The sequence below is a fragment of the Glandiceps talaboti genome, chromosome 9, assembly GCF_964340395.1.
Source record: "Glandiceps talaboti chromosome 9, keGlaTala1.1, whole genome shotgun sequence".
NCBI lineage: Eukaryota > Metazoa > Hemichordata > Enteropneusta > Spengelidae > Glandiceps > Glandiceps talaboti.
The window spans coordinates 17,206,310-17,350,488 of NC_135557.1; the positions used below are offsets into that span (position 1 = coordinate 17,206,310).

At 35.0% G+C, this 144,179-nt stretch overlaps 1 protein-coding gene and 1 long non-coding RNA gene across 5 annotated transcripts in view; both read left to right on the forward strand.

Moving 5' to 3' along the window:
- LOC144440517 (uncharacterized) overlaps positions 1–33,105 on the forward strand; it is a 100,169-nt gene extending 67,064 nt beyond the window's left edge. The window contains exons 4-5 of the long non-coding RNA XR_013481208.1: positions 14,602–14,706; positions 33,043–33,105. This is a non-coding gene — a long non-coding RNA (uncharacterized LOC144440517). The remainder of the gene's footprint in view (positions 1–14,601; positions 14,707–33,042) is intronic.
- Positions 33,106–52,324: 19,219 nt separating this feature from the next.
- On the forward strand, positions 52,325–106,640 carry LOC144440145 (cell adhesion molecule-related/down-regulated by oncogenes-like). 4 transcript variants are annotated; one of them, XM_078129415.1, is made up of 17 exons: positions 52,325–52,389; positions 86,791–86,940; positions 88,298–88,594; positions 89,360–89,506; positions 90,642–90,788; positions 91,210–91,497; positions 92,326–92,487; positions 93,158–93,268; positions 93,928–94,209; positions 94,824–94,922; positions 95,520–95,732; positions 95,905–96,086; positions 96,697–96,925; positions 97,494–97,754; positions 98,466–98,743; positions 100,887–101,130; positions 101,977–106,640. In XM_078129415.1, exons 2-17 carry the CDS (start codon positions 86,838–86,840, stop codon positions 102,195–102,197), a joined length of 3,264 nt encoding a protein of 1,087 aa, XP_077985541.1. In that variant the 5' UTR covers positions 52,325–52,389; positions 86,791–86,837; the 3' UTR covers positions 102,198–106,640. The 4 variants fall into 4 exon arrangements, with proteins under 4 accessions (XP_077985541.1, XP_077985540.1, XP_077985543.1 ...); XM_078129414.1 differs by lacking the exon at positions 52,325–52,389 and adding an exon at positions 81,558–81,682; XM_078129417.1 differs by lacking the exon at positions 52,325–52,389 and adding an exon at positions 81,558–81,682 and having other exon boundaries at positions 98,466–98,542.
- Positions 106,641–144,179: the final 37,539 nt, after the last annotated feature.

Consider the following 144,179-nt stretch of genomic DNA (forward strand, 5'->3'; position numbering starts at 1 on the left):
GAAAGCAACAAATCAATGGTTCCGGTAACCAACCCCAACCTAATTTTTTACTGCCATCCAAACTTTTTTTAGGTAATTTGAAAACAATATCGAAAAATCAAGGTTTGAAAATGCCATTTCCTCGTGTGATTAAAACAACATGGCGGAGTACAGCATACTATATGATGTCTTCTGTGTGTGTAGTACAGAAAGTATGATTATATCGATGAGAAGTCTCTGTTGACCTCTGTAGATATGAAGAGAATATTTGATCAAATCCTCAAAAATCTAAGAAATAAAAAATAAATCCTACCGATACCTAACCACCTTATTTCAAATTGGTCATTATTGGAACCACGCAATTTTTTTTTTTTGACCTAAGGTCTCTGAAAGAAAAAACAATATTGTAGAAAACAGAAGGAAAAAGGAGAGAAAATTTATTTTAATGACATTGAAAATAACCATAATAAAATGAAATGAAAAACTTAATAAATATGTAAATGTAACGAACTTTAACAAACTAAGAAAGATCCGTAAAAGAAAGGAGGGAAAATCGAACCAGTAAAAAGAATTAAACAGCTCAAATATCTCAAAGTGAACCTTGCCCAGGAATTTAACATTGCCAACTGACATGCCCTTTTTTGCAGCTGTTTGAAAAAATGATGTCAAAACTGTAATTAGTAGCAGAAGTGGAGGAAAACCTAATTCATTTTCTGCTCTACTTCATTTCTAGCCCCTAATCAGATTGCTATAAAAAGCCTGACATGATGTGAAATATCCAAGCCCCCTGGCAAATTAGGCTTCAAAGTGTTTGGTTGTGTAGTCGTACTTGATCTGTACAATGTCAAACGGTATATATATGTAGTTAATTTTACACTCTAAACCAGGTCACTATGATACACTGTATCTAATGTGTTACTTTCTGTTACAAAGTATAAAAAAATGTTATTTTCACAAAGTGTCAATTGTTATTTTCCCCATACAAAGTATCAGTTATTTTGAATACAAAGTATTAAATATTTCCCCATACAAAATATATGCTACATTCTTGTACAAAGTATCAATTATTTTCATATACATAGTATCAAATGTTATTTTCCCATACAAAATGTGAATTATTTTTCCATACAAAGTATCAAATATGCCAAAGTAGTAAAAAAAATTTAAAAACAGGAAACAAGAAAAGTTGATTTCCAATGACTCAAAAAAGTCAAACAACAAAAAATAAACAAGACAAGAAAATGAAAAACCTCAATTTCAACAATTTCAAGTGGAAAATTAACATACAGCTACCCAGAGAGAGAGAGAGAGAGAGAGAGAGGTGGTATCTTAAAGCTAAGCCGGTATTCAGCTTTTTGGCAGATTAGACAAATCTTGACAACATTGAGGGAAGGGAAGAACCTTCATCTTGAATAGATGTAAGAGTTGGTAGTTGTAATGGGTGTAATAGACAGTTTATGGGTACCGGTACCCAACACTTTCAAAGTTATGAAAAGAATCCAGCCAATTCACATTCCCTTTTATGATACGCATACAATAGGAAAAGCCATGCAAACGTCACTTAGTTTTCACTCACACATTTGATGAAGTCAGGAGGTCGTGAGAGCTCTCTCATTTGAAGCATGTAAAGCACATTAGATTACTGTCCACTGTGTTATATTATCAGACACACTTTGGAGTTCCTGCGTTATCTTTTGTCTCTTCTCCCAAGGAAAACCTTTGTGTAGCACTTGAATTACAAGTGTACCACATCACAGTTACGTTGGCTGACTTCACTTTTAAAGAAAGGTATGTACTTATACATAGCTGGAACGTCTTGTGATGTTGTTGACAAACATAGCTGGAATGTCTTGAGATGTTGTTGACAAACATAGCTGGAACGTGACGAGGTGCTGTTGACAAACATAGCTGGAACGTCTTGAGATGTTGTTGACAAACATAGCTGGAACGTCTTAAGATGTTGTTGACAAACATAGCTGGAACGTTTTGAGGTGTTGTTGACAAACAAAGCTGGAATGTCTTGAGAATGATGTTGTGGATGAATGCAACCTGAATTAGACTTCCGTTAGAAACTTTACCAAATAAACGCTGATGCTTCACAAAGTATGGGTGTGAGGTGTTCCAGGAAATAAACACTTATTACAGTAGGCTTGATCTGAGTTCTCTTGAATTTTACTTAGAAATAATACCATTATAAAAAGTAGAATGAGTATTTTTGTAACATTAACATCCAGGTATGGGTGTTCCAAGGAATTAACAAGTTGAAGAAAACTTGGTATCTTGCTAAGAAAAATTACACCATACAGTGTACATGTAGGTCTAATAGTAATATGCATTTGTTTTTGCTAAGATTGGGGAACCCTGGTAACGCAAAGGGGAATGTGATAAAACAATTTGCATTATACCATTATTTTGGTAGGGAACCTCGGTAAAATGATAGGGGAACTCAGGTAGATTTTACCTGCTTACCACCCTTAACAAATACACTGGTAGGGAACCTTGGTGAAATGACTGGGGAACTCAGGTAAATTTTACCCACTTACCACCTTAACAAAACCACTGGTAGGGAACCTCAGTAAAATGATAGGGGAACTCAGGTAGATTTTACCTGCTTACTACCCTTAACAAAACCACTGGTAGGGAACCCTGGTGAAATGACTGGGGAACTCAGGGAGATTTTACCTGCTTACTGACTGTAACAAAAACACTAGTAGGGAACCCTGGTAAAATGACAGGGAACTCAGGTAAATTTTACCTACTTACCACCCTTAACAAAAACACTGGTAGGGTAATCTGGTGAAATGACTGGGAACTCGGGTGGATTTTACTTAACAAAACACTGAATATGTATCAAATTCAAGACTCAAAACATGTTAGAAACTCTACTCCATGAAAGCTAATGTTAAGTACTTTGTAATATTACCATGTAGTGGTATGGTATGAGTGTTTGGGGAATAAGTATTTGTTGCCAAAGTCTTGGTAATCCTGTTGATGCTTAAAAGAATGTGATGCACCCCAGGTCAGATTTGCATCGAGTTCAATACTTAAAACATCATAGAAACCATATGTATACCACAGTTATGTAAGTACATTTGTAACATTAATACATAGGTATGCTCTGAGTGTTCAAGGGACTAAACATTTGTTGCAATGACTTGGTATTTCTTGTTGACGCTAAGAAGTAGTGAATGTGTGCTGATTTGTATCAAATTCAATGAAAGATACAATTTATACTAGTTTGTTGATGTAGTTTGAGACGGTTGGTTGCAGCAGATCTTTACTTTAAATAGCTTTCCAGGGTTTGAAACCTGTAATTACAATTTGTTTAAGACCTGACCAAGGCCACAGTAGACTTCAAAACATATCTACAGTAGTAGTAGTACAGTGGATGAACCAATTCATCATCAGTTCTTTTATTGGACATCAAGTCCAGTTAGTTGGTAGGCTCAGGGGAGTCTTGTCTTTTTTGTCGGTCTGTATGGGTTTCAATTAATGTTGCTTTGGTGGATGTTGTTGCTATGGTAACCAAAATGTTGCTATAGAAACCAATCTTGTTCTATGAAGTCACCTCATTACTAACTAGATAACCAAAAAAGGTAACACTATCTCTTAAATATAAAGTTTGTTGTGCAAAAGTCGGTCAATTTGCGTGTGAATTATATAAACTGATTCAAACGATTCCTGTTAAGTTCTGGGAGGTTCTCAACAATTATGTCTTTACTGTACACATCAGAAAAAATATTTTGTTCAATATTGGTTGGTAGTAAAAGCAGTCAATTTGCTTTCATTACAACTGTAAGTGTTCCAGATGTTGGTTTAAGATCTTCTCGTAAAATTTGATATTGTCAGGCTTCTTTGCTTGCAAAGCACATCACTTTCAGAGAATGTACCGAGTGTGTCGACCAACTGCAGAATAGAGACAAATGTGTCCAAACTTAGGGAGTTTAAATGGAATGGGAATAAGGGTTAGACCCCCTAACATACTTATGATTTGTATAGTCCATGACATGTAGCCACTATATTGTGATAATTTCTGTTTTGCAACTGTATCACTTAATTCAGATCTCTATTAAGCCTGCAACTTAGACTACATATTGGAAAATTACAAAGTTTTTGAAAAATACAAATATATTTCCAGAAATTTTGACAATGCAATTAATTTCAAATAAGGAATTTAATTTTAGATCATAACTAAGGTACTTTTCTGTGATTTCTTTCTAAAATAGAAACAATATGAATCAAATTTTAAAGAAAAAAGAATATATGATAAAAAAATGTATGATATTTTTGGAGGGAATATGGAATATCTGAAGACATAAAAGCTCACATTAATCTTTAGAATTACCATGTTATAAGTAGATTTTTGCCAAATCTATTTTTGTTCATTCTGAAGGAAAGAATCTAAGATCAGAGATGAGACTTTGTTTCCATGGCAACAGAGTGTAAAGATCATGATCAGGCTTTAGGGGGATGTAAGAACTCAACAGCTGCTTATTTGCATAATGACAGTTGATTTGCATAGGGGGGAAAGGTTGTGTGTCTTAGAAAGGACATATTGCTATTGATGGCAAGTGCCTTTGGAAAAGCCAGTGCTGATGTATCAAAGTTAACAGGCACTTGTGGTATAAGTTGAAGAAGTTGATACTGATGCCTGTATGTATATTCAGGTTCACAAGTGCCTGTGGAAAAGTTACTTTGCTGCAAGACATAGACTGAGTGAGGTAAATATATGTAAGGTTCACAAGTGCCTGTGGAAAAGTCATTTTGCTGCAAGACATAGACTGAGTGAGGTAAATATATGTAAGGTTCACAAGTGCCTGTGGAAAAGCTGCACTGTTGCTGTCAGACTGTTGTATTGGTGTTTGCAAGTGCCTGTGACATGGTGTGGAAAAGTCTCTGTGCTGTATGTTATATATTGATGCAGGTAGAATATTTAGGTTCACAAGTGCCTGTGGAAAAGCCACTGTGTCGTATGTTGTATGGTGATGTGTGTCACTGTCAGTAAACGTGAATTGGGAGAGACCACACACCTCGTACTGGAGGGTCATAGTAAGGGTTTACCCGCAATACAAACAAATGAAAAATAAACATGGCCTGACGTTACACTGCAGTGTAGTCATCACATACACTAGACTAGAAAGACCAACACTACTTTGACTTACAGCACTGCCTTACACATGTTAACGCTATTATTTCAAACAGAGATAAACACACCGGAGACACTATGATACAACTCTAGGGTTAGTTTTCCCTGACGTTTGAGATTTACAAGTTGATAGGCTCTCTGCAATTGGTTAGTGTATCACTAAGATTTAGTACTTGGAAATACTAGAGCTATCGTGGAGCCAATATTGTGATAGCTCGGAGTCTAGAAAAATGGCTATAATTGTAAATTTTGTCGGTAGTCCTTGTGATTACGTGCAATTTATACGTTGGTGAGTTGGTACTGATGTGTACTGGTAACAGGAGGAAGATTTGAAGTTAGAGGAATAACAGCTGTATAGTTAGATATATCATGTGACTTTCACTGCTGGATGGAATGTTAGCAAAATGCTCCATGTTGCTATCCATGTAGTTGGTCCTGGAAAAGGTAAGGAGAATTCTAAGGAATGTATTATTTAGTGTATAATAACTGTGTCAGTTATTGACCAAAGTTTGTCAAAGTTGATTATCATTTTCCAAACTGTTTGGTGGACAGTTTGTTGATCAATTTGATAAATTATGCCAGTTGTGTCAGATTTCCCACTGTCTGTTACCATGGTAATATATTTCTTAATATGTTTTACAAGCATTTTTGTTAAGGATGGCAAGGAGGTAAGTCTCTGGGGGTAATGCCATACTCGGAACTGTATGGAAACCGCATACCAATCAAGTAACACTGCCAGTGCTAGATTAGCAAGTTTTCACACAATGTTGTGAAAGCTATCAATGTTAGCAAATCTGTAAACATTGTATGTAACAAACACAGACTAGTGACAATGTAAAGGTGTTTATTGCTATGTACACATAGACTACTCCAACTTATAAATGGCTAGACAGATACAGTTTCAGTCTTTTGTTGTTCTTTTGTTATGTCAAAAAATGGTACGTTTTTTCCGTACTGACTGTAGCCCTTGCTTGTCCCACTCATAGAAGAAACTGACCTTTACAGTAAATGATGCCCGCTCGTGGTGAAGGAAGGAACTAAGTTAAGATACTGATAGACAGACAGACAGAGACACATACACACAGATACATACATACATACATACATACATACATACATACATACATACATGCATACATACATGCATGCATATACACACACTAAAGATGTTTGTTGTTAGGATGAGAAATGTATAGAGGGTATCACTTAAGTTTAAAAAAAATTAAGGATCTCTAGTAAGGGTAGTTTTGAATAAAATAGAATTATAATTTAAGCAGGTGGACTTACCACCATTCAGCAAATTATGTCATATTTTTATCAAATTCAATTGAAATTTATTCTGCCTGAAAAGAAATATATGACAAAATTATATACTTGATAGAGGGCGCTCTTCACTCACAAGGTCTATTAAATAGAAGAGGCTAGAATCAGTGAATTTTATATCATTATTTTATATTTTGTGATAATAACTCTACCAGCCAAGAAATGGAAATCTTGTAAAAATGATAGTTTTATGCATTTTTCGTAAGACTGATGGCAACCTAGTACAAGGTCTCAGACACACAGGTAGCACAAAACTGGCCTAAAAACTTTGTATCAAATTTACAGCTTTGTAATTTGGAAGGAGTTTCTGTATGAAAAGAAAATACAGCTGTAAAAACTAGATTGTGTGTTGTAGTATACATATAGTAGAGTTTATATGTGTTGTATGGTGCCATTCACAGGAAGTGTGGTCTGTTGAATTGTTACTGTATGTAAACATAATATCAGATTGTGAAATGAAAGGAATTTGTGGTTGAGATGTGTCTAAGTTGTAGGGTCATTTAAGGGTAAAATTTGGGTAGAATTTGAAGTGTTTTTATTAACATTGTAAGAAGGTAAAATCTGCTCAAGTTCTAAAGTTCATTTTACCAGGGTTCCCCACTAAAATTATGGTATAATGTCTGGGAAACTATACATTGTAACGTTTCATCTGAGCTCCTCCTTTCTGTTATTGGGTTCCCAGTCCTTAGTGGACATACTGTTACTGTTTTGAATTTTGAATTCAAACTGGATAATTTCAACTAAACATTTTGTCATTGTTGGCTCTCCTAATAAACGATAAGTTAAACTTAGTAATGAGATTTCTACTCACACAGTCAAAATGTGCCTGGGAATCAAATCCCAAATTTTCGCAGATGTATCATCAACATTGTCAGGGATATACTTAGTCTATCTGCTAGACCACGGATGTTCTTCCGATACAATACGACACACGACCAAACATCGCTATCGACGATGGAACATCCAAGTTCTGGCAAGCCCTCACTGCGAACTTCATTCGCTTATCGTATCGGAAGAAAGCCCAAATGTCTAGCAGCAAGACTAGGATATATACTATGATGCTGACAAGATGGTGGTGAAAATTTGACTCTGTGAGTAGTCACTTCGTTACAAAGTAATGAACCCAAAGTCCATGAACATTCATTCTCACTTAAGTTAAACATTCTCAACAAAACTTAATTTCATAAAATCAATCATGAAATGAAGTTTTATTGAGAATTCTACAGAGGGATTGAAACTATTTGAACAGGTTACACATTGTTTTGAATTTTGAATTCAAACTGGTGAATGAAATGTTGTCGTTGTTTTAATAGTTCTCCTAAATAATGGTATTCAAACATAAGTTAAAACATCGGGTGATTACAGGAGTGCAACGTAAGTAACAATGAATAATGAATGTGTCAGACTAGGTTACTTTTAGTTGACTTTGTGTAAACTTTCTCTAGGGATGGACGAATGGAATAACAGTGACATGGAGAGATTATAGTATGTACAGCTGATCAGAGAGTGATGATAGACATGTGATCACAGTGTATGAGGGCTTATGCTTTGTATAACATAGCACTCAATGGACAGTGGGTTGGTTTTAGAGGGTAAACATCTATCTAGTAGGGGCTCAAATTTAACTTGTATGTGTGGTACGATAGTCACATTGTTTCTGCTAAGGGCGGTAAGTAGGTAAAATCTACCAACATTCCCAAGTCATTTTACCTGGGTTCCCAAACAAAATTACCATAGACTCTATGGGGAAACACTACCATTTTTACCCCTTTCTCCCTTTCTGTTACCGGGGTTCCCCAACCTTAGCAGAATCACTGTTTCCCCATAGTTTAAATGTGATATTTAATAGTAGTCTATATTTGTTCTGAACTACATTGTATTGTGAGTTTCAAGACCGGGTCTACCTAGCCTATTGGAAGTCTGGTTTCTAGGCCAAGTATGTTTGTAGATTTCAAGCCATGTATCCGCCATAGTTTGAATCCTGAACTTAATATGGAATATTGACAGGAAAGGAAGGAAGTCTGTTCCCTTGTAGATGGTAAATAAACAACATATCATGAAATATTGTTAGATTTTTCTAACATTGTATACTGTAAACGTGGACGCTGCTTATTTTACTGTTTGAATCCTGAACTTTATATGGAATATTTGCTGGAAAGGAAGGAAGTCTGTTCCCTTGTAGAAGGTAAATAGAGAACATATCATATCATTGCAGAACTGCAGATATCGTTAGATTGTACACTCTAAACCTGGAAAAGACTCTCTGCTTATTTTACTGTAAAACAACGCATAAATAAGTGTAACTGAAATGCCTTCTTGATGCATAAACACAATGTACCAGTCTGGTAATTAGTATAAAATTAGTCTTTGAGAACAAATTGAAGACTGTAAAATTGCAAAAAAATTTCTTAGTGGTGAAAGTATCTACGTTTATAGTATTTATTTTGAGATGACAAGTCATCATTCAGTGTTATCTATTTAATATTGTATCTGAGATTGTGATTTCTACACTGATGTTATGTGTTGATTCTGATTTCACCTTATTTTGAATTGGCAAACTTTGTATGGAGTATTTCCAGGGAAGGAAGGAAGTCCATTCTGGGTGAGATAATAGATAGTGAACGTATCAGAGCTAAGTACAAACCACAGAAATGTCAGTAAGAGTGTTTATCATGGTGTGAATTGCCAGGTTGAGACACTGCTATCCGTTCTAATTACATCCGTGTTTCCCAGCTAAAGTTTTAGAACCCTGGGAACCGAGAAATTGAAATGTGATAAAATTGACAGTTTCCTGTACATTTGGTGAAGAGTGTGTCAAGAAGAGCTGGTCAAAGCTCCCCAGGGAACTCAATACATTTGTACCTACTATAAAAACTGTATAGCCTCTAATGGTTCAACAAGAAAAACACAGTAATTTTACGTCAAAATCTGCTGATTCAAGATTGTTTTCATTTTCTGCATTGATGGCAATGAAGAAGATTGGAAGTTCCGAGAACATATAAAGGCAAGCATAAGCAAAAAGTGCAATTTTTGGACAAAATTTTATGATGAAAAATTTGCTGTTTTTATCTGCAATTAAGGCAGTGAAGAAAGTTAAGGACTTTTAAAAACGAAAATTCTTTAGAAAAATTGTGAAATATTGGTTCAAAACTTGTTGATAAAAATGAAGATGTGTCTATTTCTTGTGGAACATACTAACTTAGAAATGTTTAATATCGGCCTTGAGATAAAATACTAGCAACAACATTACATTATGGTTATTTTCCACTTCAGACAACAGGTGACAGAGTTTGATATGCAAATGAGTATTAACTTTAAAGGTCAGCAGAGGTCATGGCAAGAAGGAAGTCTCAACTTATAACTTATTATATAATGTGAAGTCTTTGAAGTTGATAGTTAACTTTGGGGTCAAGGGTCAACTTACTCGTATGGAAACCTGCAAGGCACACAGAATATAGAATTGCCAATGTGGGCTAGTGTTGAGCCATTGCTAAGGTCAAAGGTCATCTTACCAATGTTGAAACCTGCAAGGCAAACAAAATTGGAAAAGTTATGATGTAAATGAGCTGTGTTCCATCGCCCTAATTTACTGGGACAGCACAGCGGGTTCCCACTCTCCTATGCTAGTCTGTTTACCATTAACATGGAGTCTAGGGGAGATGTAACAGAGTCCAGTTCAGGATACAGGGTTGTTAGATGGGAAAATTAACTTGGACTATGGATTACTGAATAGAGTGATAGTGACAAGCAGTTGGTTGGAATGTTACAAGAAAACACTTGTGCAAAGTTGTTGTGTGAGGTAATTTTAAAGAAGACTGCACTCACAAATAATTTGTTAAACAAGAACTCCATTTTCAGTCATTTTTTGACAGAATTTTTTTTACACTACTATAAATTTGGTCTGTTGAGTCAGTGTAAAGAATACTGCACTCAAAAAATTTGTAAGCAGAACTTCTCCATTTTCAGTAAATTTTTGACAGTCAATATTTTTTTACAGTGATCAATGTAAAGTTGGTCTGTTGAGTCAGTGTAAAGAACATTGCACTCAAAAAAATTTTGTAAACAGAACTTATCCATTTTCAGTAATTTTTTGACAGCTAGAATGTCTTTTTCATATTCTGGTAGAAAATTGTTCTGTTGAGTCAATATAAGTCAATATAAAAAACATTGCACTCAAAAAAATATGTAAACAGAATTTATCCATTTTTAGTCAATTTTTGACAACTTGAATATTTTTTTTAAGATCAGCAACATAGTGTACCTTGGAATGCATCCTAAAGAATTCTTTGCATCAAAATAAAATTTAGTGAATATTTGAAATATGTTATTTGTATCAGTATGTACGACATCTATAAAAATGTTGATGTCTGCACAAACATTCCTCTCGTCCAATGTAGAATCATGATGCTACTGTGGATCAACCGCAGAAACTTTTTCCAAGGACAATGTTTGACTATTATCAATACAAACTGATGCAAAACATACCAAAATGGTAGCAAGATAGGCAAGTATTCCATCCAAACTGAGGGCGTTAAATTCGTTTTCACTCACTTTGTATCTTTTACTAGATTGCACAACACTTACAGGAATTTTGTAAAACTTCAAAATAAGCTAAAACCTTTCAAACTACTGTAAATGTGTGATTTTTGTATCTATATATATTTTATTAAGCTGTAACAATTTTTGCGCCAAAATAAATCAGTGTAACCATAGAATCACTTTCTCTGGTAAATTATGACTTAACTACCGATAATGAAGGTATATTTATGAAATTAAAGTGGTTATTGAGACATAAAACAAGTTTACAAAAGTAACGAAAACTGGGGTAAAAAAACTCGTCAAATATGGAATCACTTTCACTGGTACATGCCGAGTAACTACCAATAATAAAGGCATATTTACAAAATTAAGTGGCTATGACACATAAACATGTTTACAAAGTGATGTGGTTATAACTGAACTAGGGTAAAAATTTGTCAAAATATGGAACAACTTTTGCATTTATAGAGTTGATAGTTAAGGTACTTACAATACCAAAATACAAATGTACAAACGTGATCTGGCTTTAAGTACACCTTAGTCAAAATCGCGCCAACATTAGGTGGAGCCAACATGTGAAAAATTATCCTTAATTTTTTATGCACAAATATGACTGTTCATAGTGACTGAACGATTTCATGTAGTTCGTCATAGGTCAAAGGTCATATTAGGTCAAACCAGGTCAAATCAATACACATTTGATGAAACGGACATGAAATATATACATAATTGAAAATACTGTAGCATATTTGTAGCATTTTTTCTGAGGTTAGTCGGTTGTTTCCTGCAATTATTTGTGAACTAAGACGTCAGTGATGCAATAGATGGAATGTCTCTATTACAAATTCCACCAAGTTGACAGGATGTGTACAATTCAGAACATCTGTCTAGTAAATTCTCCTTTCTCGCATACTCATATTTGATGCCTGATTGACCCGCGTGTTCTCTCACCGTAACTCACTGCAAAAAAAAAACCAGTATGCTAGCTAAATTAGCAGCTGATTTTAATTTGGAGAAAAGTTATCACCGGATAAACAACTTTCTTGCCAACTAACTGAAAGAATGTCTTGAAGTTAAAGAGGCATGGGATAACTTGAGATAATATTTTATCTAGTCAATAAATACTAAGCTGTTTTCTTGTTTTTCTTGGTTTTCATATATGTGTATTGAAATGATAATAATTAGTTCTAGTAACATGACCAATTTAAAAAAAAATTCCCAACTGCTAGTATGGTGCTTAGTGTTCACCTGTTAGTGTTTTTCATACAGGTGATGGTATGATATCTCCCCCTCCCAATATTTTAGTATAGACAAACTTAATTATATCACTCAGTCGTTCATGTTGAGCCTAGGTACTAGGCAGTGTGCCCTCTAGTGATAGCCAAATTTTGATGTTGTGGGGCAAAATGATAAAAATTGGGAGTTCTTGTGTGTCACTACGTAGTAAGAGATACAATGTAGGGGAACACCAAATTTTGGTGTGTCACTCGGAATTGTGTGCAACAGTGGCATGTCAAATTGGCTTAGAGGACACACTGGTTTTAGGTATTAGTTCTGCCAGCAGCAAGTAGTGGTTACATATATGTATGTACCATTGATTACTTACACTGGTGTGTGTGTGTGTGTGTATGTGTGTGTGTGTGTGTGTGTGTGCGCGCATGTGCATGCATGTGCACATGCATGTGTGCATACTAGTGGTATTTACACTGTATTGCAATACCGAAAATATTGCATACCTGCATGCAAATGATATGCAAATGAGTGTTCAGTCATTCCTTGTACATGTATATAAAATTGCAAATTTGCATAATTGCAGAGAATGATTTTTAGCACAATTTTGCTGATTTGGTGTTAACATGTAAGAAGAACAGAACCCCTTGCCATATGCTTGCAAATGTCAGTACTGGGTGGTGTGGGTGGGGGGGAGTATTCGTACTCGTACTTGCGGTGCTTCTGTCACATTTTACTCGCTACACTAGTTAAAGTACGACTGCAGAGAACATTGCAAGCACTAATGTAGATACCCTGAGTACGCTACACTTACACTCACATGTCATGGGGTTCTGTCATGATACACTTCAGTGGATAGAATTTGCACAGCCTACAGGTTCCTTCAGCTACACTGCAAACAATTTAACCTTTTACAACATATACATAAACTTAAGTCAGCTTATGACTCTTCAGTGGTAGCAAGCCTGCATAAAGTTTGTAGCCGACAAGGAGTATAACAATTTTGTGGCGATAAATTCCTACAAACCAGAATATTTCTCGAGCAAGTAAACCAGATGACTTAAAATTGTTACTGCGGCGACAGTAAATTGTTGGCACACAAAGACATGTCTAACAGACTGGAAAGGCCTTTGAGGCTAACATTGTCAGGAAATAAAAACATAATTAGAAACAGTTGTATGAAATGTCTTTACTGGATTCCATTGACCTGACTTATGGGGTTGGAATACAGTGGTAGGAACATGAAGATGAATTGTGGTATTGCTATGGTGATAGGTGATAGATGTGTTGCTATGGTGATAGATGAAGGATGTTAAGGATGCTGTGATAAGGAGGAGGTGCTGTGTTCTTGACAACATTAAATTGTTTATTCAAAGGGTATGAATTTAGAGGGGTGGAAAGCTTCTATTAAATGTTTGTATAACAGTGGTCTTCATTAACAAGGTAACAAGGGTGCCAACCCCCAATTTAGCCCTCTTGAGCCCAAAGACTCTCTCACTAACAAAATAACAAGGGTGCCAAACCCAATTTACCCCTCTTGAGCCCAAAGACTCTCATTAATTTTGTAATCTTTTTAAAAAAGAAAATTTTGTGTTTATTTTTGAATAAAGAGAAAATACACAATACACATGAAAAAAATTACGAACAAATTAAATAAAATACACTTGTCACTCACAAAACTTCAATCACAAAGAAGACATTAAATTATAAATTCCATTTCTTTAAATTTATGAATTTTTACCAAAGTTGTATATTTGTGTTTGTCTACCTCGTAAATAAAAGTAATTTATTGTAAAGGGAACACTGTATTGTCTAGGATTGATATTGGGTTTATACCTGATGTAGGAACCTAGGATGGGTTATTCCAGCATGGTATACTCTCACGGGAATAAGTCTCCGGAAGTGTTTGTGCTGGATTTTGTTCATATGGGAAAAGACTGTACTATTTCCATGTTTTTCATTAGCTAGGGATTGGATATCTCCTGGTATTCATTTAATAATGTCTCACTTTACCAGCCACTGAAATCAGCAACATGTTGTTTGGCATGTGTCAAGTTGACTTTATTAATAATTCGTACAGTCACTCTCAACTTTTACTGTACCAAGCATGTGTAAGTAGTTAGGACAAGTACACAGAAATATGTCAGTTTGGTTAAGTTGGAACAGATAGTGAATTGATCTGATGTGTCACATATATCAGCCAATCAGTGGAAAGGTTATAATGTTATGCATAAATCTATCATTATCTATCCAATGAGCTCATAGATAACAAATAGCTTCAGGAAGGGTTAGTTGGCCATCTTTTGGGGTTAGTATTATGGGATACATAAATGTGTCAATTGAAATTAGCATATCTGATTGTTGTTTTGACTTTTTTGTTACAGTTTGGAAATCTGTGGATATAACTGAAGAGTGAGCTGACAGGACAGAAAACGAGATAAAACTTTGAGTGAGAAGCTTGAAGTCCAGTTTTGGAAACTACAAAGCAGGTAGATAATTTATTTTCAATACCTTTGAAAAAAAAATAGTTTTAAGAAGTCAAGGCCAGTGTGCCATCTAATGATAGCCAAAGTTTGTTGTTGTGAGTCAAAATGAGAAAAACTGAGATTTCTTGCGAGTCTCTACATAGTAAGAGATATGTATAGGGGAACACCAAAAAGAGAATGATCCGATGTAGATAAACATTAACGCTGAATGATCGAAATATTGCGTGATTAAGGTCTGTATTAGACGGATCGAAATGTCGCATTTATTTCAAATTTACCAGTCCAAAGTAAGTATATTGTACTGTTGAATGATCCCATGGTTTTAGCATCAAGAGTTGACTTGACAACGTTCTTCACCAGAACAGTCAAGACGTCAAATCAGAGAGTCAAGTCTCTTGGCTGCCATATTTTGGATGAGAAGCCAAGACATTTGTAAAATCCTGGTAACGCGGTGAAAGTCTGTTAAAATGTACTGAACATTCAGAATGCTGAACTGTATTTTAGTCAAGGAAAACATAGTAACCGTGGTAACATAATAAACCTGGGGGATATTTATCTACTTGTGACTGCCCTTACTTTATAAACACTGTGATCTGAAACTAAAACACAACACAATTGTTATGGACATAGCTCTACAAACATATCAGTGCCATCAGAGTATTTGCTATGAAAACAGGCCATATCAACATTTAGTCATCAAAAATGTGGTGTGTTCACTTCTAGGCTGTAAAAAAAGTGCTGAAAAAAAGTGCCATATTAACTGTTGTCAAAATGTGCTGTGTTGACTGCAAGACTGTCAAAAAAGTGATAAAAACAGGCTACATCAACTTTTAAGTTGTCAAAAAATGTACTGTGTTGACATCTAAGCTGTTAAAAAAAAAGTGCTGAAAAAAGTACCACATCGACATTTAGGCTGTCAAAAATGTACTGTGTTGACATCTAAGCTGTCAAAAAAGTGCCAAGTAAAGTACACTATTGACTTCTAGTTGTCAACAATGTACTGTGTTGACTTTTAGGTGATTTTTTTTGTCAAATTAAGATGCCAGACACACCAAAGGGAGTGACTCTTCCAAATATGTTGTTGACCGTGTATGTTGAAAGTGAGTATTTACTACTAATAGGCTGTGGAAACAGTACTGTTTGACTTTTAAGTTGTCTGTTTGTACAATTTAAAATGCCAAGCACACCAAAGAGAGTGGCTGTTATCAAGAAGTTGTTGACAAGTGTGTAGTTAGATCAAACAAGTTTTGTCTTGACTTTCAGTATTAAGACCACCTGTTTGTAGAATAAAAGGTGCCTGACATACGACTAGCGTGACTCTTACCAACATAGTTATTGACAAGGAAGTATTTGCTGTGAAAACAAGTCCAAAAATTACTGACTTTTATTTCTCCCCAAAAAAGTAAAGTATTCTGTATCGACTCTAACTTAAGGTCTATTGAGCTCAGCCTGTTGGTAGAATTTAGGATGTCATACATGCCAACGAGAATGACTATTTAATATCAATATGTTGTGTACATGTGTATTTTGAGACTGACTTTTCCCCAATACTTTGTCAACAAGGGAGTGACTCTTTCCAGTATGTTGTTGACAAGGGAGTGACTCTTCCAATACTTGTTGACATGTGTATTTGAGATGTTCACAGACACTCTAACATACTGTGATATAACACCTTTTTGTCAAACAATAGCATGACAACAAAAGGAGCTTACTAAGTCGGTTGGAAGTAATTTGTTAAAACAACATTCAGATTGGTTGTTTACAAGTCCAGTCTCTTCACTTTCAATTATCTTTAGAAAACTTGTTACAAAAGTTGCTACATATTCTACCCCTTTTCACAGAATGTTAACTCGGCTGTTCTCTGTTGATGTTCTGTCAAAGCTTGTCACAAAGGTTTCTCCACTCTTATCCCATTTCATTCCATGTAAGGAATAATTGTACAGGGTAGCACTGCACTAGTTGTAGTTCCTGTACAGTATCGTTACCATTTACACCTCCACTCACATAGTCTAGTTCCTATACAGTATCATTACCATTTACACCTCCACTCACATAGTCTAGTTCCTATACAATATCGTTACCATTTACACCTCCACTCACAGTCTAGTTCCTATACAGTATCATTACCATTTACACCTCCACTCACACAGTCTAGTTCCTATACAGTATCATTACCATTTACACCTTCACTCACAGTCTAGTTCCTATACAGTATCATTACCATTTACACCTCCACTCACAGTCTAGTTCCTATACAGTATCATTACCATTTACACCTCTACTCACATAGTCTAGTTCCTATACAGTATCATTACCATTTACACCTCCACTCACATAGTCTAGTTCCTATACAGTATCATTTTACGATTTACACCTCCACTTATAGTCTAGTTCCGATACGGTATCATTATGATTTACACCTCCAATCACACAGTCTAGTTCCTATACAGTATCGTTACCATTTACATCTCCACTCACATAGTCTAGTTCCTATACAGTATCGTTACCATTTACACCTCCACTCACATAGTCTAGTTCCTATACAGTATCGTTACTATTTACACCTCCAATCACACAGTCTAGTTCCTATACAGTATCGTTACCATTTACACCTCCACTCACATAGTCTAGTTCCTATACAGTATCGTTACCATTTACACCTCCACTCACATAGTCTAGTTCCTATACAGTATCTTTACCATTTACACCTCCACTCACATGTACATAGTCTAGTTCCTATACAGTATCGTTACCATTTACACCTCCACTCACATAGTCTAGTTCCAATACAGCATCATTACCATTTACACCTCCACTCACATAGTCTAGTTCCTATACAGTATCGTTACCATTTACACCTCCACTCACATAGTCTAGTTCCTATACAGTATCGTTACTATTTACACCTCCACTCACATAGTCTAGTTCCTATACAGTATCGTTACCATTTACACCTCCACTCACATAGTCTAGTTCCTATACAGTATCATTACCATTTACACCTCCACTCACATAGTCTAGTTCCTATACAGTATCGTTACCATTTACACCTCCACTCACAGTCTAGTTCCTATACAGTATCGTTACCATTTACACCTCCACTCACAGTCTAGTTCCTATACAGTATCGTTACCATTTACACCTCCACTCACATGTACATAGTCTAGTTCCTATACAGTATCGTTACCATTTACACCTTCACTCACATAGTCTAGTTCCTATACAGTATCGCTACCATTTACACCTCCACTCACATGTACATAGTCTAGTTCCTATACAGTATCGTTACCATTTACACCTCCACTCACATAGTCTAGTTCCTATACAGTATCGTTACCATTTACACCTCCACTCACACAGTCTAGTTCCTATACAGTATCGTTACCATTTACATCTCCACTCACATAGTCTAGTTCCTATACAGTATCGTTACCATTTACACCTCCACTCACATGTACATAGTCTAGTTCCTATACAGTATCGTTACCATTTACACCTCCACTCACATAGTCTAGTTCCTATACAGTATCGTTACCCTTTACACCTCCACTTAGAAACCACTTTGGCATGCAGACTACTCGTCTACATATTATCTATGGCTTCCAAGACAGTTGTTTGAAGCCATGGATTGCCTCTAGACTACTCTGCATAAAACGTAGGGTACATGAAGTGATGAAGCCATGGATTGCCTCTAGACTACTCTGCATAAAACGTAGGGTACATGAAGTGATGTAAGATATCCCAGGGTATCATGTAGTACAAATAATCTACCAACTGTAACAGATTCTTATTGTATTTATTTCCTACTGTTTACTTTAGTCATTACACCACTATTGAAAACTCCTCATGCATAGAGAGACGAGATTTACTCACAAATCATTTACTTTCACTGCTAATTTAGCTTTCTCATTTTCACCATCAATTTATCCCGTTGAACACATTCTCTTAAAACAAACTTAGTGACTATCTCAATTTTATTACAATTTCGGGAATGACATTCTAATTTCATCACAAAGTAATCTCTGAAAACTTCTATTTTCCAACCAGTCCAGTTCAATGACACATTGCTTTGCACTGTGGGTAAAAGAAGTAATGAATTTTGGGTAAAATATGAGAAAAGGCAAGCAAGTAGTGCAATGAACGGATGGTACAGTATAGAAATTAATTTGCACTGAACTAGGGAGTTATGGCTAAGGTAGAGTATTGGATAGAACTAAGTAGACCCCCTAAGATAAACCAGATGAACAATCTAGACTAAGTGTACACATTTGTATCAAGTTAGGGAGTTTACCATTAGAGTTAGAGTTATTAAAGGGATAGAAAGAGGATTAGACTCCCTAAGATAGACTAGATTTATATCATTGACCTCAAGTGGCCACTGTTCTGCACTTCTTAATACACTATATAATATATAGCAATCAGCTTCATTAAACCACAGGCTACTGTATGGCACTGTAGTAGAGGCACCGCCAATGAATATTGTTATTGGTACTGCATTTTGTTGAGTCAACATGAAACTTTGCTAAATGGTTGGTAAGAATGAATCAATAATCCCAGGCAAAAGTTGTCAGGATTGATGGAAAAAACTGATTTCTAAGATGAGCTGTAGTGCACTACTACTACTACTACTCTAGATGTAAGAATTAACTGTATAAGTAGTGGATAAGAATAGAGAGAGGGTGATGGGTTATGTCAACTTCTTTATCTGAGTAGCATGGCTAGTAAATTTGACTATCACATTGTAGTGTGGCATATGGTGGTACTCTGGTGATTGATGGTGCCTAATGGGGGTATTCTTAGGCCAACTCAGTGTTAATGTCTGATGGGGTATTGGTGGGCTAACATTTAAGTTCTTTGAATCAAAGTTAAAAATATAACATTTTTAGCAAAAGTCTAATCAGCCGATGAGAGAAGCTAGTTTGATGTTGGTAAATTGCCAAAGTAGGAAAGATTTTAAGAAATCAAACTTTCCTTGTTATCGTCATCACTGACTTCAAGATGGTGAGATTAATCTCAAGGAGTGATTTTAATGAGAAAGACAAGAATCTGTCCTTGTACACAACTGATTACTTCACCAGATTCCTAACCTTGTTCCAGTGGCCTCATTATTTAAAACGTACTTCTGGCTTCAAATTTCTATCTTTAGTGTCTTTGTTGCTTGTGGACATAAAGTTTAATAACACTTTATAACGTGAACAAATCACAACCAAGCATTATCTTGTCCCTACTTTACTTCAACCTTAAAGTGCCTGTACAATCAGACAACCATTTGTTACTATGACAATGTCACTAGTTACTATGACGATTAATGTGTTACGTTGTTTCTGAGAAATGATAAAAGTGGAATTATCAAAATAGCAGTTAGTGTTGACGATGTGATCATTGCGAGTGTACAGATGTCTACTTGTGATACCGATAGCATAGTGAAATATTTACGGTCTCTCTCAGGTCATTTGTTACTGTTTGTCTGGCTAGTCCCTTGTTGCCTGCTAACAACTTGGTCCCATTTGCATGCTGAGCTGCAGATGTAGATGTACTTTCTTTCTTCCTTTCCTAGCCTTGTGCTGTCACAATACCATGGCATGTTTCATGAACATGTACGTCACTTGAAGGCTCATATCACTATTATGCACATGAACTTAGGAATGAGACATGATTGGTGGAATGAGAAGAGATTGTATCACTATTATGCAAATGAACTTTAAGCATGCGACGTGATTGGTGGAATGAGAAGAGATTGTATCACTATTATGCAAATGAAATTAAGTATGAGACATGATTGGTGGAATGAGAAGAGATTGTATCACTATTGTATCACTATTATGCAAATGAACTGAGGCATGAGACATTAGTGGAATGAGAAGTGGTTTTATAGCTATTATGCAAATCAACTTGAGCATGACACAATTCATGGAATGAAAAATTCATAATTTTGTCAAGAAAATTATTGTTGTCTTTTGAGATGTTACATCTATTGGAACTCAATAAACAATTAGAACTTGGAAGGTGGGGGGGGGGGAAGGGGAGAAGCTGGTAAACTTTGCATAGACTTCAAAATATTGATGAGGAACCCCAGATTAAGGGGGAGAATCTGGTAAAACGTGCACAGATTCAAGTATTGATTGGAACATATGGGTGGGGTGAGGGTGGGGGATGAGATATCCATTAACCTTGCCTACATTTCCATATTCTAAACTTCCGGTAACCTCTGATACTTAATTTACAGACCAGCATTCGATCCTGCTTATATACTTAATATACACTACAGACCAGCATTCAATCTAGATGTATTAATGTTATCTGGCCAGTGAAATCATAAGAATTCTTCATTTATTCAGGACCAACTTTTCCACAGCTCAGCTAGATAACTTTTTTTTTTCAAATCTAAATTTTAATTCTACTACTAGTACTAGTACTAGACCTGCCTGTAAATCACATTCTACTCCACTGCATTTGTTCTTATGCAATAGCTGGTGTATTGAATTGTTTGCATTTGACAAATAGATTGTTTATATAACACTTCAACTCTCATCAAGACACTATCAGTTCTAGGATTATTTCTTTACATAATTAATTAAGTGGTTTAATAAGTAGATTGTTATCATAATACCCATAGCTAGTGATATATGTTTGTATATATTTATGTTGTAAGAATTGATTGGATGGTATCAATGTAGTGCTTATTTGCATACATAATTGATTGATTGGTTACAAATTAAGTGACATGGTTACTTAATTACAGATAAGTTCTGCTGGTCTGATTCTTAATTATTTCAATCAGATGTCGGTATCTTTGTCAGTCACTGCTGGCGACAATTAAGATGACAAGATAGTGAACTTGCTAATTAGTCTGAATAGATATGTGGTCTCATCTTAAGCTCATGCTGATGAAATTAAACCACGGTTAAGTGACTACGTTTTCAACAAATACACATGTGTTTAGCTGTGGATGTATGTGCTACGAGGTTCAACACGTCTTCCCTGTCCTAGAGGGAAGACGTGTCGAACCTCGTCTCATATACATCCACAGCTAGTATGTATTATGCTGTAGTGTAAATGACTACGTTTTTAACAAATAGATTTAAGTGTTATGCCATGGTGTAAGTGACTACATTTTTTAACAGATAGATGTGTGTGTAATGCCAAGGAAAATACGAGTGATCCAAGGGGCCTTTGCCACTATGAGTCTGTGGACTCTAATGACAACCCCTAGGTCACGAGTATTTTGCAGCTCAATGAAGGCAAATATTGAGGAATAACATAATTATACCAGCACCAGTAATATGGAAGAAAAAAATGGGAAAAGTAATGGCAATTATGAATGTTTTGACTCGTATTTTGAACTCAGCAGAACCAGTGCCGTAGACACAAGTTGTTGTGACATAGACATACACTGTTGTGACATAGGCGTGCACTGTTGTGACATAGACGTGCACTGTTGACATAGACGTGCACTGTTGACATAGACGTGCACTGTTGTGACATAGGTGTGCACTGTTGTGACATAGACATGTACTTGATAGATGTGCACTGTTGTGACATAGACGTGCACACTGTTGACATAGACGTGCACTGTTGTGACATAGATGTGCACTGTTGTGACATAGACGTGCACTGTTGTGTCATAGAGCGACTAGAGTATATTGCATATATTTTGTTCAACTTGGTTCATGCATGGTATAATGCATATCAGACTGTTGTCAGATGCTGCATTCTTGAAATAGTTTATCTGACAAGTCATATGGCCCACATCGGTACATGGGGTCATGGGTTAGACTTGCAGATAAAATTGGTTGATATATTTGCTAATGAAGTGTATCGGTTTACTTAAACTTAAGTGGGCACTTCAAACTGGAAATCAATGGTGGCATCCAAAACACACACAATGTCTCATGTATCTGATGATAGCACTCCACAACTGGGAGTTATTCACCTTTCTAGGTTCTTACAATTTTCATGGGAAAGATTAAATATGACCATTTCTAGGATTAAATAGGAACAACGCTGTCCCAGGGATTGATTTGTAGACTTGGTTTATTGCATAGCAGCCTCTATTGTTGTCTTTGGCTAGAATATTCAGTCAAAAAAGGGGAGGCAGGGATGGATAGAGGGGGAGAGACAGAGGGGATTTAATAAGGATGAATAGATTCTCAAAATGTAGGTTCAATGAGGGGGAGGGGGTGGTGAGGTGAGATGAAATGAGATAGGATTTATACTGGATATGTACAGTTGTATGGCATGTTTATCTCAAATGTAAATCACAACTAGACATAAAAAAAAAATTGTAGGGTCCATGTTAAAAACTTGGTGGGGGAACCGAACTATTTTTTGTTGTTAGGCCAAAGACCAAAGTAGTGTATAGCTAGACAAAGTCACAGGGGATATGTGATGGTTGATTTCAGATAAAGATTGATAGGGTATGACGTATATGGTAGGCAGGGATGAGATTACCAAATATCAAATATGTTTTAGAGATATAGACCAGCTTTGGCAATGATATAGGGGTTTAATCTAAGTATTATATATTGGCTTCCTCGTCAAAGTTAATAGAACAAGATATCATGACATTTAACTATGCCAGTTTTATCAGATTTCCCCTTTCTGTTAGTTTGGTTTGCAAGCCTTAGCCTTGATTGGATATGATGTGACTGATTGAACTTGCAGTAACACTAATGTGACGTAAGGTTAAGTAATGTAATGTAATGTAATGTAATGTAATGTAATGTAATGTAACACATAGTATTAAGGTAAGATTAAGTAATGTAATGTAATGCATACTATAGTAATGTAATGTATTGTATTGTAACGCATAGTAAGGTAAGGTTAAGTAATGTAATGTAATGTAATGTATTGTAACGTATGGTAACATATGTAATGTATTATAATGTATTGTAATGTATGGTAATGTAATGTAATGTAACGTATGGTAAGGTAATATAATGTAATGTGATGTTATGAAATGTCATGCAATTAAACTTGCTGTAATGTAATGCAATGTGATGTCATGCACTTAAATTAAACTTGCTGTAATGGAATGCAATGTGATGTCATGCACTTAAATTAAACTTGCTGTACTGTACTGTAATGCAATGCAATGTGATGGGACACTCAACTTTTTATGTAAATTACATAAGCAAATAGTGTTGAACTCTTAACCTTATCTACAACAACTGTCGGCTTACATCTTTAAAGTATATCACAAAAGTGCAACTCTTATAACTACTTTGAAAGATAAACTAATTAGTAATTATGTTTTTGATAAGACTGTTAATAAAAATAAGTACAAAATAGATGAAAATAACCATGGCGCATGGAACCCATGCTGATCTGTGACTATTCTTACTTTATCATCTTAATTTCTACTTCGATATACTATAATGTATTTAACTTGTAATCGTCTGAATGACTACGATTTTCTATTAAGTACGATTTTCTATTAAGGCATTTCAGTAATGTAATCACGTTTTCAATTTATTGGATGGCGTTTGGGTGTATTTATAGCTAAGTTTAAAGTTGTTACATTGTTACAAAGTTCTTATGTGACTTCCTGTCTACAGTATCAATGTGATACACTGTAGCACAAGTTATCTAAATTGTAACACAAGTTATTACATTGTTTCACAAGTTAACCACTCTGTAACACAAGTTACCTACTTTATAACTCATGTGTATTCAAACTGTGGCTCTAGTTATTAAATTGTATCTCAAGTTATCTACATTTTAACACATATACAATGTACATTCAAACTGTAGCACAAATTGCATTTGATTTTAACTCATTGACAGGTTATTCAGACTGAAGAGCAAATTATGTTACATTGTATCACAAGTTATTTAAATGATAACACAATTTGTATCTAAATTGTAGCATAAGTTATCCAAAATGTAACAAAAGTTATCTAAGTTATAATGCAAGTTATCCAAATGTAGTCAAATATCTGAGTATTCTGAATTGGGATAACTTGCTTGTTGCGTTGTTCAGAGTTGACACCACAAATTTCAACATTTATCATTGTATAATTGAGGACTTGGCAGGACGGTAGTTGCTTATGTTAATGACAAGTTCTTGAGATGGTAACAACAAGACAATTATCTGGGCTAGCTATGAGCTTTAATACAGAGGCTGCAATGGATCTTATCCTTCCCAGGGAGTTAGTTGAAAAAGTTATATTTATAGGGCATTGTGCCAATACATGTATATGTCTATGCCAGGGTTAAACAGCACTTTGATGATGACAACTATTGTGGAAGGGACTGTATAAATATACCTACTGTTAATATTTATGGAAATGACACTGTAGTCTTCTGAAAGACATGACAATACCCCACTGTAGTAAACATCTGAGGACGCTGACAAGATGGGACTAGTATTCACTTCCAATTTTTGACTCTGTAAGTAGAAATTTTCATTACAGCGATAGTTTTCAATCCACCAAACTTTTAAATAAACACTAACATTATGTTACAGTCTATTTGTAGCAGCTGAAGCAAAAACCACTTCATCTTTATAAAATCCATTCCTAAAATTTGAAACTGGGGGACCTTTAAAGTGGCTGTAAGTATGAAGATTTGGTATTTAATTTGGATTTAATTTATAAAACAATGTTATAATGGCTTCCTACATAAAAAAAATACAATAACAAACTTTTTACACATATTTTAGCTTTTTACAATATATTAAGTTACAAACACAAACTTGGTTTATGTTGTTTTATATTGATGTTACAAGTAGGAAGCCATGATAAATTAGTTTTATAAATTAAAAATCTAAAATATATTTCAAATCCTCATCCATATGGCAACTTTGAAGAATGTAACCTTTAGTGTTAACATAGGTATAGGTTTATTGGTATTCCACAACAGTCCTCCCTATTGCTGTACTTAGCAGTGTAACAGTTTCTGTCCGCTGGGATTCAACATATGGCCTTCTGTATGAATTGTAAAACCATGTGTGGTGAAATAGTAGACAAGGTTGACAGGCAAAATAAAATGTCTTGGTGGAACACGACTAATAAGTGTTGGTCTCGGAGCTGTTTGACTTGTGAACTGTTTGCTCTATAAAGAGTTCAGCAGAGATGAGGGTAAGGACGTCTTTTTATCGATGTTTTAGTTTTGTGGAAATGTGAAAGAGAACATATTTGTGAAATATTCAGTCAAGGTATTGGTATGGATGTTTTTGTTAATGTGTGAGCCAGACTGTATTTTTGAAGGAATGTGGGAGTCTCCGGGTTAATTATAAACCATACAGTCAAAATTTGATGTTTGTATGGCTGTTTTGGCTATGGTTTTTGAAGGAATATGCGATTTCTATTTGTGAAGCAGTATGTTGAGATGTGGTTTGGGTAGTATGTTTTTGTTGCTTGAGTTTGCAGTTGTTTTCAGTGTTTGATGGGCAGCAGCATGACAGTTTTGTTGCAAAGCTGCATTGGTAGAGCAAGTTTTCATCTGTATTTTGTTTGTAGACATGTTTGGACAAGACTGCAGCTTCAAGACTATTGTAGTTATGTCGTACTGATGTTCATGCTGAAAGGGAGAAGAGTTTTGATATAGAGTTGATCTGACAGTAGTTAGAGGTCAGATCGGTTTACTTGGGCGTACGTAATTGTGTACGTCCTGTGCTAGGAAATAGTAACACTGAATAAATACAGCCCCTAGGCAGTGTAACTGTATCAGGTTTGGAGACAACGTGAGGGCTTACAAGGGACACACTTGGCTAGCTGTTTATGCTATGTTATGGCATCAATTGCTGGTGCAACCTGTTTTGGTGACTTGTGTTCAAGTTTCTCAATTTGTTGGGGGTCAACAGAAAGACTGAACTTTGACCTAAAGACTCGGTAATCAGATTTTATATCCAAGTGAACTATTTTACCGTCATTTATTTGTTGTTGATTTCAATTGGTCTATTAACACACTGCAATCTTAACGGTGATATATTCAAAACTAAGCTCTCACTCAGGATTTAGTCTTGCCACTACACTACCTGTAGATAATATTGACCACTAAATAACATGCAATGTTTGTAAGTAATTCACCAATTTTTAGTGAATAAATCTACGGTTATTTGATGGAAAAATGTCCCAGTTGCAGCTAGATCAGGTTTAATACACTACACGGTCTACAGTCTATATATATATATATATATATATATATATATATATATATATATATATATATATATATATATATATATATATATATATATATTTGATAATGTAGATATGGTGTCTAGTACTTACTATTACTAAGTCTATGTGCCATGGACCACTCACTTGTACAGTGATTACTATGACATGTAAGTATGGGGAACCACAGTAACAGAAAGGGGGAATCATGTACTCTAGCTGTGCTTAGGTGTAAACTTTGATGTGGTTCATATTGTTTAGCTTGATTCATGATTGTTGTAAAATGATTTTGGAGCTCAGGTAGCTCGTACCTACTTATAGTGCCCTTAGTTAAAACACAGAGTTAAATGACTAGGAAACTTGGTAGGTAGATTTTATTTAGTGCCCTTGGCAAAAACACTGGCAGAGAACTCTGGTAATGACTGGGAAACTGAGACATTTTACTTAATTACTGCCCTTAAGCAAAGTTTGAAAAAAAGTGCGTTTCCGATAACTTGACTTCAGAAAATAACTTGACTTCAGAAAATAGGTAGGTAGGTTGGAATTTTATTTTATTTTACTTTAAATTTTTTTTAAATTACTTCGACTCCAAGATAAGATACTCGTCGGTCGCAATACTTCTGAGAGAGTTTGATGAGGTGTAAAAGAATTAAATGAAGACAATTATATGGTATGTAGATGAACATGTTATGCAGACTGTACTGTTACTAACTAAAAAGACCTGGTTTCTCTCTGGAATATTATTTTTGAAAAGTGACCACAGATGAGGCAAAGGTATGAAGGTAGTGTTAGTACACAGAAATAGATATAAATTGTTACCATTTTATCTTTTTGCATGTAAAAATGTTTAGGGTCGGGGTTTTATTTGATTAAACTAGGGTTGGTCAGGTTATTGGAACCCACTATTTTTTATTTGGCCTTGGTGATATTGTTCTAGACCCACAAAAAAAGACATTCATGTTTGTGCTGGCATCTAGTCAAACATCTGTACATGGTCTTTCAATGATAAGTATTATGTAGAGATTAAATCAGTGAAACTGCTGCTATTATAACAAGTCTTACAAAAAAAGCTGATTACTAGTAATTTAATTTTACTTTGCATAAATTTACCATCCTATTAAAAAAAGGCTCTCAGGAATACCACAGGGAAACCACTAGATAATAATATAGTTAATAAGTAAAATCCGTATAATCTGAGAAGACATGATAATGTGCATTTTGAAGGACGTCAGTATTATGTCTTGAAGAGTCTGATTTCAACATAGAGATTATGGCGTATTTATATTGAACAATCCAAATTTAAGGAAATATAGTGAGTGATTAGCTGATAAAAAAATATAAATTTGCATATTGCCTGCTGCTCGGTTGAGGTGATTAAATATTTACATATATTTGCATATTGCCTGCTGGTTGGTTGAGGTTATTAAATATGTATAGATATTTGCATATTGCCTGCTGCTTGGTTGAGATGATTAAATATTTACATATATTTGCATATTGCCTTCTGGTTGATTGAGGTTATTAAATATTTACATATATTTGCATATTGCCTGCTGGTTGGTTGAGGTGATTAAATATTTACATATATTTGCATATTGCCTGCTGCTTGGTTGAGGTGATTAAATATTTAATACATATTTGCGTACCGTATGCTGTTTGGTGGAATATTACTATGAATTTGTATATATTTGCATAATTTAAGGGACTAAGAAATATTAATGTATCCAGGGGATTCTGGGATTGAAACATGTCCCTTTAAGGATCTAATCAGTGTAATGTCAGCAGGGAAAGAAATATGGCCTTAACAGGTGTATCGTGTGTTGTGTGCATCCCATGTCTGTTGTTAAATGTATAGGGCACAGTTGTAAAAATGTCCAAAAGAAGGTCATTGTAAATGAATAATTTGACTGTCTGCTGTTTTCATACTCATTTACTAGTCTTACTAAAGTAGAATTCTCAGTGGACTTGTGCAGAAGTAGTCCTTGCAACGCTTTATACCTCTCTCTTGTCTCATTTGATTTAATTGGTTCAGCTGATCACAAAAACCCTTTCACAGCCAATGGAATCTTTTGTAACAGACAAAGCAATTGTTCCACTAAGTTGCCAGCTGAGTAGGTATTCAAGATAAATCATGTCTGGAAAATACACCCAATCTGTTTTGTGTTTGTCTAAATCTACTGTCTTTCTGATCAGTTTAAGAAACAACAAAATGAAAGAACTGCAGCAGTCCTTTTGTAAACATAATTGGTGATAGTAACTACTTGACTTTAAATTCATAAATTGGTTACAAGTGTGAAATGGTTCCTTGGAGTAATAGTAGAGGTTGTTGCCAGTGATTTTAATACATTATAATGTCCTTGGAGACTTCCACTAAAAAGGTCTGAAAAGATATGGTCTGAAGGTTTTAAATTCCTTACCGAATCCTGAAAAAGAAAAGATGCTACCCAAGTTGCAGACATAATGAATGCATATGAATTAAACCACCGTCAAGTTGATGTAATATATACCACATTTCTCTTGGTAAATAAACTTTTTCCAAATGTGTATGAATTTCTTGTAACTCCTGCTGGCTTTAGAGAGAACAAACTGTAGATTTTAGAAGAGGGTACTTACTATCCAAACCTTGTTCAAGGACACATCAAAATAATGAGGGCACCTAGCCCCTAATTAATAGGAGAAAACATATTTTCCTTGTTACCTTGATCACAGGCAACATTGAGGGTTCATTGTCCACTACTATCTTATACAGAGAAAAAATAGATATTACAAGGGGCTCAGATCCCCTGTTAGCTTGTTCAGTCGAGAGAGCACAGAAAGTACAAGAGGGCTCATTTCCCCTGTTACATGTACCTTGTTCAGAGAGAACACAGAATTACAAGAGGGCCCAGTTGTATCTGTGTTACCTTGTTCAGGGAGAACACAGAAATTCCAAGAGGGCCCAGTATCCCTGTTGCCTTGTTGAGAGAAAACATAGAAATTACAAGAGGGCCCAATACCCTTGTTACCTTGTTGAGAGAGAACACAGAAAGTACAAGAGGGCTCATTTCCCCAGTTACCTTGTTCAGGTAGAGCATAGATATTATAAGAGGGCCCAATACCCCTGTTACCTTGTTGAGAGAGAACATAGAAATTACAAGAGGGCTCATTTCCCCTGTTACCTTGTTCAGAGAGAACACAGAAAGTACAAGAGGGCTCATTTCCCCTGTTACCTTGTTCAGGTAGTACGTAGAAATTACAAGAGGGCTCATTTCCCCTGTTCCCTTGTTCAGAGAGAACACAGAAAGTACAAGAGAGCACATTTTCTCTGTTACCCTTTTCAGGGAGAACACAACACAGGGCATTAAAGAAGGCATGTAGCCAATATTTGTTGAGGGAGAAAATAAAACTATATGTATCCACATTCACCACAAACTTGAAATGATATTGAGACTGTGTTGATGTACAGATATGTGTGTGTTGGGAATTAGGCCGTGTATACTATGTACACTTGTAAGTTACATGATGGTTTTGATTATGCGAAGAATGGAATCTGTTGTTGCTTCCGGTTATTTGGGACTATCTTTCCTGTATCATAACCAAGTAGGTCAGAAGGTCGCGCCATCATGGTCTCAGTAGAGGTATCATGTAGACTCACTTCTCTCATTTCATTCTACTTGGTAGAAGTATAAACAAGGACAGCACATCGTTTTGTACTCAGGGCATGGCTAAGATTACATGAACTACAAACTAAGGCTTCACTTTCCCGCCAAAAAATACAACGAAAATTTATCTTTAAAAAAAAAAATGGATTTCAGAAGTTTATGTGGAATAACTTTTTGGATTGTTACTTAATAAACAGGAGAGCACATCGGTGTGTACTCAGGACATGGCTAAGGTTACATGCTATTTGAACTACAAACTAAGGCTTCACTTTCCCGCCAAAAATATAATGAAATATTTATTTTTTTAAATGGATTTCAGAAGTTTATGTGACATAACTTTTTGGATTGTTACTTAATAAACTGGACAGTACATCGGTGTATTCTCAGGGCATGGCTAAGGTTACATGCTATTTGAACTACAAACTAAGGCTTCACCAGGTTTTAAAATATTTGAACTGCAGACTACACCTCTTTCCCATCAAAATATTTGAACAAAAATATATCCCTTTAAATCAAATTTTTAGAAGAATGTTTTTGGCATGTTTCTTTTTTTTTAGACAAGACATTTTTTATTCTGTTCATAAAATATATTTGTACGTCCCAAAGTTATTTCCTACTTCTGATTGTGGTTTTATTAGAGTTTAAATAAAACATATTGCAAGAACCTGAAAACAAATCGTTAAATGTCATTGGAGCAGGTGTTAGGCATGCATGCTAAAATCACGACTTTCTTCAAGGAAGAATGAGAGCTGGAGTCTGATTGGATATTGACATCAGAAGTATGACTTTCTAAGACAGGCATGAGAGCTGGAGTCTGATTGGATATTGACATCAAAATCATGACTTTCTGAGTCAGGCATGAGAGCTGCAGTCTGATTGGATATTGAAATCAAAATCATGACTTTCTGAGTCAGGCATGAGAGCTGGAGTCTGATTGGATAGGACATCAGTATGACTTTATGAGACAGGCATGAGAGCTGGAGTCTGATTGGATAATATTGACATCAAAATCATGACTTTCTGAGACAGGAATGAGAGCTGGAGTCTGGCTGGGACATACTTGTCAGGAAACCTTCGTAGGAAAAAGGAAACAGCAGTCCTACCTGGAAATCCTTTGAAATCCTGGAAATAACGTAGTTTGCTCCTGGCAATTCCTATGGATTTATGAAATTTGTAAAATGATGAGTGATAAAGTGTTAATGATTCCCATTTCCTGTAAAGTTAACTTTCCGTCGCCACAAGTCAAATTTAAGTCTATTTCAAAATTGTGTCACAAAATAGTTCTTTCACCACTTGGAATTTTGAATCATTCAAAATTTAGTCAAAAAACATTAAAATGAATTATGAATGCTTCACTCCATGCAATGTGGTCACAAGCAACAAAAACATTAAAATAAAATATTAATGCACCATTCCATGCAATGTGGTCACAAGCAACAAAAACATTAAAATAAAATATTAATGGATGATTCCACAGAATACAATTAATCTATTTGATTTGGATGTTAATGATTTACAGCGAGGGATAAAAATTGAACAGGTGTCTTTGTAAAATATCATACATTATAGATAGTTGTTTGTGAGTTTGACGTCTAAAATGCAATATAACGTTTCAAGAGTCACTTATCAAATAGTTTGTCCAAGATAATTGATACTTGTATTTCTGTGTCAATGGTATCTATTAAAAGTTATATTTACAGCTGCTCCTCAGAAGTAGTGGTTGTCAAAGTTTAGTGTACATTGAGAGTAAAATAAATACTTTTTGCGTGATTTCTCTGTTCTGTAAAGGACTGTAGCTTTTGAGAGGTTTGTTTTGTGGATGTAATGTTTCTAACTTTACATGTCCGTATAAAATTCAAACTTACAGCTGCTTCTCAGAAGTAGTAATTGTCAAATTTGAAGTGCATATTGAGAGTATGATAAATACTTTTGATGTGATCTTGCTGTTTTGTAAAGGACTGTAGCATTTCAGAAATTCGCTGTATGTTCTTAATATTTTTTTAAAGTATTCCACATATAGTCATGTTTTAAAGCTAACAAAGATAAATGAAATATGTGGCACCATTGTTTAGATATTCTCTTATATGGTAATAATACCCAAATGTAAACATATCTGCTAAAATTTGCAAAAAGAAAAGGCAAATTTGGCACATGTCCAAATATGGATATACCCAAATATGGTCATCTACCAAAATTCCAAAAGTAAAAGCAAATTTGGCACCATGTCCAAATATGGCTATTGCCATATATGGTCAACTTCTAAAATGTTGAAAACAAAATGTGGTAACGGTATGATGATCAAAGATGATCAAAATATTCTGAACATGGTCATTGTTTGCAGAAGTATCCAAGCTACCAGTGACACATTCATGATATTTCATCTCTCTAAAACAACATAGCTCACATCAACCTGTCAGAAATCTAGTCTGTCTGAGAAAACCATGAATCAAGTGACAAGGTACTGCCTAATAGAAGTCTGATTTGGTTGTACAGTAATTACATGTATTTCACCAACTAGTCAAGTATTCAAACATCACGTAACTGATCTGTATTTTTGATCTCTTTCTGTCTTACAGGAGTTTCCAATTTATTGAAGAATCGTGTTCTTACTCCAGTGTATTGTAGGTGCAGTAAAAGGTGAGTCAATACTCTGATATTAATCCCAGATGGAAATATTCTAAACAAAAAAAGTCTTAACCCTTTCACCACCGATTCCCTATTCTCGCTATTTCATGAACACGTAGGCGCTAAAGCATATTACAACAGTTACTACAAAACACAGCAGTTCAGGGACATGTTCTTTTACCAGTAGAACTAATAAAAGGTTATATAATAGGTAACTTGCAAACCCGCCATATTGAATGTTGCATCATGGGAAATGTGATAATAAATACTTATCAATTAGTATTGTAAACATTGTTGATACATTGTTTGTAACCATAAATAATCAATTCATAGTTACCCTGACCATTGTGGAAGGTTTATTTTATCAGTAGCTCCAGATTAGGTATTATGATAACTACAGATAATCCCACAGTCCTTTGCATCTGAGCATGCTCAGTCTGGATTGCAAGTTCCCTATTATAGGATTTCAATTTAGCTTCAAATTTATTGCTTTTTACATGCTTTGATTTATTAAAAGTAGACTTCACACGGAACTCTATCAGACCCCCATTGTTTATGTTGCTAGAATCTCTTTACCACAAGATGTGCATTTGATGCCGTTGTTGATCAGAATAAACAATCTCTTCATGTCAGAGAGGGAGTGATGCACATTTATGCTGCTAGAATTAAACACCCTTTCCCTGTACTGACAGGTATAAATCTTGAGTGAAACTTGAGTTTTCAGTTTGCTGCCATTTTAGTTTGACTTGCCTTCATACCTTTATATGGTAATCTTCATTGAATATTCAATATTGAGAGACACAAGTGCAGGTCAAGATGTGCAATTAACATCTATGTCACCAACAATCTGTTGTTACTTAGAGACCTGCTTCACCTTTAGCATTTACTGTGCAATCATTTGTCCTGACCTCGTATGGATCTTTTCATGTCAAAGATGTGCAATTGGGATTATATGCAACTAATATTAAACACACTTTCATTGTCAAAGTGTGCAGTTCTTTCTTGTCTATCTTCCCAAAATTGAACAACCTTTCCACACCAAGAGAACCGAGTAACCTTTAGCATTTACTACGTAACTCATTTGCCATGACTTTGTAATTGGTGGATGGTGTCGTGTAAATTTGACCCAGGTCAATCAAGTGACCATGCAATTTTGGATGGCGTTGCATAAATGACCCAGGTCAATCATGTGACCATGCAATTGTGGATGGCGTTGCATAAATAGGCCAGGTCAATCAAGTGACCATGCAATTGTGGAAGGCATTGCATAAACGACCCATCTCAATCATGTGACCTTGTAATTGTGGATGGCGTTGCATAAATGGGCCAGGTCAATCAAGTGACCATGCAATTGTGGATGGCATTGCATAAATGACCCAGGTCAATCATGTGACCTTGCAATTGGATGAAGTTGTGTAAACGTACATGGTCAATCATGTGCCCTTGTAATTGTTGGATAGATTCTCGTAAACGACCCAGGTCAATCATGTGACATTGTAATCGTTGACAGAGACGCGTAAATGACCCAGGTCAATCACCAGACCATGCAAATGTTGGATGGAGTTGCATAAATGTCAGGTCAATCATGTGACCTTGCGAGTGGATGGAGTTGTGGGAACAACCCAGGTCAATCGTGTGACATTGTAATTGTTTGAAGGAGTCGTGTAAGCGACCCAGATTAATCATGCAATCACCGCTAATGGATTAAATTGGATGCATAGACTGCGTTTTATGGTAAAATCAATACCTTCTATGTCACTACTACTTCTAACTCCATAATTGTCAAAGTATCACACACAATTTTATGTCTGTTGACGTACAACACTTACCGAAAAATACATTGTATGTCATGGAGTCTCTTAAAATCAGATAAAGTGATTTTGTCTTGTTTTAGTTTAAATTAGGCGCATGTAACATTCTCTCATGTTATCTCAAATTAAATACAAGCAACATACTTTTTTTCTGTGAGCAAAGTGAACCTAGGAATTTTAATTAGTGTTTGGGAAACATTCACTTCATTATGTATTTTGTATCATTGTGAGTTATAGATAGATGGGGGAATATAGTACAGTATATTTATGATGTACAATTTCAGCAGAGATCTACTAAGGGTATTCTCTATTTTCTTAGTATAATCTCAACTGAGATCTGCTGTATTCTCTATTTTCTTAGTATAATCTCAGCTGAGATATTCTGAAGTATTCTTTATTTTCTTAGTATAATGTCGGCTAAGATCTACCAAAGTATTCTTTATTTTCTTAGTATAATGTCAGCTAAGATCTACCAAAGTATTCTTTATTTTCTTAGTATAATCTCAGCTAAGATCTACCAAAGTATTCTTTATTTTGAAATTCTTAGAATAAATGTCGGCTAAGATCCACCAAAGTAGTCTCAATTTTGAAGGTAGAAAATGATGACTGTATATCAAAGATTAGATTCTAACGATGAAATATTCAGAAACTACCTAAGGGTACGTAGACTTTAAGTACTTGCCACTCCTAATAAAAATAAGATAAACATTTTAAAAGTGAGATACATGTACTGATATCGTTAGAGGTCATATATACTCTCATTTTATGAAAGTTAAGAATGAAGTCCGATCTCTTCCATGTGTTATATGTATGCCTTGTATGATCATAATGATAATAAACGATGATGATAATGAAGGAAGCCCACAGATTACAGAGGAGATGGCGCTCATCTCCTTGGTTGTCATAGCAACATATTAGCTAGATAAAGGAATGATAGGGAATGACCATAAATAAAGATATTCACCCATCCATAATATCTGGATTATTCCAAATTTGTGATTTAGAAGGGGGGATAGGATGTAGAAGAGGGGGTGAACATATAATCGTGTGGTATGCTATCTATGACTGTGTCTTGTGTTTGCCATTTCAATGCAGAGTGGGCTACTCAGTCGTTCTTGTTACCAGAAATCAAATGTTGCCTATACAGCTGATATTAAAATAATCATTGGATTTTGTGGTTGACATTATGACATCCATGCCATGGGTTACACAGCCATCACTAGTTGTGATACCAGTATGAAAAAAAGTTGACAGTCTTGTTCTTAGACTATCTCTAATCCTCTCTCGCATAAGGTGAAATGTTATTGCAGGTAATGAGAATGGGTCCAGGAGTAAAACTTGAGGTACATATGGGCAGATTGATTTGTCGGGATAGCAGCATCTACACACATCATTCACTTCGCAGAACAAATATAAATATTAGAAAACTACACTGTTTAAATGGATACAAAATTTGGCCCATAATCTCAAAAATGTCACACCGAAATCTAAATTTTAAAATAATTGATGGTAAAACGTAAATGTAAACGTGATCAATGTTTTTGTGACAAAAAATGCAAACTTTGAACCTCACAGCAAAGAATTGGAAAATCAAGTAGAATACAGTTTTTATAAATAATTATTTTTGATGACCTTTCTGGTCAAAGTGAACTTGCTTCAATAACCCACACTCCCACACACTCTTTAAAAATACGCTGCAAATTTCAGTATCATTCCTTGAAGAGGTTGAAAAGAAGTGACACCGATCCAAAAAACTTCTTTGAGATGTCTCTAATTTGATGACAACTTGTTATAATTTTAGAGCTAAGCCCTTAAAAAATACTTCTCTCTACCTCCGTTATCTTTCCAAGAAGTTTAACAGAAATGGCCAGTGGCAAGGTATAGTGATTAAAATTTAAAAAAAAACTGAGATGTCGCCAATATGATGAAAACTTAAAGTAGATTTTAGAGCTAAACTTTTTTTTTTGAAAAAGCTACAATAACTGTAACTGTATCCTAAGCTTTCCTGGAAGAAATTTTAAAGTAGTAGTTGCCAAGTTACAATCATACACTAAAAAAACAAACATTTTTTTTTGCATGTCTCCAAGTTGACGAATACTTGCAGTAAACCTGAATTATTCATGCAGACATTAATTCAATTAATCATAGACCCTCGAATTAATCCACAACATGTTTATCTCATTGAAAAGGTCAGGTTTGTACTATTGCAATTTTTTCTCCTACTTTTAGGGGACTGTGTTTTTCCGTTGAGTCTGATGGCTTTTAAAAATTCATGTACTGTTAGGTTAATTGTGCATGCAAGTAGGTATCTAGAGGGGGAATAGATATCACTTCTAGACAACAGCTTTGAGGAACAACACAAAAATCCTTGTGTATGTATAAAAAAGATCATTACCAGGCAGTTTGTCTACTTTTCTGATGCACCCCCTCAGGGGAAAGAGAGTTGAATACATTTGAGAGTAAGGAATAATGCATTGAAGGTACTAAATCCACCGGAAGGCCAGGTGTCTCCATGTGAATAAGTCATAACTGGAGTAATTCGTATCTTGTCAGGAGAGAAACGGAGACATACATACGCCACGACTCACTCTCATTTTGCAAATCAGCAAAACTGAGTGAAAAGACTACTAATTACTAAATCTCGATTTAAGTCTATCGGTTTGGCCGTCATCCAAATGTCAAGTTACTTAATGGAAATGGAAAAGTTGTGTCTTGAAGTCGTTTGAGTTTAGTAGTTCTTTCCGTTGCTAATGCAGGAAATGTTGTACTGAGTTTCAGAATTAGTTGATAAGTGGAAGGCTAACATAACTTATTGAACGCAGAGACGTTAAATTTCACTTTTATTTCACTTTGTAATCTGTGATTTTTAACCACAAAAAGGTCACCTGATTAATTTGTTTAATATGAGTTAAAGTTTAATAACCATAGTCAGCGAGTCTCAGAACTGTCATAAAACATGCTGCAAAAGTTTTGACTGAATAGAAATTCATTTAATTTACTATTAAAATATGAAGCCAGAGTCCATTTTTTACAGTTATTCTTGCATGCTGAAAATTGTGTTAACCAATTTCACACAACTAGAAATAGAAACACAACAAACAACATGCAACACAGCACAACACAACACAACACAACACAGTGCAACACAACACCACACCACACCACACCACACCACAACAATACAAAATGTAACTGTTACATAACACCACACAACACAACAAAATGGAAGATGTTACAACACAACACAGTGCAACACAATTTAATGTAATGCAATATAACAAAGTTACATAACACTACACAACACAACACAACAGAGTGTAACATAACAACACAGTGTTAACTCAGTGTACACAACGCAACCTAAATTGCTAGATTAACTTATATAATAAATACAAAATATACCTACCTACCTACTCAAGCTTATTTTAAGAAAACAAATTGGGAAACCCAAAGTGATTCTTAATGTTGTTACTTATCAACCAAGCACTATAGAACCAATGATGTAGACACACATTGTCCTGATTCAGAATAACCCGGGGATAAATTCCATATTTTCTACAGTTCAGAATTATTCATCAGCTGTGAATGACAGAAACTTATAGATTAGTTTAAAAGTAATCACATGATTGATCTTCTAAAGTAGTCGACTTTAAGGCTAGTCTCTCAAGTGTTATATCTTAATAACCAATGAGATGTAACGATTGTGACCTTGACCAGGTTATTGTAACAGTTAAGGGCAACATGTAGGCAAAATACACCTGATTTTGTATTTATTTTACTAGGGAAATACACCCTTGACAATGCTGATGGAAATATAAGCACAAACATAGGATTTGCTTCAAAAATATTTTCCACTTCATGATGAGAAATTACCATTTGTAAAGTCTATGAATGCAGAGTCCATGAAGATAAACATTTTATAAGCAAACGTATGGTACAAGGAATGAATTTCTATGGAAATTATACCAGATTGCCCCACTTTGTAGGATTCTTAAACATAACAAAAATGTATACAGAAACAGGGTTGTTAATTTAAAGTAATTTAATCTTGACATCTGTTGACCTTACATTATTACTTTAGACTCTTGAATTAAGCTGATGGTGAAGTTTCAAGAAGAGTGTGCCCCCAGGGACTAATTTCGTGGAATTGTGAATTATTCAAATCTCTGCAAAGTTTGCTGGATTAAATGTTTTCTTCATCCGTTTGAAATAATAAAGAAAACTGGGGGTTCACCATCTTGTTTATATTTAGGAAATCAATGATTTTCTATTTTTCCGTAAAGTTTATGCAATAATTTATTGGTATTTGAAAATTTATGATATCATGACCATCTGACTTTGTAATGATAGTGGTACTATTACCAGACAATGTGGTTCAACATTTATACAAATATATTGTTCAAGGTTCCAAGAATCAATAGGACAGTAAAACATAGCTACTTAGGAATCGTAAATTAGAAAAGAAATGCATCGTTTTAATCTGTCTCCTATAAAAATGTTGATCCATCTGCTACTACTGAGATGAATTGGAAACACAGTAGATGGATCAACATGTCATTCCAAATATATTTTATAATCCTTTTGGTTGAATATAATCAAGTAGTTTGAAAACCAAAGATCAAAATGTATATTTTTAAATTTCTGTTCCAAGGTATATTGTACTATCCTTTGCTCCAACAGGTAAGAGTATTTTGAAAACAAGTATATTTCAAGAAAAAAAAACATCAAAAAATACCAATCCAAGGCTGTGCCTCTTTGAATTTAATAATCATTTTCACATATTTATACTTTACTATCCTTTGCTCCAACAGGTCTGAGTATTTTCAAAACAAGTATATTTCAAGAAAAAAAAAACATCAAAAAATACCAATCCAAGGCTGTGCCTCTTTGAATTTAATAATCATTTTCACATATAATCACAGTTTTTTGCTCAAGTTGGGGAACCTCGATAAAGATTGGGGGAACTCCGATAACAGAAAGGAGGAAAGGGGTAAAAGTTACATAGATTCCTATACAATCTACCATAATTTTGTTTGGGAACCCCTGTAAAATTACTGGGGAAATCCTGTAGATTTTACCTGCTGACTGCCCCATAATAAAAGCACTGAAATCATTTCAGAATTCATGGATCTTGAAGCGTATTGTCATCAGTTTACCTAATATGTTTTGTATGATGTAATATCAGAGAGATAGATGATAATAATGGACTCTTTTCTCTAGTCTATTTACACAATGATTTATGACTTTATGGATAATGATTGTCACCTGGAGCAACCTTTTGCTCTAACACTAGACTTATTGACCCAACTTTAGACCTTTTGACCCAAAACTGCACCTTGTGATCCCACTCTTGACCTTTTGACCTGACAGTAGTTCCGAGACTCGCTGACTATGAAAACAGCTTTTTGTATACCTACAAGGCATTCTCAAAGAAGATGGTATTTCAATATTAAGATGCCCAAGATAAAAGATTAACTATCAGATACACTAATTGGAGTAGTTTTGTTTCTTTCCTTACGTTCTTAGAAGTATGAGACTTCTGAATACCCTTTATTGGTTTGTGGTATACATACACATTAGTACATCCTTATTGCTGTAAAGCTCTCATCTGTCTAGTGAGTCTGGCTGCTAAACCATCAGGCAATTCTACTAATATTTAAAAGGAACCACAGGTCAGAGAATGCCAAAGGTGTTGTCGAGGATTTGCCCAAGAAGCACTGTACACCGGAGGACTGTCATCCCTTGGCTTTTGTTTGGCAACCCTCTGAATTATAGGTCCAGGTCTTTAGGCAAGTACTCTTGGTACTTTATCAACATTATTCAATATTAAGTGTCTAGTGAGTGTTTCAAAAGTTTAAATGTATATGTTTGTAGAACATCTTTAAGTTTGTCACTGGATGGAAGGATGGATGGATGGATGGAGGGAGAGAGGTATGGAGGGAGGTATTGATGGATGGATGGAGGGGAGGGAGGAGGTATGGACAGATGGATGGGGGAGGGAGGTAGGTAGGTAGGTATGAAGGGTGGGAGGTAGGTATGGATGGAGGGAGGGATGGATGGATACATTGATAAATTTACATTTGACTGTGACACATATCACATATCTACCCCTGTAAAAATGCTGTAGACAACATAGTAAACTTATAATGACTTTATCACTTTTTTGCAAGACATCATGATTTCATTAAATATACGGAAACAAAATATACCAATAAGAATGAAGTATTTAAGTTATACATAAGAAGTATGCAAGTTTCTTAAATTTTTCAATTTGTATACTTTCTTAAATGTAATACATGTATATAATATTATGCACACACACACACACACACGCACGCACGCACGCACGCACGCATACACACACACACACACACATACATACATATACATACATACATGTATATATTTCAATGTCCTGGTGATGCTCAGGGCAAAAGCTAGTCAAAACTTTTGGAAATTGATTGAGTTTCGTGTTATTGAAACCATCCAGTTTTCATATTTGTTTTCATAATTTTCTAGTAGCGTTTCAAAACCTGTAATTGAAATATCTAAGAACTTTGTTGATAAACTTTGGCAGACTTGACGAACTCAAGAAAAGTATTGTTATTGTCCACTAAGCTAAAAGATTTTCCCATGTGGCCCAAGAGATAGTATTTGACAAGACATGGCCCATTTTAAAGATTGAATCTAGGGCATATAAGGAGGCAGCCAGGCTGATTAGTAAGATTATATAGCTACAGTGTATCAAGGAATAACACAGATTACATCTTAAAAGCTGAACAGACCAGCTGAAAACTAAGACAACGATGTAATCACTCCACAAAGTTAAAATAATATGTCTTTCTGGACATTATGGATGATTCTATTCTAAGCCACCTGCACCCCTACTTAATTGAATATTTGGTTTTGACTCCATGTCTTCAATACAGGCCCTAACTGCTTGCATACGTGTATATATATGAGGGTGGGGGTGGGTGCCCGGGTTGATTTTGAGGGACTGCAAAGCAGGAATATGTGAGAAGTTAGGAAATTGATTGAAGATTTGTCATGATATTTATGTTGTTAATCCAAATGAGGTGTGTGTGTGTGTGTGTGTGTGAAAGAGATTGGGTGTGTGTGTGTGTGTGTGTGTGATTGGGTGTGGGGAGAAATGGGAAAATAACAGCAATTCTCAATGTGTTTGGACTTGTATTCCAAGCACCACAGAACCAATGTTTGTTGTTGTTGTTGTTGTTGCTGTTGTTGTTGCTGTTGTTGTTGTTGTGAGGTAGCACAACTTGGGTATAAATCTGTATTTTTCGTCAGATGTGTTCTACTTGGCTTGCATGTGGTATTATAAAGTAAGTATTAGGATTGGTATTTAGTATTAAATTCCAGATAAAGTTTATCTCCAAGATTCAAACCATGGGGCTAGATTGTAACTGCTTAAAAGTTGTAAAATCCATCCACTTCTTTCGTATTTCATTCTCGGTTTGTATAAATGGTATTTTGTATTGACATTGCTGATGTATGAGTCTGGTGTAGAGATAAGCTTTAGACAGTAGATGAGATTACTGGTTTATGTGGTATCATTACCATAATGTCTTAGACGCAGACACAAATAACCAACATTATGGCTGAAGGTTTACATTTCATCTAGACAGTTGAATATGATTAGACTCCAGATAAGGCTATCTCATAATGAGAGAAACTCATCAGGAATAAGAACAACTGAACATTGAAGACTTCAGAAATGTTTTCACTAAATGTGGTCTTCTTAACTGTGAAAGAAACAAATGGTGAAAAATTACAACCAAACTTTCATCTCTCAAAACAAATTTACCGAATATTCAACATTTCTGTTTAGATGGAAATGTTTCACTAAATGTGGTCATTTTAACTGTCTTGAGAGAAACAAGTTGTGAAAAATTACACCCAAATGAAACAACTGGTGAGAACGATTTTAACAACCGACCATTTCTCACTCTCCAGAAGCAAATTTATGAATATTTAATGAATATTCTGGACTCATTAAAAATAACAAACATGTAAATAATTTTCAGAGCTCCATATTAATAGAAATATTACTAAACATAGTTTTTATGTTGTTTTTGTGACATTGTGGATTGAAGTGTGTATGTGCTTTCGATATCTATTGAAATCTATTCTAGTAACTCTACGTGTGGTTATTTTCTACAATCTCACTCTCCACTGTATAGTGAAATGGCTTTCTTTAGCATGACATTACATTCTTACTACTGAGAGAGGTAGTTTAATGCACGCAAGGCATATACTCACCTGTCGTTGGATTCTATTATTAGTACATACGTTTAGTCAAAACAGTATATATTGTAAAAATACACAATAAGCAACATTAAATACAGTGGCAATGAAGGGAGTTGGTCCCACACCTTCAAAATAAGTTAAAAGAGTCATATCACTTAAAAATTGTCACTGAATGCAACTTTTAATGTAGTGGCCATGGTGGGATTTGTAACCATGTCATTGAAATCAGTTCTAAATACTTAACCATGACTATAAGCAACGTCATGTGTAGTGGGCAGCAATAGAGTTTAAACCCATGTCATTGAAATCAGTTCTAAATCACTTTAACTGCCACGACTATAGCAACATTAAATGTGTAGTGGGCAGCAATAGGATTTAAAACCCACGTCATTGAAACCAGTTCTAAATCACTTTAACTGCCACGACTATAGCAACATTAAATGTGTAGTGGGCAGCAATAGGATTTAAAACCCACGTCATTGAAACCAGTTCTAAATCACTTTAACCGCCACGACTATAGCAACATTAAATGTGTAGTGGGCAGCAATAGGATTTAAAACCCACGTCATTGAAACCAGTTCTAAATCACTTTAACCGCCACGACTATACCAACATTACATGTGTAGTGGGCAGCAATAGGATTTAAACCCACGTCATCCAGATCAGTTAAAAATAATATCACTTTGATTATCACTATATGCGATATTAATCCTCTATTTACTATGGGGGGGGGGGGGGGATGTACACAAAAAACTGTGAATTGGGAAAAACATAATTAATTATGGTGGCATTGATACTGAAAAGACTCGCCATTACATTAAGTTTACAAGGCCAATAGTTGCTTAAGGGTATGATAATACCCTGGTGGCCCAAATATGAGATTACAGATGGTCATCAATCGTTCCATTCACTCACTCCCCCAAAGATTGACACTTGCAATTTAAAACTGCAATCTACACAAACCATCATGTAGCCATTAAAGATGAAGAAGTTACAAATAATTTAGTAGGATGGGAAGAGAAGGTTGCCTGGCAACCTTTCACTGAAATCTGCCAAGAGATTTGACTTTTAAGCATCAAATCCTTGACCCTAGGTATAACTAAGATATATTAACAACTTTAAAGTTTTAGTAATCGAGCTGCTGGGTTTAACACGAGAGTGTATTTTGATACACTGGATATAGAATCAACCAATGAGTTGATGTACAAGAGGGTGTTTTGGCCTGACTGTAATAGCTGCATTCACACCTCATTACCACTAATTCTTCATTTAATAATGACAGATAGACACATGCAGTTGTTTCTGTCATTTACAAATCCGGTCACACTTCACTTTGCCTCCTCATAATCCAGGTAATTGACAGCGACTTAGTGATTCCGGCATCGAATATCTGGAAAGGCGTGAGGAGAATTCTATTAAGATCTTTGACTGAGACAAACTAGGGGAAAAAATTTCTGAATGTTACATGAAAACTTTTCAGCTAAAATTTTATGATCACAATAACTTCTGAGGTTATGTTGATCATAGACTTGGATGAAGATAGCGTTATACCTGTTAAAATACCTGATTAGAATAATGAACATTGTTACACCTGTTAAAATACCTGATTAGAATAATGAACATTGTTACACCTGTTAAGATATTTGATTAGAATCATGAAACTTGTTACACCTGATAAGAACACAGCATAGCACAGAAATGATTTGGAATACAAAACTTGTGATCAATTGATATGCAAACAAAATAGGAATCATCGAAGGAATGCCGTTTACAATTCTGTCATGAGATTACAACTCAGTAATAAAAATCACTAGCGAGTTAAATGTAGGCCATATTTTTACACTCTTTGAAATTGCATTGTTATAATGGCAGTCTATAACAGTAATGATTAAAAGTCACTTAGTGTTGAGTATATTCCCAAAACAAAACACAATTTAACACTGTCCATGGATTTTCTTAATGTAATGTTTTTCTTCAAAAACAAAATTTAGTTTTGCATCAGTGATTACCCTACAGGGCTGAAAAGGAACAGTAGTCCTGTGTCCAAAGACTACTAATTCTTGTCATAATTTGCAACGAGTAGCCCACTCGGGCTACCACTGATTATGCAATCATTTAAAGGATGGAAGATTTACAGACTTGAAAATATTTCAACAACACACATATTTCCTATAGAGTAACTCTGTTTTCAGTTCAGGAATATAGGACTATTGGTCACCACCCTTGGGCTACTACTATCAGAAATTGGTAGCCCACTAGGACTACCAGAAAAAAGTTCATTTTGAGTCCTGCCCTATACAAACCATGGCAAAAGAACAATTTTCATTGATTCAGAAATTGTCCTGTTCGATTGTACGGTGTTAAAACACAAATTTGAAGGAAAAAATTGTGTAAGGTTATTTATAAGAAATTTTGGTTTAATAAAGGATATACAATTTAGAAAATTTTACGTCGTGACAAAATTTACCAGAAATTGTAATCTTGAAGAATATACATCCTAAATGATGTAATCTCCAGAAGAAGAAAAAACAAAAATCTGTTACCTTTCTTCAAAATCACATGATATTCATTATAATTGGGTATTTCTTTTGTATCCATTTTGTATATTTGTATCATATGCATGTTCTTTGAAAGTGTAGCTAATTTTTGTTATCTGGTGAAATAAATTTCATTCATTCATTCACTTCACTCACTCATGATTAAATCATCACTTTAGGAATACGCTTCAGATGCATTACTATATTATGTGTTCCCTATATTATGTGTTCCCTGAAAAAAATAACAAAAAGTAAAATGTTATCGTCTTCAAAACCGCAGTTGCATTCTTCAGAATAAATGTCACTTGAGGAGTATATTTTTCAAAATCTCCCCCCCCCCCAAAAAAAAAAAAACAACAAAAAACCAAAAAACCTAAACACAATAAAATATTTGTTATGTTGTCTTCAAAACCGCATTGGCATTCTTTTAGAAACCTAATTAAAAGTCACTTTAGATTTCAACATGTCTCCCAGGAGTACGAAAATGAAGTAAAGCATATCTGTGCAAAACTTGTTTTTTGTCATCCATCAATGTTAAAACAAATTGAATCGTCTGTCTTAGTAGTATTTTGTAAACGTGATAAGATTGCAGTATATCTGAACCACAGCTTCTCGTCATTTACTTTTTCCATTAGAGTCTCATCATAATGTGCACATGACGTCAAATATTTGAGATGGAGCTCATGATAATGGTGAGACACAATTAGATCTAGCCTATATGACTGGCGTTCAGAGAGTATCGATATCATACAATAGGGTGCCACATAGTTTGCAACTAAGTTGTAACAAGTATTGGTATCTGATAAGCAGAGTGCCCTCTAAGCCAATTTGACGGGCCACTGACACGCCACTGACACACACAATTTCTAATGATGCACCAAAATTTGATGTTCCTCGATCTCTTTCTTTTTATATTTAAAAAGATTTTTATTGGAGTATAAAAAGATATGCATAGCAGGTTTTTACAGTATCTGGATATTACACAAACATGATGTCTTTACTGAAATTCAGACTTTTTCTATTCCTATTTAACGTTCTCCCATCTCTTACTATGTGGTGACTCATAGGAAATGCCAGTTTTTTAAAAATAATTTTTACCCACAACAACAAAATTTGATGGTAAGGAATACTTGCAGATAAAACAGGTGACATTTGCCAGAGAACTATTTATAACATACATGTTTAAGATATCAAAGTTGATCTTTTCTCAAGTTTGAGGCCAAACTGTGTGGGTATAATTGGGGCTCCCTTTAGTGCATTTCTTTCTCGCTTTGATGACATATTAGTATCGATTTTTACAGTTTTGTATATGTAAAGGTGAAGTGGTCTAATTTGCATTCGCACAAAAATCTCAACAAGTGTCCAATAATGTCAGAAGATTCGTAATCTGGAATGGAAGACTTCACACCCTCTTTGCAGTCACAACGGAAGTGGACACCACTTGATCATTTCTCAAGTTTGTGAGTTTTTTTCTTGCGAGATAACAGTATATTTACTTCTGAACATAGCATGGTTGTTATTGAGGGGAGTTTAAAAACCTGAATGAGCATCAATGAATTAAAAGCTCTCTTCAATCACAATCCTAAAGTGCTCTTGTCTAGCAAGTAAAAGAACATCCTCAACTCGCCAAGTCATCAGCTTTGATCTTTAAATGTATATGATATGGATAGTCTTCTGGGGAAGACTTCCTGTTTTAGTTGTACTTCCACAATATTCAGCCAAGGAGATGCAAGTTCAGTGAAAGAGCTTGCACTCTTATTTTGGTAATAGCATATTTGGCAATTTTTAAAGGGAATGCCACTCCAAGAATTGAAGTCATGGAGAATCATTTCATGGTATTACATCACCCAAAATTACTTGTGATTTCAGAGAAACATTACATGTAAGTTGATCTTGTGCCATTATTGGGTATCTTTGGTATGGGCCATTGCATGATGGGAGTCAGCAGATATAATGTATTCATGACATCCTTTACACTGGATGGAATATAGAGAACTGTTAGAAAGTGAACACAGGAATTACTCTTTATTGAAGTGTAAAACAAACAGTATGAAACAGAGTGATAATGCAGGAACTCCAAACAAAACTGACCTGTCCGTACTGTCGGGAATTCCATATAAAACTGACTTATCCGTACTGTCTGGAATTACAAATAAAACTGTAAAACTGTCATGTCCATACTGTCTGGAATTAAAAATAAGACTAACCTGCCTGTTCTGTCCTGAATTCCAAATAAAACTGTAAAACTGTCCTGTCCATACTGTCTGGAATTACATATAAAACTGTCCTGTCCATACTGTCTGGAACCTCAAAAAAGTCTTAGCCATACTTTTAAGAGTAAGAAACAAAAACTTTCCAGCCCATTCTAGCAGGAATGTTAAAGAAAACTGTCATGTCTATTCAGTCATGTTAAAATTCACTGTCCATACAATGATGTTAGCACTAATAACATAAGTGTTTTATTTTCATCCATTTGCTTACGAAAGCTGCACTTCCTTATAGCCCTTTGTACGTCACTAATCCTAAGCAATTGGCATAACAATCTGTGTCTATCTTGTTGTAAATTTGATGACTTAAGCAAAATTTAACATCACTGACAGTGTAATGAAGGTTGAAGCAATGTGATGGAGTTATTTCATGCATTGCACATCAAGACCTCATTCCTTGTAGCCTATTTCATTTATTCTCCCTTATTAGAAAGAATTGTAACAAGATAGACTTACTTACAGATTGAGAGATCTAAGTGATACATATATAAATCTACTATTAATCACACAAGCGAGTGATTTTGGTAATAAAAGAAAACGTTCTCCATGGAAGACTGGCAGGAAAATGAGAAAAGATTACTCTAGCAGAGAGATAACTGCCTGCTGTAGTCTGAATGGAGCCATATTTCATGCAAAATTATAGAAAATTAAGAATTAGTATTTGGGCGATTGGATCAATTTCTTATAGATGGCACCTCACACCGTACGGACAGAATGTGTCCGATGTTAAACAAGTGAATGATGTGACACACAGATGACATTTTAAAAGGATAATCACAAAATTGGGTCGGACTGGCTGTATATTTAATATCTGTGGAGACTGTCTCCATGCGGTGTCTTGTGATTAGATGTCTTACGGCCTTTACGTATGCTAAATTAGTTACAATCAAAGACTTACACGGGTGCTCAACTTTTATTTGAAGGTATACTGGGCTCCGAAACCTTACTGTGTGTGTATTTTAAAGAGAACTAATTAAACATGAAATCCTTGACGACGGGATTAAATGTACATTTGTTAGATTTGACTAGGCCAATTAACCTGTTGTGAACTCTTCAATTCCATGACTTACAGGTAATAGATTTAAAACAGTTTATAGAATCATCAACGGTCCCCTCTGTGATACAAATGCTGACTTTGTACTTTGTACATAGTGAATAGATCTAGAAACACTTTCGTGCTGTCTGCAATTAGGGCACTTAATCAATCTTACACTAGGTAAACATGATCACTGTGCCGTTTTATATCTTTTTATCAATTTAGGTTTACCTTTAACTCCTCAATAATGTTAGCATTAGCTATTTTTGGATATGTTTGATGTTTATGTCTGCTGATGAAGTCCTTAGTGAGAGGACGAAAGCTTCAGGTACAGCTTTACAAGAGTTGGTTGTATTTGAAATTGAACAGTTTAAACTTCACGAGAAATGTTTGATGTTATTTGTGTTATGCGATTGTTGTATCTCCTTAGTTCTGATGCTTGTTAGTCCTTCCGTCAATGTGTCCATCTTTGACCTTCAGGGTTGGGTCCACAAATTCAAGTTCATTCCTGCATATTCCAAACACTTTATTGTATTTAATTGTGACCAATATTTAATAAGAGCTTTGGCACTGGTGTAAAGAACAAAGGGGAAACACGGGTGCATACATTTTGGTGTTCGTATCACATTTTTGATAAATGGCAGCCATATTTGGTGTAAAAATCAACAATCTGTGGTACACCATGAGTCGTAGAGATTTCAGTCAAGTGTCTACTTCTACAGTATAATATTTTACCTTTCTGTTAGTATCCTGGCCATTACCTTCTAAGTCAAAATTCAACACAAGTCTATTTCATCACACACACTCATAAAATGCTTGACGGGGAGGGGGGCTCTGTCTTCTGTGAAGCCTTGTTTAATTTTTATTTCTTTGAATAAATAGAGTAAGCATTGGTATGGAATATTCCATTCTTTATTTCTCTATAAAAGTGCAAATAAACTGAAAATCACTTCCTTCTAGTGTGACACTTTTACAGATATGTCATGGCACCTGTGTATAATGACCACAAAAAGTAGCATGAAGTGAGCTGCCACATAATCAGCCCAAATATCCATTATTTGATAGTAGGTAGGATAAACCACCTAGATTGATAGTTGCCTCAATCCAGCTCAGTAGATAATCCCTTATAGGTGATAAAAATGACAGTGGTTATCAGAGTCTGGACAACGTCGTCTTGTCTTATCTCCCTGACAAGAGTATTGGATTTATCAACTAAAACTACGGATCTAGTAACAGCTAATTACCATAGTGACCCATTATTTGCATCAGCTACTCTGCCTGCATATTTTTTCGAAGTGAAATTACTATGTGTTCTAATTTTATAAATATTTATCATCATGTCAAAAATCTTGGAGATGCAGAATACAAGATACAGTTGCTATGGCAACTTATCTTGTACATCATAGTCTTGAAATTAGAAACATGCTTGAAGAAAAAAAGGATGTTTTTGAAATTTGGTCTAGAAGTACAATCACCATCTCATTAAAGCTAGTGGGTTTATTGACTTAAGATGTAGAATGACAACTATCAGTTGCTATGGCAACTGTGTTGTCATCACTAAGGTTTAAATCAGTACAATTTTGAAGGGAGTGTAGTATTTTATTTATTTAATTGGAAACAAGTGGATAGTTAAAAATTGTTAAGGTTGTTTGTGCTTTCTCAAATAGGTGATTGTGCACTCTGTAGACTGTCAGTGTGAATTATTTTGAGCATTTTGCTTTGATTCAACGTCTTGTATTCTTGCATGCATTGCTGAATGATGTATAAGATATACATTCTCATCTCCCAACTGTATTATTTATACTTTTAGTAAGCCCACAAATCTCATACAATACGAATGTTCTGCCATCTCAAAATACATTTCATATTCTATGAAATGTTTATGAATTCTATGCTGTCATGGCCTGATAGCTATAACATGCAAGGGGATATCAGAGAACGTACTTTCGTTGCGTGACAGTTTTAACGTGCAAGGGATAACCAAGGGTGTGATGTTGGTTTATTTATTTGTAAGTATGAAATATAGATTACGAATTCAGCAGGAGACATATGATCTACCTAATGTCCATGTCCAAACTGTCATTGTAAAAAACATATTATGTATCACTGCAAGTAAGACTCTCTCTTAATCACATGCCAGGGCTCATATTATTACTTTCCATGCCAGAAATTTTATCATTTTAGGGACAGATTTCACATAATTTTAGTTTTATTTACTTTGTAATGTAATTTTTTTTTCATTTTAACCACATAAATTGTTATTTGTTGTCATTTTATCTTTTTCTTTCTTTTTGAGTATTGTAAAGAGCACTGAGACAAAGTGTACATTGTAGTGCGCTTTCAAAAAGAAATTCCATTATTATTATTATTATTATGATTATTATTATGAAATGTACGTAGGAAATGTTTGTGTGAGTGTATAATCAAACATAATTCAATACATAATAGCCTATTATTTCATTCTTGCCATCAGAAATAGGAGTTTTACTTCTCACGTATGTCATAAAAATAAACAATCGTGATTTTGTGGTTGAGACCGTGACTTTCAGTGAAAGTTTCAGGTCACATGCATTACTACAACATATAAATGCACATGGGCATGTCAATATTTTCGTTCTATTTTGACCCTCTAGTGTGAGCTAAGATGCTATTACAGGTACCCAGATTTGTGTCCATCTTGACGCCAATATTTTCATTTCATTTTGACCCTCTAGTGTGAGCTAAAATGCTATTACAGTATTGTGTAAACCATGACGCCAATAATTTCATTCTATTTTGACCCTCTAGTGTGAGCTAAAATACTATTACAGAATTGTGTAACCCATGACACCAATATTTTCATTCCATTTTGACCCTCTAGTGTGAGCTAAAATACTATTACAGAATTGTGTAACCCATGACACCAATATTTTCATTCCATTTTGACCCTCTAGTGTGAGCTAAAATGTTATTACAGGTACCCAGAATTGTGTACATCATGACATGACAAGTGCTCCACATAAATGACAAATGACTGCCAGATGAAATATCAGGCACCACGTACTGAAGAGTATTTAACGTAAATATTGCAATAAATCAGATACTGTAGAGAACACTTCACACAAAGGTTAAACATGCAGAGGAAAGACAGAATGAAATATTGAGATACAAGTATGTAAACTCTGTCCTGCCCAGTTGTAACATAAGAAACAATCCTAGATAACTAACATGTTTTGCCATGCAATATTAGTTCAGGTTTCACTAATCCAGTCGTCTTCTGTTTCAGGTAAATTTGCTACTGTGTAGTACTAGTAGAAGAGCGTACAGAATTGCCGACACTGAAAACAACTTGTTCACTTTTGAAGTGGTGAGCATTTGTGGGCCTCGTTTGAGAAGCATTTCGGTAAGTACATGGATCTATGTTTTTTAGCATGACTGCACAAACTACCTTGCAAGTGATATGTTAGAATGCTGCACACATATGGGTAAAGGGGAGCCTTGCCCATTTTATGACAGTTAGGTATATAGTGATTTTGAAATGCTTGATTTGATTTGAGTTGATTGGCTTATCAGTTGAGTTGACCAATTTGATTGGCTAACCAGTTGGAAAAGAGTTGACCAGTCAGATACAGCAAATTTGCCAGTACAACCAATCAGATACAAGCATAGGATTGTGATTTCAATAAATGAATATCTCAAAGAAGAATCAGTTTTAATTAAACAACATGTTCATATTTTTGAGTTAAAATATGCAAAGTACTAAGTAAGTGTACAAGAGAAGTAGATTGTGTACTTGATTTTATTCTCTGAACTGTTCAGTGTGTTTTAACGTATTAGTCAAGTAATCATTATAAAATGTAATGTAAGTGGTTCACTTGAGAGAGATCAAGGCAGCACATCTAAGCATATGTGAGGGTTTCCAATTTATTGATACTGATCTTGGGTATATTGTCTTAATTATGTATCATGCAAGTCCCTGGAAATTTCCTATGTTGTCATAGCAACGCTTTCACTAGCACTGATCAAACATACCAAGAGTAACTGTATGATAAAGATTTCCAGTGTATATATGGTTATCGCTCTTTAATTTATGTACTTTTATATTGTAACTTGTGTATATACAAATCCCTGGAAATTTAGTATCGTCGTAGCAACACTTCCACCAAAGCAAACTAAACAACTGATCAATCTAACCATTTAGTTAAAAAAGGTGTGTGTTATTAACATATTGATACTTTATGGAATCTCTATTTACTTTTGTGTCATTATCTTGATTTTTGTAAAATCCCTAGAAATTTTGTATATTGTCATAGCGACATTTTCACCAAGAGAGATCAAACACAGCAAATATTTTGAGCCATTTGAAAATTGCTCTTGGCTTACATACACTTTGATGTTGTTCTTAAGTACATTTACTTTATATTGTTGCTTGTTGATGTGCTAATCTCTAGTATTGTCATAGCAACACTTTCGCCGAAGCATGAACTCGGTTGCTCAAGCTTAAGCGTTTTGATAAAACTTTGTTCACAACTTGTATATATTGAAACATATCATTGCATATATTTGCTTCAGTATGATGAGTTGTTTGTGTGTAAATCCCAAGAAACTCTGAACACTTGAACCAATAAAGATTGGACATACAAAATCTTTTTAAGCAGTGAAATGAAAGTATTTTTGTTTACATGTTTATTGAGACTTCATACATACACACATACATACATACATACATACATACATACACACATACATACATACACACACACACACACACATACATACATACATACATACCATACGTACGTACATACATGCGTACGTACGTACGTACGTACGTATGTACGTACATACATACATACATACATACATACCGTACAACCATACATGTGTGCATGTATGGATACATACATACGTACGTATGTATTTACATACATGTATGCATACATACACACACACACACACACACACACACACACACATACATACATACATACATACATACTGTTACAGAATAAAAAACACTTAGAAACACCAATGTGCTTTTCTATAATCAAAGTTCTACTTGCGATGCACGAGTTGTATGTTCACTTCAAAGCACAAAGTGACTTTGAGTACGATACGAGATCAGTTTTATGTAAGGATTCACTTAAATAAAAAAGGATTACCAAGCTGAAATACATGTATGATGTATTCAACTTTAACTGAATAAATTCAACAAAAAATGCAAATTTGGTTTGATTTTTCCAAAAAAAATTAACCGAGGTAAAATTTGGGTTGGGTTAATTGATGACTTTAAATGTAGAATCCATTAACAATTCATTTGCTACATGCATATACAGTGTATGTTATCTTTATACCGAGGGCAGACACAGGTATTGTGGATTCTATTTGTAGCTATACCCTATAGGCTTATATGATGTGCCTTAACACAGACAGATGGCATAGAATAATGACTTTGATGTAACCACCCTGAATATTGTCAAATCTGATTATGTTATGATTTAACTGTTATTGTACTGCAGTGTTGTAACTTAAATCATTGTCACTACTGTCGTCAACTATCTCTTAGACCACTTATTCAGCTTATTTCCACTATCCTGCACTTTATTCTACACTAAGATTTATATGTCGGCTATCAAATTATGCACAGTCAACATTTTCCCTCTAAAAAAATTCGGATCAAAATTTTAGTTTTCTTTGAATTCTTTCATATCATACATTTATATTTCATTATATAATAATCACATACATGTAGATTATCAAATTAAGCTCAATAAATATATTCCCACTAATAAATTTTTGAAAAAAATTGTTTGTTTGTTTTTTTAATTATTTCATATCCCACATTTATATTTCATTATATAATCAATACATGTAGAGCACAATAAATATTTTCCCGCTAAAATTTTTTTTGAACATTTTGAGGTTTTTTTGCATATTTTTTCATATTCCAAATACAATTTTGACATGAATTTACAAATTAGTTTGTCAAATATGTGGGTTATCAAACTATGTACAATGCAGATTTTCTCACTTGGAATTTTTTTACTAAAATTTTACCTTTTCAGTGTATTATGATATCGCAGATTCAATTTAGACGTGAATTGCATGTTCAAATGTCTATTGAATCACTAATTCATGTAGTTTCACTATTCTTAAATTCACACTTGCTGAGGTTTATTAAGAGCTTCATTATGCACAATATATATTAACAAAATGTTTTTTTAAACCAAAAAATGTTCAAACACAATTTTTGTATTTTTCATGCTATTTCATCAATAACACATGTTTATTTTAGACTAGAATTGCTCATTTTGTTTTTGCGTACGACATGTCGAATGTGACAGGTTGACATTTGTAAGCATTTTTTGACATTACACACAGTAATTAAATGACGTTTATTTTTTACCATCAACTGTAGACAGAGAATTGTACAACATGACATCTCTTTTCATCACTGACAGTATGCAAATTTAAATTTTTTAAATTTGGCTACAAATTTTCAAACATTGAGAATTTCATTTTCAGAATATTATCTTACAGTTGATATAATTGTAACGATGACACCTATCCTTTAACTGAAAGTCTTAGATTTAATTTTTTGTAATTCAGTCGTAATTTGCAAGTTTTGTTTTTTTGGTGTGTTTTTTTTAAAAATTTTATTACAACAAATATAATCTCATGTTTGATTTATATTAATCATTGATTTTTCACACCTATGGTCTGAATATAGCATATTAAACGTCTTTAACATCGTAGCTAGACATGGTGCCAAGATATCATAGATTTTAGACGCAAGGGCAATGAATAATTAATGGATAAAACTTGACCTTTCGAATTAATCAAAGCTAACATGTTTTCAATCACAAATCAAGGAATGTATTGAGTTCAGTCTGTATTCTTTTGCTGTCTGGCACAATCAATGTACTAGTCAAATTCCCTCAAGAATGCATTAAACATTTCTGAACTTACCTATAATTTTTTTACACACTGTTAGTTGAATGTGTGTTATTGTACACTATAGTAGTAAAATTCACAAATTTTATCAAAATTTATATTAAAAAAAAAAATTCTACATTTTCCTATAATTTTTGTATGCACTGGCAGTCGAACATATGATATGCTACAGTAGTAAAATTCAGAAGTTTTATCTCCAAAAATAATTTATGCACTTTCCTGTAATTTTTTATGCACTAGCAGTTGAAAGTATGTTATTATATACTACAGGAGTGAAATTTTCAAATGTTATCAAAATGGATCGAAATTTTTGCATTTCCATGAACTAGCAATTGAAAGTATAATTTTATTGTACAGTACTCTACTGAAATTTGCAAATTTTATTTAAAAATTTAACAGAGAAATGTAATACATGTAATATTAATATTAATTGATTTATACAAGAAAAAAAATTTTTGTGAACAAATGGAACTATTTAGAAAAGTTAAGTATGAGAGGTAGTGAACAAATATGTATTTAAAAAAAAGTGTTTAAAAAATGAATTATTTCAAAAGTGTCATTGTAGTTGGAGGAGATAGTGAACAATGCTATTGAAAAAGAGAAAGGGGAATGTTGAAAAATTGGATAAGTGCATAATTATGCTAAAATGATTCTATGTTGGTTGTCCAAGTGTAGCTATTTATCAAATGAGAGAGAGAGAGAGAGAGAGAGAGAGAGAGAGAGAGAGAGAGAGAGAGAGAGAGAGAGAGAGAGAGAGAGAGAGAGAGAGAGAGAGAGATTTAATAATTCTACTAATAAAAAGACAAAATATTATAAAATTGGATTAGCAAGGATAGCTATTTGGCAAATATAAGTGGAAGAATTAATGAGTAATTGTAATAAAAAGACTACAAGAAGAAACATTGTTAAAAGTGGAAGTGCATGTATACTCTTGTAGTTGGATGAGATAGTGGGCAATTCTATCAAAAGATTTCACCATTGAATGTCAAAGTATAGCTACTTGGTAAATATCATAACAGTTACTGAACAATTCTACTAAATCGGAAAAGAGGGGAAATGTTCTTAAAAGTGGGCAATTCCATAAAAAGTAAAAAAAAAAGGTAAAAATATTTGTTAAGATTGTTTCTTCAAGTATAGCTAATAGAAAATACCCATAATTGAGTTAGTTAGTGAGAAGACCAGCAATCGAATCAGTGTTCCCCCATTTAATACTCAAACAATATGCAGACAACATAGTCATAACAGGGTCAATCTAAATTCGGTCGTTCAACCGTTTTTTATTGTAAATGACTGTGGTTTTGAGGAGCAAACACAAAATGTCTATGCTCCAGCTGAGCAGAGGTAATGTAATTTTGATAATTTGACCCTGTGATTTATTATTTATTCAGTTTAAATTACAAGATTTATGGCCAGGCAGGTAGTATCTGGATGTATGGTAATGCTAGCGTGTATGTCATTAGTGAGGGAAAATTACCCACTGGTATTGAGCTTTCAGACACACTGACGTCTGTGACGAAGGCTAGGACAATGATTCGACTACTTTTATCTTTACATACTTTGATCACTTGGCTGTACGATGCTGCACGGTTCTTCTGATTAGGTTGTTCAAGCTCATGAGATGCTGTGATAGGATTTCTTGATAGTAGACAGTTCTTGGAAATCTTTGTCCAGTGGTGGTGTGTTGAGACTTTTTGCGTTATCATGCACCGTTTGACTATCACTCCAAAATAAGAATTTGCAACGATATTAGAAGCTCACAAGGTATGTACGTCTGTGTAACATGGTTAGAATTTTCATCTCTATTCACCTTGTAAAGCAGTCTATACAATAGGATCTGTTTGTCGTAAGTGAATTTGTTCGTCTAATTTACCCTAACTAGGTGAGATTATCTTTTCTGTGAGTAGATTTTAGCTATTAGGATTCACTCAATGTTGTCTATACTGCGATCGTGGAATGATGTGTCTAAGTTTTACCGAGTTGTAAGAGATTAAGACATACGTCTCAGCTTTGATATCGTGTGTGTGCGTGTCCTTGGAAATCGTGTATGAAGAAGGTGTCCAAGATTTCCTAAGCAGTCACAAGTCACTATCAGAAGTTTAGACACTTTGTTATCCGAAGCTGCTATACTTCTGAACTTCAACATTGCAAAGCATTTCCTTTGAAGATTTGTCATTGTATCGTGAATTTGAAAGACTAGTTCTTTCACACACACATAACTTTGTTGCAGCATGGCAGGTATTAAGCATCGCCATTCACTGTATTGTCTAAACCTAAACAAAAGCTATTTCTTTCAGGATTGTGAGATCTTCTTTGCTCAGTTCTCAGAATTGTGTGTCTGAATCGATAAAAACGACTTGAAACTCACAAGCATAAACAGTAAATTGTATACAGGTTGATATTTAATCTAAGTGTGTCTACCTTGTAGGATGATTTCACAAGTTTACCGATCCCAGGAGGATTGTGAATCTGAGAATGTTATTACATTTGATTAATTCATTTGAGGCGTTGTCTTTTCTGTTTTCAGTTGTCTAATATTACCAACTAGTTCTTCAGCTGATACTGTCAATATTACAAACCAATTATGTGTTAATTTCTTTTTTGTTTTTCTCACTTGCAGTGCGAAATTCACAAATATCTTTTTCCAAATTTCTGTGTCAGCATTTTTTGTAAATTTCCCATCGTTCCTTCTGTTCGATTTCATACTTAAAGTCCCTCAGGTTTAGATGAATTTTTATTTGCCTTCTGTCAGCTTATTCAACCCATTCTATTTTCACATTTTTTTTAGGTTTCGATATTCCCTGTGTAAATTTGAGGATTTTGTTGTTTCCATAGTAACTGACTACAAATTGGCTAAAATATCCAACTACATGTGATTGCTAGCAGGGGGGTTTTCTGGGAAATTTGAAATGGTTCAAGGCGAACAAAATTAAAATAAGTGTCAAATGAAATATAAAGTGAAATGATGTATTGATGAGAGAAATCTCTTCTCTTAACACTCGATGGAAATTTTGGATGTATAATTTCACTTATTTGAAGACTAGGTAAGAAACCATCATTAGGTCTGTTTCCATGGAAATTCAAAATGAAACGAAATAATTACAACTCAAAATCAAAATAAATATCACGCATGATATAAAAGGATAGGATAAGATAACCACAAAATATTTTTCCACGAAATTCAAAATGAAAAAAATGCTACAATTTAAATAAAAAAATACATATTAAACATTTTGTTTTTGACATGCAACTTGTCTTCCATCTTTGGAGTAAACCATCGCAGGTCTATTTTTTAAGGAAATTGCACAAATTCAAATCAAAACAAATACAAACGTTTTGTAGTTGATATTCGATGTTGTCCTTTGTCATAGGATTTTAAAGCATCACTCTCAGTAAAGTGAAGATGACATAGATACAGCCATGTAAGTTAATGCGTAGTGACTATATGGTTTGATGCTGTAGGGCAGGGCTTAGTGTGTGCATTGTTTATGTTACAACCTATCTAATTTGTTCAGATCATGGTAAAAAACGCTGTCATACAGGCCTTTTTATGTGTCTCCAACCGTAAATTTAGGGCAAAGAGAGAGACAAGATAAGATTAGCGTTTTTTGCCTCCGTACCGACATATGTATACACTGTTTGTTTACATACCGACATAGGTATACTCTGTTGATGTATCGAATATGTAAAGTTTGTTTACCTACCAACATACGTATGCTGTTTGTTTACATACTGACATACGTATGCTGTTTGTTTACATACCGACATAGGTATATGCTGTTTGTTTACGTACCGACATACGTTTACTCTGTTGATGTATCGAATATGTAAAGTTTGTTTACATACCAACATGCGTATACACTTTGTTTACATACCGGCATACGTATGCTGTTTGTTTACATACCAACATACATATGCTGTTTGTTTACATACTAACATGCGTATACTCTGTTTGTTAACGAACCAACATATGTATTTATAGTTTGTTTACTTTAATACCGATATATGTATTCATTGTTTATTTATGTACCGATATCTGTATATGCTGTTTGTTTACGTACTGACATACATATATTCTGTTCATGTACCTACATATGTATATACACTCTGTTTACAATTCTGTTTAGAATTGTGCCACTGATGTGAATTTGACAAGTTTTTGTTAGAATTTTTTCTGTTGATACAAAAGTAACGATAAATTCAGAGTTGTGTACATTTAAAGAATACTTTAATGAAATGGGATTTTTGATTTGTATGATATATACACTACATTATATAATATATGATGTTATGTGATACGATATGATATGATATATTATGTGATGTGATATGATACGATACGAGATATGATATATGTGATACGATATGATACAATGAGATATGATACAATACGATACAGTATCATGAGATATGATATATTATGTAATGTGATATATGATACAAGATATGATATAATGATATGTGATACGATACAGTATGAGATATGATATATTATGTGATGTGATACGATACGAGATATGATATATGTGATACGATATGATACAATGAGATATGATACAATACGATACAGTATTATGAGATATAATATATTATGTGATGTGATATGATACGATACAAGATATGATATAATGATATGTGATGTAATATGATATGATACAGTATGAGATATGATATAATATGTGATATGATACGATACAATGCAATACAATATATGATATATTATGATACAATTTGTAATGTTTTTCTTTGTTCATCCAAGGAAAATACACATGCCCAAACGGCACCACAATTTGATAGATGCCATTAGTGACAAAACCCTTAGATTACAAGTATTTTCCAGATGAATGAAGGCAAATATTGGGGAATAATATCATTATACCTCCTCAAGAATAATTTACAAAAAGCCAGGCTATTTTGAATATTTTGACTCTTTCAAGCACTGCAGTACTGATGAAAGACATGAGTTGGTGGGATGTTTAACAATGGCTTGTGTGTATATTGTATAACAACCAGGGTATCAAACCTGTATTTTTCAGTTGAATGTGTTCAACTTGGCTTGTGTGTATAATGTAAAATGACAAGGGTATCAAACCTGTACTTTTAGATTGAATGTGTTCAACTTGGCTTGTGTGTATATTGTATAATAACCAGGGTATCAAACCTGTATTTTTAGATTGAATGTGTTCAACTTGGCTTGTGTGTATAATGTAAAATGACAAGGGTATCAAACCTGTATTTTTAGATTGAATGTGTTCAACTTGGCTTGTGTGTATAATGTAATACAACCAGGTATCAAACCTGTATTTTTAGATTGAATGTGTTCAACTTGGCTTGTGTATATAATGTAAAATGACAAGGGTATCAAACCTGTATTTTTAGATTGAATGTGTTCAACTTGGCTTGTGTGTATAATGTAAAATGACAAGGGTGTCAAACCTGTATTTTAAGATTGAATGTGTTCAACTTGGCTTGTGTGTATAATGTAATACAACCAGGTATCAAACCTGTATTTTTAGATTGAATGTGTTCAACTTGGCTTGTGTGTATAATGTAAAATAAAAAGAGTATCAAACCTGTACTTTTAGATTGAATGTGTTCAACTTGGCTGTGTGTATAATGTAATACAACCAGGTATCAAACCTGTATTTTTAGATTGAATGTGTTCAACTTGGCTTGTGTGTATACTTTAAGGAAATAGAAAGTAGGTCAGTATACGTTTGTAAGAGTAGTAACAGTCTACGCTTTCTGACATTTTGGTTAATTTTACAATCTGATTGTAACTGAGACATGATAGGAATAAATACTGTTGACAGCTTTATTCCAATGTTAGATGGTATACCTAGATAAACTGTGTACAGGTTGAACATGATACATCAAACAGGTGTGTACACCCCCTGATATTTCGTGTTTGCAATGGATTATGTCACCTTTCCAAAGCTAGTTTTGTAACACATGATTCAATGTTAACCCTTTCTTATCCGTCAAACAGGTGTGTGCACCCCCTGGCATTTCATGTTTCCAGTGGTTTATGTCACTTTGCAAAGGTAGTTATAACACATATGATTTAAGGTTAGCCCATTCTTAACGCTCAAACAGGTGTGTGCACCCCCTGGCATTTCATGTTTCCAATGGTTTATGTCACCTTTGCAAAGGTAGTTATAACACACATGATTTACGGTTAGCCTGTTCTTAAGCGTCAAACAGGTGTGTGCACCCCCTGGCATTTCATGTTTTGAATGGTTTATATTGTTTTCTTAAAGGTAGTTATAACATCTATAATTCAAAGTTGACATTTTCTGAGAAAAACCAAAGATTATTCATGAAATGCAATACAAATAAAACCTCCAATCTTTGATACCCTAGGAAATGAAAAGTAAAAATAGCTTCTAGTATTTTCTGTGAACTTTGTTACTTTGAAAAATTGTGCAAAATGGCAATTTAGGACGTGACAGGTGAACTGTCTTTTTGTGGACAGTGGCAGGGGAATTTTTTTAAGTACTACTAATTAAATTTTGAAAGTTTTTCATGAAAATTATTGCTTTATTAGAGATATTGAGTATTGTATACTGCTTCATTAGAACAGAAAGCATATTTTGATATCGAATTTTACCACATAGGTGTCATAAAAAAACAAACAATTTGATTTCTTGATTGACACCATGGCTCTTGCGACATGTGTGTTACCATAGGCACATGTGGGTTACCATAGGCACATGTGTGTTACAGATGTTAATGCCAACATTTCTAGACTTCATAGGTTAGTAGTAATATTCAGTTTTACATAATTGTTTACATTAAAATATTTATTCCAACATTTCCAGACTTACATTATTCATAGTTTAGTAGTTATACTCAGTTTTACATAATTATTTACATTAAAATATTTATTCCAACATTTCCAGACTTACTTTATTCATAGTTAAGTAGTTATAGTCAGTTTTACATTACTGTTTACATCAATATATTTATACCAAGTTTTATTCTAGCCTTAAATATTCCTACATTATTAAATTATGATTTAGTACATTATTCTTATAGTTTAGTAGTTATATTTAGTACTTACATTAATGTTTACATCAGTGTACATCAATATATTTCTACCAACATTATTCTAGACTTACATTATTCTTACATTATCAAATAATGGTGTAGTAGTTATATTAGTACTTACATTATTGTTTATTTTAAGATATTTATGCCAACATTTATTCTAGACTTGCATTATTCTTACATTATTCCTACATTATCAAATTACAGTGTAGGTGTATTAGTACTTACATTATAATATATTAAGATATTTGTCAGCATTTATGCTAGACTTACATTATTCTTAGTTTAATAGTTATATTTAGTACTTACATTAATGTTTACATTACAATATTTATACCAACATTTCTTATAGACTCACATTATTCCATTATGCTTTAGTAGGTAAATATTAGTACTTACATTAATGTTTACGTTACAATATTTATACCAACATTTCTTGTAGACTTACATTATTCCATTATGCTTTAGTAGGTAAATATTAGTATTTACATTAATGTTTACGTTACAATATTTATACCAACATTTCTTGTAGACTTACATTATTCCATTATGCTTTAGTAGGTAAATATTAGTACTTACATTAATGTTTACATTAAGATATTAATACCAACATTTATTCTAGACTTGCATTATTCTTACATTATTCCTACGTTATCATATTATGGTGTAGTATGTATATTAGTACTTACATTAATGTTTATTTTAAGATATTAATACCAACATTTATTCTAGACTTGCATTATTCTTACATTATTCCTATGTTATCAAATTATGCTTTAGTATGTATATTAGTACTTACATTAATGTTTACATTAAGATATTTATATCTGCATTTATGCTAGACTTACATTATTGATATGTTTTATACATATTAGTACTTAGAGGTGGTTTACATTAATATATTTACACCAACATTATCTTTGGCGTACATTATGTATATTTAATTTATAAAGGAATATTTCTATTAATATCTACATTAATGCATGTATTATTGAATTCATGCAAAATATAAAATTTTATTGTGTACTTACATGAATTATATATTATAGAATTATTAGATAAACTAAAATTAATGTGTGCATTATTGATGTGTATAAATGATAAAAAATGAAGCTTTGTGATTGGTGGAAAGTTAAATATTGATACATATTATGAGTCATTTGTAGATGCGGAAAAAGATGCAAAAAAAGTGAAAGATGTGATTGTTGATAAGAAGTGTTGTAGGCTTACAAAAGTACTTAAATTTGGGTTTTATGGAAAGGTTTTAATTATGGTTATTGGAGATAAAAGTCTGAGTGATAGGATATTGGTCCCTTGTCAAATTGTATGATTGTAATGTGTGTAGTATTATGAGTGATTGATTGTGAAAAGGAGACTATGTCCCTCGGTGGAATCACCACGTGTTATTGACATTATAAACATCAATTTTAGGGTATCAGCCTCGTATAGAACCTTTTTCTGGAAAACACAATGAGTATGTAAAGGTGTCCAACAATTTATGTCCGATTATCGGTGACAAGTAGTAATTTTTTTTTTTTTAAAAAATAGGCGTATTATTCATGTACAGAATAAACAACGGCCGTTTTATTGAAAACATCAGTAATATAAAAGCATGCAACAATTTATGTCGTATTTTCAGTGAAAAATAGAGATTTCTGATTTTAAAATAGGTGCATTATTCATGTACAGAATCTTTTAATTAAAAATTCAGTATGCATGCTTGCAGTAATTTAGGGGGACAACCAATTTTTTTGTAATTATTATTCATGTTTTGTTTGATTTTAATTAAAACCTGATTGTTATCAAAACTAGTTAATTCTCTAATGACCGTTCATAATTAATTCAAATATCAGGAAATATTTGACACTTTAGTTGAGAAAATTTAGTTGAATTTCTATTTCTATGCGGAAATCAGCAAAATTATCTAAAACTAACTAAAATGAATGTATTTTTAATCAAAATTTATCAGCTTATTCGAGAGGTCAATATTTTATCTAAAATGAACAAAATTTTCAGTGAATTGAAAAGTGATAGTCTGTCGAACGACCTGGAAATGTTTGACACTAAGGAGTTCAGAAAACGTAATTGAAATTCTACAGGAAAGCTTCAGGTAGTTTGTGACTACACATATCAAACACTGCTTTATTGCTCAGAAGGTGTTCCTGTGTGTCTCTCTGAAATGGATTTTATTTTCTCTCATCACCTGTTCATTTGCGTTTACATGTTTATACTTTCAACAAGCCATGTCACAAAAACACCTTCAGAACATTTGCTAGATTTACAGGCTGTCTTGTCAAACTTCAGTATCTTTTCCTGCCTAAATTTGTACGTGATTTGTTTTCCTGTCAGATATTTTTACAATTTTCTGTCACTTCACACTTTTATTCTGGTTTGAAAATCTTCAAAATGTGTAAAGAATATTTTCAAGTGTTGTATGAAATTACATATAGTGACTTTACCTGTCCAAATTTATGTATAATTTGTTTTCTTGCCGGATTTTCTTTTACAATTTTCTGTCATTTCTACTCTGAAAACCTTCAAGTTCAAAATAATTAAGGGTGTTTCAGGTATTGTGGGAATTAATCTGTAGCGTCTTGCTTTAATAATTATTAAAGTGTACTGTTTTTTGTCCAGCTAAAATTTGTGTACAATTTGATTTCCTGCCAAGACATTTTGTATGGTTTTTTCCTGCCAAACTATGTGAACAATTCAAAATTGTCGTACTACTTTCTATCATTTTTCATCAGATAAGTTTCAGAATATTGTAGTTTATTTTACAATGCGATCGAAACAATTAAGTTTAGCATAAAATACTTTTGTATTGCCTCCAGTTTACAGCTAAAAGACAAACTGTGTAGCCTGCATGAAAGATATGTCTTGTCACGCCACCCTCACCAACCTCCTCTCTCAGTTGACCAATGTGTGAGTGTGCCCCTTCACGCACGACATACCTTACAGACTAGACAACTGCCGAACATTTCAAAATATTTTGATATAACATTTGTATTCATTATTTTTTAGTTCTGTTTAAACTTTCAACCCCCCCCCCCCCCCATAAATACAGCAATTTTTTACTCTAACTTGAGCTGTTTATTGTTTCAAAGTCAAACTGTTTTTCAGATTTTTACAACCATATTAAAGTTGTACAGAGACAATTTTGCAGTATCCAAAAAAATTGATGGCAGCCTAAAGCCAAGGAAAATGGTAATTTTGTCAGGAAACTGCATAATGGTCATGAAGTCCCGTAAAATGATAGAGAATATCTGAATAGGGTACACCCCTATTGGAGACATAGCTTGTCCAAATTCTGTGAATGACAAAAAGGCTAGATTTTTTTCAAATAATTCGTAATGGTGGAGGAAACTCTTGAATAGGATATACCCCTATTGAAGAAGCTTTCTGTCTGAATTCAGTGATTGAAAAAGAGGCTAAAGTTTTAATAATTTGTAACCATGGAGGAAATACTTGAATAGGATACACCCCTATTGAGGTAGCAGTCAATCTGAATTCAAGGTTTCTTAACAGTGGAAGAAATACTTCAGTAGGATACACCCCTATTGAAGAAGCTTGCTTTCTGTATTCAGTGTTTGAAAAAGTAACAAAGTTTTTTTGTAATTCCCCGATCAATACAAATAATATTAGAGGAAATCCAAGTTTTGTATTTCGAATAGCAATCAGAAGATGTGTTGTTTTGACAAAATACGTTATCAAATTGTAGAAACCCAGTGGGAATATTTGATGCCAGATTCTCCCCGGAGATGACTCCTCTTTGGGCATAACTACAGATGAGAATAAAAGTCATTTCTATCACCATGACAACTAAAAATAAGATAGCCGATAGTTCCATATTGACCGTAGAGAGAAAAAGGAAATAATTTTTTCTTTGCGATATTTGTTACATCTATGGTGTCAGCTTTGTTTAGTGTCTTTATTCCATTCAATTATGAAGAATAAACACAAATACGATCACTAATGTTTTGATTAAGTTTGAATGGTTGCCTAGCAACCATTTCTTAACTCATCTTTTTGTGTATGATTTGAATTAGTTTTCATTGTAATGAATGGCTGCTTATTTTGATCAAGTAAACTATAAAAGATTGCAAGTTTTATCTTTAAAAGACAAAATTCTAATTTTGGGCTAGAATTGATCTATCTATAGTATTTCTAAATCATAATGTGTTACTAATAGTCAGGAAGGCTAGAATATTTGTGTGTTTTCTTTGTTAGGACAGTTCAAGCAACCAATTTACTGCTTCATGAAGGCTAGAATATTTTTATGTTTTGTTTGTTAGATTTCAAGCAACCATCTTACTCAAGCTTGAAGCAAAAATGTGCTGAACCTGTCTATGTTATAAAGACATAAATCTGTTAACATTGCACAACTTGAGACCAATTGCCGGCTTTCCAGTACTTAGTTAATCTTTGAGAGATATCCTCACCAGTGCTACAAATAGGCCCGATAGTTTTTACAATGATGAGGTATATAATGTATTTGAGTATAGATTGGTACACAAAGACTAAAACAATCGGAGACAGTTTCCAGCCATGATAAATACACAGAATGTAAATACAGTGCAGATGACAAATGGACATCCTACATCGAAACTTAAAAGATCTGATACCATATAAAGCATTCATCATGCCGTAATGGTGGTTGCCTGGCAACAGGATAGATAATAATCCACATAACATCTTAGTGAGTATTGATAAAAGAGAAGATAACTGTATGAGAGAATGGTATCACAAATATATTGTAAGTCGGGTTATGCCAAGGTCATGTAAATGTCATGTCAAATGTCACACTATATAGTTTGATTTCTTTCCAAATGAAAGTATCTCTTGACATATACTTGTGACATTCTGATAAGTGTGTTTGTTCAGTCATATTGTGACTGCCATCCATGGAGAATAAGCCAACAAACAGCTCAGGATGTTAGATGCATCAAATGACCTTGCAACTGAAGGTCAAGGTCATGTCAAAGTCTCAGCTATGTTGGTTGATTTCTTCTCAAATGAAAAGGTATTATAGATCACCCTATTTTCTGATTCAAAACAGTTCAAAATCAATTCATAATACTGTGATTTTCATAGCTTAGATAATTAATTGCTACCTAAGCTGTTATTATACATTGGCACAGAAAACAAACTGCTTGAGTTGAATTATTCATGGCAAATCTTGTGTATTTCTACATTGCTTGCTAGACACACATCCCCCAGGGTAATTAGTTAAGGACACTTCTAAGCTACAGATAAAGCACTAGCATGTTCAATATCTCGTCAATCAATACCCTATGACATTAGATCATTTGGAAAAACATCAAACTTTGAAGAGCTGGTCCACAAGAATACCAATTGTCTTTATAGAAAGATAAAAAAAATTACATCTTGGCATTCTTTCTGACAATCAAATATCTTCAATATTTGTTTATCTAGAAGTGAAGGGGGGAAAAAAGACTTAATATGTACATTCTCTCTTCAAATCGTCAAAAAGATATGACAAAAGTGTGTCTTAGAATTCTTTCTGAAAATCAACCTTTTTTATTTTTGAATACCTGTCAGTGAGTGAATGAAAATCACATTTATGAATTGTCTCTGAAAATCCTTAATGTTAAATATTTAATTCTGTAAAGGTTGCTGAAAGTGACAGAAAATGATTTTGAAGCCTATTTAATTCAGAAACAAATACATATTGAGATATCATTCCCAATAGTTTTCTTTAATGTCGGTGAAAACATAAGTTAGCTAAGGGGTCTTGTCACTACCAGTTTAAGACGTGTAATGACAAAAACTTATCTAACATATTTTTAAGGTCAATATAAAGTAAAAAAATATGAAAATTTATGGTAGTTCTGAATGCTTGCAATTATATTTTCATAATCAAAAAATTAATCGTGAACGCACACTGTCGTGACATAGAATAACCAAAGACTAAATTCTGTATTTTTTATTCAAATGCTTACAACTTGGCTTGCACTTGGTGTAATGTCGACGAAAAGATGTTGGATGTAAACAATAATTGGAATGCAAACTGCTACAAATCTTTCATTATCAGCGACAGCAATGTGGAATGCAGACAATGATGATTCTGTCATTGTCAGTGATAGCAGTGTGGAATGCAAACAGCGACAAATATGTCATCAGCGACAGCAATGTAGAACGCAAACAGCAACAAATATGTTGTCTGTGACAGCAATGTGAATGCAAACAGCGACAAATGTGGCGTCCGTAACAGCAATGTAGAACGCAAACAGCGACAAGTGTGGTGTCCGTAACAGCAATGTAGAACACAAACAGTGACAAATGTGGCGTCCGTAACAGCAATGTGAAATGCAAACAGTGACAAATGTGTCATCCGTGACAGCAATGTGGAACGCAAACCGTGACAAATCTTGCGAATTCATTGTAGGTATATAATGTGATACGTTTAAACATCGGTACATACGTTATATATCTACTTGTACACGTTAACATATCAATAACAAGGTATTAACATTCATAGACAGAAAGTAAAACCTATACAAATGCGAACAGAAATCAATAGATTCCTTTTTTGCAATATAATAAGTCTTACCTGATTTTGTACATACTACTAGACTTAACAGAATACAAAATACTTAGAAGCGATAATGCAGCACACTTTCCCCTTTGCTATTTTGTCAGTTGCGATCTTTATCACAGTTGTTATTGATCCTTAGGTGTCCAACCCTCTAAGGCAATGAATGTTAAATCATGTATGTTCCAATTACATAAAGGTCTCTAATAGTATGTCCAATGTTGCTACACTGTTAAAAGATACATTGGCCAGATCGGAACATTTTTTTCTCTATTTTTGCTTTCAAGTAAAGAATTACATATTTATGCTACTTACTGATGCATTTTCTTTGTTCTGCCAAAGGAAATAAGGTGACATAGGGGGCCTTGTCACTACGAGTTGAAGACAAATAACAAAACCCTTAGTTCTTGAGCATCTTCTGGCTGAATGAATAAAAATATTGGGGAATGATATAATTTTACCGCCACAAGTATAATTGTGAAAAAGAGAAGAGAGTAATGTTTTGAGTACCACAGAACTAATGACGTAGACATGGGTTGTTTTGATGTAGAACAACCAGGGTACATAGAACCCATATTTTTTGTTTGAGTGTGTTCAATCTGGCTTGTATGGTATAAGTTTGACTGTCATTTAGTAACCATAAATTAGAGCATACCCTTAGCCAAATCTGTTGAATGATTTAGTGATGCCATTTTGTTAGACGTGTCCTTTCTTCTTTATTAATAATATCATAACTAGGCAAAGCCCATAAGCTCGTGCAAGGTAGATTCATTTGTGACCGGCTGCCTTACGATGATACTGTAGATAGCGTCCTCCGCATGGAGAATGTGCATAGTATATAGAACATGCATGCGTAGTCATTGTACTGCAATGCATCCTTGGGTAAAACCACCAAAAAACATCGCATAGTATATAAGACGCGCATGCATACTAGTCATTGAGCCACTGCGCGAGCTAGTATTAGACTAAAAACACAGCGACTGAGTACTTCTGTTTGTTAGCTTCATTTCGTGAAAACCGAGAATCTAAGAACATAATCTGAAAACAGACTGTGTGTCTGATAACCAGCCTGGATGCTATAGTCAATGCATCATCAGGTTTCATGCCTACCCCCCTGAGTGTCTATCACAAACAACTTTATCTGTGAATGTCTCCCAGGTAAACCATGTAATCTATAATATTGCCAGTATTTCTTGCTGAATTACTGGCTACAGGGCCTGGAGACAACAACTAAGATAAGTTATGACCTATAACCTACCTGAATTGAACAGAAATTCTGAGTTAAGTACATTGACTCATCTTGATGTGGCTGATACTTGTATGTGGTATATCGTTCGTATATATATGTGTGTGTGTGTGTTTGTGTATGAAATGTGACATGCACACAGTGTTTGTACATAGTTATATATTAATGTATTGCACAGTGCATAATAATCTGAGACTAAGTGTGTGTGTGTGTGTATAAATCATCAAATACACACAGTGTTAGTTTATACATTTGTTTTGAGTGGTAATATTAGTATAGCAATACAGCATACAGCTTTCAATTATATGGGGTTGATACTAGTAGTATAAAATACACATGTATTTTATACATATAAATATACATACAGACTGAGGTATTTTATACCATAGATGTCAGAGTCTCTATCCAATGAGATTGATACAAGTATAGCATTTAGAGGTTATATACCATAGACATCGAAGTCTCTCTCCAATGTGGTTTATACTATACTATAGCGTACATAAGTATAGTTTATTCCGTAGACCTAGTAGTCTCTCTCCAATGTGGTTGATAATACTAGTATAGCGTACATAGCTAGTTTATTCCGTAGACCTAGTAGTCTCTCTCCAATGTGGTTGATAATACTAGTATAGCGTACATAGCTAGTTTATTCCGTAGACCTAGTAGTCTCTCTCCAATGTGGTTGATAATACTAGTATAGCTTACAGAGGTTGTTTACATGTATACATATATGTATGTGTGTGTGATTATCCCCAAGGGTATATACTTAGTGTATACATACATATAAGTTGTGATACTTGTATGTAGCTAGTTTACATTTGTGAGTTGGTCATACAAGTATAGCATATGTTAGTTTATACATGTTAATGGCAGTACTAGTATAGCATACATTAGTTTATACAAATTAATGACAGTACTATAGTATAGCGTACATTAGTTTATACAAATTAGTGGCAATACTGTATAACATATGTTAGTTTATACATGTTAATGGCAATACTGTATAACATGTTAGTTTATACATGTTAAAGGCAGTACTAGTATAGCGTACATTAGTTTATACATGTTAAAGGCAGTACTAGTATAGCGTACATTAGTTTATACAAATTAGTGGCAATACTAGTAAAGCTACATTTGTTTATACATACAAGTGAGTGATACTAGTATAGCATACAATATTAGTTTATATATGTAAGTGTTTGACATAGATATGTTTATGTTTTCAAGTATGGATACATGATAAATTAACATTCCAACCCCGATATTGCACTCCTGGAGGCGTGGAAAAGTTACAAACTACATTTGACGTCTTGGAAGTTGTGGCTACGACACTTGAACCAGTGTTTATGGAGAGTTTGGTTGTGGCTACAACACTTGAACCAGTGTTTATTGAGAGTTTGGTTGTGGCTACAACACTTGAACCAGTGTTTATTGAGAGTTTGGTCGTATACAAATGTACACCTACCCAATGTTTTGAAACACAAGGAGAAAGGATAAAAGTAGTAGTGAAAAACGTCTTGAAAGTCAAATTTATTGCCTTTAGATTAGTTTATATCAATATATTGGCAGAATTGGAGGACATTTCATTTTATATATACGCAGTCACTTTCCAAAACTATAAAATAATACGTTTCTTTATTTGTTTTCATGAATACAGGAAGGATAAAAAAAACTAATAAAGATATTTATACATGGAAAATATAAAAATATGATGAAAAGTAGATTTGTTATAATATAAATTACTTTTAAAAGACCAATATAAAAGTTACAGCGAAAAATAAATATGATATAACTGTAGCGTGATGATTAATCAAATCATAACTGTTAAATTGTGCTAATTTAAAATGTCAATTCATATCATATGGCACTTACTTCAAGATTTTATAATGTGACCTGAGATTCTACTAAATACAAACACATGTTGCTTGAAATCACCTAAAAATAACTATCATTTTTATAAATCTTAATATGCCAACACAAAAATTTAAGTGACATAAAAAAAGAAAATACTTCCTAAAAGTTATGGAATATTTAAATTTATTTTATTAAGAGTGTAAAATTAATATGTTATAAAAAAAGAATGATTACACTTTTAAGAAATTCTTTTAAATGTTTATGTTCTGAGCAAAATGTGAAACCATACACTGGAAGAATTTTGAATTTTGTGAATGATGAATTAGACATGCAAATTACATGCAAATCATATGCAAAACATGTAGATAATAGTTACATTGTAGCTAAATATTCATGATGAATGTGAGTGCAATTAATTGGGTATGGGCTCAGAAGTTGTAAACAAAATGTTACATTGTAACAGAACTTTGTGGATGATTACTTTGGTGCTCTAAAAATGCAAATTGCTTGCCAATTTTATGTACAAATGTGCAGATGATGTGTTACAATGTAGCAAAAGATGGGGTATGAGCACAGAGACAATATGTTGTATTGTAGCTAAATACTGAAAGGTGATTATGGGTGAGCCAGGGTATGAACACTGAGATGTCAAGCAGATGCTGTAAGTAAGGGCAGCCCTAAGACTGCATCAGTGTTAGATAACTGATACTCCGGGTGCAGGTCACTAGTGATTTCTGAACTACTCAAGTCATACATTTCCCACAGGATTATATCGAAAAACATTCTCCTGACCCACTTAACGTTTTCTTAAATATCTAAGATATTTGAGATGGTAGTGTTAGTGTGTTTGGGTCATTGGTTTCAATGCCTGTCAGAACAGCTGTTGTCTCATTTGTCATTTTTACTGATTTATTGCAAGTACATGTTTGTAGTCTATTTCTTAGTGTGTAATTGATTTTTACGATAAACATGACTGCCATTCGTCCACATTTATTCGACCAAGTAATTTTCTGTCACAAAATCATGTTTTGTTTCACTTTTCTTCACCTATTGATTTAATTCTAGTGGTAACATTTAAAGAATTATATTTTATTTTGAAATGACATCAATGCTTATGTTTGTCGTGCATTTCATAGTGTGTAATTTGACCAACGAATTTTCTGTCAAAAATGTGTTTTCTAAATTTTTTGCACACATTAACTTAATTTTAGACCAACATCTTAGGAATAATACATAGGTATGAAATGATATCAAAATACATGTTTGTAATCTATTTTTAGCATGTAATTTGACCACGCAAATTTCTGTCGAAAAGTAATCTTTTTTTCTAAATTTTCAGCACAAATTAACTTCATTTTAGATTAACATTGTAGGAATGATACTGTACAGTGGCAATATATCAAAATTTATGCTAAAAATGATGTCATACGTAATAAAAATCGCAAAGATTAATAAACCTTGGCATTTTTTGTAAATTTTAAGAAGTCAATTGGATTTGTGTTTCTGTTCTTACGTGATATCTTCTAAAATCTAATGTATTACAGTGGCTAAGTTAGTATTTAAGAAAATTTGTTCTTTTATCGAAGCTCATCACCGTGCTCCTTTCTGCACCTGTGGTCATTTTTCAATCCAAATGACAAGATGAGACCTTGCCTTTTACTGTCATTGCGATTATACTTATAGTATTTGAGATAATTACAGGACGGACTATATTACAGGGAATATGCTGCTGAAAGGCAACTAGTGAGATTGCCTATTTTGTATTACAGAGATTTTGTGTATCACACCACTGAAAAACACTTATGCCACAGTTGCAAATACCCATCGAAAATTACTTTGTCACTGTTGCAATAACTCCATTGAACAGTACTTTGCCACAGTTGCAAAGTACACCATCGAGAAATACTTTTTGTCGCAGTTCCAAAGTACACCATTGATCAGTACTTTGCCACACTTTCAAGAAGTACACTACCAAAATATATTTCTACCAGTTACAATTACTCCATCGAACAATGCATTTGTTTCTAACACCTCAAAGTGGGCACAAGGATGACAAATGTAAATTTTTTTTATACCGTTGGTTCTTGTCATCTTTTGTAAATTGCGATCCCGATTGCCAGAGTAGTGTATAGTGTTCTTCAGTCTTGCCATACAGATCAACCCACCTATCATGTGTTGTTATCTATATCATTATCTTGCTATATCTTTGCAAACATTGGGTAAATGTGGTCATTGACTTGGTTACAAAGTACATATCATACCAGCATTAATGTTGATTCAAAATAATCTGAAGAAATCATTTTGAAAAATTGATTAAGTACAGACTAATCCCCTGTCAGACTCAGCTGGGTTACTTTGTAATGTATGAGTTTGACCCCATAAATCAGTTTGTATTAAAGGGACACAAGCTGACATTATACATTTAAAGAAATCAGTTTGTATTAAAGGGATACAAACCAACATTATACATCTTAATAAATCAGTTTGTATTAAAGGGACACAAGATGAGTTTATACATTTTTAGGCATTTTTTCTGCATATTCAAAAGATAATCACAGTATTCAACTTACTTAAATATCAATTGCAATTAGTTATTTGTGTTTTCATTATGCTCCAATTTATATGTACATTTCGTTTTTCTGTTTTCTTATTAATGCAAACAATTGTTGTTAGTTGTTTTCTGACTGTGTAATCATTGTTAATTTGAGCAACTACAGTCACAACATTTTTTATGATATGCAATTCGATGCTTCTGAAATTGAGTGGCTAGACTCGATTAGTTTTCCGAAAACTATTTTCTAGTCTCTCACCCACAACTTGAAATCATTTTCCTTTTGGATGTTATCATTTATTTCTTTTCTGTATGTTTATTTCTTGTGGGGAATAAATTTCAAATTTCAATATTCAATTAACTGAACACAAACCTGGTAATAAATCATAACTTAGAAATGATCCGATGACATAATTTATTGATGCACTTGAAAATGTACAGGAAGTCCCTACTATGCAATCAACTCTTCTAACAATGTCAGAAGACAATTGTAATGTTATAGAAGACACGCATCAACATTAACGTTATACTAGAATAGTTGAACTGAGAATATTATGCATGTAATTTCACCTTTTTGTGAAAAACCTACAAGCTCTGATCCAAGAACTGGCAATTTATTGTCTTGAAATTTGTTAAAATACAATTATATAATTAGACATTGGAGTTAGGTGTAGAGGTATCTTTTTATCCAGAAGTAGTGCATTAAAAAGGTTGAGATCATGATTTTACTGGGTCATTCACTGACTTTCGGGTGTAGACCTCAAAAATCAATTTGAATTTATCATTAAATTGCTTTACTATGTGTACAGCTACGTAAATCTGTTTACCTAGAAATGATTCAATACTGTTCAGGGTGTATGATATTAAAAGTAAGTCATTATATTCAATAAAAAAGTTTCAAAAAAAGTTTCAGTTGCAGTTTGTACTGCTTTAAGTCTAGCCTTGTGATATCATGTGTAATTCGTCCTTGTTAGGGGGTATGACCCAGGAGAAGTTTTGAAATCACAGCACGTCACAATAGTGTGGTGATACTAGCATGAGACACAAGAGTCATAATATTACATCTAGACACAAGGCTTATCTGTCAACTCCTTCGATGTATCCATATCCTTGTATCATGAATTTTAAAAACAGCACGCCTGTGTGTTCTCTGAGACTAACACTCAAGATTTCCTGGCCTGCAGTGGTTTGTATGTAGTATTGTCAATTACATTATCTTGTTTCAGTTATACGGCATGGCTTGCCTAGATACTGTTCATACATTTTGAAGTGCTGTACCATAATGTAATTTCCTGGTAGCCTAGGCAGGGTTCCATTGTGCTTCAAAGTTATATATGACAAATTGTGTTGTTTCATCTGTCATTTGGCATGCTTCCTAAGATTGTGTCCATCCATTTTGCACTGTATATCACCATAGATTACTGACAGGCAAGCTATGTTGATATTGTGTCTTTAAAGTTTAAGTTACATTACAAACGGTTTTTGTTTCATCTATCATTGGGCATCACTTTCTGCGATTTGTACATCCACTTTGCAATGTATACCAACATAATTTACTGATGTATGAAAGTAATAGTAGTGTCTAAGTAACAATGTAGATGGTATTCTTTTAACTCATTCTGTGTCAACTGTGCCGTCTTGCCAAGATTTCGTTAACCTATTTTACAATGTTTATAAATTAAAATTTTCTACTTCACTGTCTCTTGAAGTTGTATACAAAAGTGTCTTATTATTTAAATCGTTTTGCTTCATATATATGTATGTACGTACATACGTACGTATATATATATATATGTATGTATGTGTGTGTGCGTATGTATGTATGTATGTATATACAATATATGTAAAATGTCTATGGTGGAGTAAACAGTGCTCAATACATTTGTATGTAGAGAGGTTTTAAATAATATAGTATCAAGCAAGATACTAAGGAGTTGTTACAGTCTTTCACACTGTTGCGGACGACTCCTCAGCATCTTGATTGATTTTTGTGTTATTTATATATATTTGTAGGTAGGGTAGGGTAGGGTAGGTGGGTGGGTAGGGTAGGGTAGGTAGGTAGGTAGGTAAGGCAGGTAGGTAGAATGCACAATGATACACTTCTGAATTCACATCTTGTACTGTTCTAGCCTGCCTTTACATTGCTTGCATCATGACTAACGTACATCAATGATTATTTGAGACTGTGATTATTTGAGATTTTGTCAGCCTAGTACCTAATCAGTATGACAAATTCCACAGACTATCACTACAGTCTACAGTTACTAGGCTAAGACTCACATGGGAGTATTGTGAGTAAGGCTTTGTACAACTACTGCAAACTGTTTGCATGCTCAAGATACAAAGACTTCGGATTTCCTATTCCATAGAGGATCTGAAGTATCTGTACGTGGTTGTGTTACAGTTACCATGCATCCTTATTTCTATCTCAAGATTTCATACTATCGTCTATTTTGTATAATTTTCCAGTGCTCACGATTTCCTGGCCCTAGGTGGTTTGTGAAATATTCACTAAAGTAATCTTTTTATAATCAACATTTTAAGCTTTGCTTTTCTCCTTTTGCCAACAAGGGTTTGCAACTGCACCACTTATCAACAATCTTAAGCCTGCATGTACTGTTCACTGAGGTTTTGCTTGTCAGCATATTTCAGGGGGTGCTGCACTTTATATCAACATTCAAGTTTTATTGTGTTCAGTCCACCAAAGGTCACCAAATAAATCAGGGGGTGCTGCACCTCAATAGTAATTTCACACGAGGCGAACAGTGACAATTTTGTCACTTGTAATAGTTATCTGGGTATATGAATGTAGCAACCGTTTATTGCTAACCGTAACCCCCCCCCACCACAAGTGATGCTGTCAACGAAAATCTGGGAGTCATTTCCAGAAGATGTCCGACACTGCGAATAGAAATTTTAATTTGTAACTATGATCCACGAGTCTATGGACATGCATTCTTATAAGTTATACATGGATATTCTTCAAGGTGGGCATCCCTAACTCCCATGAAATAATAGGTACATACCTGGATGTTCTTCATAATAGGCATCCCTAACTTCCATAAGATAATAGTTACATACCTGGATATTCAAAATAGACATCCCTAACTTCCAGGTAATGATAGATACATACCTGGATATTCTCCATGATAGGCATCCCTAACTCTCCTAAAATAATAGATGAACAAACTCTTGGCAGTTTCCCTTGTCCAATAATGGTTAGTAGTATTTCTCTATTACATGATTTTACTGTTCCTATCTCAGGTTTCAAACTTTTCACTTTATTCTGATTCATGTGTATGTCCACATATTATATGGACTATAAGTCTATTTATAATACTAGCCACCCCAACGTGCCTTTGCATAATTCTGTACAACATATGGTCTGATGACTAAGAGCTGCCCTAGGCAAATGACACAACAATTAGGTATGGCCTTAAATTGTTCTTGTATTGAGCATAATGATATGGCAGTGAATGAGATAGTGTGGCTAAAAAAAGCAGTGATGGGAAGTGACGTCCCATCTCATGACATAAGCTTTAGTAGTCTCAATAACCTTCATTTCTTGTCTGCTCAACAATATTATTAAAATGCCATGAAGTTATTATTGGCTTTCACGGAAGCAGACAAGGGATAGAAGCCATGCAGAAAAAAGAACCGACTATTCTACAATGTTTTGCCAGCTACTTTTTCATGAATTTGTCTAAAAGTTCTTTGTTCAACTAGTATGTTTCCATCATTGGATACATTGAAGTCTAATTCCTAGATATTACAACTTTTTTTTCACATTTTATCTGCTACTTTTAAAATTAGCTACATCCCTGGCTGTGTTGTCTTGGATTAAGTACACTAAAGGAACTAAAACTGCCTTTCCTTTGTAAGGCCAAGCTGTCCTGTTCAACTGCGTACATCAAACACAAAATGCCTTGTGGTTAGTTTGGACTCCATAGTTTCCTGCATCAAAGTACACTGGGGAACTGAAATGCCGTTTGGTTAGCAGGGACATCTTAGGCCTTGTGGATAATATGGACTCCATGCTGTCCATACGGAAATGGAAATACCCTGCAGTTATTATGGGTTCTATGCTATCCAATTTGATTGTGGTTAAGGGAACTCAGATGTCCCTTTGGTGCCAAGTGAACAGCTTAAATTACTACAAATATTTGAATGGGGTTAATAATATGTAGCATAAACCACTTTAATATGTAGTATAAACGTTGGATAGTGTTTTACTTAAAATGTTGTAAAAAAGTTATCGTCATGGCAAAGCATTATATTCTATGATGACACAGTCTTACTGGAATGTGGACTTTGCAAAGAAAAATACCACTTGCGTTGGTGTGTATGAAGTGTTGTGACAAATTTTCATGTATAGATTGGCCACTGTCAATACAGACACTGTAGAACTATGTAACACAAACAAGAAAGGGGTGAGAAAAGTGGATGGTCTCAACAAAACTGCAGGTACTGAACTGTCTGACTACACATATAGCTTCAACTCTGTTCATATAGAATAAGCAGGTAAATGGATTGTGTCGGCAAAACTCAACTCCATAGGTTTCTTGGAAGTTCTGATTAAGATTTATCAAGCATCAGTCAGTCACCAATAAAGGGGATTGGAGCAACAAAACTGAACACAAACTATTAGTTTCAAAACACCAATTATTTGTCAGGTCATTAGGTCAGCAAAAAAGAAAAAGAAAACTGACAGTCTCAACTCTATAGGTTTCTAAACATTGACTTATTTTAACTTTAAGTTAACCCTGTTCACACAACATCAGGTGACCAAACAGATTTGAAAAAATTAACCACATCACCAAACCCACCCCAACTCAACTCAACTCAACTAACTTCCACTGAGCATGATGAGGTCAGTCAAATCTTAAACAGTGTGTTTGTGATCCATGTTGCCTACAGTGAATGCTATAGTAGATATATTAATTGGAGTGTAATGAATACCTATAGGGAATTCAAGAGCTGTCAATATTGTGAATGAACAATGCCTAGCACAGCAGAAACCAAAACATATCATCATTGACATAGGGTATGGTATTGCTAACTATCCTGTGTATCCCACTGCCTACTAGCCAATTCCAGGGACAGTAATAACATCTCATTTAGAGATATGGTCTGCAGATATTGCAATGCATACCTCCTCAGGTCATGCGTGCGTGTGTGTGTGTGTGTGTGTATGTGGTTGATGTAGGGGATGTAGTGCATCATAGAGTATGCAGTGCGTGAGCGATCGTAATGGTACTAAGTAGGTAAAATCTACCCAAATTATGGCACAGGGTATGGAAATCTGTCACTTTTAGCATATTTTGGGTGTTGTGTCACCAAGTATTGCTTCCCATGAAGCTATATCCTCATTGAAGATACAGATTGTAAAATGTACCAAAATTATGACATAGAGCATGGAAGTGTCTCTGTCACTTTACCATAATACATGCTAATTCCATTTGATTGAAGCAAATTACTCTTCTCACATTACATCTCACTCAGTGTTGTATATGAAAAAAAAGACCACAATTTGTACTAATGGGTAATCAAAATCTATGTACTTTTAAGTTTTAGTATGTTGAATCCCCTCTGCCTTTGATGAGTGTTGTGTAGCTAGTAATTGATTCCTTGTCCTCAGTTCACCCCGTACAGGCTTAAAGTCTAGAATCATTTGAAAGCAAACTTCTACTTTTACATCTCAGTCGTATTTGAAATAGAAGACACTTTAGCGAAGCACACTTTCCTTTACATCATGTGTTAACCAAACTTAAGCATGCTTGTTCACGGTATAAAGGAAAACCTAAATTGGAAGTTTGCTGTACATTGTGAAATGTTTCTGTGTATAACATTCTCTGTAACAAAACATGCAAGAATTGTTCGAAGGAAATAAACCTTCATGTGATACTTGAAACCAATCTGGAAAATGGCAAAGACAAAGTAACTTGTCCCAAGGGAAGCATTACAAAAGTTTGACCAAATCTTGAAAAAGTCACATCCATCATAGCGTGATAATTAATTCCATTTTTTTTTATCAATCAGAGATCTTTCATTACAGATGGATATCTATTTTTACTGTCAGTGCACTGATCTCGATCTTGCTTACTTGATTATGAGAATCCCTAAAAAAGAAAACATAGTTGAAATTTCCATTTTAAGTTTATTGAATATTAAGGGACGCTGTTGCCACAAGCTGTGTACAAATTATGTGAGATTAAATTCCTAACATGTTTGTGCTCTTGTGGAATGTCTGTATGATTTATCAAAGTAGATAACGTGCTGATGTAGGAGATATGTAAGGGGATAGTCTCGTATTATTAGAGATATCATAACTGCTATGTATCTTGTTTCTTAACCTTACCATCTGGGCTAGTAGCTTGTGACAGGGTCAGACTTGTAGTAGGCAGTGTCAGCCATTTTGAGGACAATTTACTGGAACATGTTACCAGTGAAGGAAGTGTCCTGTGGGCGCTCATCGTCCTGCCAAGATTCAGGTCAGAAAGTTTCTCAATTTTTGTTTCGTTGGTTTGTTTCATGATTTCTGTTCAATTGTGTTTTGGTTACTCACCATCTACAATTGTTTGAGTGGTCAGTAGTTTTCATATTGAGGGAATGAGGAGAGAGATACGGAGAAACAGACAGAGAGACCTTGCCAGAGAAAGGTCAGAAGAGTTTTGTATTTCATTCAGTGAGGTTGCTGTTTCAAATTCAGTCCAGTTGTTTTGTGGGTGACAATTATCAGACAGGTTTGCAGGGTTTTGATTTCAGATACAAAGGAAATCAGAAGGGAGGGAGAAAAGAGTGTTTCCAAGAGAGAAGTGTCTTGTCATTGTCCTTGTAATGTCAGGTCAGGTTTTAAATTTCATTCAGTCATGCTGATGTTTCAATCCTCCCCAGTTGTGTTGCTGGTTAACCTTGTGGACAGGATAAAGGGGATTATATAATGCACAGCCAAGTTTAACAAAAAATATGGAATATATACACTGGCTTTCCACATCAGAACAACGTGCGTCTATGTCACGACAATGCATGTCTACGTCACTGGTTCTGCTGTGTTTGAAATATGAGTCAAAACATTCAAAATTACTATTACTTTCCCCAATTTTTCTTTGATATTACTGCCACTAGTATATGTTATTCCCCAATCTTTTTCTTCATACAACCAGAAAATACTTGTGACCTAAGGGTTGTCACTACTCGTCTAGCGACTCGTAGAGTCAAAGGCCCCCTAGGTCACTCTATTTTCCTTCACTGAACGAGGAAAAATATTGGGGGATAACATCTACTTGTATTCCTCAAGATTTTTTTCACACAGAGTGAGTTTGGGCAGTGTATGTTGTAAGCACTAATTCTCTATTTACAAATTCAGAGATATTACTTTTCAAGATTAAATTTCGTTTTTTTGTCAGTGGGATAGTTGTTAACAACCATCCGGGCAGAAGGAAGTGTTTAGTATTCCTTGAAGGCTTTTACTGAGGGAACAAAAGTGTATGTTGTAAGCACTAACTCAGATTCATGTCAAAGAGGTTTCCAGTTTCACTTATCAAGATCTGTGTCCATGGTTTTGAGGTTCACCACTAGCTGGACAGGTTGAAGGGTTTTGATATTATTGGTTAATATCTGAAGGTTTTGTGATCTAGTCCGTCATTGACCTTACCGTGTTTTAGGTTTCTTGCTTTACATGTAAGAACGCTGTCATAAACCTGTTTCTTTTGATAATAATTTGTATTTCCACTTCAATATTATTTGAATATAAATTTAATATTTGGAATTATCTGGATATATCTCAATTTCCGTTCAAATTCAGTTTTGTTAATATATACTTTTTGTAAAAAATGTATTAGATTAATCTTTCTAACCTTTTTCATGTGATATTCATTTCCTTTTTCCGTTTCAAAACTCTCTTAAATATAAATTGATTGTTTAGAAAGTTTTTAGGTGTCTCAATTTCTGTTGGAATTCTGCTTTGTTAATGGCTACTTTGGTAAACTTATTTATGAATAGATTTCTAATCTTTTAAATGGATTTGTAGGGAGTCAAGTGTTGGACTGAGATCAGAATTAGGGCGTTAATTTTGTTGTGTTTAAAGGAGATTTTATATAACATTATTTGTAATGACCATTTGGACAGGATCATGAAGAAATGAAGTCTTTTGAAGTTGATAATTTAATTGTAATCTGGCAGCTTCAGAGAGAAATTATAATAATTACAAAACCTTTGATTAGTTTATACATGTTGAATACAAATTCAAGAATGGCTTTTTGACTTGGCTAGCACTGGGCTATCTTTGTGTTAACACTTGACTAGCACTATCACCTCACTAGCATGTATTAGCAACTGGAAGGGTTAGTGCTTGCTTGCACCAGTTTCATTTTAAGACATGGCTAGTCCAGTGTTAAAAGACTGCCACCACACTCGTCCAATGTTAACATCAGACTGCCACCAGACTAGTCCAGTGTTAACATCAGACTGACACCAGACTAGTCCAGTGTTAACATCAGACTGACACCAGACTAGTCCAGTGTTAACATCAGACTGCTACCAGACTAGTCCAGTGTTAACATCAGACTGACACCAGACTAGTCCAGTGTTAACATCAGACTGACACCAGACTAGTCCAGTGTTAACATCAGACTAACACCAGACTAGTCCAGTGTTAACATCAGACTGCTACCAGACTAGTCCAGCGTTAACATCAGACTGCTACCAGACTAGTCCAGTGTTAAAAGACTGCCACCAGACTAGTCCAGTGTTAACATCAGACTGCCACCAGACTAGTCCAGTGTTAACATCAGATTATCAGTTAACCTGAATATACCAAGGATAATACCAGGAAAAAAACTTGTTATTAAAAATGTCATGAACTAAATCTACAGAAAACAGGACTTGCGCATGTGCTTATTAAGTGCACAGGATATATACTGACATAAGTATACCAAGATAGTGTCTGGTTTATTGTGAAACTAACAGCAATCACACAACAATAGTATGTATAAACTTTGACTAATTGTTTTCAGATTGAAAGCTATGAAACATTTGTACATCAGTAACTGAATATAATTGTTATGTGCAGTGATTGAATTACTAGGAGTGTTTTGGCAACAACAGGATATTGTTGCATGTTTAGAAGTTTTGCTGAGTTTATGCTAGTAAAGTGAGATGCCAGAATGTAAAAGTTCATAACCTCCTTGCGTTGAAACACTTTCCTACCAACTGTTCTTGTAGTGTCATGTATTGTGCAGTTGTCAGTTTTGTAAACAGTATTTTTTTTTTATGATTTCAGATGTAAATGAAATTTTGTTGGTTAAAATAGCAAGTTGGCCATTTTGTTTTCTTTCCATTTTCTTTCTTTTTTAGGGGGGGTGCATTTTGTTTTTATATAGTTTTTTTTTTTTTAATTGTAGCTACATTTACTTTAAAGGTTTAAAGGCCCAGGTTTCAGTCCCAGGCATTCAATCCTAGATTCTTGCCTTACATTAATTAATGTCTTTTAACACTAGAACTATATGGTTTACTTGAGTCATGTTTTTTCGGCACCACGTTTATTATAGCTGAAAACCTGCAACCTCTTTTTCTGTGGAAATAAGTTCCACTAACATACTTCACAGTTGTCATATGTAGACTGAAAGATGTCTACAACAGTTGCACTGAGTACAGCAAAGTAGTGTATAATTCCTTCCTCTTTTGTGCTGCCCACCAAATTAAATTGTGCCTGAGATCTCCTAATAGCCATTCTGCCAAATTGTTCATGCACCAAAATCAATATGTATTCCGAATCCTTTCTTTGTGGACCCACTTTATCTAATGCTCTGCCAGACAACTGTTTTTCACACTTTAATAGTAATCCTAATCTGAATCAGATATGGATCTTTAAATAGATTATGTCTGTCATATTGACTCATAAATGAACCTTGAACCTGGAACCTTGAAAATGTTCAATGCCCAAGAGTTGTCAGTATGAAGCATGTCTTTGTTGATCAGATGCATAGACAACATCTGTCTAATACTGTATGTATGCCCTGTAAGAATAGTAGACATTGATCAGATGTATAGACAATGTATGTCTATTACTGTACGTATACAAGTTGAATAGATGCATAGACAATGTGTGTCTTTTACTGTATGTATACAAGTTAAATAAATGCATAGACAATGTGTGTCTATTACTGGATGTATACAAGTTAAATAAATGCATAGACAATGTGTCTATTACTGGATGTATACAAGTTGAATAGATGCATAGACAACGTGTGTCTATTACTGTACGTATACAAGTTAAGTAAATGCATAGACAATGTGTGTCTATTACTGGATGTATACAAGTTGAATAGATGCATAGACGTCTGTCTGTCTTTTACTGTATGTATACAAGTTGAATAGATGCATAGACAATGTGTCTATTACTGAATGTATACAAGCTGAATAGATGCATAGACAGTGTGTCTATTACTGTATGTATACAAGCTGAATAGATGCATAGACAGTGTCTATTACTGAATGTATACAAGTTGAATAGATGCATAGACAGTGTGTCTATTACTGAATGTATACAAGTTGAATAGATGCATAGACAGTGTGTCTATTACTGAATGTATACAAGCTGAATAGATGCATAGACAGTGTGTCTATTACTGAATGTATACAAGTTGAATAGATGCATAGACAGTGTGTCTATTACTGAATGTATACAAGTTGAATAGATGCATAGACAGTGTGTTTATTACTGTATGTATGCAAGCTGAATAGATGCATAGACAATGTCTATTACTGTTTGTATACACTGTAATCATAGTAAACCATGTCATAGTGTCAACCGTTTTAACCCAGGTTTAATAAGAAGTTTCTCAGTAAGTGGCCACAGTAGAATTTCATTAACACTAGGTGTTGTAATCCGATCCTGTGGATGGCATCTAGCCTTGATGTTGTTGTTAGTAGTCACAGTATGCTGATGGATTGGAAGTATGACCATGTGTCTCAAAAGTGAACAATATTCTGTGTTTTAGAACCAAGGTGTCAGCAATGTGCCCTCTAAGCCAAGTTGATGCACCACTGACGTACACAATTTCTAGTGACGCACCAAAATTTGGTGTTCCCTTATCTCTTATTATGTGGTGGTGACTCACAAGAAATGCCAGTCTTTTATCATTTTGATTCACAACAACAAAACTTGGCTATCATTAGAGGGCACACTGGGTGTCAGCGTGTTTAAAGGCTGCACTAGTTATAACTGTTTTGATCAGACAACCAATGAAATATTCACAGAAAATTATTAAAATATGAATAATTAAACAATTTGAAGTTAAATGACTTTTAAATGTATGAATCTTTGTCAATCTGATTAAATTATGATGCAGTCATGCGATATTTGTTTACTATTTTATTTTTTGCTTCAATTTACCTTCGTATCACATGTTCATGTTTTCGCTATTCTCGTTGTTGAGACTGCAACCAAGATCAACGCTTACACAAATGATAGTACGAGCAAAAACAAAACTACTCAATCACTGCATCAAATTTTAATCAGATTGTAATCATAGACAATTTAATGATTTGTTTACCCATTGACGAATTAAAACGTGTTTATTTTCTGTTTATTTTACAGGAGTAGTTGTCGGTAACATACCTCGATGTCTTGAAAATTATTAATACATGCCCTGTGCAATGGAGTCCCATTCACTGCCTTTACATAGCTTCTATATACTTGCCTTTATATATTCACTGACAGTAGTTTTACAAGTCTGCCACCTTGCAGGTAAGTCAGTGTAAATCTCTTAACTGATCCTCTAGGCACACCTTAAGGATAATATGTGTGCTTACAAAGTGAGCTGTTAATGTGTTTTGACTTGTAACTTGTAGTAATGATATACTATGGGATGGTGCTGTCTGAATGGCTAACGTTTCCACTCGGTGAATGACGAGACTACTGTCTGATAAAGGAGTGAGCTGTTGTATTAATTTGTATCGCTTGAACATGCTCAACAACAGCTATCAAGGTGTTGGCATTCTAAGATAGACACAAAATAAAAATCATTGTTGCAATATGTTAATAGTAGCTATTGAATGGACATTGGTTTGATTTTACTCACAGTAGGGTGGGTGTTTCTGCAAAATCCGATGTAATGTACACGTCATGATTTCTTTTTGGCTGTTACATTTAATGTCGTTTGTTCTTTTGTGAGCGCTCGTTACATACATCTGACATAATACCATAGGTTTTTCCGAACCCAATCTTATACTTACAAGCAGCCAATCAGAATCTGTCTTACAATATATACCCAACATCCGAAATTGAATGAAAGAACCACCAAACGATAACGATAACATCATTGTCTACACTCGGTGCTCGTGTTCTTTTCAAACAGAGCGATCTGAAGAACTGTACCTGTATGTTTCAGCGCATTCGTTTGAGTGAATTCACTCGGCACTTAGATTTGGTACGAGAACACGCCTATGGTGTTGTGTCAGATGTATGTAACGAGCACTCACAAAAGAACAAACAACAGTAAACATTAACAACCAAAAAGAAATCACAAAGTGTACAATACATCGGCCTTTAATCACATTGGTGTTTCTGGTAACATCCATGATCTTGCAGTGTACATTTGTGAGGACTTGCAGTGTACATTTGTGAGGACTTGCATTGTTATATTATCTTGATTACAGGGTGATTATATCCACACAAAAGAACAGAGGCAATGCTATCACCCTCTTGTGGAATCTACCACATTGAATAATAATAACAGGATTTCTATCTTCGTAATTCAAAGCCTTGATTGCCTTTGTCATATGTTTTTGGATGGTGTTGTGTGAAATGGATGATGTTTAGATTAGGAATCAAATAATATATAATACCTTGTTGCAAGTCTAGTACAAAAAAAAACATTCAACAACGGTAAAAATTAATGATGGTGCATATTGCATGGGTAGCAAAAAGGAGGATGAATTAGCATGGGTAGCAACAAGAATGAATTGGCATGGGAATAAACATTTTTTTACATCATGTGAAACTTTAGCACTTTATTTCATACTCAAGGCCATCAGGCCATAATACAATAACAAAGTTGACAGTTCTGCTGCAATGCCATTGGCACTATATTTTTTTCTTCCAGATGCAGACATAGCCCCAAGATTTGTGCAAGAGCCTGAAAGTCAGGTTGTCAGAAAGAAAAGCAAAGTACGTTTCCACTGCAGAGCTGAACCAAGTAATGTGGAAATACGATGGAAATACAACAGTGAATTTCTAGACAGTGCGGAACTGGAAGATATTGATATCAGAGGATCTCAGCTGATTATTCGCTCTTTCCGTCATGAAAGGAACGAATTTACACACACAGGGACATACCAGTGTATTGTTAATAATAGTGTAGGAGTTATAGCTAGTAAACCTGTGACATTACAAGCAGCATGTAAGTATTCAATCAGACATCTAGTCATTCTCTAGTCTCTCTCTCCACCATATCAGGGGTGAACAAATCCACTGGTCCTGGGTCCGGGACTAGCAATTTTTTGGGGGGACCCACACAAATTTTACCTTGCCTGGTCCGTTGGACCAGTACCTTACTGTTAATAATGTTTCACATTAGCGGGACCCGGCACCACTAATTCTTTCAGCAGGACCACTGGATTTTTTAAGGCACTGGTCCGGGGACCACCAGTTCACAAAATGATTTGTTCACCCCTGTATATAGTCAAATTGCTTTCTTTAGCATGACATTCTGCTGTTACCACTGACAGCAGTAGTTTAATTGTTTTGGAGCATTGATACAAAATCATCTTATCACATTTTAATGTAACTTACTTACTGGAGATTGAGTTTTTAGTAAACTGAACAAATTAACCACTTTCAACCCCCTGTCAATGTGTGATAGATTACTACGGACATGCACTGTTCATCCTTTCCCCAGCAGATTTGGCTAGATTTTCAATAGAATTTGTCCATTTGACTATATGTGGAGAGAGAGATTGTAGAAAACCACCATACATATAGTTACTAGACTACTAATAGACATGTATGGTACACTGCCACTGCATGATAACATATACTCATACTGCTTTTTTGACATTTCCATTGTTAAAGAAAGTAACCACCAAAACCATAAAGTTACAGACTGTCTGTTTTAATGAAACTAGTCAACTGTTACTAATGTTGTTGTTTAATTATGTCTCCACAGATATCAGACCCTTTATAGAAAACATGGAAAGTGAGGCCCATGCCATCAGGGGACATACAGCAGTCATTAAATGTAGTCCACCGGAAAGTGTACCTCCAGCAATAGTAGAATATAAAAGACAGCGTGAATGGGTCGTCAATAATTCAGGTATGGAGTTTTCTTGTGTATAGGAGACTATACATTCCACATATGCCAGAATCTCTGTATAAGACATTGTCAAAGCGAACAGTTTGTTATAACAAATACCTTGTTAAAGTGAAGTTTGTTATAACAAATACCTTGTTAAAGCGAACAGTTTGTTATATCAAATACCTTGTTAAAGCAAACAGTTTGTTATAACAAATACCTTGCATGTTCTCCAAATTGTCGGTCATGTTAGTGCAATATCTCCTATACAATTGTGTAACAGATACGACCTCATTGCAGTCATGTGACAAACTATAATAGTAGTTGATAATTCAGGTATGAAGTCTCCCTGTAGAGAGACTGTACACACCACATACACTGCAACCTCTGTATAATGAACTTTGATGAAGTGAACAGTCTGTTATAAGTAACACATTTTCATGTCCTACAAAATATTTCTAATAGACTACATGCCTCACTATAATGAACACTTCATTATAACAAACTTTTTTTCATTGAGATTGTTATATACACTGCAACCTCAATATAATGAAGTTTGTTATTGTGAAAATTCTGTTTGATATTACAAACACCCCTTTATGTCCCCCAAACTAGTTTTCAAAAAGATTGCATGCCTTAATATAAACACTTCATTTCAATTCATTATAGCAAACTTTTTTAAAGACATTTCTACGTACGTCAAATGATTCCATTTCAATAAAATGTGGCGCATGTATACATTCAACAAACCGTACAGCTTAACTTTCAAGAGAAAGACCGCAAGTGTATAATACTGTTAAACATTCCTATCAAATGATAGAATGCTGGTCATATGGTAATACTGCCCTCAACAGTTTGGAATATAGCTGTACTTTTGTTTTTCCACTAAATAAGTTTGTTTACTATATTCATATGAAGTTTTGTGAATGTATGAGAAATTGAAATGGCGTGTTGTATACTGCCCTCAATAGTTTGGAATGAAGCTCTACTTTTGTTTTTCATGTGAATGTTAAAGATCAAATTTCCGAAGTTTTAAATATTGAATGAAACGAGAAACTTGCACTGCAACCTTTGTGGAAGTGATGTATATGAAGTTTATGTCCCATTTCCCAAATTTTGAAATCATAGTTTTTGTCCCGTTTTTCTCACTTTGCAGCGAGAATGGCAATTATGCCATCGGGTAATTTACAGATATTTAATGTAAGTACCAATGATAAGGGTACTTACAAATGCTCAGCTGTTAATCCAGTGTCAGAGAAAAGACAGACCACATTCAACAGTACTAAACTTGTTGTGACTGAAGGTACGTACAATATAGTTACATCAATTGCAACATTAAAGGGGGAAGGAACATCATTCCAGGAAATTAACGGTATTTTCATAACCTCTTGGTTCAGTAGAGTTCATGATTCACACATCACATAATTTTTGCATAGTTGTCAGGTAACATCAAAGTGAAACTTGTCACCTCTTGTATTCTTTCAGGCCTTATGGTTCTTCGCAAACAAATATTTATTAGATGCACTCTAAATATTCATGACTTTATCTGAAAGGATATAAGCTCTTAAAAGTGAAAGAAATATATATAAATGCACTAAGAATTTCAGTGGCTCATCTTTGAAACATTGAAAGTTTCCATGACAACTGCAATAAACCGCAGGATCCCTTATTTATTGTATAGTGCCCCCTAGTGTTCAAAGTTTGAACTTCTTTCTTCTTTGTAGAGGATACACTTATAGAAGACATGCCAGTTCACATAGTGTACACATCCAAGAGAATGACAGTGTGGGAAGGAGAGAATGCAACCCTGGAATGTGTTGCTAAGGGAAAACCATACCCAACAATCTCATGGTTAAGACAAAATGGACAAATGCCGGTAGAGAGGGTGTCTGACTACATGGGTAACCTCATTATAAATAATGTACAGGCAGCTGATGAAGGTACCTACATCTGTATAGGACAGAATGGAGTTGGTTTCGCTGACAGGAAACAGGTGTCTCTCAGTGTCGTAGGTAAGTGTCATACTTGTTTACATCTGTGTAACTGAGAACAGATTGCATATCCATGACAGGCAAGTGTCTCTCAGTGTGTATGTCATAGGTAAGTGAGATAGTTGTGTAACTTTAACAGCTCTATTTACATCTGTATAACTGAGAAAGGATTAATTAAAGGATTAATTAACAAACAAGTGTCGCTCAGTGTCATAGGTAAGTTAGATATTTAAGAGTTCTACTTACATCTGTGTAGCTCAGAATGGAGTTGGGTTTCCCAACAGAAGCAACATGTGTCACGCCGTGTGATAAGTAAGATGGTACAGCTGTGGAACAAAACACCACAAGTGAGATGATATCAAGGAAACCATATAGATATTACCATGCTACTTTGTACGATTTCTTTGAATACCTTGTAACAGAGGTTGAATTACATGTTTGGTTTCCATGGCGATCAACAAGTATCATTTGATTTCATACTTTATTACTAAGGTCAGAATCTTATAAAACTTGAATATATATCGTACACCCCAAACATTGCTGAATCACTTTTTAATAAATATATTTGTGATACTTGATATGGTACAGTGAATGAAATCAAATTGACTTTTCGGTCCCACACCCTAATAATATCAATGCTCCAATGTGATCATGATTTCAATTTAATATTGTACTGTACTACTCATAGATAAAACTGACATCTGATTGACATTTACAATGTCTAACGATTGGATATTTACAATTTTCAGTAAATATGTTGTTGGTTTTCTGATTAAAAAATACTATGCCAGTAACAGCCATTGTAGTTTCAATTATATTTACAATGTAATGTTGATGTCTGTGTTACAGTACCTCCTAAGATAGTCAGGGCACCTGAGAATGTGGCAGCCAAGATTGGTGAGAGAGTCGAGTTCCAGTGTCAAATCAGTGGTGGTAACCCTATCACTGATATCAGGTGGCTATTTAATGCAGAACCTATCTCCGATATGAGTCTCAAACATTCATTACTTGGTGAGTTCTAATTTAGCTATAGCTTACAGCAATTGTAATTAATGACTTGCAACTGTTGATATTACCCTGGTAGTTCAGTCTTCAGTTTTCTAAGATAGACACAAACTAAAACTATTGTTGCAACATGTTGATACAACTGTGATAAGCTATTGAATGGGTGTTGGTTTAATAATAGTCTCAGTAGGGAGGCATTGCTGACGGCTACTTTATTTAGAGTTTTATGAACTTACAGTGCTGTTTTGGGACTTTTAATATTTGCACGATGTTGTCACAGGGTGATTAGAATCGCACAACAGAGGAACTGCTGTCACCCACTTGTGTAATCTACCACATTGAAGAGCAGTAGATTTAGTTAATGCCTATCTTAGTAAACCAAAGGCTGGATTACCAGTGTTGTATGGGTCTTAAACATTCACTACTTGGCGAGTTCTAATTTATCAATAACTTCCAGCAATTGCAATTAATGTGTTACAAATATTGACTTTAGCCTCGAGATTGAAAAAGGTGTCTTGCATGACTGTCAAGGTTTTTTACAAATCTGAAATTGACCAATGAACTGAAGTCTTCTTTTTGGTTTAGATATTAAAGTTATCCAATGAGCAGTCTTGTAATTGGACATTAAGGTGTCAACTATGTTATTAAGTAATTCTGTTCATTGGTTGCCTTCCAGGTGAGCAATTAATAGTTCATGAGATTTCTGAAGCTCAGTATGGTATGTATCAATGTATGGTGAAGAATAACCAGGGGGTAGCGATGGCAGCTGCAAGACTCTCACTCAGAGGTAAGAACAGGCTCTCTTATTGGACTATCAAGGTTCACATCCTGAATTTTTTCTTCATCATCCAATGGAAAACCTTGGTATTAATGGGTATACTGAAACTTGAAATTGAAAGTAAATGCCTATCACATTTGATAGTTGGCATCCACACCCCAGACATATTGTAGTCCAATAGAAAAGGCTCTTACACTTAGCTGAGCTGATGAAATTGGAAATCACCAGTTTTCTTATTTGGTAAATGCTGAGCTGCCAGAAATAGAAAGTAACAGGTTTTCTCATTGGTCTATGCTTAGCTGGTTTTGTGATTGGTTTATTCTGAGCTGCCAGAAATAGAAAGTAACAGGTTTTCTCATTGGTCTATGCTTAGCTGGTTTTGTGAATGTCAATACTGAGCAGACAAATTTAAAGAAAATGGTGCTTAGCAAACAAATTTAAAGTAACAGGTGTTTTCATTGGTCCATACTGAGCTGACAAATTCAAAGTAACAGGTGTTTTCATTGGATAACATGACTCACGTTATAGTTAACTTACTTATGTATACAAGGTGATGTATCCAATCAACTGGTTCATACAACTTGAGTTAGTCTGAACCTTGTGAGCATTTTCTGGTGTGAGACTGCCACAGTTTTTGTAATTTTTGTGATATTTCTTAACTATTTCAGTGGGATATCCTGAAATTATACAGCCACCTGAAGACAAATCAGTCTTTGAAGGAGATAATGTATTCATACAATGTGGTGTGGAAGGTGACCCCATGCCAGAGGTTGGCTGGATGAAAAACTTCAACACACCAATCCTCAACTCTGATAGGGTCTTTAGTATAGACGATAGCTCAGGTGGGCTAACTATCTTCAATGCTGGCAAAGAAGACGAGGGGGAATATCAGTGTACAGCTGAGAATAGCCACGGACAAGTTAGCTCATCAGCTTATCTAACAGTGCAAGGTAAATGTATAGATTCGGAAATGATTATAGCAGATGTACTTTTTCAAAAGTGTATGTGCTCCAAACTTTGGAATCGCTTACTTCTGTATATCAGTGAATTTTGTACAAGAAAACTTGAGTACTCATTTCTTTAAGTTAGTTTATAGTATTGATTCACTCACTCTCTTGGCAACATTGACAAGAAAAATTTTTTGGAGTCTGGCACTTCAGAAGTTCTTTTCATTGGTTGCTTGATTTCTGTTGTCAGGGGGTGCAACTCTTATTACAAACCCAACTGAAACTCCCCTCCTACATTATAGTTGTGTTGTCAAGCAATCGAAGCTATATAGTCTTAATTGATGTATTGATCCCTGTCAGGAGGTATAACCCACTATCCCAAACCAAACTTAAAATTATCCTTGTCACGGGGACGTTACTCTTATCCCTAACCAAACTTTAATTGGTTACGGATCCCTGTTAGGGGATGTAATGCCCATCCGTAACCAAACTTTATTTGTTAATTGATTCTTGTCAGGGGGTGTAACTCATATCCCTAACCACACTCAACTCCCCTGCTAAACTATACAATCAAACACTGTAATAATCTTTCTATTTGCTCATTTTTAAAATTACAGCCCTCATGTCTACTACCCAAACATCACACCCTACCACAGCTAAGAGCTCTACTTTGCCATCCCAAGATGTGTCTACAGGGTTTCCACTCTTTGGTACAGGTAAGAGTATAAACATACATACATAGAATGACATTTAAGAACATCAGTTATTGGCACTTCCATTTGTTGTCAAAATAGAACAGCGCCCTCTAGAGTTAAAGTGGCTTGTCACTTGGTGCCACTACCTTTTCGGTGATATATTAGTAGTACTTGAATAGCACCCTCTAGTGTTGTGGTTGACTTGTCAATCATATAGTCTTTACTTCCCTTTTATTACAATTGATTATTGAAGAGCACCCTTGATGATTAACTTCTCAGCAATATTGTAATTCGATTTGATCAGCTTGACCAGATTAGACTGTGTACTGTAGATTTTCACATCATTACAGGAATGATGCCCTCTGGTGTTGTATTTATGTAAATGATTGAATTGCTGCAGACCTGTCACTGTAATAGTGCCCTAGTTTTGCATGAATTTGTACAAAACAGATGTCATACCCTATAACATGAATGTCGCCCTCTAGTGTTAAAAGTTTGGTATCTATTTGTATTATGGTGCTCTGTAATTGGTTAATTGGTCTCTGTCAGGGGGTGTAACACTTGAGCATTGCTACTCAATAATTGAGTTTTTTCATTTTCTTCTTTAATCACCTTTAGTACCAGATGCTCCTGGTAAACCGGAAGTAGAGATGACTTCAGACAGATCGGTGATGGTCAGATGGACTTGGAACAATGCCGACAATGGTGGCTCACCAATCACAGCTTTCCAAGTTCAATACCGTAATGTGTTAGGTCAAGGTGGCTATATTACAGCAAGTAGTCGAGTACCACCAAGAAGAAGAAGTTACGAAATTACTGGCCCTCTATCAAGTACGTATATAATATATACATCAGGATTTGCAGTCTTCAACTAGAGGTAGATTATGTAGGCTGGTATTAACATTCTCTCGCACAACATTATCAGAAAAACTTCCTACATTAGCTTGTTTCTGGTCAAATGTACTTGAATAGTAACATTTATCTTTGTTTTATATCTTGACAGACGACAATGTGTACAGGTTTAGGGTGATAGCAGTGAATGTTCATGGTGAGGGTAAACCCAGTGAGTTGTCTAATCGGTTTGTTCTGTCCGTTGAAATTCCACATCAAGTCCGACCACCTCAACATCCACCACACATTAGTGATACTTCCTGCCTTACAACTGCTATAACAGTAGAATGGGAGGTAAGTCAGGATTTTTAGTCTTGTTACGTCAAATTCCACAATTTATTCTAATATCTCCTAACTTGCCATGTGACAGTTTGCCCCTGGTTCTTTTGAAATATTAAAAGAGATTTGGTACTTTGCAATCTGTTTAAAAAAATGTAAACTGACAATTGTTTATTTTCCCGTACATTTAACACAATTCGGCAGCCATATTGGATTCTAAGATTAGCTGACTTTAACCCTTTCATGACTGGAGACGAGTTTTAAATAATTTTGGGACCCAATTTATATGAATATTTTCATAATTACAATAATATTACTTTATTAGGAAGTAACATATCTTTAATTCCAGTCTAAAATGAAGTTGATATATGCCAAAAACTTACATAAAAACAAGAATTTTGTTCAAATAAGTTTTCAGGACTGAATGGGTTAATATACCATTGACCTGTATTTCAACAAAATTGTATGGTGACCCAATTTTTTTCTTGATTTTAACTTCTACTTTTGTGAAGTTTTCGTGACCAAAGTAACAACAAAAATGAATGATTTTTGTTCCCAGGAGGTTTCTACCTTAATTTATGGAAACATTTTATTCAAACCATATATTATTTTTTTGACATTGCAGTATGAATCAAGTAAAGATGGTGTACCAATTAATGGTTTCTACATGTACCATAGACAGACAGACAGTGATGATGACAAGGATTACATCAGAGAGATTGTACTCGGAGTTAACACCAGGGTCTTTACTATAACCAATCTAGACCCTGAAACAATGTATGATGTCAAAATGTGTAGTTTTAACTTAGGTGGTGCAGGTGCTTTCAGCAATGTTGTACAGATAGAAACCAATCGTAAGTACTATTCTTACAAAACTGGTAATCCAGCCTTCGGTTTACTAAGATAAACATAAATTAAATCTATTGTTCTTCAATTTGATTGATTAATAACACAAGTGGGTGCTAGCGGTTCCACACAGGGGTGAACATATCATTTTGTGAACTGGTGGTCCCCGGACCAGTGCCTTAAAAAATCTAGTGGTCCTGCTGAAAGAATAAGTGGTCCCAGGTCCCGCTAATGTGAAACATTAAATCTTGCCTATGAATCTGTATATTCAGACAACTTTTTAATATAGTTATTATCAGTAAGGTTAATAAATTTTTTATAAACACTGTTTTCCTCCAAGTCTAAACATATAGTAAGTGATAGAGGAACAGCAAATGTTGCTGCGAGACAAAAAAATAATATACCCCCATGGCACACTGCTGCAAAGGAAGTTGAATTGTGCCACTATTTGTCTGTGTCATAGGTAATACACATGTAATATCAATTTCATGGTGCTTTGAGCACTATTGAAGCTTGAAGGCACTTAATAAAAACATACATTGTTTCTAACTCCTCATTTTCTGTATTTTTTGACAGCTGTGACCCAATCACCACCTCCAAAAGTTATTGTAATACAGCAGACAACACAGACCACAACCATCATTGCAGGTGGTAAACAACCAGAGTCTGGTGCAGGTGGTGGTGGTTCAGGTAGTAGTGGCAAAAGTAGTCGTTCAGACAGTGATATGTTGTATCTTATTATTGGTATAGTGGTTGCTCTAATGGTCTTAATGATAGTGGTTTTTATTGCGATGTGTTTCTGGAGATCTAAGCGATATGTTCCTCCCGCTGTTACAAGTAAGTACACATCTAAATCCAGCTTGTAGTTATTTGTCTATGTTTGTTTTTTAATTAGAAACACTGATTTCATTCACTAAAGCAAGTTGTTTTATGTCTAGCAAATAAAATTCAGATTCAGATTCAGATTTGATGTCATTTCCTGAGGAGGTTGATGGTCTGGATACCCCACTCCCTCCTGTCCTACGCAAGTCTGGCATATTTAGCATATTACCCTGGTAGTTGAACCTTCAGTTTACTAAGATAGACACAAACTAAAGCTATTATCGGAACGATGGATGTTGGTTTATAGTCTCAGGGGTGGGGTTGGGGTTTGGAGGTGTTTCTGAAAACTCGTTTATTGAGAGTTTCATGAACTTGCAGTGTTATTTTTGGACTTCCAATGTTTACACTACATTGATCACAGGGTGATTAGAATCACACAACAGAGGAACCACTATATACCCCCTTGTGTAATCTACCACATTGAAGAACAATATATTTAGGTTGCGGCTATCTTAGTAAACTGAAGGCTGGATTACCAGTGTCGTATTGGATTTAAATATTCATTACTTTGCGAGAGTTCTTGTTTATCAATAACTTGAACAATTGCAATTAGATTTAGTTTGCGTCAATCTTTTGCTCACAAGTAACATTTTTCGTAACTTTGCAAGACAACTTTTTTGTTGCCTAAATATTAATCGTAATCTGTCATCTTTGATTTTGTTGCAGCAACTGATTCAATGGAGTGGAAGAAACGACAGTACTACGATCCAAGCAGCCCCGTCTACATGGACATTAACGGCAGTGTGAGTGCGGGCAGTCAAATAACGGCATGTAACGGCAATACGTTACATCCAACCGAGTCTTTGCCGTACCCAACATCACCGCCACCGCCACCACCACCACTAACAAATGGGCATGTCTATTGTCATGATATAAATGCTGTCAATTTTAATAACCCGCATGAATATAAAGAAATGGAACCGAATCTCATTTCTTCACCAAATGTAAGTTAGACTGAGATGTAGTGTAGTATAGTATAGGATGGTTGGGGAGGGGGGAATGGCTGCAATCATAGATGAAACATCTATGTAGAGTATCGACATGTAAATATGCAATGAAGCTTACTTACAACTTGCAGTGTTTTTGCTAAGGTGGGGAACCCCGGTAATAGCAGGGTTGAAAGGGGTAAAAATTGCATAGATTCTTATACAATCTACAATAATTTTATTTGGGTACCCTAGGAAAATAACTGGGGAACCCCGGTAGATTTTACCTGTTTACTGACCTTATCAAAAACACTTTTGTTCTTCCAACACTGTTACAGGAATGAACATGAATGTCTCTACATGACACATCGTCATGTGGAATGATTGAGTTGTATTTGCAAGTCAAAGGTCATAGTTCATAGAAAGGTTGTTAATAGATACACCAATGCACTGCATCTTGGAATGCCACAAGTCAAAGTTCATAGGTTATAGTTTACCAATGTAATTGTTATGGGGCGAGATCAATAGTTCAACATAGGATAAAAAAGTAATTCTTCTACTTTGGGGATGAAGGGTTTAAGCCGTTCTCATCCTACAAAAATGATTTTAGTTTTGATGGCTCTGATTGTACGCCAAAATACAAATATTTTTTTTTTAAATGTCAAATTGAGAAACTGTTGCTATAGTGAATGCAAGGCACTAAAATAAAGTGTCAACAAAAGAACCATTTTTTACTCACCACATATTGGCTTTATATTCATAGCATTGTCTGAAACACTTAGTTTTGGCCAATTTTTTTTTAGAAGGGGATGGGGTCTGAGGCCTAACTAAAAGGTGATTTACAATTTAGTTTTTTCTCCTACATTGAACTATTGACCTCGCCGCAAGACTGCAAAGTTGATAATTGACTGAAGCATCAATTCACTGCATCTTGGAATTGCTAGAATTGATACACACACTTCCCTTTGTGGGAACTCATTGCACTGCAAAATGAATTTGTAGTATATTCAGGTGTGAAAGTACTTGTCAGTTTATGTACATCGAACTGTCCACCTTCTGTGATGATGTCACTGTAGATTGGTGGAATGTCATATTTCCTACATTTGCATTAACTGACGGATTGTTAACTTTGATGTACATTCAGGGGTGAACAAATCCACTGGTCCTGGGTCTGGGACTAACAATTTTTTGGGGCGGACCACACAAATTTTACCTTGTCTGGTCGGTTGGACCAGTACCTTACTGTTAATAAGTATGTTAAAAAGTCATCTGAATATACAGATTCATACATAAGACTTAATGTTTCACATTAGTGGGACCTTGGACCACTAATTCTTTCAGCAAGACCACTTGATTTTTTAAGGCACTGGTCTGAGGACCACCAGTTCACAAAATGATTTGTTCACCACTGACATTGACCTTTCATACTTCCAGTTTACTCAACATCTTCAGTAACTCCAGTAATACACAAAAACAGACAAGATACCGTTACCGTTACAAAATCATAACATAATAAACATGTAAATTTAGAGATTCTGCTACGAAGCATAAATTGTATGAAAAACAATTCATTTCGTAGAATTTTCACTAATTTTTTAGATTTCAAATCCGTTCTTCTGACTGTTCTCAATATCACAAAAACCCTTGGGTAGTTTGAAATGAAATGTGGTCATAGAGATTGGAGAGACACTCTCCAATCTGATTAAAATCAGATGTAGTGTACACTTCATGATTTCTTTTTGGCTGTTACATTTACTGTCATTTGTCATTTGTCATTTTGTGAGCACTGAGATCGTTACATACATCTGGCACAGAGCGCAGATAACAATGTTATCATTATTGTTTGGTGGTTTTCTTTCTTTCAACTTTGAATGGTGAGTGTTATATTGCCAGATGGATTCTGGTTAGTTACTTGTAAGTGTGAGTTTGGTTTGGGAAAATGTATGGTATTGTGTCAGATGTATGTAACAAGCACTCACAAAAGAACAAACAACAGTAAACGTAACAGCCAAAAAGAAATTGTGAAGTTTACAAGTCACCGGATTTTGCACTCTCTTAAATGTCTATGATTTGGTATAGAAATTTCATGGGACATGCAGAGATCTGATTAATTTTTGAATACTTACATTTTTTTCTGTTCTCAATTTCCATCAAATTGTAGGATTTGTCTTATAGTAGTAACACCAATAGAAGTGACCATAGCTACAGTACTGTGTCTGAGAGGAATAGAAAAAACCGAGATGGGTTTCCTCAGAAGGGGAAGAGTCATAGCAACAGAGGACAATGTTGTCATGGCAGCAGTAATGAGCATCTGTGTTCTTGTGACCATGTGAGGTCACATAGCAACAGTAAAAGTAACAAACATAGAAAACATCACAAGGAACATCACTTTGTTAGAAGGCCAGGTAAGTCATCTTTACCCAGCATTCATTGAGAATGATGTCATCAGACTTCCTGTTATTATCTTTTCCAAGTTTTGGTTACCCAGACTCTCAAAACTCGGGACTTTATTACAAGACCCAACCAGACATGAATCTAGGGAAATGTAAACCCATGTCAATTTGAACATATTCCACTCTTAACAAATATTGATGAACAAAATACTAACTAACCTCATAGCTTATGAGTAATGTTAAAATTTTTCAACTTTTACACAGCTCACAAATACATATTAAAAAACACAGAAATTGTTAACATTTTACAACCAAGTATGTTGTTTCTTTGCTCTGGAATCATATTTTGTATGAGTTCCAAACTCAAGAGTATAAATAATTGTGTTAGTATATTGTGGCTAAATCACTCGGCGTTCTTCAACTGCTATTGTATACAATTCAATGACATATCTTTGTCACAGGAGGGCGCTATCACTCAGCCGTCTTCAATTGTTATTGTATACAATTCAATGACATATCTTTGTCACAGGAGGGCGCTATCACTCAGCCGTCTTCAATTGTTATTGTATACAATTCAATGACATATCTTTGTCACAGGAGGGCGATGTATACTATATTTACATTTTCTTTTTTCTACTAATCACAACTGTAGTAACAACACATTTTGTACAACACATGCAAAAACATTTTAAAATCGCGACCACTTGTTAGTTTTCATTTTGTTATTCTTACTTCTGATCACAACTATTGCAACAACAAACTTTATTACAACCTTTTTAATACAATTTGTGCAAAGTCTTATCTTTTAAAAGAGAAACTAAAAATATTTCTTTCGTCCTTTTTGTTTGTTTGTTTCAGATTGCAGCTGTAGCAGTAACTACTCAGGGACAGAATCAGAACATTGTCTATCGGAACCTCCTCCACCCATGATGTACAGTGACCAGTATCTGTCAGACCCTCCACCAATACGTTACACTGAGACACCGTCTCTCCCCAACCCCCCACCCCCACCCCCACCTCCTGCTATGATGTTTACGGATATCAAACCTATCAGTAAACCAAGACACTCCGAGCTGTAGAATTTCTAGTATAGATTTATATAGTTCCTGGTCCATCAAGTGATTTTGACTTCTTGAGGTGATGTCATGCAAATTTGACCTTTACGGGTGACATCAGACAATTACCTTTGCTTAGTAGTAGTAGCAAAATTTATTTAAGAACAGGGTAACCAGGAAACAACATAAGCTGATTTCCACCTGGGCCCTGTACCACTCACCAAAAAACATTACATACCACACAAAAGAAAGTACAAACAATGCAGAAGCAAAGTTTACGGTGATGTCATGCAAATTTGACCTTTATGGGTGAAGGCAACCTTTTCTGAAGGTTCACCCTGACTGGTTAGAAAGATACGTAACAAATGACATCTGTTACCTGATGGCGTATTGTTAATAGTTATCAAGATAAAGTACAATTTACTTTAAAATGGCTTCTCCTCACCCCGTCACTTTTTGGACCAGGAACACTTAAAGAGATGACACAAAGGCTAAATATTGTATATAAAGATTTATATATTAAAAGAGATCAATTTCACATCTAGTTTGTCTTCAGCGAGATAGGTATGTACGATGAATTTAAATATTGACCTTTCACCCCACCGTGAACTTTGACCTACAATGACTGTACCATGAATTTATGCTAATATGTCACAGTTGAACCTTATTTTCAAATATTTGGACTTATCATGATGATTTCAATTAACCCTGTCTAAAATCAATTTACGATTACTTCAAAATTAGAGAAGTTCAATAAATTTTGTCAAAAAAATTATTGATAGGAAATTTACTATTTTGACATCAGTTCATTATTTGACATCATTTCTATCAGGTCAGTCGAAAATGGATGTAGAATTTGTCAAAATTTATGGAAAAGGAATAATTTGTGTTTGCTTTGAATTTGAATGGTTTATTTAGATCTATTGTGCATTTGATATGTTGAATGCATGCTAGATGTGAAATTTGAACTAGGCGAAAACAAGCCCACCAAGTTACATTTTATTATTGTGTAAAATACTTAGATGACAAAAAAGGTATATAAGCATTTGTTATACATTAGGAAGAATACAGGACACTGCCATTAAATCGGTTCCTTCTCTGTTCTTACTTAATTCATAAAGAGGGGGTGGTTGGGAGTTTGGAATTGCGATAGTGTCTCCCATTTCTAGGGGGTAATACAGGGTTCGAGTTTGAACAGCAGATAAGGGGGTGATAGTTTAGGTTGTGTTGCCTTGCCATTGGGTTTGAAGGGTTTGGGGATGTTGAATTTGGTTATGATATGAGGGGTCAGTATTGGTACTGTAATGATGGGCTGAGGTGGCTTTTACTTTGGTTATGATGGGTGAAAGGTGGGTTGAAATGGGTTGTTAAATCTTGCCATGTGGGATGGATGTGTTACTGTCGATGCCAAGATGGAAGTCACATGGGAGATTAGGGATGGCATATTATGGACAAAAAGGACAGAACTTACACTCATTGTACTGTTGAAGGCAACTTCAGTATTGAAATAGCACTTATTAATGTTACTGATGGTCTTGCAGCAGTTTGTTATTTGGGTACACCCCTATTATACAAACCTACACAGATTGTCATTTGGATACACCCCAATTGTACAAACCCACACAGATTGTCATTTGGATACACCCCTATTGTACAAACCCACACAGATTGTCATTTGGATATACCCCTATAGTGCAAATCCACCACAGACTCAAATAAAGTGACCTTCCAATATAATGGTACAATATGTCACTCGTGTTTCAAGTTTCTAGATTAAATAATTGCTGCAATAACTGAAACATGTTACTTCCCTTCCTTCGTGAAAAAAGACTTTTTTTGGTAAACTGGTGTGGATGAGGGGTCCCACAAGATAATCTATGGAAGGGGTTTGTCAGACGAGAATTTTTTATACAAAGAAGTGCAATATATTTGGATCTACCCATAAGATAGAAATAGATTAAATAAACTGCTTGGAAGTGTACTTTTCAATAGACATTTTGTGTATAGCACGCCCTCTTGTGGTCAAGCAGAGCATGTAAGTTGACAGCTGACAATTATGGTTGAAATGTAACATTTGGAATCCAAAAGAAACTTTGTAACAGTTGCGTTCTGTAAAATAAACTTTGATTGCAACAGTCACTGTAAATGTCATAAATCATGGCATGTATATACCACTAGAGGGCATTGCGTTTGGCAAAGTTTGTTGAAACACTGTCAGTCATTGTCGTGTTATTCAAAGCCAGGTTTCACTTGTGATTTAAACTTTCAAAACAATGAGTTTGTTGTTTTCCAGCAGACTACGAAGTTGGGCTAAAAATGTCTGAAATACAGTTTTATGTATTAAATAAGAGGCAATGATATTATTTTGAGTGGAGAGAAATTCTTGCCATGAGATTAAGTATACAATATAAATAGTGGTTATCGAGGAGAGAGTATTTGATAGGCATCTATCAAAACTGGAAATACAATTTCATTTCTTGAGATGACAAACGGGTATTTTTGTGACTGAAAGAGTATGCAAAGGATTGGATGCAAATGCAAATTACACAGCCATATTTGGGCAAGAGAAAAAGTTTGTTACAGTTTTACAACATAGTGCAAGATAGATACATTGTATTTTATTTAGGGTTTCCTAGCAACGCAGATAACTTGCAAATACTATACAAAGTGACATAACTATAAAGATATGTAAATAATGAAAGAAGAATTTTAATGTCATTTTTGTATTCAATAATTTCTCTGAGAGGCTGGAAAATACCTTTTTATGAAGGTAAAAAAATAGATTTTTTTTTTAAAAAGAAAAGTTTTATTTCACAAACTGTGTTTGGATCTAAAATGTAGGCTCTAATATTAATTGTAAAGTCTTTTTTCTGTGAGTGAATTTTCTGACTGTTTTCTAGACTTTTGTGCTGTTGTTTTCTTTCTTAAATATTTGTTTCTTGACAGCGAACATGTTTTTTTCACTTATTGTGGAATATATTGAGGAAAGTGTGTTAAACCATACTTAAAATTGTTAGATATGATAAAAGTTGTCTGTTGTGCATTCCCAGTTGAAGAAAGTCTTTTCTTTACCTATTGTGTACAACTGATTTCCCTGCAAGTTTCACTGAATATTTAGTAGTTAACCCTACCCTATATTAGGCAGCAGGCTTGCATAGAATTTCAACATTCTGCTAGTTGATGTAATTCCAGAGTTCATACATACAGGAAAAGTGCTTGAAAGTTCCGGAAAAATGTGTTCTCCAGAAATCCCCTGAAAGTGAAATTCAGTAAATGATAAAGAAAGTGTTGGAAATATCTGGAAAAATAGTACATACTATGGGGAATCTCCTTGGAAGTGAAATTTGGTGAAAGTCATGGAAAATTTCTGGGAAAATGTTACATGTTGTAGGAATCTCTTTGGAAGTGAACTGTTACATGATCGTTTACAACTTTCCTTACCAAGCAAACTGCTATAAGAACTAGTTTAAAAGTGATCTGATGGTGAGAAATTCTTTAAAATGCTTAGAAAATGACAAAAGTTGAACATGAAAAACTCCAGGAAATTCACATGACTTTAAATGTATGAACTTGATGTGTAGGATTTGTTAACAACAACGTGGTCTTATAGTTGTTAAGTTAAATAGTATATTTTACTGTGAAATACTTTATTTTATATTACTGCTTCCATTGCTATGTCTAACATAGGATATCAGACTTTCAGTTACAATGGTGGCACCTGTGGGATAACAAAGTTTCATTGTTACAATGGTATTAGCTGTGGGATAACAAAGTTTTCGTTCTGTTACAATGGTGGCAGCTGTGGATATACACAAATTTCTACTTATATTTTGATATGTACAAATGTTGACATAAGCAGTAACTTTTACTGTGAAAAACATCTTGCTGCTTCCATTTCTAGGTCTACAGCTGACTCTACATAAAATTTCATGGACATATTCTGAATCCTGTTGAATTACATTTTGCTATAAAATCTAAGTAATGCTGGAACGAAGTAGTAAAGCCTAAAATCTATCATTTCAATTCTCGATACCCACAATAGAATTCTACCACCTAAGTTTGTAATAAAAAGACTTTGGTTTCTTGGTTGACACCATAACTTCCTCTCTATGAGCTCCACATACATTATGATAGGCTTGCCTGACAAGTCAACCGTTTTGTTCTATTTTGACCCCCTAGCATGGGCTAAAATGCTATTGCGAGTATCGAGAATTCCATGTTAAAATGGAGATAAAATAAGGAATTTCACAGTACATACCATAATAGACTTGGTTTTCAGTTTGTGCTGGTTTCCATTCTTGTGTACTTATATTTGTTGATTGTACTTCCATTCTTTTCATACTGCTAGATATCTCTACTCACAGGTAGAATTTTCAGGAGTTTAAATCTGTATTATTCCTGTATTGCAGACCAGTTCAAGGAACAATAGCCACTGAATAGAAAATAAATGACACTTTCAATATTGAATATTCAATACTTCATTATTTTTAAAACTTTAACAATTTGAAAACTCCTATTTAAAGCATTTTTGCTGAAGTCTCCATTTCATGGTTGAAAGTTGTTTTTTTATCAATCTCCATATTAACTAAACCCTACCACAAGGGGGCGCTGTCTATTTCCCACACTGGCTCCAGTGTGATATTTGAAATATTGTACAAAATGTTAAGTTTTGACGGGATATGTTACAATGGTGTCAGCTGTTAGAAAACACATAGTTTCACTTTGTTTCTATGGTGACAGCTGTTCATGGGACAATAGTTTCATTCTGTAACAATGGTGGCAGCTGTGGGATAATAGTTTTACTTTGTTACTATGGTGACAACTGTACATGGGATGATTTTCGTTCTGTAACAATGGTGGCAGCTGTGGGATAACAATCATTCTGTTACCATGGTGGTAGCTGTGGGATAACACAAACTTCTTAGATTTTCTGCTATTTCTCACCTTGAAATGTTGATATTGTAATTCACTTAAATTTTAAAATACTGATAAACAAAGGGTAGAAGTTGAAGAAGTTGTATTTTTACAATTGCATTCCACACAAGTGTAATGATCGTACTGTACGATATCAAATACCATGACAAATATACCGTTTTCATACCAACCATTCTTAAAAAACATTAGATTTTTGTTTCTAAACGTGCTAATTTTGTGAAATTTTTTTAACAAAACAGAAAAAGTAAAGAAAAGTAAGTTATTACACTATGTATATATTGATATAATTATGTTACAGTATTTTAGATCATTTATTTATTATCACCAGACGACAGTCATGTTTCCTACCACGTCATGAATTGTGAAACTGTAAGTGTGACCTTCCCACCCCTATTTCGACTATCAAAATGGTATAATCTGATTGTTTTTCAGACTGTTCGATTACATTATGGGTTAGATAGGTCTATCTGTAGTTGGGAGGGGAGGGGAGTATATTATTAAAGGTAGGGACTAGCCACCTAAATTTGCCTACGACATTAAATATGTCCAATCTCATTTCTGTCATGTGCTTGTAATTCAGCCCAAGATTTCTTGGGGTTGGAAAGTACAAATGCAAGAAATGACATGAAAAAGTTTAAAAAGTAAATAATGGCAGACAAAGAAATTGTAGGAATTACTATATGCAGTCCAATTCACAAGTGACTTGGGAAATTAAACAATAGAAAGTGTGGTATGGCCTACCACATGACTACACATCTGCCAATTGATGAGCACATTTGGCCATACAGGTTGAAGGTTCTGTTTCTCAGGAGTAACTTGTCCATTACTTTGTCAACTAAGATTAAGCCATTTCAGCAAAGGAATACAGAAAGTGGTGTTGATGTTTGAAGTTATTTCTGAAAATTTAGATCATTATTGAAGTACCAGATATGGAGATGAATATATCGTTGATGTCATGAATGATAAACTTTGGTGAGACCCTCCTTAAAGATCTACAGTTGTTGCTATCTGTAATCTACTTATTCTTCAATAAGGAGGTTAGCAGCTTAGAACATAGTGTACTTGTTGGCATAACTTACCTATGTCTAACAAAGTCTTAGATGCAATGATTTTTTTTTGTTAAAACCCATTTTAATCATGTAAAATATCAGTGTACTTAAACATGTGACCGTTGTGCAAATATTACAAATTGAAATAAAACATGAACATTTTATGTACTGAGGATGTGGATTGTGTAATCTTTGCTTGGGGGCAGTAGGTGTAAAGGGAGACTGTAAAATACATTGTGTCACTCTGCCCTCACCGGCCGCCTTTTGGGAGAAGGGTTGACCGATGTGTGAGGGCGCCCTGTCATGGCAGACTTTACAGACAAGTGAAAAAGGAGCCTTGCAGGCAAACTGAGGCTATGACCTCAAGGAGTGGACTAACAAAAGCATGGTGTTGAGTGTAGAATTGCAAAGGATCAGGATATGGCTGTTGTTTACGGAAATATAATCACCGGAGTAATGAAACGGAAATGATTCACGAACAGACAAATACAATAGCTAACTCGCTGTGCAGGGAAAGTCGGCATGTGTGATGAATAGTTGTGTTGTGAACCTGGATGGGGTATGAATAACATAAGATATGAGAAGTATGAGCGAAGTGGCCTAAATGTTCGGTAGCTAACCCCGGTTCACAAATGTATAAACAGCCATACGGATAACCAGTGTTCTTACCGTGTTCAGTCTTCTAGACTAGATCTGCAATAATAACATCTAGTAAAATATTTCCAGTCCCAAATAGTCCCATATAGTACACCAGTACCAATTACCAGTCCCAAATAGTACTCCAGTACCAATCACCAGGGCTAATATTCCAGTAGTTCTTCTACCAGTAATACAGTACCACTCTGGATACCAAGATAGTCTTTAGGTACGTCCAATCAGAGTTACCAAAGATAGAACAATAGGATAAGTCTCCCACAGTAGATATACGTGTTCATTCAACCATAGTCCACAAGCAAGAGAAAGTGGAGTCCAGACAGCACATGGTTTGGATCTGGTCTCTGCAGGGGGCCAGGTTCCCTTTTAAGGATACCTTCCCAACCAGAGTTTCCCAATCAAATACCAACACCTCATAGGTCATCTAACTACGTAATAGGTCACTTACTGGCCCGTTTCACAACACTCTTCCCACCTTCATTTTTTGGAGGTCAACCCAGGGTCCCACAAAACTAATTAATTAAATGTTCCTATTCAACAAAGTAGAATGCCAATTAACTTTTGGTGGCAAAAGGGCAAATTCAAACAATAACAAGAAACTCTATTTAACTAAGAGCTTTGTTAATTAACAACAACGGGCAAAACTACTTATTTACAGAATAGCAAACTGCCATCCATGGCTCCCTAGCATGTTACGGGATAGCCTTCCTGGTTTATGTTCAAAACAGAGAGCGGTGCCGTTATGCAGCATGAGGTCCAACACTGCATTCACAGACAAATCCAGATGAGCGATATTAACTTTACTAAATGAATTGTAACTTGTAAATTGTAAAAATGTCTGTGTCCGCCTGTGTGGAGAAATATGACATTTTCATAGGTTGAACCCTATTTATGGTAGAACTAGAAGTACTATCCTTATATTCTGAGTATGATGTGGTTTCGGTTTATTGCCATGTTCATTAGAGGCCTTAACAACTGACGTTTGGGGCGAGCTATGCCTCGTTGGTTGACCTCTTCGCATTTAAAGACATCGCAAATTGAACTTTCCTGTTTATATCACTGTCATCAATGTCCCTATGTGGACAATCTCTCTTATAATGATCCTGATCGCCACAATTATAACACTTTGGGCTTGCTGGTGATGGAGATCCATTTCTATAGTTCGGTCTTGAATTATCAGGGTTATCATTCTTGTTAACTAAATGTGCAAAAGTAAACACAGCTCAGTAACTGGCTGTTCTGAAGGCCCAACATGTTCATTAGTACTAGTATCATGCGTAAGTGCTGGCTTCCTGAATTTAGTGGTAGGCAGATCTTTTCGTCGACCATACCTTGAACCCACTGTGGTAGTGTATACACTAATTGTCTCGTCTTCAGAAGACTCAGTGTAATCATGACAATATTTGTTTTCACTACCCCGTTTCTTCATCACCTGTACAGTAAACTGAAAACATTTAACGTCATTAAGCGCATCTTCTAATGAAGTCAAATTCAAATTGTGCACATATTGTCCGGCATCCCTATCCTTATAACCCAAACAAAATCTAGACATCGCCTGTGCATATGCGTATTTATCAGATACATCCTTATATGCTAAAGTAGCAAGTTCCAGAACACAATCGGCCAAGTCCTCTGGATCTTCATCATGATGTTGTCTACTTTTCCAAAAAGTCAAATCACCCATTTCCTCTGAATCACGGAATGAATAACGTTTTGCTAGTCTTTTCACTAATTCATCATAGGTAATGTCTGGATTTCTCTCCAGCTGTAGGGTGTAAAAGACACTTGCTTTCCGTTCCAAACACCAACATAAATCTCTAGACTCCTCTGCTGTCCACTCTTCGACCTTTATAAATCTATTAAATTTCCAGAGAAAAGCAGACCATCTTCCCTTTACCATATGTTAAACCCTTGGGGAATCGTATTTTCCGATTTCTAGACCCTGAACAAGCTTGTCGGTTTAAATCTGCATTGACCAGTGAAGAGAATTGTCCAGGCAGTCAACAATGCACCTGAAGATAAAGCAGCACTATTAGGTAGTCCTATCGCTGGCGTGACTGTCATGCTAGAATGAAACATGGCTTTAGGGTTAGCGCCTGGGGGTAATTGCTCCTTATTAAGGATTGTTGAAGTCTTTAAGAAACGTCTGTAGTACTTCCAAAGGTTTTCCTTGGAGACATTCCCCCTAAAGCATGATGTGGAGAGGTGTCTGTCAGTTGCTGTCCAGAGAGAGAAGAAGTTGGTGAGGGTGGCACTGGTTTAATATGAGCATCCCCCCCCCCCCCAAATTGTCCCGTTTGTCATAGACCCTGAACAAGCTTGTCGGTTTAAATCTGCATTGACCAGTGAAGAGAATTGTCCAGGCAGTCAACAATGCACCTGAAGATAAAGCAGCACTATTAGGTAGTCCTATCGCTGGCGTGACTGTCATGCTAGAATGAAACATGGCTTTAGGGTTAGCGCCTGGGGGTAATTGCTCCTTATTAAGGATTGTTGAAGTCTCTAAGAAACGTCTGTAGTACTTCCAAAGGTTTTCCTTGGAGAGACATTCCCCCTAAAGCATATGATGTGGAGAGGTGTCTGTCAGTTGCTGTCCAGAGAGAGAAGAAGTTGGTGAGGGTGGCACTGGTTTAATATGAGCATTCCCCCCCCCCCCCCGAATTGTCCCGTTTGTCATTAATTTGCTGACTAGGTGATGCTGTTGGTTCTTCCTGATCACCTACTAGCAAGTCTTCATCTGGTGGAAGTTCCAATGTAATTAAATCAGATAACTTGTCTTTCTTTGCCTTAGCAGCCATATTTATCAAAATAAAATTGCCACGACTTCAGAAAAAACCCGGATGCTAGCAATCACCAAGTGTATACGTCACCAACACGTGACTATGACATACTGGAAAACTTCATGGAAAATTTGATAAGAACTTGAAGTCTACAAAATTCACACAACTGCGTGAAAACTCGAAAAATTCAATGATTTTTTCCAAATAAAAGAAACGAGAAACAATTGTAGTCAACAATTTGTTGCTGTAAACCACAAAATATGCTCAAATCACTCGTCGAATGGTACATAAAACATGGAACGTACGCGGCAAAATGGCGGCTCCGCTGAAGTTTCCAACACAGGACAAAACCTTATGTCAAAAACAATGTTTATCTGAAGATTTGGCACGAAATAGAGAGAGTTAATCGACCTAAAGACGGAGATAAATAGAAATTCGTAACCCTAGTATGCATAGAAAGCAGTTATTTGGGTACAAGACGTAATATTTCCCAGTGTTGAACGGTCGGCAAAATCTCCGCGCCAAAATGTATCAAATTTTGAAGTGAAGTATCACGGATCGGAGAGTTTAGCCTCCCGATCATAAATATATACCAAACGTGACACAAAATACAGTTCTCCGTATGTCGGAGACATTAAGAAAAACTACCATATAGTTTTTGAACGTTATATATTATTTTTGCGCTCCCAAAATTCAGAGAGCGAGTTAGAAAGTGCACACGGTTAGAAAGTGCACAGCCTTGAAATTTAATAAATGCTATACCGTATCATCGTGAACTTGTACAAATGTACGTTGTATTTTCCGCGTCGCCAATGTTGTAAACCTGGGCGGGGATAACTCTAAGATATCAGAAGTGTGAGAGAAGTGGCCTAAATGTTCGTTAGCTAACCCCGGTTCAGAAATGTATAAACGGCTGTACAAATAACCAATGTTCCAGAGCAATGTTCCTACCGTGTTCAGTCTCTGGGTAAACTAAATCTACTGATTCGATCTGCAATAGCCAGTAAAATATTACTAATACCAGTCCCAAATAGTACACCAGTACCAATTACCAGTGCTAATATTCCAGTAGTTCTTCTACCAGTAGTACAGTACCACTCTGGATACGAAGATTGTCTTCAGGTACGTCCTTCGGAGTTACCAAAGATACAACAATAGGATAAGTCTCCCAACAGTAGATATACGTCTTCATTCAACCATAGTCCGCAATCAAGAGAAAGTGGAGTCCAGAAAGCACATGGTTTGGATCTGGTCTCTGCAGGGGGCCAGATTCCCTTATTAGGATACCTTCCCAACCAGAGTTTCCCAATCAAATACCAACACCTCATAGGTCATCTAACTACGTAATAGGTCACTGACTGACCCATTTCACAAGAGTTGGAACGGCGGGAATTATCGATATATCGCTCGATCCCAACGCAACTTTCACTAATACTCAAAAATGAACAATCGTTTAAGGCAAAATATTTTTTTTAGATGTTTGTTTCCGATAACATGACTATGTAAAATAGGGTAGGGGGCTGAGAATACGGCGACCCCGATAGATAAGATACTTATTGATCGCCATGCTTCGCAGTCCGTGAGAGTTTTGTAAGGTGTAAAAGTAAATGAGGACAATTGTAAATTAAGCATACGATCGTTATGTAGACTGTACCATGTCGTCTAACATGACCCAGTTTCCCTCTCTGGAGTACGATTTCATAAAAGTGATGGATTGAGATATGTGCAGGAAAGTGGTGGATTGGAATGAGTGGAGGAAAGTGGTGGATTAAAATGAGTGGAGGAAAGTGGTGGATTAAGATGAGTGCAGGAAAAATAAACTCACAGTGGCCATTTGGGTGAGGATTGGGTATTTCTTATGGATTTTTAATTTATAAGACAATTTTATCATAGCTTCCTGTTTGAAAAATCAATGTGAAACAACAATGACAAAGTCTGTATTTGTAACTCAATATATTGCAAAAAGCTACAAAATATGTGAAAAGTTTGTTATTGTACGTACAATAACAAACATGTCACACATTTATTAATCGTTTGCAACTTATTGGGTTACAGACAACGACTTGTGTATGGTACTATAGCGTAGAATGCCTACCAATATTCCAAAATGCAATACTGCAATGACTACATGCGATATGACTACATGCGATATGACTACATGCGATATGACTACATTGGGGAAGTCTCTGAATATAAATGCAATTTTTTTAGCTATTTTATACATTTTGAAATTTCCAGAACCCTATTTTCTGCCGAAAAATGGACAAAATCATTGCGAAGTGCGCCCTCATCGGCAGTCATTATTGTTTTCTCATCCTGCATTAATGTTCATGTCTCTGATCGATCCATATAGCGCCACAGGGGCGTGTAATATTGCATAGATTGTTGTTTTCCAGGTCTACAGACTAAATATAACAACCTTTTGAATATATATTCCTACCTGTATAGGGAAAGAGAGTATTTATAGTATACGAAGTACTATAGATCGATAGATTTGTAGCAGCAAGATTCGTATGATATTTTCCTAAGAAAACGGAAATCTAAGCAATAATACACGCCCCTGTGTATAGCGCAATGCTGAAGACGTGCATTCATGAGTCGGATCTTAGTTCGTTTGGCTATGTCGTGCGCTTTCCAGATTTTCGACAGATCTATGGCTGCTTGTCTGGCAATTGTCAACCTTCGTTTCACCTCCTTTGCACCACAGGGGCGTGTATTATTGCTTAGATTTCCGTTTTCTTAGGAAAATATCATACGAATCTTGCTGCTACAAATGTATCGATCTATAGTACTACGTATACTATCTTTCCCTATACAGGTAGGAATATATATTCAAAAGGTTGTTATATTTAGTCTGTAGACCTGGAAAACAACAATCTATGCAATATTACACGCCCCTGTGGATGAATGTACCAAGTTAAATGAAATTTGAGGTTTGCATTCTTAAGATATAGCCTAATTACGGAAAATCGTTAATTATGCAAATTACCATTAAAATTAAAAGCTATACCAACAGGTTTTAGATCTAGGATTCGTGTGTTTTCTCATGGTTGATGTATGTGATAAATTATATGGAATTTGAAGCATGTATTCCACAGATATAGCTCAATTGCTGAAGATCGTTAATAATTCAAATTACTCATTAAAAGTAAAAGCTACATCAAGAAACCTCGTGTATGCATTGTTATGGTCGATCTATAAACCACATTGTATGAAATTTGCAGTTTACATTCTTAAGATAAAGCCTAATTACCGAAAATCACTAATTATGTAAATTATTCATTAACACTAAAAAAACTATGCTGACATGCTTTTTTGGACAATTGCACTTTCTTATGGTTAATGTATGTGCCAAATTATATGGAATTTGAAGAGTGCATGATACAGCTTAATTACTGAATATCGTTCTGTCTGTCTGTCTGTCTGTCTGTCTGTCTGTCTGTCTGACTATTCTTTGTCACACACACACAAAATTAGAAATTGAATTCACCGTTGGAGGAAATATCTCACTTGTAATGGTATTGTCATCAAATTTATTCCAGACCTAGTCTGTCTGTCTGTCTGTCTGTCTGTCTGCCTGTCTGTCTGTCTGTCTATTCTTTGTCTGTGTGTATATTTGTCCGTCTGTCTGTCTGTGAGTCTGTCTGTTTGTCTCTGTGTCTGTCTATTCTTTATCTGTGTGTATATTTGTCCGTCTGTCTGGCTGTGCGTCTGTTTGTTTGTCTGTGTGTCTGTCTGTTTCTGTCTCTAACTTAACTAAGTGGGTGAGCGAGACAGGAAGAAGACAGAAATATGAAGACAGAAAAGGGGACGAAGAGGACGAAGGGCGGGAGGAGGTGGGAGGGAGAGTTGTTTCAATTTTTCTCCAACATCTGGTAACATTTCTGGTCTATTTAAGGCACACATTTTTCGATTAATACCATCAACAATGGCAAAATACACCAACGCCAAATCGTAAATTAAATTTGTGATGGTGCAAACCTGTCAAAATGAAGACGATCTAAGGTCTATATTTGGCGAGCTGACCTGCCTATGGTATTGTTGATGGTATATCAAATATGAAATAGATACCGACACTAGACCAACAAAAACACGTCACAGGAAACAGCGTTTCAATTTCATCCAGTTCATAATCGCCCATAATTTCTTTCATACCTGTGTTTGCAAGTGTAGGTAAGTGCAGATGCATTCCTTTAATATTTCATCTGTCTGTTATAACTCGTTGCAGGCTAGCCGTCCAGAATATCTATCTCTTCTTTTCAAGCTGAAGCTACGTACCTCTAAAACTATTTTGGTCCTCTTCATCAGATACCCAACTTTTGAAAATATTACTCAGGTAATCGATGCTTCGGTTTACTCAGACAAAAAAAAACCACTATAACTATTGTCGCAACATTTTGATACAACAGTGATATAATAAGTTATTGAACGGATGTTGGTTTAATTAAAGTCTCATCAGGACAGCAGTGTAATGTTTTTGGACATCCAATATTTTTACTCTATCTCGATCAGACGGTTTAGTAACAGCTATAACCTATTTGTGTTACCTACCTCATCAAACAACAATAGTTTTCTTGTCTATCCTTGTTAACCAAAACTTATTAAAACATAGACGTACAATATGCCACTAAAAGTTTGGATGGACGATCATTCTTTAACACTACTCCTTCAATCTGTAACAATCTCCCATACTATCCTCGTCATTTCGGTGGTGTGAAGGTTACCATGAAAATTCTGATGCTCTGAAACAGGGACCCAGAAAGATTTTGAACATGATTTGAACCAATCGTTTGCCGAGTACATTAAAAAAGTGTATGACGGATTCTCCTCAATAAATTCTTAACGTTTTCGAATTCAGTAAGAAGGCGTGTACCTGCAATGCGAATAAGTGTGTGTACAACTCGTAAGGCGTAAACCAGTCTTAATCTCTCCTCACTCACTCAAGTCTCTCTCTCTCTCTCTCTCTCTCTCTCTCTCTCTCTCTCTCTCTCTCTCTCTCTCTCTCTCTCTCTCTCTCTCTCTCTCTCTCTCTCTCTCTCTCTCTCTCTCTCTCTCTCTCTCTCTCTCTCTCTCTCTCTCTATGGTGTCCAATCCATGACAAAATTACAACTCGAATGTCGAATAGTGGAACCCTGAAATCAAATGTGTAACTGTGAAATTGGGTTTAGAAGAATGAGTAGTCGAATGAAACAGGAAGCAGAGTAATCGAATGTCGAACTGTACAATAGAATACAGAATTAAACATGGAAAATAGAATACAAAATTAAAAAATGGAAAGTTGAGTTGTAAAATTTCATTCAGAAATGAAAGTTTAGTTGTTTAATTGCATTCAGTTTTGGAATATAGAACAGAAAAATAGATATTTGAGTTGTAAAATTGAAATAAGAATAGCAAAATGAGGAGTTATAATTTTGTCATGGATTGGACACCATATCCCCCCTCTCTCTCTCTCTCTCTCTCTCTCTCTCTCTCTCTCTCTCTCTCTCTCTCTCTCTCTCTCTCTCTCTCTCTCTCTCTCTCTCTCTCTCGTTTACTTTGTACATTTGGAAAATTGTTGGCTTATTTTAAATATCATACACTTAATTATGAAGTATTCGATAGCCAAGCGACTGTGTGTCTGCCAAAATATCTTTGTGGAGAACTTAGCCAAGCAATTGTTTAATAATGTATTTTAATATAGTAAAATTTGGTATTGAAGAAAATTTTCGAGTACTCTATGGCTTAGATAGTGTGTATAGTTTGACAATTTACGGCACTAAATGGCTTCCAACATGTCCTTATTTTCAATAAAACGGGCTTACCGTGGGAGACGGACAACCCCACCCCCACTGCTATCATGTGGAATGCTGCTTCTCTCAAAAATCAAAATCGAAAGACAAAACCCCTGGTGGTTAAAAATCTCCAAGTACAGGTTACAGCCCAATGTGAAACCTCTCCTTGCAAAATTCATCAATTTGTAAAGAAATCTCTTACTATTATGTATGGACGCAGAAGTCGATCGCGACTGTTATCTTACTGTAAAATACCATACACTGTGTTGTACATCTATAGAATTATATGGAATTTGAAATGTGCATTCTTAAGATTTACTCTAATAACTGAAAATCATTTAATTATATAAGTGAGTGTTTAAAACAAAAGGCTACATTCTGTGTTTTAACGGAAATGCTTAGTTGATGCAGTTCAATATTCGATGGTTGAAAGACGGTGAAAATTTGGGATATCGATGGGGCTCTTGCAAAGGTTGAGTTATAACAGGAACGTAATAATTGTGAACTTAGTAACGAGTGGGCCATTGAATGACATCGTATCAGGTAGTAGAATTTCCGAAGTAGAAAATGTGCTACTAAAAATTAAGAGTTATTGGAATCAGGCCAGAGTTATAGTTACTAAAATGTGAAATACTAGATAGATATAACTTAGGGTAAAATGTCAGCTACTATTCGTTAAAATACTTGATTGCTTTAGGATTAAAGATTGTCGCCGTCGTCTTGGCCACGGGAAACGTGTGTATTGGTAACAAAGCACCATTTAGTAAATTAAGAACCCGAGTCTCCTGACAGGCGCCGGTCACCAGCACGTCAATGTTATCGATAAAACTTTGGTTAAAATACACCAAGAGCACTGAAGGATATCAAACTGTACTCGAATGTTTGACTGGTAGGTTGTCGTCCACAACAACAAAAGCCAAGTACATCATTTAGTTTAGATTCGCCTTACTGCATAGTTGCAATGGTCGTCGCTGCCGTCGGCATAAATTTGCTGCGGGCAAACGGAAGCAAAAATAGCTGTAATTATTATGTTTAAATAATTGTTCCGTTGTAGACTTAGTTGAGGGTAGGTTTATCTATTTATGCAGAGTTTTTCTAATGCATATAATCCTGAAATGTTTCTTGAAGTGAGATAGTCCTTTTTATATATTATAGCAATTATAGCAATGAAAAACTCGATAAAACCTACCGTCAACCACAGGGGCGTGCAGTATTTCATAGATTGTTGTTTTCCAGGTCTACAGACTAAATATAACAACCTTTTGATTATATATTCCTACATGTAAGGGGAAGAGACATATTTCTTCGTAGTATAGCGATTGATACATTAGTAGCAGCAGGATTCGTACGATATTTTCCTAAGAAAAACGGCATTCTATTAAAGCAATAAGAAAACAACAATCTATGAAATATTACACGCCCCTGTGCCGTCAACTACGTGAATTAATGTGGATAACAAATAGATACACCCATCAATGGTATCAATAGAGAACAGTAACATTGCAACCAGTAATCACCAGTATTTAACAGCTGGCTGAGTGTAATATTCATACCATTCCAGGACATGAGCTATTCTACATGACAATAGCTGCTATCGACAGTACTTCAAGAGTAACAGAACTTGATTTTTGTTGACATAACTGGAAACCCACCGATGAAGATTGGCTTAGTCTCTTCGAAATATTTCGTATTATATATATATATATATATATATATATATATATATATATATATATATATATATATATATATATATATTCTTGCATTTAAATATTAAACAAAGTGTAGGTTAGATCACGAGAAACGGGTAATTGAGTCGTGAACATGCACTAAGCAATAATGATGTCACAAAAATATAAATATTAGAAAGTAATTTCAGCGTTGGAGGTAATTAATATATCATTGGTAATAGTGTAGATGTCTTGAAATATATTCCACACCTCTTCTGTTTCTGTCTTGTCTGTCTGTCTGTCTGTCTGTCTGTCTGTCTGTCTGTCTGTCTGTCTGTCTGTCTGTCTGTCTGTCTGTCTGTCTGTCTGTCTGTCTGTCTGTCTGTCTGTCTGTCCGTCCGTCCGTCCCTCCGTCCGTCCGTCCGTCCGTCCGTCCGTCCGTCTGTCTGTCTGTCTGTCTGTCTCTGTCTGTCTGTCTGTCTGTCTGTCTGTCTGTCTGCCTGCCTATCTACCAGTCTGTCTCTAACTTAACTAAGTGGGTGACCGAGAGAGGAAGAAGTGAGAGAAAGATGGAGAGAGAAGAGAGGAGGGGGGAGGGAGGGAGGAGGAGAATGGGGGTAGGGAGAAAGATAAACGGAGGAGGTGGGAGGGAGAGTTGTTTCAATTTTTCTCCAACATCTAGTATCGTTTCTGGTCTATTTAAGGCACAATTATTTCGGTTAATACCATCAAAAATGGCAAAATATTTCAGCGCCATATCATAAATTAAATTTACTATGGGTCAAACCTGTCAAAATGTAGATTTTTACTCTAAAATCTATATTAGGCGAGCTGACCAGTATATGGTATTGTTGATGGTATATCAAATATGTTGTTATTGAAATAGATATCCATATTAGACCAACAATAACACGTCACAGGACACAATGTTTCAATTCGTCACAATCGCCCATTATTTTCATATTTGTCATAAATGTAGGCAAGTGCAGAGCCATTTCCTTTCACTTCATACAATTTTAATATTTCATCCAATCCGTCTATTGTAACTCGTTGCAGGCGAGCCGTCCATAATATCTGTCTATTATTTACAAGCTGAAGCTACGTACCTTTAAACAACTTCGGTCCTCTTAAGATAACCATCTTTTGAAAATATTACTCTCAATGCAATCAATGCTTCGGTTTACTAAAGGGAAACACTGACTAGAACTATTGTCGCAAATGTTGATAAGCTGTTTAATGGGCGTTGGTTGAATGAAAGTCTCTGGAGAACGACTCCCTGAAAACTAACTAGGTTCATCTCAGACCACTCTAGAAAATAGTGGCCTGAGGTCCCATAAACTTGCAGTGTTGTGTTTTTAGATTTCCAAAATGTACTCTATCTATCCGAGCACTTAGATTCGCACAACAGAGCAACAGCTATAAGCTACTTGTTTCCTACCTCATCGAAAAATTAACAACAGTTTCATTTTTTTGGTCTATCCTTGTTAACCAAAACCTTTTAGAACACAGCTGTACAATATGCCACTGAAAGGTTTGGATGGACGATAATTCTTTTACATTTACTCCTTCTATCTGTAACAATCTCCTATACGATCCTCCTCATGTGAATGCTTAGGCCGTGGTCAGAACGTACGGCACGGGGTCGCGGGAGGGGCATGAACAAATCGGTGGTGTGAAGGTTACCATGAAAATTCTGATGCTCTGAAACAGGGATCCAGAAAGAATTTGATCATGATTTGAACCAATCTTTTACCGATTACATTAAAAAAGTGTATCGCAGATTCACCTCAATAAGTTTTTAACGCTTTATTCATTAGGAAGATCTAGATGTGTAACTGTAATGCGAATGAGTTTGTGTGAGACCCACTGAGAACGATGAAGAGAGCAGAGAGGAGGGGAGGGGGGGGGAGAAAGGGGATAGGGAAAACGGTGAATGGAGGAGGCGGGAGGGAGAGTTGTTTCAATTTTTCTCTAACATCTAGTGTCGTTTCTGATCTATTTAAGGCACATATTTTTCGGTTAATACCATCAACAATGGCAAATTACTCCAACGCCTAGTCGTAAATTAAATTCACTATGGATAGCTGCTGTCAAAATGAATGCTGACTTTTCTCAAAGATCTATTTTAGACGAGCTGGCCTGTTCATAGTACAGTTAAGGGTATATAACACATATGTTGTCAATGAAATAGATACCAGAATTAAAACCCACGGTAACACGTCACAGGGAAACATCATTTCAATATCTGACACACAGACTAGATTTACACATTTATAAGACGATTTGTCATCGTGCTGATCATTGCAGAGTTTCTATATAACCAACACCATTGCTTGTATGCAGTTCACAATCTCCCATTTCAATTCATACCTGTATTGGCAAGTGTAGGTAAGTGCAGACCCATTTCCTTTTACTTCATAGAATTTTAACATTTTATCTGTCTGCTGTTACTTGTTGCAGGCGAGCCGTCTAGAATATCTTTCTCTTCGTCTTCAGCTGAACCTACGTACCTCTAATCAACTTTGTTGGTCCGCTTCAGATACCCATCTTTTGAAAATATTACTCTGATAATCGATACTTCGGTTTACTACGATAGGCACAAACAAAAACTATTGTTGCAATACATTGATCCAACAGTGATAAGATATCGAATGGATGTTGGTTTAATCCTATAGTCTCAGCTCTCTGAAAACTATGTAGATTCATCTCGGACATGGTTAGATGTTCAATAAACTTGCAGTATACTGTTTTTCGACTTCCATTGTTTACTCTATCTGGATCACAAGCGTTTAGCTTTGCACAATCGTGGAACTGCTATCACCCATTTTTGTATGTGTACCTCATCGAACAACACTAGTTTTAGTTTGTATTTATCTTAGTAAATCGAAGCATAATTTCCCAGTGTAGTAAAACATTCCATCAAGAAGTTTGGATGGATGATCCTTCTCTTACGTTGCGCCTTCAATCGGGAACAATCTCCCATACGATCGTCGTCATTTGCACACTTGAACTGCCGTCAGAATTTACGGGAAGTCGGAGAGACTGAAGATTGACGGAGGGCATGAAAAAATCGGGGATGACAATTCTGATGGGCTGAACGGGAATTATTTCTCTTTCATTTGGTAGTTTAAAGTTGGAATTCTACGGAACGATGTTATCGCTTCTAGTGTTAAGAAGCTTGATAACCATCATCCTTGTGATTGGAGCAGAGGCAGTTTCACGTCCTGTACTTCACGGATTGAGGCACGATGTTGGTAAGTTAATACTTCGCTACACGTTATGATATTATCTGACACTGTATCCGAGTGATAACTAAATAATAATAATACATGTTGGTAGGGGCCATATTACTGTTTATTGTCTTTTAAATATCGTTCTACTGACGGTATAGTATTGATGAGAGGGCAACATCACTTAGCGCTTATCATATCAGTGGAGGGTATGCGATGATTCTCTGTGTCTTTTTCTGTCTGTCTGTCTGTCTGTCTGTCTGTCTGTCTGTCTGTCTGTCTGTCTGTCTGTCTGTCTGTATGTCTGTCTGTATGTCGTCTGTCCGTCTGTGTCATAATTTTTTCTAAAATAGCTTGGTGATTTTAACTAAAACTTGGTGCATATCTGCCTTATGACAAAAGGATATATCCAGGAACATCTTTGGCATGCAACCTTCAAATGTCATATCATTTGGTGCATAATTTTTTTTTACCTTCAATCAAATCTCATATCATTTGATGTGTGCATGTTACGTTTTGTTTCACCAAGGTAATGTTCTTTATCGGTAGATTGTTATAACATAAACGATTCTCCATCAATCACTCTGTTGAGGTACGAGGACTTGTTCATAGGTTAGGAATTAACCCTACAGATGTATATCGTCACTCGTTCATTCTCTCATACACTCACACAGAGAAACACAGCAAACCACAAGTTATGTTTTAAGATATAGATCTGGAATAACCTTATTTCCAAATTATCCTAACATTTAAATACTACTTGTAACCATAGTGTCATTTATTCTTAATATAAATGTGTTATAAAAGTTGATATTTCACCAAGAGTCACTGTTCTCGAAAACAAGTACACTTTCCACCAGAATATTCCAGATAGCACGGTTACCATGCTATATGTAGCTTGTTTAAGCATAGGATGTTGATCATGCCAATTAAAGCAAGTATTAATCTGAATACAAATAATGAACTAATTCCGATTATCAACAAGCCAACTTTGCAAGTTTTAGTCTGTGTGTAATCAAAATACTTTAAATGATAGTTATCCAGATAAATGCAATTAATCCAAGATTAGTAAAAAAAACATTATAATATATAAGCTGTTGTGGGCTCCTATTTGTAAAATGAGTAGGGCACAGGTTAATTTTACTTTAGTTGTGGTAAAATATGTTACAATTCCATATATTACCCTGGTAGTTGAACCCTCAGTTTTCTAAGATACATAATTTAAAACAATGAAGAACAATAGATTTAGTTTGCGTCTATCTTAGTAAACAGAGGGCTGGATAAGCAGTGGTGTGTGGCCTTGGTGTGTCATGGATGATAACAAAGCACATGTTAACAAATATAAACATAATTTACTAATCCAATTTAGGGATATACCAAATGCTTTACAAATTGTGTACCATAATTAGTGGCTCAGAATGTTGCATACTGATGATGGGTATTGGAATTAATCAGAAGTGTTTTGTATTCACGATAGGCATTCAGTTGCACCCGGTTAAATGTTCTCTGTCCCCCACAGGAAACATTTCTTTTACACCTGGTTTAGAATGTCACGTGTCAAAGCTGTAGCCAACCACAATGCCTGTAGCATCAATGCATAAATTCAATGAATAAACATTTTCATGGTCACGTTTATCGATTTAAATGCAAATGAACGTTTTCTTATAGTTTTCAATAAACCCTTTATAATTGCCTTGATGGCTGGCATATACTGATAATAAGGCTATTCCATTAAATAATAGTCCCTCGTGCAAATTTGAGGAAGATGAAATTCTTTAAAAAGAAATGATATGTTAAACTATACATGATATCAATTTGTTCTAGAAATTCCTGATGTTTTGCACAAAGTCTTTAAAAGGGCCGCAGGAGTAAATGATGGACATGACCATGACCAAGGAAAACGAGTAAAACGTGTGCCAGCTGTTGTTGTTGAAAAAGGTTTGGAGATTGGTGGTGAAATGGCAGCAAAAGTGGCAGACAAATTACTTGACAAAATTGGGGAAGCAGGTGATCGAGCTGCAGGTTACCTTGAAAATGGGGTATGTTTATGATAACCTTATTTTACTTAAATGGGCGACGTTTTGCTTATAACTACATGTAAAATTAAAAATTTCCATAGAAATACACAAATTTAAAAACTTGTATAGAAGTTTCGAAACTTGTACAGAAATTTAATAATTTTTTACAGAATTATAAACTTCGAAATTTCAACAGGATTACATAAATTTCGAAAACTCTACATAATTACACAGATATATTAACAAATGCATAAATAAACATTTTAGTTATATACACAAATGATATATAGATAAAATAATTATTACTGATACCAGCACTCCTACATGATTTCAACAAATACGACAATTTACCCCCATACATGCATACTTGAGCTATGTTTAGATAAAGAACTATTCTATATGTATACAATCAAGTTACATACCTCATTCGATAGTATACACAATGTCTATTCCAAACATAACTGGGGCCATGATGGGTGAATTAGTTAGTGTGGCTGGATTGGAATCTGCAGGTTGCAGGTTCGAGCCCATCACTGATTCTGAATAGCTAAAGTCACGTGAGCAAGATTAGAACCATGGTTGTGCCTCAGTCAACCCAGCTGTATAATTGGGGACCTGGTGGGATAGAGGTTGCAATGTGATTGCTTTAATCATATCCGATTACAGAGGCTGCAATGGATTGTATGCTCCCCAGGGAGTTGAGGAATTGAAGTAGAAAGAGCAGTTGTTGTGACGCTATAAATCCATACCAGGGGTAATAATTGTAAAGCAATTTCAGCACAGAGTGAGAACGCCTTATATAAAAACCATTATTATTATTATTACAAGTTAAGGGGTTTAATATTATAATAATGAAAAATGTTGTGAGGACTTTAGGGAATGTCACTCATGATTGTTGTGTAGGAGGTGAAAATGTTGAAGTTTTACACCTGTAGACAACTAATTATACAACATTTCTCAATCAACTTCAAGTCGTAATAATTTGGAGCTTGGTACTTGCAATGTATATGAACAATGATTTATTTATTACTAAATTGTCTCATTTGTCCAGTAGCCCGCGAAGCATTTAGGCAGAAATATTTAACTGACAGCTACAGCATCGATGATTTAGATTTTTACAAAACCCCTCTGGTCTCTATTTACGATTTTTAAGACATATTGGTGTGCTCTGACTGTAGTGGGCGCCCTTGGAACACATCGCTGACCTGTTGATAGCATTATTTTCTTTTTGGTGAAATATACGTAATAACTCGAAATTCTCGTTTTTATTTACCTCACAGCTTTGATAAATTTAAAGACTAATTTTTTGTGAAAGCAAATGTTAAGTCAGGTTGTATGTATTACGTGTAATACGTACAGGTTATTGAAGTTTGAGGTGCGTATTTAAATTTATGCATGGGCACCATGAACAATGAAGTTAAAATTATGGATATTTATAATCGAATAACAAAAACATGAATAAGGGTCAGGTAATTTTCTTCTGCTGGGGGGGGGGGTAGTGGATTGATGGGGGCACCCTGTTTTTTGAAATTGGCAGGGGAGGGGGTCATACTGTTTTGAAAATTGTGGATGGGGGGGGGGGTCATTGTGTTTTGGACTGTGATGGAAGAAAAATCCTTTCCTATAATGGCATATAGCCTTGTCTTAAATGTGGTATATGTAAATATTTGTTCTTTTCCTGTTTCTTACGTCAATTTGCTGACCTTTACTATAATGATGCCATTTAACTTTTTAAGAACATATTTCAACCCTTTGTAAGTTATAAAGAATAGTTTCTGATACTTGATGGTGCTGTTATGTAAAGCTTGATTATTGCTTGAAAGGGTTTTAATAGCCTAGAAATTGGCTTTAAGAGTAAAACAAAAACAGAGCTTCTAGGATCCCCACATAAGGTGGACATATCCCAGTCTCAGCTCTTCCCCTACATCTTACTGTCAAGATGCTATTAAACTTTATTTCAAAAAATATTTCAACCTTATGTAGTTACTATTTACATGTTGGTGTTGTGTTGTAAAACTTGGGAATTATTGTCTGAAAGTCTCTGAATAATCTCTGAATAGACTTCTAAGGGTAAAACTCCCCCAGGGCTTCTGGGTGGAGACCCCTTGGACCCCTATGAGTGGTGTACATATTTCCATCTCAAGCTGCTATTAAACTCCTTTTGGAATATACTGTCGTGTGTAGTCAGTAATTATAATGTGTTACATTACAACTGATAGCACCTACTCATATATGTTGAAAGTTAGGAAACATTTTGCCAAATGTTTCTTCACATTTTATGCCCAAGTTTGGAAAAATACATTGCACGGTATACATTGCTATAAAATGCTATAAAGTGATTGGAATCCCATAATACAGAAGTGTCACTCGATTCTTAGATTGTCCCACTTGTTCGAGCAGATTTCTAGCTTATTTTCCCTCTTCGCTATAAAGATTTCTGTCTCTCTAGCGATTCTGACATTCACTTTGACAAGATTGAATGAATGAATATCTTTCCTAATTTTGCAATCATAGACTGTTTTTTTGACAATCAAAATAAGATGGTTGAACAGTATGTTGAATGATGGGTCACCAAGAAGTATCTGCTTAGTAGACAATGTCAATGGTGCATTAAGAGCTTTCCCCCACAAGAGAAGGAAACTTTTCCAAATAATAACAACACATTCACATTTAACAAACAAATGAACAAGGGTTTCATCCTCCATATTGCAAAATGTACAGTAGCTACTGTTGACTCTCGGGGGATTCATACGACATAACACATACTTTGTATAGAGTATATTATGTAACATTTTACACTGAAATTCTTGGAGCTTTGAATTCATCGTTGTCCAAAAAGGCAAGGTAAAGATTTTTGACCACTCATCGTTTTGAATGTCAAGAAAACTTGCAAAATAAATCTTAGCCTTTAATAGGGGGATAAAGTAATCTGATGTCAATCTTTTCCTGATATGCATAGTTTTGCATTCATTAAGACGTGTTAGTTTGCCACAATTAAGAAAACCAATTGGTATATCTGGCCTTACAATCTCTGCCTTGCCCTTTTTCCATGGAGTCGGAATCGAATGCAAAATACCGTACCAACATAAAAGATTATAGTGATTACACCCTAGACGAGAGAGTTCCTCCCAGCCTTTCAACTTATTTTCTTCGTTAAAAATATCAGCAACAAATACAATTCCTATTCCATATAAAAACTGGTTAAATACAGGCTTATGATTCACTAGAATTTCTGAATTGTTCCAGGTAACTTGGTGTTCTGTCGGGAGATTAGAAATATAATTGATTTTACTCCAACACACAAGTCTTTCCTTAAAGAAACTTGGAAGTACAACTGGCAATAAATTGACATTATAATTACAATGGATGTTCTTACAACGACCACTTTTTTGAACTCGCAATAACAAACTCTCCCTAAAATGATTATTTTGTTATAAAAAAGCAGAATTCAAAACGTTATTAAATAGTTACGGTTTTCTTTACTCTTAAAGGCATCAATTGATATTCAACCACAGAATGGATTTACGTCGGATGATCTGTTTGCAATTCCTGCATGGCACATCGAAACTGAAGTATATCCAGGAGACAAAGAGGAAGAGTCCAATGAAGTCTCTTACACATATCCAATGGGCATAGGTAAGTGTGTTACCGAACAGATGTTATATGAATTGTGTAATTGAACCCAAATAAAAACAACAACAACAACAACAACAACAACAACAACAACAACAACAACAACAACAACAACAAAGAAAAACAATTTGAAAACAATTAAGTACACACATTTAAGTAAATATTTTGTGCATTCAGCATATCTTCCAGCAACGAAGTGTTTGAAAAGGGAATTGGGCAATTTCACAGATTGGGTGTAACATATGTATGTATATATATTTTATCAGCCAAGTACAGAAATATATATATATATATATATATATATATATATATATATATATATATATATATATATATATATATATATATATATATATATATATATATATATATATATATTAGTTTTGTACATATCCCTTTTCATTTGTAACAGGTCCCGTAATGATGAACGGATGTTGGGGTACTGGTTACCTGCCTGGAGATCCATGTTATGAAAGCCGAGTTCCTTCTAAGTCAACTTGTGTTGTAAGTATACTATCTGAGACATTTTATCAGCCAAGTACAGGAAAAGAGGTCAATTTTTTTTTACCTGGGAAGGCTGGTATTTCCATTTTGTTTGGTGTAAATTCAATGAGTTTTATACACTGAGCCTGTTAGAGTTATGTAATCCTTTGTTTTTGGCCATTGTTCCACTGTGCAATTGTTAATTCCTCTTAATTATTCGTTCAATGTAATGTTGTAATTTATGCATTTTTACTGGAATTCTAAATTATGTGTTTCATTCTGTTTCGATTTTAACTGTGGAACTTTTACCTCTTGAAACGAGTGTTCCTACATACATCGAAGGAGGAATATCCAATACAAACCAATACAACCAATAAAACTAATCAGAAAAGGGAAAAAAACATAGAAAAACAGAAAACCAACAAAGAATTTCAACTGATTTTGTACATATACAGGTACCAAGACATCAGTCGTTGGGTACATCTCAGGAATAAAGACTTCAAAATTCAAATACGTATGGTTTGGTAAATACATCAACCATAACATAGTGCACATATCTTATTGATGTAACTATTAGTTTAATGTTTGATTTACTCATGTATGATAGCTATAGCTCAGACTTTTGCGTTCCAACAATTCAATTATTGTTTGAATGGGCAGAAATCTAAAGGCTTTCAGCCCTTACAGAAAGCATTCAGTTTACACCTGGTATGTTATGTGTCACTATTTATCATTTTTTATTTATGGTATATATAATTAAATCCAAACACAGTTAAACGTAATATCAATTCAACATATCCTATAAATATTGTATCCATTACAACCTCCATCGATTCTTTCTTCCAGAACATGATTGATGCAGCCGCCTTTATTGGTGTTGGATTTGATGGACGTGGGGAATACAATCCAAACAGTCGTAAAATGAGTATTATACAGAGAAACTGCGCTGGTCTTGCTACGTGAGTGGCTAAAATTACTTGATACAACGTGGTTTTTAGTTAATATGAAAACACACAAACACACACACACACACACACACACACACACACACACACACACACACACACACACACACACACACACACACACACTCGCGCGCGCATTTCAAGATGAATACTGGAATATCCTATATTCATATTTGGCCGGGAAAATAATTGGTAAAAAAAAGAGTCAGCTCTTTGACCTCTACAAACTCTCCGTCCGCAGGAAAGCCCAAGCAATTGTTAATGATACCTCACATCCTTTGTACTCGCAGTTTGATTTGTTACCTTCAGGAAGACGATATAGAGTACCTTTAACTCGTAAGAACATTTTTTTAAAAATCATTTATATCAAGTGCAATAATCATACTGAACTCAGACCTGTGATTTTAAGTTTCTGACATTTTTGTTTTAAAGATCTACACTGAATTCGAAGAATACTTTTATGGAAGATTGTAACTGTGTTTGTGCTACTGTAATTATTTTAGTGTGTATATGTATTTTAATGTGCCTTTTATATTTTGGTGAAGCGAAAAGAAAATGTCCGTAAATGGACAATAAAGTTTTATTCTATTCTATTCTATTCTATTCTATTCTATTCTATTCTATTCTATTCTATTCTATTCTATTCTATTCTTATTCTATTCATTCCTGCTTTTTCCCATTGCCTATGTGTAGGTATGATGGTTATGACGTTCCAGACACTATGAATGTGCATGGTATCTATGAAACAGACTCTAAAATGATGACATTCGAGGATAGATACGAATACAGTTCATACTTACAAACAGAAGCTGGTGTATCTGGTAGTTTTTTATTCTTTAGTGCTGGTGTGTCTGCAGCATATGGTACAGCAACTGCAAGTAACCAACAACAATATCTCTCCATCATGGATATGGATATTATAAGGTTTGTCATATTAAATAACACCATATTTAAACTGAATGCCTCCCGTAAGAGCAAAACCATAGATTTTAGTTCTTTCACACATTGTTGGAATGTACAATTTTGAGCTATAGGTATTATACATAATGTACCTATTCATTGGAACATCAATTATATGAAAGTGTATAAAATATGAAGCTTGCATACTTGAGATATTGCCTAATTATTGGAAAATCATCAATTATGTAAATTAACCATTAAGATTATAAGCTACATCAACAAGCTTCAAAAGACACATGCACTTCTTCACTACCAATGCATGCACCTGCACTATCTGAAAGTTAAAGCTTGCATTCTGTCATGAATTGTCATGAATTTGTAATTACTGTGTTTGGATTCAGACATGATACTGTTTATACATGTCGCCAAACACCCAGTTAGAGAAATGAATATGGCTCACATGGGTGTCAGGACAATAAATACACTAATATCGTATGTCTAGAGATTTCAGTCAAGTTAAAGTTTGTTTCATATCCATGACGCTCATAATTATGCACAGAAGGAACTCTCTTTATTTCATTTTGCTACTAGAGGCTACTATGTCCAAGGCAATTTGATTGTTTTCCCATACTTGGAGCAGCAACAATAATATATGCAAAACTATTTTTACTAAAGAATACAAGTGACTGAATAATGCCCCAATCATGTGTTTTGATTACAGGTACGAAATATTCAAAGATGTAGTGACACCAAATGACTTGACACCTGCCTTTCTTCAGGATTTCATGGATCTACCAACTTCCTATACGATTCGAGGAGCTCCCTTCAAGTTTCGTAAGTATTTATAGTTTGATGGACAAATTCGTTGAATACAGTCATTCCCATGATATCGAATATTCTTACTATCAGGAAACCTTAATGGTAAAATTTCATGAATTACCAATTCAAGCGTTTGACAATTTTAATTTTGCTTATGATTCATGCAGTTGATACTTTAAATGGTTGTACTTATTTATTTTTGATAATTAAGCGAACCAATGCTAATTATTTTACAATACAATACAATGCAGTAGCTGCAGTACGCATTTCGATAAATCATTTATCACACAAATTTAAGGGGTCGGATATGAATACTTCTGTCATTTGTAGAAACATAATGGCACTTGTTTGATGTATTGGGCTGGTTCTATGATGTTCTGTCAACGTAGGCAACATGTTTGATATATTTTGTTTTGACATTTTAACATTGACGTTTCCTGTTTCTTTGCCTCAAAAACAAAATGAACTTCAAGTTAAATGTACTATATTAAAAGTAATCATCACTGGCCTTACATGACAAACTATAGGTTGCCAAAAGTCAATGTGTCTACATCCGATTTATACAATCTCAAAATTCTTTCCTTCATAAATAGAGGATTTCATTCTGCGATGGGGAACACACTACATCAAGGCTGGAGAGTTTGGTGGTAGGTTAGAAATTCGAAAGGTTGCTTCGGCTTCTCGTTACAGTTCTCAGGAAGAGTTTGCTGTTGAAGCTAAAGTAGATTATGACTCCTTTTTTTCGAGTTTCCATGCGAAGTTTTCTGCAGAAGGCGGGTCGAGTTCAACAAAGCAATCCAGTTATTCATCAACTAGTATAGTGGCAGTAGGTGGCAGTCAAGAGGTAGCTGCCCTTGTAAGTGACGCAGGTTCTCCAACAATTAAAACAGGTAAGTAATATATGTATTACCATCACTATCTTTGCATATTTTGTCGTATATCTCAAAATTCAAATGATGGGGTTTGGTGGTTTATATTCATCTTTAATATTTATTATAATATTTATTATTCAACAAAGTACAGTGACATATATATATATATATATATATATATATATATATATATATATATATATATATATATATATATATATATATATATATATATATAAACTCAGTATATGTAAAATGTCTATGCTGGCATAAACAGTGTTCAATACATATGTGTGTATAGCGGTATAAATAACACAGTATAGAGTAAGATACACAGGAGCCGTTTACACAGTGTTACAGGGTTACACTGTTACGATCATCAGACGACTAGCGGTATAGTTCTATGAAGTTCCATATCAAAGTTCAAAAATTCCATTTCAGGTAATATGGGTCCCACAGTTGAAGTTGGTCCATACATATCTATTTTGATTTCTGCACTTTGATATTAATTTTGAACAGTTATTTAATAAGTTAGATTTGCCAGCATATATGATGCATAGCTTTCCTGCCAGGCAAGGGTCACAAGCTTCGATACATTAGAATAGGAAGCCGCATGCGTGTGAGTCAATGCTATACTCTTGACCTTAAGTTCCAGACATGTTTTGACAGCTCAGTAAAGCTGTGGCATCTCTTGTTAGTGATGGATTGTTTGTGGTTTGCATGATGGGTTTTGAAAGTGTTATCTATCTGTTAAACCAATATAGTGTTTGCAGCTCTGTATACAATGTTACTATATAGTCGACACCGATAGTTGGATGGACTATTAGCACACCAAGGTCTGCTTGCTTATATATATATATATATATATATATATATATATATATATATATATATATATATATATATATATATATATATATATATATATAGATATATAGATATATATATATATATATAAATGTAAATGTGAAAACGTGTTTTGTTATTTGTACACCAATGATTTCAGATGTTATGAATTGGCTTAAATCTGTACCCGACTACCCTAAAGCATTCAAATTTGGTATGGGTTCAATTACTGATGTACTACACTTCAGACCGGAAGACATTTTCCCAACCGTTGACCATGGAAATTGCGGTGCAAGAGATGACTTAAAGACAGATCCCTTATCACTGAAACAGTACTATGAGGTAGACAAGATAGTAGCCAATGTTACTGTGAAGTCAAAGGTATATTGCTATTACAAGACAAAGGATGAATTTCTTAATGCGATTAGACTTCGACGTAAAGCATTGGAAAAAGCAATCACTATTTACCTGTCTGAGGTAAGCTAACATTTACGTTAATATATGTTAAATAGTTCTCAAATGCAAGCAATGACATTTGACGATGTATAGTCACTTTTCTAGGAATATCTCACTACTATTATGACAGTCATAACTTTGTTCTGAAAGTCACAAATTATGTAATCTAATATTTTTTCCACTGCGATTTATATATATATATATATATATATATATATATATATATATATATATATAAAGACATTTTAGACTTTATTAAAAACACTAGAGGTCGACAACGATAGATGGATGGATTGTTGTCACACATAGACCTGCTTCAATTAGATTTTAAGCAGTGTTAAATTCAAATGTAGATAGGTGGTTACCATGACAATAAAGGAATTCTTGAATTTTGAATAAATCTTATTTGTGAATTAAGATTCAACTTTATGAAAAGATAGTCATAATAAAATAACTTATTAATACAATTTTCGCAGAGATTAGTGGTTACAAATTATTGAATGCAAACATCTAAACTTTTAATCAAAATAAGTTAAAATGACACATAGTTTACACTCCCAAACTCCTTTTCCCATTCCACTGGTACTAAGTCATTTCACTAACTTTTAAATTCAGATCTAACTTGTGACGGACTTAGCAAGCTAAATTTCTAACTTATCAACTTTGGCTGATTAGAAAAATGGGATTGATTGAAATTAATTACATACAATTTGATGAAATGACGTAGGGGAAAAGGAGAGATTCGCTATGATAGCAAACAAATAAACAAATAAATAAATGAATAAATAAATAAATAAATAAATAAATAAATAAATAAATAAGTAAATATAGATATCAATAAAAAGATTCTCGATTTGTTGTTTGTATAATTGTTGTTTTATATCTATTGCTGTAAGTTTTAAATGAATGAAGGACATATGACATTCAGGCTGCTTTGGCAATGTTGTAATTTATGAGGGTAACCGTGTCTGACATTTCTAAGCTGCCTAGCTAAGCTAAAAAAGAATTGACGGTAATCGTGTCTGACATTTCTAAACTGCCTAGCTAGGTTAAAAAAGAAACTAAGCTGCTCTAAAACCCATTGCTAGTGCCCTTTTAATAAATTATTCCATTATCGAGATGGTTTAAGAAATTGCCACCTTATGATCAGTATTGCCTCAGACCACTAAATGAAGGGGCTGAGGTATTGCCAAATAGTTCAGCATGCCATTATGAAACCCTTCGAGAAGCATGAGTCAGGCTGCGGACCAGATCTATTAGACAATAAGCTCACAATCCCTCTATCATCGTTAGGGGACGACTTTGATCAGTTTAGATGTCTACACAGCCAAAACCGGTCTGTCTGTCTGTCAGTCTGTCTGTCAGTCTGTCTGTCTGTCTTTCTGTCTTTCTGTCTGTCTGTCTGTGTCTCTGTCTGTATGTCTGTCTGTCTGTGTCTCTGTCTGTATGTCTTTGTCTGTCTGTCTGTCTGTCTGTCTGTCTGTCTGTCTGTCTGTCTCTCTCTCTCTCTCTCTCTCTCTCTCTCTCTCTCTCTCTCTCTCTCTCTCTCTCTCTCTCTCTCTCTCTCTCTCTCTCTCTCTCTCTCTCTCTCTCATGTCAGTTTTATGATTTGTTAATTGTACATACCAGGGACTGGTGTCAAACGATGAAATAAGTATCGACGGCGGACATGGCTATTGTGAGTTGAGTGAAACAGAACCCGAAGAAGACTCTAAAAGCCCAGATTGGAACTACATGAAGAGCGGAAAATCATTTAGCATAGTTTTTGATATGGAAGAGGACATTGAAGGTGGTCATTATGGTAGCACAATACGAAAGGACCAAATATTTACGGTCAGTCACGTTTGACATGCCTTTATGAACATCACAGTAAAAGAATATATACACATACAAATATATATATATATATATATATATATATATATATATATATATATATATATATATATATATATTTGTGTTATTTGATCAGCCACCTTTTATATATATATATATATATATATATATATATATATATATATATATATATATATATATATATATATATATATATAGTGTCTAATCAAAAACACTGTCGTAAGTTGATTTTATACGATACGGAAACTATATGCGTGTTTGTCTTGTATGAATGATAATAAATCTAATATACTTAATGTATATATGTATATTTGGCATCTGTGTACTGGTTTGCAGATGCACTACTTTGCTGGCAAGTGGTTTGTTGAGAAAACATATGGTAAGGCACGACTTACTGATGGGTACAGTAACGGGGGCAGTGGTAACCCAGGAAACCTTAAGATCTCCGTGAAAGGTATTGTGTTAACGTTCGAGCCCGAGGCTGGTTTGTTCAGGCTTAACGACGAAGATTACGCCGCATCCCTCGTTTTTTGGCCAACCATCTTTGATGGTCTAAAAGGCAAGTGTCGAATTGTGGGTACTTGTGCTGCATAATGGCAAAATAATAGTGACATCAGATTCATTTTGACTATACTTCACATTTTCACCACATATTATCCTGTGTATGAATATATATTTACACGAATGGAAAATATCTTGATGAACACACACACACACACACACACACACACATACACACTACAACAAAATCAAACAAGAATGATGATAAAATAACGAAAATAAGACACTGTGGAGAATTTGGATCTGAAGGAACTGATAGAGAGTTTATGTTACCTTGATCAGTGTTATTCTTGTTATGGGAAACTAAACATGAAAGGTGAGATAATTTTATGTTCAAACATGTCACTCTACACTTGGAAATAAAAATGCTCCATTTTTACATTTCAGGTCAATTTATAGGACGGGTATCGTGGCCAGTGAATTTGGAGACTACTGACACACAAGACCTAGAGGGGAGGTTTATAAAGGGAACAGTACAGAGATTTCCTTGTAATACACATTGGTCAAACCTTCAACTTCTTGATACGACACGTAAGTTAAACCTGCCTTTTCTAACAACAAATACTTTGATAATACCCCGTACGTGTAGTGTTGTTTATTTATTATTTACAATCTCCGCTTTTGGGGGTCTCAGACGTACACTGATGTACAACGTTTTTGAACGTATTGGACACAGTCATAACTGTTTAATTGCAGCGGTGCTCAATTCCGATACAATCCTCTATTTGGGGATTCATAAATTGTATAGAGATTTGTTGTATTTTTAAATGCTTGTATTTGTTCATGTGTGTATTTATCAGGTTGTCTTTTAAAGTCCTATTTGTTTTAAAATGCTGTTTTCCATGTATAGTTTTTATCTATGGGATGTTTCTTCGCGTTTTTGCGTTCTTTTCTCTCCCGAAACAAAGTTAATAATAATAATGAGAACAATAATATAGGAAATCCATGCACCATACCGTTACCATTCAATATCTCCAATTCCAGATGGAGGAGCGTGCCTGTTCTTCTCAGCCGTTAGTGAAGGTACCATTTATGTCGTTTTATCATCTGTTCCGAAGGACAAGACAACTTGGTATTATGTGGAAATATCGCCTGTGTTAGTAGCCATTCACAAGGTATGAGATCATATGTTAAAAATAGTCCCTCTGTGAAAGAGCAAGGAATTTATTTGTAACTCTGTTATGGTTGTATATCCTTGTTCGTGTATGGCAATATTTGCATGCTAAACATCTGTAGTAAGTAGAATGTTTTATTTCGGAATGGAATGGAATGAAATGGAAGGGTATTTATATAAAATTGTTGCTGTTTGAAATAGAAAAGGAAACTGAACGCCTTCCACAAGATCAATGATTTTTATATTTTTTTTATTTGTATACAGTAATAGTTAAAATGCAAACTTCTGAGCTATTGGGATTATACATGATATGCCCCTTCATTGGCAAATGAACTTTACCAAACTATATGAAATTTGAAGCTTGCAAACTTAAAATGGTTATGCAAAGGAATAATGAAGCGACATCAACTAGCTTTATAGGACACGTGTATCTTGTCATTATCAATATATGTACCAAATTATATAGAACTGTAAACTTGTTGATGATCGTTATGTACGTCTGATATGATAATTATTAATAATATCTTTTATCACATTTCTTCACTCGTGATTTTTATACTCCTTAAATAACTACAATTTGTTTTAAATCTATGTCAGTATAACCATGTTTTGATTGAGTCGACTATCAAGAATGCCAAAGGAATTGGCGATGATGTACTTCATCAGAGTTACTTCGTCTGTATTGCTACCTCGACATCTAAGAAGGAAACCCTTATAGAATACGGAAAGTACAACGGTGATAGGGAGAAAATTACCTATCTCACATACACAGACAAACTCGCACACATTATACCAAATTTCTACGCCATTGGCAGTGGAAATGAGTAAGTATTGACATTACTATTGATGACGTCATACGTTGAATGTATTCTCCTGTTGATTGAACTCCTTCTTTAATGTCCAATTGGTGTTCTAGACCTTGACGTTGTCTCTGACTGGGATTATATATTTTTTTGTCATTCAAAAAAACGTTAAGTAACGAAAACATACTTATCTTTTAGCCCTTCATATACATCTGTGTTCTTACATTTTGTTTTGCACAAGCGTAATTAAACCCGTTATATTTATGCAGGGATGTTACCATATTCTACTTGAGTATGATGGATCGTAGCCCACCAAGTAGCACTGAATGTGGTCAAGGAACTCGATTCAATGCTGACAAACAACTGTGTGTGATGGACTGTGATGAAAACTGTCATCCTGATTTTGGTAATTTGACATTCTTGTCTTTCGATAAACGATTTTCTTTTTTTACCACTTTACACATTCCATCTAACTTAAGCTTGAAGATAAGATATGATATCACTTAGATGAATTCATTAAAATTATAAGAATTATGCATACCCCATCGCTAGGTTTTAATCCCAATAACGTTAATATCGAGATTGTTAAATAATTCGACAGTCATCGTATAATCATCTTCGTTATTTCACAGGTTGCATGATCCTTGACTCTGGAGTACAGTCGCCGAAACTCTGCAACGAATGTAAGGATATCAAAGTAATATTAAGCACAGGATTTGAATGCTCATCAACATGCCCATTTAGTACCATTAACGATGGTGGAAATAGGTAAGTGACATTGACATAAATTATTAGAGAGAGAGAGAGGAGAGAGAGAGAGAGAGAGAGAGAGAGAGAGAGAGAGAGAGAGAGAGAGAGAGAGAGAGAGAGAGAGAGAGAGAGAGAGAGAGAGAGAGAGAGAGAGAGAGAGAGAGAGAGAGAGAGAGGGGAGGAGGGAGGGAGGGAGGGAGGGAGGGAGGGAGGGAGGGAGAGAGAGAGAGAGAGAGAGAGAGAGAGAGAGAGAGAGAGAGAGAGAGAGAGAGAGAGAGAGAGAGAGAGAGAGAGAGAGAGAGAGAGAGAGGGGGGGGGGATGATTATATATAAACGTGTCTCACTGGAGATGTTCGATGCAATTTTAGTAGCAGAGCATTATAGCCTAAATCCAAGAATAAGGATGTTACTCGGAGTTTCCTCGCTTCATCAGCGATTATCAGGCGACTGATAAAACTAAGATTGTCAAGGTCGGTATGTAAAGGTAAATGTTTGTGTAACAAGATGGTCGGACCTAAACTATTCCTTACGGAGGTTTTACTTCTATAGTTGTTCATCATCAGCGTATTTTATTTTGTTCTTTTTTTAAACTGATTATAAATGTAACAGCAGCATCTGTTTTGCTACCCATGAAGCTAAAAGTTGATACTCCTTCCATTCACTATTGAGTCATGCTAGGATTTGGCCATGATATATTTCCTTCCAGTTTATTTATATTTTTTCCAAACAGATATAGTCTTACAAAAATCAACATAATCTTTTTTTTTTATAGAATTTGTCCGTGTAAATGGTTTGAAATTAATGCGTCCAAGATTGCCCTACTGGAATGTATGCTGATCCTGACACAAGACAGTGTGTGGGTAAGTTATGGAATGTTTTCTATAGTCATTAGAGAATAGCGCTAGTACCAGGAAGTGGTATATGTTTACATTGAGAGGAATTACAATTTCTTCATCAAAACAAACGAACCACCCCTGTTCAAATATTTCTCTCGAAAAACATGGTTTAACATCAGGGTCATGGGTTCGATTCCCTTGGAGATAGTGTATTATTTTTTGACACCCCAAATCCACGATTCGACATGCATTCTACATACTCGATGAGCAGGTTGTATTACTCTGCTATGTCCCATTACAAGAAGAGTACTAATTTGAGGATTCAATATAACTCTGTAAGTTGTCTCAAGCTAAGTTTTTGTACCCTTCTACAGACAATTGGCGTGGGTCTATGTTTATTCGTCAGCATAAAAAGAAAATCAATAGCTTCAGTAATTTTCAGCACAATAAACTAACATCATTCAATGCTATCAGACATTAGAAGGGTCCAGAATCATCATTGGTAAGGATGTGATCTCACCGCTGCAACCACATTGATAGTTATAAAGGCCTTCATTGTTTCTTATTATTACCACCATAGTGAATTTTTGTGAAAGCAATGCATTACTCAGTACCTGTGTTTGAATCTCATTGCCTGAGCTGAAGTCCGGAACTTCCAAACATTAGATGAGCACAGTCCGGACATTCCCTGGGTTCAGCTGGCTCAACATCTCCATTCACCACAACATATCATACCGTTCCCCCTTTACTTCTGCCACATCCACTCCTTTGCTCACACCACACCACAACTAACAATTGATTCTCAGTACCACGGTGGCAGTGGTAGGATGTTCCAGCATTAATTGGGATTTTAAACCTGTGACAGCGTTGGGATGACAAATTACAAACAACACAAATGCAGATAATATAGTGAATCAAAGTAAAATGTTTCTCTACCCCAATAATTCCATTTTTAGCTCAACTGTCAGTGAGAGCTGAGGATAGTGTCAGGTTTAGTCTCCGTCATTGTCCGTTTTCTCTTGTCTGTTGTCTGTCATTGTGTCAACTTTTTTGTGGTCGAATTGCTTTGATGTTTGGCTGTATGTACCTTGGGATTCGTTTTATCTTTTTCTATGCCGAGTTGGTATGCCATTTTCTATTGTTAGTGTTGTTTGGGTATTTTGGTCAAAAATCGTATTTTGGACTTCTTGTGGTTGGATTTCTTTGATATTTGATATGTATCTGCCGGGGGGGGGGGGGGGGCTCTTCATGCAGGCTGATATGAGTCAGCTTCTTTTTTAGCAGATTTACGGGTATTTATGGTCGAAAATGATATTGTTGACTCTTTTCTAATACTAGCTGTCAGGTTGCTTTGATTTAAATCTATTTAAATGTGTTAATGTCAAGTTGCCAGTAATCATTTTCTTATTTATCAGATTTGTTTTGATATTTTAGAATTCTACTGGGACTGGATTCCCCCAGTAATTACTGAAGGCTCCCTAAAGCTATATCATTATATATGTTATATATTTAAAAGATAAACACAATTGATGTAAAATCGTACCTAATTTTAAATACACAAACAATACATAAAGAACAACTTGTTTATTTACCAGTAAAAGTGTCTGAATTGTGGAGAGCTGACCTTCGATGCGGACCCGCCTATCCTCAGTCTAATGGAAATCCAACACAATGTAACCCTGACGGAGAATTCCCATGTTGCTCAACTGCTAGTTGGTGTGGTAAGACTCCGGCTCACTGCGAATGCGATGGATGCATTGATTATAAAGGTATTGTATATTTATGGTATTTAAATGGACACAAGCCGAGTGTATATCCTTTCCCCTTTTATTGTCTTCTATATGATACTGTCACTGTATTTCTCTGTCTTCAGGCATTGTTGCAACAGTTAGTTACATAGTAATGATTTCCTCAATATTTCGTAGCAACCAATGTCTCTCATTATCCATATATCATTTGCTATTTACCCTAAAGGAAAGTTTTCATATAGTTTTCTAGTCAAACCATGAAACATCAAATGAGAAATCCCATTTCCCCAGTACAGTTGGAGCTTGAAACACAAAGTATAATAATAAATCATATATTTCTTTTGCACTAACCTTATCAAGCCGTTTTTGTCAAATATAATAACATAAGTGGAGCTATTTCGACCACAAGATTGCGTGTCGAAACGATAAACCAGTTTAAACTGAATACATTCCGGAAGGGTATAGTCTTGCAATTTAATGATTTATGCAACAAATTAAGCTCTCTATCTGTGATTTTTCAAGTCCCAATGAAAGTTGGTTGTCAAAAATGTTGTTCAAATGCCCGCCTCCTATTCTCAGCACAGGAAAGCTTACCATCCTCGATTTCACTCGGCTTTCATGTTCCCCTGTATATGGGGGATATGCACACCTGTTTCAACGGCAAATAATAAACGAAATTCAAACCCACGTAACATTGCTATAATTACGCATCAAAAAGTTTACAAATTTCATGGTAAGCATGGTAACAGTTTCACAACTTTAATACATTGAAGTGATACGGTATTATTGCCCTACTTCGTCACCGTGTGAAGTGTATACATACCTGTTTCGACCGACAGATTTACCATCTACTCCAAATCCTATAAGTTTCTGTTTCCAACTTTCATCAACTTTGTCACATATAGTTTTTGTCAAGATTTTGTTGAGTGGCACGCCCTCAATGTACACTAAGTATATAGAGGTCAATGTATAGCTCACCAGTGTGGATACATTGTTGCAAAATCATGCACAATGGTCTGCTGAATAGAAGTATTGATTGTTACCGTCATAGGCAGTAGTGAACAACAGTGTTGTAGGCAAATTTCGTCGTTGGCTTGGTCCATTTTCCATACATCTCGGTATAAATGATAGATATTTGATAACTATGAGAGATCGAGTGTGTTTATTTCCTGCGATACCGAGCTAGATAAACGATTACAAGCCTTGCAACAAACAGTGCTAGTTTGTTATCAGGAGAAATCGGAAAAGAACATCATGGTAGAAGGAGACGGTTCGAGGTCTATATAATACTTCCTAAACTTCTAATCGAAAATCTAAAAGAATACGATTTCTCTTCATTCATCTGTGCATTAGTGTGTGAAATTTCAAAATAGCATGTTAATATTTGACGAAATTCAAACGATGATAAATATTTCACCTGTTTGTGAACTACGCGCCCATTGTAAACCTATCTTAAGGCCAAGAGAAAAAGAGGAACTGTTTTCTGGTGAGTTTGCATCACTTAAATTGCCCAACCTCGATCTTCCTTTTTCTCATGTTTGTCCAGCCAATGCAGACTACAGATCCAAGGGAAACACAAAATAACTCTCCCTACATTAATTACTACTTCAGGGAAGACAACTACAGAACTAATCATGAACAATTAACAAAACAATTCGCGTCGTCACACCACTTTAGGCAACATTTCAGGACCAGAAACAACAATTTTCTTTTGTGTGACCAACAGGTCTAATTACCGAAAATATGCCAATAGCTTAATAAAACTAAAAGCTAAATCAATAATATTTGGGAACAGATGCGCTCTGATATCGCAAACGTATGTACCAAGTTATAATGAATTTGAAGCGTGCATGCTTGAGATGTAGCCTAATTACCGAAAACCATTAATTACGTTAATTGCTCATTAATATTCACAGGATATTTACCAAAACCTGGTCAGTTTTTGCCATTACCCTACCGAACACGTGTGCTGAATTTCGTTCAAATTGAGCCATCTGTTTTGGACAAACCCTTGACACAGACATACACACAGAACCCCCCCCCCCCCAAGTATCTAATTATGGAAGGAAAACAATAAGCTCCCTAATCCTCCCCCCGTAATTACTGAAGGCTCCCTAAAACTATATTACATTATACTATTCTACATGTTATGTATAAAGGAGAAACATTACAGATGATTGTAAAATCGTACATAATTGTAAATACACAAGCACTATCTAAAGACCAACATTTTTATTTACTAGTAACAGTTTCTCAATTGTGGAGAGCTGACCTTCGATGCGGGCCCTCCTATCCCCTCGCTAATGGAAGTCCAGCACAATGTAACCCTGACGGAGAATTCCCATGTTGCTCAACTGCTAGTTGGTGTGGTAAGACTGCGGCTCACTGCGATTGCAGTGGATGCATTGATTATAAAGGTATTTTATATTTATAGTATTTAAATTGACACAAGCTTAGTGTATATCTGTTTCCCCTTCTATTGTCTTCTATATGATACTGCATTTCTCTGTCTTCTGGCATTGTTACTACAGTTAGTTACATAGTAGTGATTTCCTCAATATTTCGTCGCAACCGATGCCTATCATCATGTATTTAATTTGCTATTTACCCTACAGGAAAGTTTTCATATAGTTTTCCAGTCAAACTGTGAACAATCAAAGGAGGAATTCTTTTCCCAGTACAGTTGGAGCTTGAAAAACAAAGTGTAAAATCAAATCATACATTTCTTTTGTACTAACCTTATCAAGGCGTTTTTTCTCAAATATAATAGAAAGAGCTGAGCCATTTCGACCACTAGATTGTGTGTCTAAACTATACCCCAAGAGCCGATTTCTGAAAAAAAGTGAGCGCCCTAACCCCCCCCCCCCCGTAATTACTTAAGGTTTATTAAAACTATATTGCATTATATTATTATACATTTATATATAAATGAGAAACACTAATGATGTAAAATCGTACATAATTGTAAATACACAAGCACTATCTAAAGACCAACATTTTTATTTACTAGTAAAAGTTTCTCAATTGTGGAGAACTGACCTTCGATGCGGACCCTCCTATCCCCTCGCTGATGGAAGTCCAGCACAATGTAATCCTGATGGAGAATTCCCATGTTGCTCAACTGCTAGTTGGTGTGGTAAGACTGCGGCTCACTGCGATTGCGATGGATGCATAAGTTATAAAGGTATTGTATATTTATTGTATTTGAATGGACACAAGCTGAGTGTATAACCCTTTTCCCCTTCTATTGTCTCCT

Excerpts from the sequence above, each read along its gene's own strand:
- LOC144440145 (XM_078129415.1), top strand. The coding sequence starts at position 86,838 with ATGCCCTGTGCAATGGAGTCCCATTCACTGCCTTTACATAGCTTCTAT. Across the intron at positions 95,733-95,904 it reads AATTACTGGCCCTCTATCAA|ACGACAATGTGTACAGGTTT; the intron begins GTACGTATATAA and ends ATATCTTGACAG. Across the intron at positions 97,755-98,465 it reads TGTTCCTCCCGCTGTTACAA|CAACTGATTCAATGGAGTGG; the intron begins GTAAGTACACAT and ends ATTTTGTTGCAG.